General features: G+C 38.1%; 2 protein-coding genes across 4 annotated transcripts; one reads left to right on the top strand and one right to left on the bottom strand.

Annotated features, from left to right (window-relative positions):
- Positions 1–53871: 53871 nt before the first annotated feature.
- Positions 53872–80186, top strand: CHODL (chondrolectin). Of its 3 annotated transcripts, XM_036391366.1 has the most exons (8): positions 53872–54027; positions 68926–69238; positions 69908–70065; positions 73772–73819; positions 74189–74272; positions 75605–75707; positions 78021–78099; positions 79643–80186. In XM_036391366.1, exons 1-8 carry the CDS (start codon positions 53937–53939, stop codon positions 79643–79645), a joined length of 879 nt encoding a protein of 292 aa, XP_036247259.1. In that variant the 5' UTR covers positions 53872–53936; the 3' UTR covers positions 79646–80186. The 3 variants fall into 3 exon arrangements, with proteins under 3 accessions (XP_036247259.1, XP_036246471.1, XP_036248092.1); XM_036390578.1 differs by lacking the exon at positions 78021–78099; XM_036392199.1 differs by lacking the exons at positions 73772–73819; positions 78021–78099.
- Positions 80187–83498: 3312 nt separating this feature from the next.
- On the bottom strand, positions 83499–137277 carry TMPRSS15 (transmembrane serine protease 15). The gene is made up of 27 exons (XM_054518605.1): positions 137133–137277; positions 134228–134358; positions 133718–133785; positions 132905–132946; positions 130532–130668; positions 128731–128775; positions 125366–125473; positions 123314–123433; positions 116807–116915; positions 114016–114125; positions 113002–113139; positions 112279–112428; positions 109896–109998; positions 109288–109438; positions 107973–108114; positions 104158–104247; positions 102760–102885; positions 102161–102292; positions 99589–99699; positions 96591–96723; positions 92845–92940; positions 89574–89623; positions 88938–89112; positions 87190–87371; positions 86898–86993; positions 85848–85987; positions 83499–84174 (listed from the first exon to the last, which is right to left on the bottom strand). Exons 1-27 carry the CDS (start codon positions 137275–137277, stop codon positions 84019–84021), a joined length of 3186 nt encoding a protein of 1061 aa, XP_054374580.1. The 3' UTR covers positions 83499–84018.
- Positions 137278–144179: the final 6902 nt, after the last annotated feature.

The following is a 144179-nucleotide window of genomic DNA, read 5'->3' as shown; positions in this document are numbered from 1 at the left end:
TGTGGATAGGGAGATCAATTTATTTGAATAGTAAACAGAAATTTTGTCTTTAGCTCACGTTCTTGATTTTATAAAATGCCATTTTGGAAACAAAGGACATTTCTGAGTTTTCTAAAAAAAACCTCAAAATTTTCAAAGCTTTTTCACAGTATGAATCCAGTATATGGCAAAACAAGTTTGCAAACAGCTTTCTGAGGAAGGGAACACACAAACATCAAGTCAATGGGCTGCAGAAGCACCTGAAAGCAGTAGTGTTGCAGACAACTTTTATGAAAAATCCTTTCCTTAGGATTTTTCCTCCTGAGAAGCTGAGAGCCCTCAGGAACAAAATGTAAACATTGATTATCTGCTGCTGTGAAATGCAACAGTTGCATCTGTGATTGGCCCATGTTGATTGTTTCTAATTAATGGCCAATCACAGTCCAGCTAGCTCAGACACAGAGCCCGAGCCACAAACCTTTGTTATCATTCTTTCCTATTCTATTCTTAGCTGGCCTTCTGATGAAACCTTTTCTTCTATTCTTTTAGTATAGTTTTAGTGTAATATATATCATAAAATAATAAATCAAGCCTTCTGAAGCATGGAGTCAGATCATTGTCTCTTCCCCAATCTGAAAACCCCTGTGAACATGGTCACACAGTAGCAGGATGTGATCCAATCTCCAGCACACACAATAATCTCTGCACCAGGACAGGCTGGGCTCTGCCACAGCCCATCCTGTGGGTGTCCACCTGCTCCCTGTGGCAATGGCCAGTCCTCACCCTGTACCTGGATCAAAACCTGTGCCCACATCCCCTGCTGGGGTGTGCAGCCGTGTGTGGGGTCTCGGGACAGGTGGCACATTTGGTCACATGCCAGATTTTCTTTCTGTCATGCAACACCTGCAACAAGAGGTGAGGAACACGTGGCTGCCCTCAGCAAATGTCCCAGGTACCTGAGCACTGCTGAGGTTTAGCTGTCACTCCAAAAAGTCCCCAAGGCTTTAAAGTATCCAGTGCACTGCCAGGGCTGCTGCAGAGCTCTCACCCTACACTCAGCACAGCTTTCTGAGGAAAGCTCTTGTAGCCTGCCCAGTGTCACCCTTGAGCCAAGAATGACACAAGAACACATAAGAGACCCAAAGCAAGAGGAGAAAAGAAGGATTTATTACAAAAGATTTGTCGGTTTTTATAGACCGATAGGTTGCATTCTACTTGATTGGCCAGTTAATAAAAAGCATCTTTTTCACATACTGTCCTGGAGAAGAACAGGAAAAGAAGGTGGAAAAACTCCACCTGCAGATTGTTTACACAAACAAGTTATCAGATTCTTACAACTCCCTAAAAATTCTCCCAAGCCACTATGAGAAACGATTGCTGTTCCTCTCTCCCTGACTGGCTGGCATCCACAGCCCAGTGCATCACATCAGGCACTGTTTTACCTCCCTTCCCTCTTGTGGCTGAAATATGTGGTCAGTAGCACACTGGCAAGGATATGCTGCTATGTTGCCCTCCTGCTTTCCCCTACACCTTCCAGGAAAGTGAGAAATATGTGTAAGGTCCCCAAAAAACCCCCATAATCAAGCACTGGAGAGGAATTAGACCTAAACAAAGAAACAAAGCTTCTACACTGCACTTGGATCAGTGTAGCTATAAAAGTCTGAAAGGATCCCAGCTGATGGTAGAGGTGAAAGTACAACAGCTGGAGTGCCTGATACACCTGCTGCCATGTGAGCACCTCATCATCATGCCACACTTTGATGAATGTTTTCGTGGCATAAGAGGGGGTAATAATAAAACAGAGCTTCTACTAACATCCAACTCACTGGAAGTGAGACTACAGTGGGGACTTCTCCAGTCCTGAGGGGAAACTGGGTTTGAAAGGTAATCTGGGAATAGGCCAAATATATGTTAAGATAATGTATTGTGAGAAGAAAGTGGTCATCTTTCCAACACACTCATTACCTTATTCTGTCTTATCCAGACAAGGTGAAGAGACTTGTCCATCTCTAATCAATACCATACCACTCACTGGCTTGAATGGCTTGGACTATGTTTAGAATTTCTGTATGGGGACCACACTATCTTTTTTCAGAAACACCATCCTGTACATCAACAGCCAACATGTCAATTGAAAGCACAGGGGTTATGACCAACCTCCTCATCTGGCATGCTTGGCAAGGTTCCAGGTGAATAATACACCATAATATGGTGCTGCTTTGTTCTCAGGAGTCTGTGACCACAAAGCTCCCAGGGGGAAGGAGAACATTATCAGCTTAACAAGTGATGCTTATCTCTGATGAAGCTGCTGCCAGGATTTTTAGGTCACATTTTCAAGTGCTTTTCCTTTCAGCTGAAGCACAAAGTATTAAAATACACATAAAAGAGTTGACTTGTTTCCATGCCTCACTTTAAACAGTGGGCAAATCCTGCTCCTCTTTTCCAGGATTTCCTGGATTTCCTGTGTTTCTCACCTAGTCCATACCTGGTCCTTACTTGCTTCTCCTTGTCCTTGGGACTCAATGAAGAAATGAAATAGAACTCATCACTAAATCCCTGAAATGGTCTTCCAGAAGAAAGAGCTTCTTAAAGAGACTTTATAAGGAGTGTGACCATCACTGCTGGGCAAAGTGAGCTAGAATTATGGAGTGTTGCCTTAATGCTGCAAAAAAGGGGCATCAGCTTCAGTGCTCTTTAATAACAGAGTTATGCCAGGAGATTCCCAAAGAAATTGAGATGTGAATTCTCCAAGAGGATATAGATTGACACTGCTTAGCTGGTGAGAATTTGTAGATCAGAAAGGGAGCCAACATCTTGCACATGGATAGATGTTTCATTCTTTCTTCCTGCCTCTGAGAGCTGAAGCAAGTCCTGTGCTTTCCCTGGTGGGCTCAGGGGAACTATCCTGGAGAATGCAGTGCCTCAGAATCTACTTTCACTGCATTCAGTTCATTTCTCACTTGGGAAACTTAAAGTTCCTGGATCAGGTGAGTGTCTTTCAGGAGGCAGGAGACCCTCAAGTGTCTTAACTTCTCCTGTAGGCAATATTTTCCAACAGTCATCAACTTCTTCCTTCAGGATTGGAAATCACTGGCAGCATATGAAGCTTTGGCCAGTCCAATAGTTTCTGAGAAGTCACTCACTAAGTGTTCCACTATAGCTGCAGGATTACCTCATCTAGTACAAGATGAAGAGCAGGTCCAATAGCCTTAAATAAATTTCAGTCCAGTGATGTCTCACCCTCAGCATGACTCCGTGGTGGGCATCATCCTCGTGGATTGCTACTTTTTTCCAGCCTGTGCAAGGAGTTAGGGCTTTGTGGGCTTGCAGAGAAGATAAATGTGAGCTATTCAAACAGTACTGAAAAAAAACTCCTGTTGATGAATTACAGGAGCCTTCAGACATGATTGCCCCAAATTAGTGAACAAATTGACTTATAGCAATTTAGATAACAATGTCCACCTGGTCACATGAACATGGTCTATGTCACTAGGGGAGGTCATGCTTCATGCTGAAGGTTATTTTAAGCTCTTCCATAATAAAATCACAGTGTCTTTGTTATGTGAAATGCATAGATACACTGCTGGGGTTTTTTTCAGTTTCCATGAATCACCAGCCCACCACACTGCATACAGAATGATCACTTATCTTCCCTCCTCAGAGAGTGATGCCAAAACATGGTCTATCATATTCTGGATCTAATATTCATTTGTTTGAAGTGAATTGCCCAGCTTGTATCAATTCCAGCATTTCCTATGTTTGCTATCCACAGTAAGACCCAAACTTTGGCACCCGTGGAAATGGAACCTGGAATCTGAAATCTGAACCAAACTATCTCAGAAAACCCCAGTATTTCTATATACTTTTTGTAGTTTCTATATGTTTTTAATAGATTTTTTTCTGTGTTTTGCTCATTTTCATCTTGAACTCATCTACAATTTTAAAAAATAAGTCCTTCAAAGACAAAGACATCCACAAACATACCAATCACTGAACAAAGATGATCTCCTTTCATTTTGAACACACTGAGATTAAAAATGGCTTCATAGCAATGCTCCTATACCTGATAAAGCTTTCTAAATATGACTCCATTTAAAATCTAAATTTCTTGTTCTTCTTTGTCATAACTATCCATATCATGGGTTTATTTATAATATATTTTAAAAGTTGCTTCCTCAGGGGATATTTTCTTTTTAGAGGCTCAATTCCTTTTTTTTTTTAGAGGACTGTGATTGAATGGAAACACCTGAGGAGAGTGTGAAGCACCGAACCTCATGAATGTCATTGCAGCCACAAGAACGATACTTCAGTCACCTATGTGACTCACTGCCTTTTGTAAAGGCATGAATGATTTGAATATGCAGTAGGATGAGCTTTAAACTGATCAGCTTGTGGGGTACATATGTATACAGGAGAAAAATTATCCTTTGGAATAGTATGACTGAAAGGGAAGGAGTGAAACTGTACCAATTTGCATACGATGAATACCTGATTTATGCACAGTACTTGGATCAAAACCAGCTTTGATTTTCAGCCCAGACAGGAAATTGATTTGCATCAGTTTTACATATGTTGGAATTTGACTCTATTTGTTTTCTGCTGGAAAATTTCAATGCTCATTCACCATAATGCTGCACTAGGTATACTTACTAACAGCGCTGCAAAATGCTTTTTAAATGTCACAAATACAAAAGCTAATATTTTACTCTCATATAGGAGACCCCATAATTCAAAGTGCATTCCTGATTCTGGTCCTTTCTTCAATTTTTTTTTTCTTTTACTGCATTATTCTTGTATTAAACCCCAAAAAATTTAGTAAAAGCAAAATGCTGTGAGAATGTTTTCAGATTCTAATTTGATTACAGATGTTCAAACAAATATTTTCAAATCCATAAAATTGTATTAAACAACATCTTCTTTTTATTTATATTTTTAATATGGTGCAAAATTTTTTTCGTTCCTGAAACAGTTGCCAATAGTACTCTGAACTTAAAAGCCCACAGTTTTTGAGTTTCCAGTTCTGTAGTCACTGATCAATAAACCTCTTGTTTGATGCAGCAATGAATTTTAAATTGATGTATGCACAATCTAGCCCTGATATCCCACTAAAATTTCTAGATTCAGCTGAATAACTTTTAGGATGACATATCCTCATTTTCTTGGATCCTGCATTCTGGGTGTAGTAGAGCTACAACTCTATTTCTCTCTGTGATATTTAAACTAAAAGAAAACTCTAAGAAATCAGGCCTCTGCAGTTTTCCACTAAACCCCACCTGCTTTCTTCCATTTACTGAGTGTCTGCAATGTAACTAAAAGTGGTCATTTGAAACTAACAGGCACAGCACTGCCAGCTGCCAATGATGAGACATTCTCCCAGTGTTGTTATCTGAGTTTTAGTGGAAAAATAAGATATTTTTGTGCCTATTTTCCTCTAGTACAGTACACTGCATTTTTTTATTTTAGTCTGGGAACTGCAGCATACATCTTTGTTCCTTAGGTTCCTTAAATTAATTGAAAAAGCAATTTTCTGGCTTTAGATGTGACCTTCCCTTTGATACTATCTCTTTCTCTCTGAAAATACTGATTTTCATTTATATCTATTTTAACCTCACTACTGACCCAGACATTAGATGATGCTTTGTGAAAATTCATTCTATAATAACTTGTTGCAGGAAACTTTCTGGGAATCTGGTGCTCAGAACTGATGTGTGAGACCTAGAGTGAGATGAATATTGGAAATCCTGAGCTCCTCAAACACAGTGATGGGAACAGGACTCTAAACCAGAGCTTTGGGCACTTCCTTAAATGCATAAGTATATATATATATATATATATATATATATATATATATATATATATATACACATATATACACACATATATACATATATATATTCATGTTCTCAGGGATTCTGCAGCCTTTCTTTGCACTCTCTCCTTTTCTGTATTTCCCCTTTTGTTTCTTTCCCTGCCTCACTCTGCACCAGGGCAGCTTCTCTCCCCAAATCATCACTGACTCCTGCCAGGGAAGGAACAGTCAGCTCCTGCTGAGAGGAATCACCCAAGCCAGAGCACAAGGAAGGGACTGGGGGGAGAGGCAGAGTTCCCCCTGTTCCCAAACACTCCCCTTTATTTAATGCACAGCAAGCAAAGCAACAGCACAGGCTCTGTCCAACACAGATGCATGTCTCTGCAGTTCCATATGATTTTCCTTGCCTGCCCTCTCTGCTGAGACCTCTGCACAAACAGTTTTTCTTTCAAAGACAGATTCATCAATATTTAACAGCCAGGCTACTGCCAAAGCAAACCTTGAAATAAAGTTTAGCCAGATGATCCAATGGCCTTAAGTTAGCAGTGAGCTCAAACACACAGCTGTTCAAAAACTAAAAGGTATTTTCAGCAAGGCTATAATTTAGGCAGCATTATCTTAAGGGATTTCCAAGCTCATGAGAAGCATGATTTGTGTTCATAGCTCAAGGGATTTGCATAGATAACACATAAATCTATTAGGAAGCAGCAATAGCTGCAGCACTCACAGCCAATTGTGCACTGTTGTAAAAGCTGGGTAGCAGGGACCACAGCATTCACATTTTGACTGGGGAGAGAGGTGGAAAAAGTATAAATAAGTCAGTTATTCTATGAGCTGCTTGAAGAAATTAGGGTAGGAAGTCATGATACAATTTCTTTTCTTCATTTTCAGCTAGCAAGGTTTTACTTCAGTCTCTTGCATGTTTGTGTGGTAATTAAGTTGAAGTAGAGCCTGGCACATCTAGCTGGCAGAAACAGATTATTTGTTTGGAAGATGCATTCACAAAATCAATATGAATCCATTTGTGAAAGTGGACTAATTTAGGGAAATACCCAGTATCCTCATTTCAGTTCTGCCTGTTTACTGAAAACAGTGTGAAAAGGATTGGAAAGGCAATGTACACTTAAACACCTACATTTAAGGACTTGCCAGACAAAAGATTGTGTAGTTATTAAGCAAATTTTTTTTCCTGGATCCAATAACTTCCCTGTTTTATATCAAGAAAGACTTTCAAAGAGTTTAATCAAAAATACTTCAAGTGAAATCCTGCCATAAATCTTTTGATGAGTTAAAGTTTAATTTTAAACTTGTATTCCTCCAATTTTAGCTCTATTTGTGGGGGACATTAAACTTCAAGTCTGATACCTAGTTCATCCTAGAAGTTTTCAGAACAGTGAACTACATCAAAAACACGAAAAAGCCCAAAAACCCTCTGCAGGAGCCACAATTTTACAAATGCAAATTAGCATGGTGCAAAGTTTCATTGGTATATATAAATATGCTCTTGCTCTAGTCATGGCCCTTGCCATTAGATGGGTCCAGCCTTATTTTCTGTAGGGAACACAAGGATGATAATGGCACAGCTATACCATCATAAAAAATGGTTAGTGAGTGCTAGTACCTGGCAAAATTTGGCCACATGAGGCATTTTGTGAAGTCCCCCTGATCACACAAAACCTGGAGCTTTCAGTTGGCTTAACATTCACTTGAAAGCAACTGGCATTTGGCCTACTGTAATTCGTAGGTAAAGGTAATATAATAAAGGAAACATAATATTAATAATAATACTAAAGGTAATATAATTATGTGGTAAAGGGTCTGGAGCACAAAGTCTGCTGAGGAGCAGCTGTGGGAGCTGGGGATGTTCAGCTGGAGAAAAGGAGGCTCAGGAAATCCCTTATCACTCCCTACAACACCAGACAAGAGGCTGGAGCGAGCACAAGAGGAAACAGCCTGGAGTTACACCAGGGAGGGTTGAGATTGGATGTTAGCAAAAAATTTCTTCATTGAAAGTGCTGTCAAGCATTTGAGCTGCCCAGGGAATTTGTGGAGTCACCAGCCTTGGATGTATTTGGATGAGTAGATGTGGCACTGAGGAACATGGTTTAGTGGTGGACTTGGCAGTGCTGGGTTAATGATTTGACTTGATGATTTAGAGTTCTCTTCAAATCTAAATGATGTTATGATTTTGATTCAAAGCCCCCAGGTACTGACTGTTAACCAGAGCAAAAGGAGAGCAGAGCATCGAATGCAAAATTAGGTAATATCTTTGCTGTTTACTTAACTTTGCTGTTTCACAATAACTTGTCTTCAAAGCTGTGGAATCATCTTAAGAAGCCTCTGTTTTGAGGTTTTTTGCCTTGTTTTCCTCTGCCTTCCCTGGTTGTGCACCCAGACAACTGCTCTGAGCAGCCACCATAATTGCAGTTGGTGAACCGACCTGAGCACTGAATCAAAAGTGACCTGTCCTGCTAAGTCAGTAATATTTGAGTCAGCTCAGTCTGTGGACTTGAAACTCCAGTGGGACAGCACCCATCACAGAAAGGCAGCTGGGGCACACAGCCAGGGCTGGATTTGTTCCTTTGCTCCAGAAGACACTCAGGCAGCACTTGGAGCAGTGACCTGCCACGGGCATTCCAGCATCTGTATGAGAACTCTGCTTCAAGGAATCCTTCAGCCTTCCCATTTTTGGCTTTATGGGCAGATTACCCCATTGACATTCAGCTGGGGTAGTAGGAATCCACCAGGGATGATGTAAAGAGTTACTAATTCCCTAGAATGTACCCAGCTTACCTTCCCTGTAGCAGCACAGCCCTCCTGAGCTGTTTTTTCTTTACTACATACTTCCCATGGCTTTGAAATACATTCCCTAAGCAGGTAGATGTTTGAGTTATGACTTTTAGCAGAGGTTGTGAATAATTCCAGGGACAGGGCAGCCACAGCTTCTCTGGGGAACCTGTCCCAGTGTCTGATCAACCTCTCAGTAAAGATTCTCTTCCTAAAATCCAACATAAACCTACTCTATTTCAGTTTGAAGCCATTCCCCCTTGTCCTGTCACTACATGCTCTTGTCAATAGTACAACAAGAAGTTTTCAGCTGGGTTGTTTTTTTTTTTTTTGGAAAAGTAAATAAGGTAAGTGGAGCATGTAGTGAAAGACCAGAGAGAAAGAGTTAATGTTCACACATTTTATATGAACTCATATAAATGACCATGCCAGGATTGCACCAGCTTTTTCTTTTAGGTTCTGGACTTCAAAAGTTTTGAACTATTCTGGAGTGTACTGCCTCTATCCAAGTGAACATGGAGACTTGGAAGCAAGGATATATGGGCAAAACAAATCCTCTTGTATCTCTTTCAGCTACATACACTTTGTGTGGCACTTCAGCTCTCTGGACAGCCTGGCCCTTGACAAAGTCACACACTGATCTGAAAACAGAAGTTTTCCTAACTGCTTCTAAAACTGCCTGTAAAGCAATGGTAATAAGCTGTACATTTGTTCAAGTTCTTATCCCATATGGGCAGGAAATGAGCCCATTCTTTCAGCCCCATCAGTAAGAGACAAATGGTGTGGAAAGCAGTTTCTTGTGTACCCTTCAAGTGTTGTCTGAGCTGTGACCTCTTCTCTTGCTATTTTATCTTGCAACTTGTAAATAAAGCAAAGCTTTCCTAAGCAATTAACTTTGCAGCACATCCTGTGCATTCTCCTTAACTTATCCCTCTGTGGAGCAAGTGCCTGAAATGGGATGGTCCAGTTGGGGGAATCACAGAGCAGCCCTGAGCACCTCTGCTCTGAAATAAGGTTGTTACCTTCTTTTTTCTTGTGGCTGTGATCAATCTTATGGAACTTCATTTTATCTGAAAGATATTTTGGTTTAGTCCTGTTAGCATTACCTTGACATCCCACATTCCTTCACTGCTGATACCCTCTACTCCTTTACCTAAAAATGATAATCAATATGATTCTGAAAAATTAATTTGAACTAGATTTAGTACTCATAAAGCACCTTTGGAAATGCAGCTGATCACAAATTATTCAGCTGCTGATCACAGGTAATTTTAAGGCAGCTCCTGACACAGCAATCAGGCTTAAGTTTTCAGCTTACACACACCTGACTTGTCTGATTTTTCTAATAATTATATAAATTGTTATTGTCCTAGAGCAAAACAAACAACCTTCCCAGTAGGGTTAAGGATGAAAGCTGACCTTGTTCTTTGGAAAAAGATGTCTAGCAGGAGCAAGTGGATTCACTAGCAGTGCATAGGTTTAGAGACATCTAAATTGTAGAGCAATTTTGACAAGGTAAAACCAGTGGAATTAAATTCAGGATGGTTTTGACCAAATGTTTCTTTTACATATTCTTTAGGTCTTTCAGAGCTCCACTCAGTAGTGCAGAGATGAGTGGACAAGCTACTCAACAGAGCCCAGGATATTACCTAATTTTTCTCTGCTCTCTTTTTGCTCTGTGAGGACACTGTGGGCTACTCTTTAATCTTCCTGTGACTCAGCTTCTCCCTCCATCATCTCAATTTTGAAAAGATCACTTCTTTTTTATGGATTTATGAATATTCTACAAGTATGCACCTTGAGTTGTGACCTTCATTTCTGCATGATGTCTTTTAATCAATTTTATCACAGAAGTGCAAGTAATTAATTGTTAAATAGAGTGACTTTTTATTCTTTCATAAAGAACAGGATTATGAATGATAGCTGGGTTCCTCAGTGGATTTTTAGAGAGATTTCAATGAAATAAGACCCATAAGTAATGCTACTCCTGTTATTAATCCAGAATTATACTTCTTGTATATTAAAACAAGAGCTGCTACCACATAAAAGTACTGACATTTGAAATTAAATCTATTATTTATTCATAGATTAGCAAAAACTAAGTCATTAGTGTTCCAAAATTACTAATGAAACTCAAGATAAATGGAGGGATATAATTTAAATCTCATGGATTATTTGAGTAGGATTACTGAAATTTTAAGAAGAATTCCCCTCCCATTATATAGAAAGCTACTCTGAGCTGCATAATGCAGTTGAAAGGATGGGATGAGAATTGGATGTGATGGGTTTGTGGATGAGGTGTGATTAAAAGAAGAAGAAAGGCAGGATGTTGCTTGGGGGAAGAGGCAATAGATTAGCATGTGGTCTAGATGGTTTTAAGTGGTTGATAAAAAGCCTAGATGAGTAGAAATATCTGCCAGGCAAAAAGTTGAATTATAATTGTAGGAATACTAGCTCATCTTTACCTTACATAGATGCTTTTCAAATCAATTAATTATCAGCAAAATAATCCACAGAGAACTTGTATGAAAACTTGCAGATGGAGCCTCTTTTTCCTGTGCTATGAAATAGTTTATACAGAGAATGTAAATTCTGTGGGCCACTCATAGAGGAATTAAATGAGCAGGGTTCCTTCAGTTTTCTTTGCTAGAGTAAAATGGAAGACTAACTTGCATTCTGCTTTCAAACAGAAACATAGCAATGAACACAGCTGAAAAATACTGGCATTACCTTAGACTACTGCAAAAACATATTCTGATTAATGAATGGATTATGTATAAAAAATATCTACTTCAATTGTAAATAAAATTGATGTATCAAAATAGATAAGGACTAAAAATTGATACCAATAAATACCTTGGAATGAGTTGATCACAAGATTCCATGAAATCTGAAAGGATCTGCCGTGTTTAAATAAAGCTGTTGCCAATGTGTTACTTGAATCATTTTTAATAACCATACTTTTACTTTAAAGTGTAAAGCTTGGCCAGTGTTTGATTAATTCATCCCATTTTTTGCTAAAAAGCAAAGGTTCTATAATAGTACAGTGAGACTAAAAATCTAGTCCTTGGTTTCCAAACTCTATTCCAGGCTATTGTCTGTTATCAAACATAAAGCCAAGTGAACTCATCATGTATGAACACCACAAGGTTTCTATAGATGAGTTTAAATGTGTAATTAACGTTCAGCTTTACTAAGCTGAAGAGCTGAAAAAGAGGTCAGTGTACTTTCTGCTTCCAAAATTTACAGTGACATCTATACTGAGCAAAGAGGAGTTCAGAAAACCAATTAATTGATGCCAAATGGGACAGGGACAATAATCTGTTGCAGAATGATTCTATCCAGAGGCACATGCTTCCCTAAGCATCCTGCCATATCCCTGTGGTCTTGGATGGACTGAGCACCTATGGCTCACTGCTCCAGCTATATTGCTTCTGGCTCTGCTGGAGGATGTAAATTATCCCACCTCCTGTCATTTTCATTTCTGTCAAATTGCCAGCCTCTTCTTCAGTGCATGGGATTGTTATCCCCATCTCTGCTGAAAGACAGTGAAACTAGGACTTGTGGGAATCAGCAGAAACATTTATGAAAAGCAGGACACAGAAATTCTTGTAACTGATACATGAGAAGATTCCCTGAAAACACTAAATAAATGGTGCCAAAGTAAGCAATATGGGTATTTATTATATTTATGCTAGAGCTCATAGAACATATTCAGTTAGGAAGTCAAGAATTTGTTCACAAACAGAATATATTCTGTTTCTGCTTAAGTCATTAGCATAGGACATGCTATTCTAATCACCTTTGGCAGAATGCAAATAAAACATGCAGTTTCCTATTCCTTCTCTCAAGTTCCACCAATACTGATTTGCTAATTCACTCTGGCAGAATACCAGGCGTCCCATTGTGTAAAAATGCTTTTGCTCATAAGGTAAATGAAAAGTTCAACTTCCCAGTACTATTTTTCCCATCATTTGTTTGTAGTATCATATTTTGCTTTATGCTTCTCTTTCCCACAGCAATAGCCCATCTGCAATGCACAGCTAAGGACAGGCAAGGTGTTTCATTTGAGTGTGCCTTAGAATATCCTTGCTTAGGAAACAGAAATGCCCTATTTTATCAGCAGCTTTACTGATACTGATTGCTTAACTAGACACAATTAATGGAAGATAAAATCTCCTGTATCCCTCTTACAGGAAATACCAGTCTTGTGACATTTGAAAGATTCCTCAATACTGTACAATAAAAAGCAGAGTAATTATAATTCCTTCCAAATTCTCAGACACTTCCTGTCATGAGCTCACACAATTGCTGGTGGAAAACCTTGATTTCCTTTGTATGAATATTCTGCTTCTTCCCCCCATTCCCCTTCAGAGCAGTTTCTCCTCTTATAAACATCATTGTTACAAAAGCAATGTTGTTACCAGGTGATATTAATGATGTTGCTAGCCAGGTTCGCTAAAAATTTTAGTTAGCAGGCTAACTAGGCTTTGAGAAATAATTTAAAAAAATATTTGTAATAAAACTCTTCGGTGGAAATGTTCTCCCAAAGTCAAGCACAGACAAAATTTCCTTTCTGTCTCTTGTGTCTCACTGTGTTCAACTGGATTATGTGAAGGAGATAGATTTTAAATTACAAACTTCAACACCTTTCTTTGAGATAGAGATGCCCAAGGCTTTAGTTAACACGTTCATTCACTTTGCAATTTGTCAAACTGAAAAGAGTGGCTTGGGCACTCAAGCTGAGCTCCTTACATCAGTGGGGAAGAAGGGATGGGAAGTGCAGAGTGAGACACAAGGTGCCATTATCCCAGCCCTGTAGTCTCTTTCTCTTCTACAAGCATGGTAGGAATCACAAAAGACCAAAATGTTATTGCATACTTAAATATAAATATAGAGTGGCAATGTCTAAGATATCTGCCACCATCAAAGATTTTGTGAATGCAGTAACAGGAATTGCATTGAAAGTTTAATATTTCCTGAAAGTGAACCTTGATCTTTAATGCCACATGGGACACAAATGCCCTGACCATTTTTTTTGACCCAAACACCTGTGAAAACTTCTTACATTGCATTCACAGGTTGAAGAACAGTGGAGGAACAGGGCCACTGCCTGTAGTTATGCAGATACTGCCGGGATCTCTGTAACTGGAAAAGAGTTTGCAAAGCTGCAATGTCATTTATAGTGCAAGGAGACCTCACCACTCAGGTTTCCATTAGAAGGGAAGGCTAGGTGGACAGCCATGGGAAGGACAAGCACAGCCTTCTCAGGCTGCATGATCCAGGAACCAGGGTGTCTGGCTCCATCACACACCTGCCCTACAGAAGACATCAACCATCCTTCTTCTGGATTCCTTCCAATGCACTGTTCCCCTCTTTCTTTCATTAACTGGGAAGAAAAAACCCAACAAGCTAAACTATGCTGTAACGTCTCTGTTTCCAAGACTTTTTTGTTTGTTTTTAGGTGCCTGGGTAGTTGAAGCTTTTTTTCCATTTCTCTACAATTTCTTAGACAGAAATGCCAATAGAAACCCGGGCTCACTCTTAAAGAACCTTTATCGATCTCTGCTCAGGCAATTCTAGGAAACTGCTTAGGAATAGCTGGAAATGGTGGAAAATGGCATCACAGAGGCTGTTTTGGCATGCTCTTAACTGCCCACCCACCAACCCAGTCAACGTGAGGGGAAAAGGGAGACGGAGAACACAGCGCAAAGGTTCCTCATCCAGGTCATAGCTGCTGTCCAAAGAAAGCATCTTGGTTTTTCTCTTGTTCATTGTGAGGCATTTTGCTAAGTGTATTTTCACATGACAAGTATCTCAAGAGACTCAAAACACACATCATCATCTTGCTCTGTGGATCCAACAACCTTACTCTCACATCCATGAGGGTAGATGGATGATATTTCCAGCATTTTTCCCTGAAGAAAGAAGACAAAAGACATATTAGAAGTCCTAGGGACATTGCAGGCAAGCTGCAAGCTGAGAAATGTGTATAAAAATGAGTCAGTTTAGTAGTCACTCCAGGCAGCACCTTTCCCATGGACTGTCAGGGATTAAATGAGGGAAAAACATGGTCAGGAAATAGTTCTGGTCTTACACCATGTGTTACTGCAATACACTCATTAGAAAGGCTGTTTAATACTAGAAAACTTGTTCAAATTTACGTCATTTATTATGAATATTTTTATAAACTTCATTATTAATACTGTATTGCATATTGTCTGTTTGGCTTGGCTTGCTTATCCCTAATAATTAGCAAAGTGACCCGATCTCTACTTCATAAAGTCCAGGCACCAAAGAGAATCGACAGTCAACTTCTGAAGAGACCGAGTAACAAAATTGCACAGCAAGTGTGTACACTGAAATGGTGATGATTTTTACAGCTTGCAAATCACACAGGTAAAAAACCAAACAAACCAAAACAACAAAAAGGGAAAAACAGAAAAAGAGACTAACAATCCATCAGTTTTTCTATCAGCTGAGGATGAGGAACTCAGATTTGAACTACAGCTTGACTAAATTTACAGGCTTTATCCTAAAACTAAAATTTTGCAAGCACAAAGTGATAAATAGATTTGTTACAGTGTCAGAAATTGTCTTTCACGTAAGAGGTCAAAGAACCAGGATAACTCATGACAACTTAGTTAATGAAAAGCATTTGTCATTAACTGAGGCCAATTCTCATTTGGAGCAGCAAACAATGTGTTTTAGAGGCCAACAGTTGAAAGAAACTGCCTGAAAATTAAAAGCACTTAAAAGTCCTTAGGGGCCAGTTGGAGTTCATTACATTTTTCTTTCAGATGTTGTTTACTTTGGCACGTTAAGCTATCCAGAATATTCCATCAGCTGGAAAGTGTGCCTTAGCAACCTTTACATCTTGGTTCTTGCCTGATCCACAGGGAGGCTGATGGTGCTGTATCACCGGCCGGGGTCTGTGTACAAATCACAAACGGGACGGGGCTGCTGTGGAACGTGCCTTGAGCTGTTTCATTTTCCAGTATCAGTCTCATTACATGGTTATGACAATGGGAAGATGCCACCAGCTCACATCCCAGGCAGCAGACCAAGAACCTAATGTTACAACTTACTTTATAAGTTTTTTGCCCAATCACACAAAGCAAAAGCACATTGACAGTAGTTCCATCCAACCACTGTAAGCACACGTACCTTTGGTTAAAACAATGCTTGCTTATTTCAAACACTCTACCTGCTTGTAAGCCTTAAAACACAATGCACAGAGCTCCATTATTAAGCTTCAAACTTCCTAATATTTTGCTAGATAAACCTTTCTGTAGCTTAGGGAGTTAGACAAGCGTTAATACACAGACCATTGTTCTATTTGTCCTTGCTTTTCTACTTTTTAAATAATTTTTCTGTTGACCTATCTTATGGTTGCTGCTTAGCTCTAATCACAGTTCTGCCGTCTCTGAGGCCTGCCTTTTGCAGCTTTCCCAAAACCCCTGATTTTGTGGATTCCTACAGTGCTGCACATGATAGTGCTCCAGCAATGGCCCCGTTTCTGCACCAAATGCTGCCAAAAAGAGCAGCAAACATCTACTCAGTCTTCAAGTAATGATATCTCACACAGTTCTGGATGAAGTAACTACTGTTCCATTGGAGAGAATAAAGGCTACTATGCCAAACACAGCTAACACTTTCATTTATAATATATTCTTGCAACCTGCTCTTGACATTGACATTACCCTCTATAGTTTACTGCAAAGCTTCGCTATGTAAAAAGAGCACCAACCATGCTTGAAACATTCTGCTGTTCATGTGGAAATCCATTTCAGAGTCAAAATCACCCTTTTCCAAGCAGGATTTCTGTGAGAGAAATCCTGTACTGTGTGAGACAGAGTTGTACACACACTCCATCCCAATGAGCAGGTACAGTCCTGTTGAGTGGCTTCAGTGCATCTTCCCAAGCTCAGACCAGGGCTAGAGCAAAAACCATGTAAATGATCCCATCCATGGCAAATATGCAGAAGCAAATCTCACCTCCTGCATTTAAGAAATTGTATTTTCTGCAGTCTACACAATTCATCTGTATTAATACAATGTTGTGGCTGTCATGTCACATACTGTTTTTTCAGTTAATATCACGACTTGTTTGTTAGTTAGGCTCAGTTCATAATTTTGGAAGCTGATACTGTAAAAGCCTACAGGGGATTAAGATTAATTTAAAACCACCTGTGGAAAAAAAAAGGTTTTTAGGACCTCTGATGTTAGGTCAAATATTGCTCATCACTGAAGATTTTTCCTGAATAAAGGAGAAAAGATTCACCTGATTGAGCCAAGAGTAGATCAGCATGACTGAGGAGGGGAATGAATGTGCCAGAGAAACTCAGGTACTGTGAAGCAAATGAGCAAATCAGTGCAGAATGGAGGAGTGGAGCAAAACAGCCACCACATCACCTTGGAGAACAGGTGGCTCTTTAGAAAGAATGAAAAAAGACATAAATGATCTTCAGGAAGGAGGGAATATAGGGAACAGGTGTACCTGCTTCACAAAATACCTAAGTGGAATTGTAAGTGGAGTAAAAGCTGGAAAGACCTATGAACTGAGTGAGAGACAAGAAACATGATATTTGCAAAGGAGACTAACAGCTAATAACAGATCTGTCAACAGAAAAGTTATGAACAGAAAAGGTTTAGAGGGAGAGAAGTTTGACTGTGAGTTTGAGCTGTGAGTTTGAACTGTGAGGGAACCAAAGTTCAGTGATTGGAATTACTACTTGTGGAAGATTTCACTTTGAGTATATAAATACAAAGCAAAACCTACTAGTCAGATCTCAGATAGGACATTTTAACACAGTGTCCACATCAATATATGTGGAAATAACTGGAAATAATGTCTAACTCCTATTACTTTACCTAAGAAATTTAAAATCACCACTACTTATGAAAGATCCATACTATTTACCCTAGGACAACAACAGAATTAAAAAGGCCTCTCCTCTTGTCAGTAAAATTTATGCTAACTAAACATCATTTATCAAGTCACCAAACTAATGATGATATGAAAAAAATACCTCCTTCATTTCACTTTCAATGAAAGCGAGATAGAAAAAAGAAAACCTGCAACTGGAAAAACTGAAAATTGCCAGGGAAAAAATTACCATCACAATGCTTCTGAAATAACCTTGTGAACAAAGTATGTTTAAAGCAAAGAAGCCAAGATATTCAGCTCTTGGAAGCAATGTTGATTTACACCACCTGAGAATCTGCAATGTCCACAAGACAACAATTAGACTCTTTCTTCCAAGCACTGAATAGTTCCTTCTACAGTGCTGTTGTATTATAATATGACTAGGAAATGTTGCAAATGGATCTAATTATTATTATAATCTTAACAATATAATCTTGAAGTCCTTGTCAAATGTTATTTCCAAGACATAGAGAGATGTCCTACAGGCAAAAGAATTAAAATAAATAGATTAAATAATTTCCTACTGGCGAGATATCCTAAAAAGCTAATAGGTTTAGATTCTGGATTGAATTCTGTAGCAAAGATATTTGATTTACTTGTCAAAATTTAAAGATCTTGCAGTCCTCCATCAATCACTATGAACAAGATGGGTTAATTAGAAAATCCAAACTTAACAATTACAATTCAGACAATATTTTGGCAATGTGTATTAACTAGAGGTCAAGTAGGACTGTGCCTTCAGTCTAATATTGTACATCTACTTAGTACCAGTCCATGTGCTCCACTGTTTCAGATAAACAGTTGTAATTCTGTTTTTTTAAAAATGGTGACTTCCAGATCCAGTGAGCTCTGAAATCCTCCAAAATTTGGATGTCTGGCTTTTATTTGTGGCTGCTTGAGTAATGAATATTGAAACCTTCAAAGGCAATGAATCCCCGTCTGCACTGAATGGATTTTCCCAATTCTCTCAGCCTGTTTTCACCTGTTTTTAGAAAACTCTCCCAATAATTCTTTATCAAAAATCCACTGTCTCTGTAAGAAAAGGTTCATAATTGCTTCAGTGTGAAGGGATCTTATGGTTTGAAGTATATCACTCTGGAAATAAGGACAGTCATTTAATTTGACCTTTACAATATTTGAATAGTTCCAGATGATTTCCAGACAACAACAGTGCCTCCTTGGAAATAATTCTTGCCTGATAAAGGGAATCAAATTATTAAAAAATGAAAAAAAAAGAAAAATTCTCCAAGTGCATAAATAGTATCAAGCAGGTCAGTAGTATTCCAGTATGAGCCAACATCCCTTATCTTACATTACTTTGATAGTGCTGCCATCTGCTCCACTTAAAGGCTTTCAAGCCAAAGAGAAATAGGATTTTATTAGCAAATACTTTCTGCTAATGTACCATCTTCACTTCTGCATGTGAGTCCTGTAAAAATATCACCTTTGATACCCTTTATCTTGCAGATGTTTCGCCAAGAGAGAGTCTTTGATGGTCACAAAGAGACAGAGATTCCTGTGGAATCTGCTCTCTTCCCTGCCAGAGCACCTGAGGGGGAAGAGAAGGAAAACATCCACTCCTTTCTGTGCCATTGGGAGAGAGAAATGGTGAAAAGCAGAGGAAGAGTGGCCATGGGAGGTGTGGAGATGGACGCTGTCAGCTGTGAAGTCCTGCACAGCCATCACTGATCTTGTCAGAGTGAGGATACTGTGATCTCTTATCAACAATGATTTAACACCTGCAAGATGTTTTTACAGCTCTGTAGAGCATTAACCACAAAACCTACTCCTGCTCAGGGCACAAAACCCTGCTGCCCAGAGGTAAATGAATCTTTGGACACCAACCATCACATCTGAGGTCCTGAAGACACATCTTGACTTTGTAAATGACCAGATACAATTCCAGACCACGAGTTCTTCTGAGCAACCAGTAATCTCAAAGCAGGATCCTTTTGCTGTCTTTGCTCCTAATCCCAAAGCAGGATCTTTTTGCTGTCTCTGCTCCTGTCCATAGCTCCTAATCTGTGTTATGGTCACTCATATTTTTAGGAATGAGTATCATTATGGATGAACTTTGCTGTTAGTGACAGTAGGTATCTGAACTCTGAGCCTTGCAGTGCCAAGGTTTAATTTCCCACTCCAAAAACCACTGTTAAGTCACTGCTTCTGTGCCTTGGGTGGTAAGTTATGCAGGAGTTTTCCTGTTTCTCAAGCATTTTACAAGGATATTGCACTGGAATCAGTGAGAAAGTCAGGTGTTTGAGATGCTGAACAGAAATATGGCTTGCTGCAGTTGACATGAAAGGAGAACAGGCAGAAAATTACGTCTGAAGGGTCCTTAATGCACAAATTAACTGAGGGGCAAGGTTGCTTTAACTACTCATTATACAAGAGGAAAAGTTAATCACTTGTGCACTTTCCGGCACAATTTTTAAAACAAATTAGTTTTCAATTATAATAATTAGCATCTAACATAAATTAGATGTATTGTCTGTATTTCTTGGGGTGCTCTGTGATGACAGTGTATTCCCTGATCCTCTGCTTTATGCCCCAAAATGGTTGCTGTATCCTTGAGGTGGGTCCAGAGCAGGGATGAGCCTTGCCCTTGCTGGTGCTTTTTTCCAAAGCCTCACTCCCCAGGTGTGTGGGCTGAGCTGTGGTCTGGGTTTTGTTAGCCCAGGTGAGAAGGTTTTCCTTTCCCTGGCCTTGGAGAAGCTGCAGCAGCAACCCTTGGACAATCTTTCAAGGACAGCTTGTTTAGCCCAGGACCAGAGAGAGAAAATGGGACCTGCAGGAGAGAGGGGCTGCTCCATCCTGGCCCCAAACCTCGGGAAAGCTGAGCCTGGGACAGAGAACACAACAAGCTTCATGTGCTGCTGAAGAGGAGGGCAGTGCCAGAGGTTTTCATGTGTCTGCCTGAACTGCTGTGTGAAGCTCCTGTTTGTTTTCTGCAGAGAGAAGTCCCCAATATTTTCTATGGCATGGCATGAGCTGGTATTTTTTCCCTGGCATTTTGGGTTTGTAAGAGGCTGAATGAGAGATGCAGGACTCCAGGTGGCTCTCCAAAATGCAGTTTATTGTATCCAAGATGTTACAGCAGTCCAGGGTCAGGGGTGACAGAGCCTGTGCCTGCAGCTGTCAGCTCCAGCTGCAGGCAGGCCTGGACACCCTTTGGTTTTGGTTACAATGCATTAGATACTTTTCTTTGCTGAGCATCTTAATACAGAAGAACCAATCTATACCTTAACTTTTACCTATAGCCTATCATAACTACTGTAATTACCATATTCATGTTACTATTCTCCAGTCACTAAAAGTTAGTACATTACAGTTTAAGCTAGAAGTTGTTTTTCATTTTCTTGCAGTGAAAAATTCTGAGACCTTTTTTCTACTTGCAACATTGGCAGACTTGTTTGCCTGTGGAATCTTTCTGCTTGGTAAAAACATCTTGTTTGAGGTGGGTTTATCCTTTGCTATAAGCCATAAAACCCCCTTCTAACACACCCTTTGCCTTCTTAGTTATCCGGTAAAACTGGCTCAGCAATTCTTTTCTTCTATATCAAAACTTGCTTTCATTTTAATTTCTTCTTAAGATTCTACATTCAAAAATCTTTCTGCCAAGCATACATATCTGTGAGACTTTCTTATCAAACTTTCATCCTTCCCAATAGGGGTTTTTGTTCCACTTTGTGTATGGGGGTAAGGTCTGACAGCTTCATACCTAGCGTTTATTTACTTTTTTTTTTTTTGCCATGCCTTTTGGGCATTCTGTTTGTTAATAAACTGTTGAGGTTTTTTTTTTCCCACTTTCTTGCACTAGTATTTATTTCATGTTGGTAGAAAGAGATTGTGGGAACCCATTTAGAGGGGACAACTCATTCCAGAGTGTCCTCTCCTAAATTTTTCTATAAACTGAGACACTGTGGTAAATATTCTTACCCTCTAAATACTGATATGGGAATAGGCAGTGTGTAGTATGCTTGTCCAATTAGCATTTTCAAAGTCAAATACTCTAAATTATTTAATACAAAAAAAAAAAAAGCCTTATTAATAATACAGTCAAAGTTGATACATGTACAAAACCACCTTCCTGGCATTGCCCCCTTGCCTGTGCTGCTGTCCTAAATCTCATGTCTCATTCAACTTCATTCCACAGCTTCTCCCCTCAGCTTTCTCCCTAACTCTTGCTCCCAGGGAAGGAGTGAAAGCTGCCTGGGGCTGCCAGCCCCTTCTCTGGCAGCATTCCCAGAGCAGGAGCTGGGCAAGGACACTCTGGGAACCAGTTCAGCCCCTCTCAGTCCAGACACCCCTGGGAACCACCCCTGGGATATCTCCCAGCAGGGACAAGTGTAAAATGCTTCCTGGGTGACAATGTAATATTATTAATTAAAAAAAAAAATGAAGGGCAACTATTCTGTACTGACAAACTGACAAAACTGATGGAAAACAGTGTTTTAAAATAATATAGTCTACTGAAATAATTGACTTCCTTCTAATTCCTTTTTTGAGAAAATGAACATTACGCATATTCTCATAATGTATTTCATAAAAGATGAGTGATTTATGAAAGACCTGCCTGTGATGAAGAATTAAAAACATGCAGCCACAGATTCAGATCTTAATTGTATTCTTTGTGTTTCCTAGTAATTCAATAATAAATCTTTCATCTTTTAGTGGTATAAGCTAATGTTAACAGAAAAATCATTTGGTTTTCAATAAAGAGGTCAGCAACTCTTCTGTTTCATTTCAACACATCCTGCCCTACACAAAATAGATAGCAACTATTCTCACTTTTCTGCAGGTCTCCAGCAGCAATCTCTCTAATTTCAATATTCAAATCTGAAAAGGGGCATTACTCATGCATGAAAAGAACTCACCGAATAAACAATTCCTCTAGTATTGAATATTCACCAGCTATACAATAATTTGGTCTGAGAAATATTAATTTCTTTTCTGTATTGTGAATTTAAACCTTATTTTTTTCCTTGCAAGCCATTCCCATTGATTTGGCCATGAGACACCTGTTAAAGTTAGCTCAGCCCAGGGCGGGTACAAAATCATATTTATTGGGTAACAAACTGCATTCATCTTTGTGACATCAGTGGGGTGCAGCCTGAGAAGTGCAGCCTTCCCAAGACAAGGTCTGTGAATTCTGTGAATTCTGGGGAATGCAGCTCTACAGAAGCCAAGGAGCATCAGGAGAGGCTCTGTGCCACGCACTGAGGCATGTCAGAGAGATTGTTGCAGAAGTGCTCTCACATGCATGCAAAAATTAAAATATTTCTCCTCCTGTCACGAGGTTCCTGGTAACTACACTGTTAGATGTGCCTGCCACTCAGCTTCCCATTACTGTTCCCTAACCAAACAAAAAAATCCCCACTAATACAAACATTGGCAGCATCCAAGGGAAATAGTAGCAAACTGTTATTGGTTCTTTGAGTTAAAACCCTTCCTTTTGTTTAAATCTTTGAGCTGCTTTGCTTAGTCTCGGACAATTCAATAGCTATTTCCATACTATTGATTTTCTTCTAAAGATAAAGTCATCCGGCCTTTGAAACACAGCCAGTTTTTCCACACCTAGATGAATAGAAACCACTGCATAATTTTTAATGGTAGCTAGATTCCAACTCTGAGATTTTCTTCAGTTGTTGGATTGTAAGAATAAATGCTGAACAAACACTCATGTCTCATATCATTATATTTATTGTTCAGAATTGCTGGTCGATATTTGCTTGCACATTAACTAATAGCACTGACTATTTCACTGCCCAAACAATATTATAGTTAATAGCAATTTTGATGCCTTGCACCACAATAAAAATTGGCCTCAAAAAAATCAATAGATTCCTTGTTTTGTATCAGGGAAGAGAGACAAACAGTAAATCATAAATTTTGAGTTGATCATTTAGTCTGACAACACGGTATTCAGGATTTCTTTGAATGATACTTATGATTCTGTGTAGAGTCAAATTCTAATCTGGAATGTATCTCTGAGTGCCTTTGCTGTTTCTGTCTGGGGACAAGCCACTGCAATAGCATCTCAATAGATTTTCTGAGGCAAAGTGTATAATACAAGCTTATAATACAATAATACCAGTTCTGCCTGGCTGGTGTTATTTGTGGATTGTTCCAGTTAGAGCAACATGAATTTGACTCATGGTACAACTTGAATAGGTTATCTGACTCTGATTTGAAACAAATAGAATATATATATACAATAATAGAAAAGGGATTTACCTAATGAACCTCCCTAAGTTTCAAATGTAAACATTCTGAGGTTCTCTCAGAGAAAGGACACTCACGAAGGAAAAAAACACATCCAGCAGCACAAATAACCAAGCAGTTATGGCATTCAGGCTATGACAGTAGTCTAAGATAAACACAGCAAAAGGGAGTGGCTTTTTGGGGGCTGTTTAGACTGAAAAATATTGCTGCTTTTAAGGGAAGAGTTCTCTCAGTTTTATCATGATGATCTGATACAGTGGGGTTTTTTTTTTGATTTTTCAAACCCATTTTTCTTCAGAGCAGATATATAAGGATCCAGTATCAATGATGTTTTAGCATGACAAATTATCTTGATTCATACTCTTGGCAGAATAATCTCTTATCTTTTTCTATCTGAACCAATAATGGCTGAGTGTAAGACTAAAGCATTGCTTACATTGTGCAGAGGTTTAATGCATCAAAAATTCAGCATGGATAATTGCAGAATACTCATGATTGTAAATCCCCTTAGAATCTCCTCATCAAGGACAGCGTCTCTCCTGCCTGTGTGTGTTTATGTCTACAATGGTGCTTTGCTTTAAACTCAATCTCTTTATTCCAGAATCATGTGCTGGAGTTTTGTACCAGCAAATAATAGCTGAAGTATAAATCTAGACCTGAAATACTACAGTCTTTGCTTTGCTGCATAGTTTTTTGTTTTTTTTTTTTTAATTTGCATATAATTTTTTCCTACCTGGCCCTAAAATATTTGAAGAAACATCAGAGATAACATGAGATGAACTGACCACAGCCCCCATCCCCCTGTGCTGTGCAGGGGGAAGAGTGAAGAATCAGGAAAAATTAAGCCTACAAAGGGTGGAGGGCTACTTGGAAGGGGTTTTTAAGAATTGAGTTTACTCCTTATACGCCTACTATGATTTGATTGATAATAAATGAAACTATTTTCCCCAAGTTAAGTCTGTTTTGCCCCTGTTGGTAACTGGTGACACTCCCTGTCCTTAGCCTGACCCACGAGCCTTTTGCTGTATTTTTCACTCTTCTGTCCAACTGAAAATGGGAGTGATAGAGTGGCTTTGGTGGGCACCTTATGTCCAGCCATGGTCAAATCCCCACAACTAGTTACATTATTAACCTTCTTATTTCTTCATTTTTCTTTCAGATAGAAGACCATGGGCATCTTGGAATACCAAATTAATTTAAGAGAAATTACATACACATTAACATTAAAAAAGAGTGCATAAAAGACATGCTCAAAAATCCAGGCACAAATAAAATTGAACAATGTGGGTCAAAGGACTGTAATGCTTTTTGTTTTAAATGTTGAGCTGTTACTGGTGAAAACAAGCATCACAGCAGGATGCAGATGAGGAGAAGGAATTGAATAACAAGTAATTTTGATGGAGAAATGTTAAATTATGAGGTTCAGGACAATGGACAAATGAGGTGTTAAAGCAGTGTTTGTGTAAGCGTCTTAGGTGATTTGGAGATTTATACGCAGAGAGAAGGAGACAATAAAAGGACACATGGATATGGAAATAACACAAGGGAAGAAGTAGGAATTATGTAGGAGAATGAAGTGCTAGGATATTGAGAGAGGGCAAAGAATGTGACAAATGGAATGACCAGAGACATGGCAGGTCCCTTTCTGCCGGTGGATTTCCTGAAGAGCACAGCACTGTGTGCCTGCACACTGGCCCCAGCTGTGTGGCAATTCTTGATGCTGTTTCTGCAGGTCCTGACTTGAGAATAGCAGTAAAACAGATTCTCATCCCTGGTAAAACACCTTTTGGTGAAGGCTTGAATTGCTTCACCACACCAGTTTCTAATTGCTTCATTTCTATCACTTAGTCAACATTTCAAACATTTTGTCTCATCATTATTTCTTTAATACCATTGCCAGACTCACTAACTGGATGCTTTGAATACGCCTCTACTTTGCCCTAAGGTTATTTTATTATACATTTACATTCTTCATCACAACTGATGAAGACAAGCAGAATTTTTAATCTTCACTCCTTTCATGGCATTTCTTTTGCACTCACATCAAATAAACAAATTCATCATTTTGAATTTCACAACAGTCTGGCTCATGATTTCTTACTAATTTTCTTAACAAAAGGTATTGAATCATCAATTGCAATTGCTCAAGTTGTAATCAGATAAAATCTGCTTTATTTTGCTATTTCATCCTCACAAACACAAATAAAACTGGGAAATAATTTTCAGGAAAACACGTGCGGACCACTCCTATTACTTCTTACTGAACAGACTCTGAAATAAAAGCCACTTCCCTGATGATGTTCTTTATCCCCATGGTCCAGAATCTGGAACTACTAGGAAACAGCTGTGCTATCAAAGCATTCCTGTACAGAGGTCTCAAACACATCAAAAATACCAAACTGGAACTCAATGTTCAGGAAAATTATTCTGAGCAAGTACACCTCAAGCAACAGTCAAAAATGCATTTTTAATAGAAATGGAGGAATATTCCTATTTTAAAGGATCCAAAAAATTACAAAGAAGTCAGCAAAGTGGGAAGACAGAATGGGTAGTAAAAAGTCTCTAAGAAGGCACTGCATACTACTAGTAGCAACTGGACTTAAATAGAATGAAAATAAATAGATTAAAAAAAAAAAAGAAATTTGTTCAATTATTAAGGACATCAATTTTATTTGAATGATATTAATTTTTTACCATAGGCTTCTGGTGATGGTGATTAGCAGCAATTCCTGTTACTCTGATGTGCAGGAAAATGTGTGTTTCTGAAATGCAAGCTGTACAAAGTTAAGGAATCTGGCTTCAAGGAGCCAAATACATGTTGTTTTTTTTTTTTTCTTAATCCATAATGTCCAAAGAACTAAGTAATCAGGAAAAAAAAAAAAAGAACTGGAATCAAATCAACTTTCTGAGACTATCAGTGCATTTGCCACGTCTTTCTATCCTTTCTGTTATTTCTGCCATATTATACAAAAAATATGCAATTTGACATTAATAAGACCAAGAAAAGGAGAATTTAATGGAATCCACCAATTAGCAGATCATTCAGCCAGTGATTTCCTGTTACTGAGCATCTCAAACCCCATATTTATGTTCACAGTTTGGAAAGGACCTCTTGGGGTCTGTTGCTCATCCAAAACAGTGTCAGCTACAAGGCCATACAGGGGGCTCAGAGCTTTGTCCAGGGAAGTCTTGAAAACCTCAGGGATGGGGTGTGTGAAATCTCTCTGGACAACCTCTCCTCAGGCTGCAGGTACAGATCAAACAGGACAGATCCCAGGATAACCCTCATCAATATTCCACTTGTTAATAACCTGTGGTTAAGGTAGGAATAACTGCATCATTCTCTCAGCTGGATCATCAAGCCAGTTTTGGACGACCTTCTGGGCCATAAAACTGTGATTTGAACACAAATGTGTCAAAGTGGAAAGTGTAAAAAGCTTTGATAAAATCAAGGTAAATGGAATTTAATCGAGCACCTCTCCTATGAGGAAAGGCTGAGAGAATTGGGATTGTTCAGCCTGGAGGAGGGAAGGCTTTGGGGTGATCTGATTGTGGCCTTCCAGGTTCCAAGGGAACCAACAAGGAAGATGGAGAGAAACTACTTACAAGGGTCTGGAGAGACAGGACAAGGGGGGATGGATTCAAACTGACAGAAAGTAGGTTTAGATTAGATTTTAGGCAACAATTCTTCCATGTGAGGATTGTGAGGCCCTGGCACAGGCTGCCCAGAGAAGCTGTGGATGCCCCATCCCTGGAAGTGTTCAAGGCCAGGCTGGATGGGGCTCTGAGCAACCTGGGATAGTGGGAGGTGTCCCTGCCCATGGCAGGGGACTGGAACTAAGTGATCTTTAAATTCCCTTCCAACCCAGGCCATTCTATGGTTCTATATCTGCTACTCTTCCTTGATTCACAGACCAAGGTGTTTCACCTCAGAAGGTAATCAGACAGGTCAGGCATGATTCACCCTTCATAAATCCACTGCTGTCCCCATCACCACATTCTGCTCCACATTCAGTAAAATACATTCCAAAGTAGATTCCTTCATGGGACCAAAGTGCAGCTGACCAGCCTGCAGTTCCCTGGGTGGATTACTTGGCTATTTTTTGAATTCCTGTGTTCCTGTGATTTCCATGTCCTTTCAAATATGACAGTGGCTTTGCAAGTGCCTTGACCAGCTCTGTCATCACCTTTGGATGATTCCACAGACTTGTGCTGGTCAAGTTATCCCAGACTTCACTCATTGCTGTTTCACAGCTGCACAACAACCATTTTATTGCACTAAAGTAGCCTGGATTTTGATGGGATGCATGTAACAATTCATCCTTTGATGAACACTCCTGTGTTTCATGCATCTTCTTCTTGTAGCATAGCTGGCCATAAATAGGTATTCATAAATAGCTATCCCTGAGTAGACAGGGAGAGAATTTAACTACACCTGCTATGAGAAAGCTGATAGACTTTTTTAAATAACAGAGTTTGTGGAGAAAAAAAGCATTAAAATATCCTTCACAACAACATGGTGTTTTTAAGCAGGGTTTCAGAGAGCAAGCAACCCAAATTTCTAGCATTCTTACTAAAAAACACGTGCACACAAACACTGGAATAAATGAAAAAGGAGAGAAATAACTGTTCAGTACTGGTCTATGATAGGAAGAACAATATGAGCAATTTAACACCAAATTAGCTACTAGGAGTACCCAGCAGTTAATTCCTTAGAGAGCAAATGAGAGAGAAGATGTAGCAATTATTCTATAGAGTCATCTTTAAATAGATCTGAAAAGCATTACTAATATCCAAAGTGATTTTTTTTTTTCATTTTTGTGTAAAGAAATGTTGTGTAAGAAATTCTATTTCTCAGAACACTGAGACATTTTATAGAGCCTTAAAGAAAGCTGGGACAGAATGAGAATCTTTTTACACCACTAAGCACAACAACAAGCACTGTTCAAGCTGGCAACCTCTAGAGCCCTCTAACAGTCACTATTCCTTCAGAATCTGGAGCTAAGCTAGGAAATTGCTAGATGGCACAATGATCCATGTACTTCCACTCTGCTCAACACATAAGAGGTTGAGGTTTTTGTCTAGAATAAAGTTAAAAATATAAAATATTACACAAACAAAGTGAAAAAGGTTTCATTTAATGAGTTGTTAAATTTAATAATTCTACATCCTTCCTGACACATTAATCAGTGTGATTTATTATGATAGGGAAGACAAATTCAGAGAAATGGAAAGAAATCCCAACAGCAAATTTGTGCTAAGTCCACTGTTATTATACAAAGATAAGACTCTTTCCTAAGGAGTCTGTCTACAGTGAGATAGGTTTGCTTTAAAAATTTAATATCAGCTTTTATGACTGAAAGAAAAAAACTGAAATAAAACATGAGCATAAAGGAAAGAAATTATACAAAAAATTACTATAATTATGAACATCAAAGTTATTTATCAAAACTCCATCTTCTTTATGCTAATTATTTTCCCAACAGATTATTCTGAATAGGATGAAGCCATCTCAGTCATGAAAGAAAACTAGTGTTTTCCTGTTCCCTGATAATTAGTCATTCATATTTAGATAGCCTTCATTCACTGCTGCACAGGTGCCTCAACCTTTGCCACACAACGTGGAGCTGTATTTAAAGAAATACTCTTTGAATACTTGCATAGGAATAATAGAAAACTGTATTAACAGCTTAATCCCCCTGCTCTCTCTGAACAAGAGATCTGTCATGTGAAATTAATCTCTTTTTTTTTTTGTCAGAAACATGCACAAAACAGTTCTGACACTAAAATATGACAACGTTGTATCAGCAAGCCTGCTTCAGCAGCCCTGCTAATTTAACACCCTATTCAGCAGATATTTAATTTCCGTGGCTGTTGGCCATGAAGTTTCAGTGAACTTCTATGGGTTGGCACCTGCAGAGCTTAATTCCAATTCCATAAACAAAAATTCCTGCCTTCCTCATTGCAGATATGTTAACTGCTGACTCTGGCTACAATTCTCCTGCATGTCCTATTCCTATAACTATATATAGCAGTCAGCATTACATGTCCATCAGAATGATGAACTTATGTTTGGATAGACCACAAGTAATGACAAAGTTGTGGGAGGAAAATCAAGTTGAAATAATGGAAATACAGGTGTGCTCAGAGGTGCTAAAACTGAAAAGGTTCTCTGATCAGAGTATTCCCCTCTGAAAAGGTTATTTACTTAAGGCTACAGGGAGTAGATATCAGAAAAAAAATACCTTTACTCTGAGGGATGACCCATCCCTGGAAGTGTTCAGGGTGTGACAGTGCTCTGAGCAACCTGGTCTAGGAAGGTGTCCCTGCTCCATGGCAGGGGGGTGGAACTAAATAATCTCTAACCTTCCAACCCAAGGCATTCTATGATTATGATCTTCTAATCAGGATCTTCTAAAGGAGAGGGACTGTTAGGGTGTTTCACTGCCTCAGTAGCAATGAGCTTTATTCTCCCACTGATGCTGATTGGTGCATTGTCACCATCATATTTTCTGAAAAATCTCTTTGCCCAGGATTTCCTCCTGGGAAGCTGAGATGCCTCAGAGAAAAAGGAAAACAATATTATCTCATTTGCTTCTCCCTTGTTTTGCTGCTTTGGAATGTGGTTGGAGATTGTTTACCCAACATGTGAATTGTTTTTACTTAATGATCGATCATACTCCAGCTGTGTTGGGACTCTGGAAGGGGTCACGAGTTTTTATTAGTATCCTTTAGCCTTCTGTCTGTATCCTTTCTCTATTTTTTAGTATAGTTTTAGGATAGCATTCTTTAATATAATATAGATCATTAAATAATGAATTAGCCCTCTAAGAACATGGAGTTAGATTCATCATTTCCTCCCTACGATGGGGACCCCAGAAAATACCACAGTGCATCCAGAGTGGTTTAGGCTAGACAGTGAGTTTACCAAAGATTCAGTAAGAAAAGAATGCTTCTGAGTACCAGGATGTCTGGTTGTGCCATCTCAGTCACAAAACAACTTGGAATCTCAAATCTGAGTGCTTTTAATCAGAAATAGCTGAACAGCACAATTCAGACTGTCATAAAATATCTTATTCACACGATAAATGCATCATTTTTCACTATTCTGTCTAACTCAGGATTACAAACTAATGGAATAATCAGTGAGAGAGCAGTCTGCTATTTCAATGTTTCTTACCTAAACAAGCACCATCCATTAATAGAAAATTGTAATCACCGATGCCAATTAATAGTTTTCATCACTTCACTACTTTCAGTTAAAAAAAAAGAAGGTATTAGCTGTATCACTGCAGACACATAATGTGCATGAGCAGATCAGGCTGATTTGCAAGGCCATGGGAAGAGTTACATATTATCACCAGATAATATTGACTGATCAACAGGGTGCTCCCAGTTCAATGCTGCCTGTTCTCTGTAGTTTTGAAGGCTATTAAAAAAGTTAAAATAATAAAATAAGTACAATTTGTTTGTTGCTGGAATGTGGAGGAAGAATTTCTACTATTCATTTAATCTGGATTCTTAGATTCTGTTCGGTCTCCTCAACAATGTGTGCATAGTACAAGTTTTATGGCAGCAGAGATACCTAAATGAGCTTGAAAACAGACTGATATGAAACCTAGAAACCACCTTGCTAAAGCAGGAAATTTGTCATTGTCTAATTAACCATGTAGAAGCCAAAAAATGACACTGATAAATTTATGCAGAGAAAGTTTCACAGTGAAAAACACTGCAAACACCTTTATTTCAGATGACCTGAGATGGCACCTTTCTGGGTGGTCAGGGAAGTCTCAAATTAGCAAAACTTGCCCAGTCTTAAAGCCAGGATAAAGAACTACATGAATGACTGGCTTTGCTAGTAAATGTTAAAAGGGACAAAATATTTATGTGCTATTACTGAATTGATCTGGTTTGTTCTCCTTAAAGAAAGGATATGGGTTTTGAATATACTAATTTTTATTATTCTGTTAAACATCAGGACCATTTTCATTTGATTCCAAAAGCTTATTGTCACAGAAGATCTACACTTCCTTCCTGACCATCACCCCAGTGTCACATGCCTCGCTGCTGGGAGATGAATGACCAGCAGAACAGAGGCAGAAGTGCAGAGAACTGCACACCAGGAATACTGAATCTGTACTGGCCTCTAGAAGTTGTTTGTGTATTCATTTTGGCCAGGTTTTTCCATCTGAAACCTTTCACTGATTGATTCTGTGTTGGCTGGGCCTTGGCTGGCTGCCAGGTACCCACCAAAGCCATTCTATACTCCCCTTATCAACTGTGCAGGAGAGAGAATAAAGACAGAAAAAAAATTGAGTGTAGATTGTAGATAAAGGACAGGGAGAGATCATTCACTGTGATCTCTCAGTGATTTCACTGTGGAAATCCACAAAATCAGATGGTTTTGGGAAAGCTGCAAAAGGCAGGCCTCAGAGACAGCAGAACTGTGATTAGAGCTGAGCAGTAGCCATGAGATAGGTCAGCAGAAAAATTATTTAAAAAGTAGAAAAGCAAGGACAAATAGAACAATGGTCTGTGTATTAACGCTTGTCTAGAATAACTCCCTAAGCTACAGAAAAGTATATCTAGCAAGATATTAGGAAGTTTGAAGCTTAATAATGGAGCTCTGTGCATTGTGTTTTAAGGCTTACAAGCAGGTAGTGTGTTTGAAATAAGCAAGCATTGTTTTAACCAAAGGTATGTGTGCTTACAGTGGTTGGATGGAACTACTGTCAATGTGCTTTTGCTTTGTGTGATTGGGCAAAAAACTTATAAAGTAAGTTGTAACATAAAGTTTTTGGTCTGCTGCCTGGGATGTGAGCTGGTGGCATCTTCCCATTTTCATAATCATGAATGAGACTGATGCTGGAAAATAAAACAGCTCAAGGCACGTTCCACAGCAGCTCCGGCCCATTCGTGGTTTGTACACAGCTCCCGGCTGGCAATAATTCACTAATTAATGCCATGGGCAAAATAGACTCGACTTGGGGAAATCAATTTAATTTATTACAAATCATATAAGAGTAGGGTAATTAGAAATAAAAGCAAATCTTAAAAAAGCACCTTTCTCCTACCCCCTGCCTTCTTCACAGGCTCAGCTTCGCTCCTGATTTTCTCTGCTTCCTCTCCCCACAGTGGGACAGGATGATGGGGAATGGCGCCTGTGGTCAGTTCATCACAGGCTGTCTCTGCTCCTGCTTCTTACACAGAGGGAGGATTCCTCACACTCTTTCCCTGTTCCAGTGCTGAGTCCCTCCCATGGGAGCCAGTCCTCCATGAACTTCTCCAGCTGAAGTCCTTCCCATGGGCTCCAGCTCTTCATGAAGTGCTCCAGTGTGGGTCTCCCATGGGGTCACAAGTCCTGCTAACAAAGCTGCTCCAACCTGGGCTTCCCATAGATTCACAGCCTCTTTTGTGCATCCACCTGCTCCAGAGAGGGCTCCTCATGGGCTGCAGGTGGATCTTTCCTCTGTCATGGACCTCTCCAGGCTGCAGGTCAATCTCTACCACAACCCTCTGTCACAGTCATATTTTCTGAAAAATCTCTTTGCCCAGGATTTTCTCCTGGGAAGCCGAGAAGCCTCAGAGGAAAATGAAAACAAGACTTATCTGATTTGCTTCTCCTGTGTTTTGCTGCTTTGGAATGTGGTTGGAGATTGTTTATCCAGCAGGTGAGTGTTGCATTGGTTTCTGCTGTGAATTGTTTTGACTTAATGGCCAATTGGGGCCAAGCTGTGTTGGACTCTGAAGAGAGAGTCACAGGTTTTCATTAGTGTCTCTTAGCCTTCTGTCTGTATCCTTTCTGTATTCTTTAGTATAGTTTAGTTTATTATTCTTTAATATAATATAGATCATAAAATAATAAATTAGCCTTCTGAGAGCATGGAGTCAGATTCCTTCTGATGATGGGGGTCCCAGAAAATACAACAGCCCTCCTCTTCAGGCTTCAGTGGGCTTGCACAGCAGACTTCTTAAACAGTGAGGGAAGGCAGGAGTTAAATAAGCACAGTGTGTAAGGTATGGTGAGAGCAGTCAAGTTTAAAACAGAAGATTTAAGACACTTAATGGATTTGATAAATAACATAGGTATTACTGGAATAAATATTCCCAGATAAAATGGAATTTGAGGTTCATTGTTCTAAATCACTAATGGCTAGAAATTGAAAACTGTAACATTATTATTATTATTATTATTATATTAACTTCAATTGGCAATTCAGTTTTCCAAAAACCTGCTAATCTTCTTGTCTATGCACAGTAGCTTGCCTTTATTTCAGATCTCAGCAACAAAGCTCAAACTGCCCTTGCACTGCTTAGCCTGGAAGAATACCACAGGACTCTGTGATCCCCATCATGGTTAATCTAGGTGAGTGCCTCTGTGTTGTGGATGTCATGTGGCAGCTATCTAGTCAATATCTGTACAGTCAGCTACAGTCTGTAGATGTACCTGCAGTCAATGTGCATCAATATTGAGTAAATGGACATTGTCTTGTTCCACTGGGATATTGTATGTACCTGTTCAGGAACTGCAGCTTTATTAATGAGAATATTAAACTGCATATCCAAGGGACTCTTCAAACCTAAGTGCATATTCCAGTCCTGATGGTTGTCACTGATTGAGAAATATGTATTTTGACCAAGGCTCTGTGAGAATTCCAGGGATCTTTGAGCTGGAGAACCTCACTATGGCTGTGTTCTGCACTGCCAGCTGTGCCCTGACCATAGATCCTTCTCATACAGCATCACCTCAGGGTTCCCAGCATCAGAAATTAGATTTTATAACTGCTATCACCCTTTTTGGGCTACTAATGAATAGTTATCTGCATTGTGAGTGCATTTCTTACGGGATGTGAAAAGAACTGGCACCTCCTCAGGGCAAAGCAGCTCTTGAGCTTCTTGCTGTGCACATAAGACCAGACCTCTGCCTCTGTGCTGATAACCTGAACTAACCTGACTGCAGCAGAAATGTGTTGCTTTTTTTTTCCAGCCCTCCTGCACAGCATGATGAACTCTGACAGTGAATTTCATCTCCATAGCCCACTTCTGAGCAGTATCCACAGTAATAAGGAACTGTGGCAAGGACCGCAGTGGGATATTTTTGGAAATGGGAAAACCCCTAAATTTTCCATAAGGCAATAAAATATACTACTGCATGGACTTCAGCAAAAAATTCACAACCTGGCCTTCAGTGTTTCTTTTTGGTTTTTACCTCTTGGAAAATGAACAGTATGCTGAAGCTCCATTTAACTGGTTTTCCTCATTAATTTGTCTCATTTCACAAATGCAGACTGCTTGTACCAAGCTTTTATACACTGCTTTTACTTTCTCTCTCTAGTGTGCCAATAAAAGTGTTTTTCATCTGAAGTCTTGTATTTATTACTTTCAGTGTCACTTAAAGGAATAAATCTATCATGGAGCAAAGTGCAAGTCAATAAAGTAATGTACATATATCAGAAAAACTTACCAGCTAAGGTAGCTAGTATGTTAGAGAAAATAGAATTCTTTGAAATATACTGTAAGGTAATATTCTTAACTGTAGTTGTAAATTCTGCAGTGAACCAATAAAAACATGCTTTTATGCTCTAATAAAAGTCAGTTTTAAATATCATAGGATGCCTTAGCCTATTTCAACCTCATCCCTATAGAATTGCTCCTTTGAATTAAATAGAAAATACATTTTATCAAATTTTCCTTAAAAATAATTTAAAAAAATCTTTATTGTTACTATGGCTTCCACAGAAAATTTGTAATGAAGACCTCTATATCCTAAAAGCTCCAGACTCACTAAAACTATATGATTACATAAAATAATGACCTGGAGGGGAGCTATAGAAATAAAATAAATATCCACAGCCACTTAAGCTGTACATCTTCTCCTGTTTTTCTGGATGGCTCAGCATAAGCCAGAATGATCCAGCTCAGGCCAGAAGCTTACCTTAATGGAGTGATCCTTTGGCTACCTAATGCAATTGTCAGGAAGGTTTCACTCTGTCTTGTTTTTTTTTGGTTTTGCTGGGAATTTGAAAAGCCCAGACAGCAAAGGGATCTATTTGGTGGACTTATCTCTCAGTGTGTGGGCTGAGTGGTTGGCTAGACAACCTTCGGGCTGGCTTCTGTCAAAAATTTTGACGGAACCGTCACGCCATCCACGGGAACAAAATACCATCTGTAGTGGGCATTATGAGTGCACTAAAAAATGGGCAGATGAACAGGCACACATGTACATTTGTGAAGGAAACTGCGTGGCAGTATGAAAAGCAGAAAAGGCCTTGGCTCTGTGCAATAACAAAAACATCTCTAGATTATCTGCTCTGTGTTCAGCACAAACCCAAAGCACAGCCCCACACCAGCCTCTCTGGAGAGAATTAACTCTACCCCAGCCAAAACCTGTACAAACTCTTAGAGTTTTCTTCAAGATAAGGAATGGCATGCAAGACTTGGGTATTGCAAATAGCTCCTCTCAGACAGGCCATATGGCCCTGCCACACCACACTGGTTTCAGGATTCTGGGTACGAGGAGAATCGGTGACTTTCAGATTACATTTGCTCAGTTCACATGCAAAACAGTGTTTTGTTTGGATTTTATTACTAGCAGTTCTGTCACAGCATGCTTAAATCTGAAAGCCAAGCTACTTTTTTCTTCCCAGCTCATGCATTTTCCAGTAGAAATGAGGTCTCTGGTGGCCTAATTTCACCCCTGCTCAAACTGACACTAGTCTTGTCCTTAATAAGGACTTCAGTCTATGCAATTGCACAGAGGGTGTAACAGATGAGGAGGTTACACATATAAAGGCAAATATGTTATGACAGAAGAACTGGCATCCAGATGTAAATCATTCTCTTTTTGGATTGGCACAGCAGCAGGAAATAAAAAAGAAACCACATACCTGGCAACACTTGCTCCATTTAGACGTGCAAAAGGAACACTCAGACAAAGCAAAATCAGAAGTCTTTTTCCCCAATCACTTTTCTGACAATTTCATAATGACACAAATTTTGTGTAGTTGACTGTGATCTGTGCACATTCACCAGGTTTTTTTTCTAGGGTGTTTAACACCACACCTCTTTTAGTGCTGAATGCATTTTTTGCCATTATAATTTCTAGTTCTTCTGAACCTGACATTTTTTTCAGATTGAGCTTATTTGTGCAAATGGCATGCTGCAAACAGTCTGTGAGTACATTATACAATTCTTTAAAAAAATAAAATTATTTTCACTGGTTAGCATTATGATAAGAGTTTAGATATTGCAGTGACAAAACATGTAAATATTTAGCAGCTAACTTATGAATATTAAATGTTGATATTTTGTAATATTGAAGGCAATAGAAAAACAGAACTGTTTTTACTACCTTATCTACCAGCCGAAGAGGTTGTCAAGATTTCCCAGTGCCTGATGATGTCCAGTGACACAGTTCAGAAGACTAATTACCAGCCAACCCAAAAGGCAGATGAAAGGAGACATTTTTCTCTTTGAGGAGAAATGAGACTGACTAATTTGCAGAAGAAACTTATCAGCAGGCAGTATTCTGCTCTGATGTTCTGCTTTGACTATGGCAGTCAAGCACAGTGTCTTAGCAAAGACAATACAGACAAAACACTGCTGTTAAAATAGAAGCAAAAAAGATCCTCTATGCAAGCAGTTATCAGCTCTTTGCTGGAATGATTTGTGCTCAGCATTATTATTTATGCTGCTCAGCTGCCCGGAAGCTCTGATTGTTGTTGTTACCACCTTTGCTGGGATGATCCAGAAGGAAATCCTGCCTGTCTCAAATCAGATGCTTCTTTTAAAAGAAAACACTGATAACTGGTGTAAGAGCAGTGCTGTCAACCTTACTTTGCTGATTGGGATCTGAAGTACTGCTAGATACATTCCAGGATGCTGAAAAAGCTGGAAATGAAGCCCATCTCAAAGCTTGGCCACAGTGACAAAACCACCCTTTCTTATCATTGGACAGGACAAGGGGGGGATGTTTTCAAACTTAAAGAGATTAGATTTAGATTAAATATTAGGAAAAAAAAAAATCTTTACTGCGAGGATGGCAAGATGCTGGCACAGTGTGCCCAGAGATGCTGTGGTTGCCCCATGCCTGGAGGAGTTCAAGGCCAGGTTGGATGGGGCTCTGAGCAATCTAGTCTGGTAAAAGCTGTCTCTATCCACAGCAGGGGAGGGGGAATGAGATGATCTTTAAAGTCCCATCCAACCCAGGCAATTGTCAGTAATTCTGGTGGGTTGAAATGAAATAGGAGCTTTGAGCAGTATCTCCGAGCAAAGGTAAAACAATGAGAGAAGAGAAAAGAGAAGAGAAGAGAAGAGAAGAGAAGAGAAGAGAAGAGAAGAGAAGAGAAGAGAAGAGAAGAGAAGAGAAGAGAAGAGAAGAGAAGAGAAGAGAAGAGGTCAAAATTTCTCTGCTGAGCACAAGGATGTGTAACAGACCCCTGAGACCTCAGCATGTGCTGCAGTTCCAGGGCACACTTCACAGTACATGAATGTACACACTTCACTGTACATTGCACCAGCAATGGCCCTGTGGCTGGGAAGCTTCTGAAGAGCTGCAGCACAGATCTCTGAGAAGCAGAGAGACACATTCTTGAGCCTCATTTCAACCCTCAAGTTCCTGACTGTGTTTTCTTAGAAACAAACCTAAGGCTAAAAGTCTTCCAGAAAAGGGCTACATATGCTTTTATCAATTTCAGTGTAATTTAAGTTTCATACAGGACTTGTCCTTCCCACCTTCCTGCAGCTGTCCTTGTGTTTATTCTTTGTCATACTGTTGTCACCTGAAATTAGCCACTGCCAAGAGTAGAAGCTCAGAAATGGTCATTGCGGGAGGAAGAAACTTCACTTGTTTTGATTTTCTTAGTAGGTGATTCCACTGCAGCATTCAGCTTCAGGTTAAATACTTTGCTTTCATTATGAACTAGAAGTAAAGCATTACTGATCAGATCTGTATTTATACATTTGCTGTGCTGTTCCTGTAATTATTGGTCTTGAGTCTTCTCACCTACATTTCATTTTAGGACTTGCAGGTAGAAAAATTAGACTATTCCTCCAAAGGGAAAATTCTGCTTTCTGATCAAGTCTATTTAAATTGTCAAAATTGAATCCACAGCATGCAGAGAATCTGTGTTCCAGAAAAGCACCTTCCCTAACTCCAGTACTTTTCATGACCATTTAGTTCACCTTTGTTCTCTTCCTCTATTTCACAAAGATGACGTGAGTAATGATTATTATATTAGCTCTGTTACCATGAATGCTACAGCAGACTTACAGCATAATTCTCTTCCTCCTTAGGGAACTGATATTTTTAATCACAGCATAAGAAAACCTAGTCTATAGCCAGAATATTTTTCCCTATTTCTGTTTCTTTATTTGTTGTTTTGATGCAATAAATTGATTAGATAGACTAGCCAGTAGTTTCATAATCCTGTTCTGAGCCTACCAGAATTAATTAATGCTCACATGATACTATTCAGGAAGTGTGTTTTAAAAAGCAGAGTACCCATTATGATATAATTGCCAAGGATGCCATTCACATGGTATAATTGCCAGTAGTTATAGGGATATTGCAAATGGGCAGCACAGCTCTCAGGTGAGGAGGTGTCCAGGGTGCAATGTGTGGTCCTGTGTGACCACATCTCATCAGATCTGATTCTCCCTCATCAGATCTGATTTCCCCTGCCCTGGCTGCAAGTATCAGTGTAATATCAGTGCAGAGGATGTCAAACAGCTACAGAATGGGTCTGGGTCCAGTGAAATGGGAAACAGCATTAACTGGTTTCATGGCACCACATGTCAGGAGTGCTCAGTGTCCAGTACTAACATAGTCTGGTCTTCAACACAGTCCTTTGAAAAAGACTTGAGACAGTTTTGATCCAATACTCTTGCCTCAAATAATCCCAAATTAATAAAAAAGGCATGTGAAAGTGTATCTAGAGATCTTTTTAGCAGCTCGGTTGCTGTCTGGTAAAGATTTCTCAGCATCCACTGTTGCAGACACCTTTTCACTAAAAATCCTTTCTTTAGGATTTTTCCTTCTGAGAAGCTAAGAGGCCTCAGAGACAGAATGTAAACAATGGTTATCTGCTGCTGTGGAATGCAACAGGTCCACCTGTGATTGGCCCATCTTGGATGTTTATAATTAATGGCCAATCAAGGACCGAGCTATCTCGGACAGAGTCAGAGAGAGCTGCCCTTGTTATCATTCTTCTTATTCTATTCTTAGCTTAGCTAGCTTCTGAGAAAACCTTTCCTTTCCATTTCTTTTTAGTATAGTCATAATGTAATATATATATATCATAAAATAATAAATCAAGCCTTCTGAACATGGAGTGAACATTCTCGTCTCTTCCCTCATCCAAGAACCCCTGTGAACACTGTCACAACCCACAACAGGAGTAACTTGATAGCTGCACTTGCAGACTGCCAAACTGGGCTTTCTGTCGATCTTGTCCAGCTTATTTTTGGTACTGCACTTTTACCTGGTCTGTCCCACCACAAAAGAAGAGGAAAACCTCAGATTTTGTTAGTGCACAAACACAAGCAGCTTTCATCAAGAACTCACTGGCACACCCAAAATTTCTTTAAATTTATTGCCGAGGTCAGTGCTGAAGGGTTTTCTCTCAGTCTAATCTCTCTAAGCCTGAAAAGTCAGCCAGTGATGACTCAAGCCCTTATTACAACAGCCTCACAGAGCTTCTCAAGTTTATCAGTGAATCAAAGGTCATCTGAGGTACTTAAACACTATGAAATTCTGAACACCACAAGATTCTGGCAACCGTGGCATTCCTATGGATGATTCCTCATTGTCCTGGCTGCAGAGATTGGGCAGAGTTTAGCACCCTGTGGGCAGAGACAAGTGGAAAAAAGCCAGGCTTTGGGACTATCTAATTGCAGCCTTGCTGTACCCAAGGGGAGCTTGCAAAAAAAGATGGAGAGAGACTATTTACAAGGGCCTGGAGTGACAGGACAAGGGGGTATGGCTTCACACTGACAGAGAATATGTTTAGATTGGAGATTGGGCGTAAATTCCTTACTGTGAGGGCAGTGAGGCACTGGAACAGGTTTCCCAGAGAAGCTGTGGCTGCCTCTGGATCCCTGGAAGTGTTCAAGGCCAAGTTGGATGGAGCTCTGAGCAACCTGGCCCAGTGGAAGATGTCCCTGCCCATGGCAGGGAAGCTGGAACGAGGTGTTGTTAAGGTCCCTTCCAACCATTCTGTGATTCAATGAGGATTCTGTGGCATCAAGGTGACATTTAAAGAATTATATTCTTCTGTCAAAATACGGAGTCTTGAAGTAAACCAACATTTATATTTCTTTGCCACTTTTGTTTTGCACCTTGCATCTGCAGTGATACACGTGAGTACTGCACACCTGAAGAGCCCTATAGCTCTGAATGCCTAAAACACATTAACAGCACTGGAATGGGCTAAGGCATACAAATCATTGTTAAAGGAAAAGTGGTTGCCACAGCGCTGGGATAGAGCTAAATGTGATCTTCAGAGGCTATTAAGTTAATGCTGTATCATATTGAACAAAGTAAAGTTAGCCACTGATGATTCATGTCCTTTCCACCACAGCTTAATAAATGGATACAGAAGTTATATTGATTTTCATGGATGAGCAAGTAGATCTGAAATCTGAAAACTTGATGAAATATAAATTATGGAATATGGACCATGTGTGATGATCTCATAACTGAGTGAGAAGTCTATTGCTTGAAGAAAGTATGCTGAACTGCAAAGAGTTATTTTGACACACTATCACAATATGTTTGTTTTTTCTTTCTTTTTTTTTTTCAGTACAGTTTGTCAAAGTTCTCCTTGTACCCATTGGGATTCCCAGAAGTCTTGACTCTATCTGCAGAAAGCCCTAACATGGAATACGTATTTGTCTTAAAATGGAAAGTATTAATAGGAAAGTACCAATGTGAAAAGGGCAACTTCATTCAATAGCACTGAATGAACAAATATGAAGAAAAACTAAGTTTTTGTTGTTTTTTAAATGCAAATTTGACAATCAGGTTCCAGATTCATTGTAATTAGAATCATGAGGAAAAAAATAATTTTACGAGATATTTTCTACGTAATTGTTTCCTTTGTTTCCTCTGGATTTACTTTGTGGAGGATTTCAACCATTATGTTTCCACAGAGTAATACTTCCAACAAAGGTTTATTCCTATAAAATAAATTTCCTTTTTCATAATACAGAAGGGAAACCTCTCGAACTTGTAACTCAAATAGATTTTAACCAAAATGAAGAACTTTTCCTAAGTAAATTTTTGTCAGCTTGTCTTGGAACATATTTGAAAATATGTGAAAATATTTGATTTAGTAAAGGCCTGAAGATGAAAGCAGACCCTCTTGTTTATTTTTCTGTGCTCTACATGGACAGATCAAAAGTCTTAAACAGAGGAGTACTGAATCATCAGAAATGATACTGCACAGGTTATTCAGAGGTCAGGAAGGTGCAAAAGGGAATTTAACATCCTTGTGTTTCCTGATGTCTGCAAATTAGTTTAAAAAGTCATTAAGGAGCTTTTTGAGCCTTTTAAAATAGAGGATATTCTCCTTAAATTCATTGCTCATGTTTCACTGTTTTAGTCTTTTTCCCTCTATACCCCTGGAGAATGGCAGTGTAGTAACAGTCTTAGCAGGGCCACAATTTTTGCCCAGGTATTATCAGCAATGCTTTCTAACTGTTAGTATTAATTTTTAAATAGAATTTTGTCCATGACCTTATTCACATTGACTAAAGAGGAATCCATCCATCTCCAGAAGAACGCATCACATGTCTCAAAACCTTCCCAGACACAGCTCCATGAGGTCATGGCAGCCTGGGAACATATGGAGGATATTTGGGAATATTTCTGTGGCATCATGTCAATCAAGATCAATAAAGCCCCAAAGAGATGCTGAGTTTGTATTATTTGTGGAAAGAGGATTCCAAAGTCTTGGGTCATTCAAGTCAGCAGCAAGCACCTCATGGGCCTCAAGGCAAGAAGGGCAAGGTCTGTGACACACGTGTGATGAGAATAGGGTGCCTTGACATTTTTCAGATTTTGTTTATAACATCTAGATCAGAAAAACTAGATTTAAGGTGTTCAGATACTCAAAACTTCTGAAATGCAGCTCCTATAACAGACAGTAGAACCTCTTATTCCTGGGCCTCTGTGTTTCAAGATGGAAAACAATTTTCATGTAAATAGAAAACTAGGAAGAATACTTAAGGAGAAACAAAAAAACCCCAAAAGTTAAAGTAAAAATTAATTTCCACTCAGATTTTCCTACAGCAAAGCTGTTGCAAGTTCTCAAAGATGCCTTGTGGTTATATTAATTTCCTTAACATGCTTAGGAGACTGTTAGAAATAAAGTGTCTTGCAGCATATGCAATTTATCTCATACCTTTTTCTGATGTTTTTAAGAACTAGACAAGAGCAATTACTTCTGAGTTAATTCAGCACCACAACATTGCCACAGCCAGCTAAGACCACTAATTCTATCACAGTCCCCATGCATCTACTTGGCTGCAATTCTGTAGTCCATCTTACTGAAAAAGCACTCTCAGGTTTTGCATATTAGGCAGCTGGAACAGCCACAAACACTAAGATGTTTTGCATTTAATGATTTAATCAATTTTGCTCCCTGCTCTCTACAGAGAGGAATTGTGTGCAGCCAACATTGGAGGAGTAGAAGTTGGGGCAATAAAGAGGGACAAAAGAGAGGTAAAGCAGCATCCAAAGGAAAAGATTCATCTAGTGAATGATCATGATGTACTGGAGTTATCTCCATGATTGGGAAATTTACTTCTAACTTGAAGAATAACAAATATTTAAACATGAAAGCAAGAGAAATCAAGGAAAAAACAGTATGGTTCTGTTGGGAGTTTGATTTCTCAATTTGAGTACAAGACAGGAGACTGGCCTCATGCAAAAATCCATGAAGAAGGGAAAGGAGAATCTACAAAGAAAGGAGAGGAAAATAGCCTGATATTATTATTAAAAAAAAAAAAATATATGGAGGAATAAGAAAGTAGCAGTTGTGCATTTACAGGTGCAAAGACACTTTCCTAACATCCCCTGACCCCAGCAGGCACACTCTTAATGTTTAATTACTTGTTTAGTTTTATTTCCTCTCAGAAAAGCCCAAGTCAACCCAAGTAAACAATCCAAACACTTTAAAAAGACACAAGTACTTAAACCTGATCACTTGGCTAAAGTTAAGCTAGGAAGATATGGCAATCTAACATTCCTGATTGTGTCAGATATGCCTGTAGAACTCTTTAAATTCCAGAAAAAAGATGGATACATGCACCAAATGACATGACCAATATCCTTTTCAGTTTTATGGCTGAAGAAACTTGTGCAGAACATAGGTATTAGTAGGTTTTTGCATTACTTTGTAACAGATAAACTCATGCTTACAGCACTTGATTATTTTATAGATATCATCACTCTATCTCACTTGTGGGGAATATTATACTCTAAAATGTACACACACGTAGAATATGTACCAACACATATTACTATATAACTATATATATATATGTTGATATAAGATATATTCTCTGATACTTGACACATTTCTATCTCCCTGAAACTAAATGTTAAAAAAAATAGTTTTCTAGATTTTTCTCCTATTGAAGTAATCCTAATTAATCAACAACTTCAAAAGAACAGATATTTAGTCCATAATGTGAGCTTTCAAAGATGAATGAGCAGGTTTTCTGTTGCTGCTTATAGGTATAGTTTAAAATCTCATGAGCAGTCTACTGATCTGATGCTTCCAAAGCTAAACTAATAGACAGCAAAGGCTGACTCCATAGTAACTTTTAGTCTTTATTCTTCTATTTTACTGTTATTACTTATTTAGTTTTATTTAGCTGAACTGTGAAAAGTAACTGGCTTTTATTGTTAGTTAAATAGTATCTTTAGCTTACCAAAGTTCTTGTTAGCAGTATTTTGATAAAAAGAGAATCCAAACACATTGAGAGACACTGGCTTTCACTCGGGAAGATGATCCAAAAAAGTTAAGAGCCATCTTTAGTTTTCTCACCTGTGGAGCTGTCCATATGGTGGAAGCTTTGTTGGCAATACCAGCAACGTCAGCAGTTTCACCACATCCATTCCCTAACAGCTGAGTTGTTCTACAGCTCATTTGCAAAACTGAGGGCAAAGGTTCACACCACATACAGAAGATAGGCCTGGTAACTCCAAAAGAAATAACAAGCATTGTGATCAGTTTTCTGCAGCAAATTTCCTCCAAGAGGACATGAAGCAATTTCCATCCCGTCTCCTCATAGATACTACCTGTCATTTGATGTTCAGCTCTGGAGAGCTGAAGGCATTCCAAGTTTGGAAACTCACAAAGCCATGGGTCAGTTTGTTCAATATAGTGTTTGACAAGAATCATTTTAATGAGCATATATCCTTAAGGTACGCCACATATTTAAAGTCAGCGAATGTATTGCACAAGCTTATTACATGGAGCTTTTGTTGTACCAAGTGCAGCCAGAAGTCTTGAAGTGCCTGTGTTTGTTTTTACTTAGGTTTACTTAGGATAAAGTCCCTCAGATGTTTGTTTTTGAAGTAGCATCCTGGGTAGTATATCCTCTTGCAATAAAAATAAGCTTTGTCAGATGTTCTTAAGGAACAGAATCTTCTTCTATAAAGATACACATTCTTTTCCAGGATTTTACTAATCCAGCTTTTTGTATTGGAATTTTTATGTCTTTAATTTCTAGATTTCTTTTTGTGATGCAGATTCCATCAATTTTCTTTCCTTGAACAAAATCTTCAACTTTAGAAAGATGGAAGCTTTAATTCAACAATGCAGTCTCATGAGATTATTCAGTCTTCTCTGTAATGATGAAGTAAAATCTACTGATAAGACTTGAGAGAGAGGATGGGTTTTTTTATTATTTCATGTATATCATTCATTCAAGTAGATGATGCAGAGTATTTTATGTGGATTAACTTCCCCCTTCCCCAAGTGCACTTCAAGAAGTTACAGGGATTAAGTGATGGAAAGGAGGAAAACAGAACAATTTAAGAGCTGTAGCATGTTCAGATGGTGTCAGTTGCCAAAGCTCAGCTTTGGACAGAAGCATGAAAGCCAAGTCTCCAGAGTTCCTGGCATCCCTAACATTGATTAAACCTCATTGGGAATGCAAGAACAGTAGTTATAACTGGCACTCCTGCTTCTGCAAGGTAGGGAGGATCACAAATAGCTTAGCTCATGAAAAGAGATACCAGATATGTGTCTAGAAGAAAATGAATTCTCTGTCCTGCTGAATCAGCCACCTTATTGCTGCAGAGCTGAATTAGCAACAAGTGACATCTGCAATAGAATTAAGCCCAGCTCTCCAGGAATTAGAATCCTGAAACAGTGAGGAGTTGCTGCCATCATCACCACCCTCTAAAATACTCAGAGCTGTGAGGCCATGCTGGTTCTCCCCATTGAAGGCAGATCTGTGATGGAGCAATGCCCTGAGGTCTAAGTAGTGTTTCATCTGAGAACCCCACCATTTGTTCAAGACAAAAAATCCACGGGGGTCACTGGTTTAGAGTTACATGTTAGATTAGAAGAGCAATGTGACATTTGGGACGGCTTCATCCAGAGCTTCATCATCACAACTCATTTGCTTCCAGTCAGAGAGGTAGATCATGTTAATAATAAGCCATATTGTCTAGTATTTAAATGAAATGCTAAAAGACGAGTAAACAAGGCAATGTAGGGTATGAATGAAAGGCAGTAGTCTTGCTAGAGCTGAGCATTTTCCATAATTGGAATTTTAAAGGTTACATGTGCTTGATCTAACAAGTCTATGCTTGTAGGTTTTGCTTAATGTGCATCTAGGTAGCAGCTGGACTCCAGTTTTTCTCCACCCCATCCTCTTCCTTTTCTCAAGCTGTATTCATGTCACTATAAGACACAAAACAACATGAGCGCACACACCGCTGCTCTCAAGGTGAAGAAGAAAAGGGAGGTTTATCTTCTGACTCCAACATTTATAGTTTTCCAAAAGTGACAGTGGATTGGAGGGTGACAGTGCCACCTCTCCAATGACACTGGACAAACCAACAGTCCATCAAATTTCTCCTCCTCCATAAAGGAATGCAAAACAATGAGTTATTTACAGAAAGCGGGTGAGAAAGTTCCCTACAAGAATGTCAACATCAGAAGGCTTAGAAAATCTTAAAAAAACAGGGCACCATATTCATACAAGCTGCCCATCTTCATTACAGAAAACTTTCACTTTTAAACAGTTCAAACACACAAAAAAATTCCCAAATGTACACAAGTCTGAGACATTGACTGCCCAGACAGAAAGGCTGCCTTGGCACCCGGTCATCAGCAGCTGAAGCACAAAGAGGAGGGCAGCATTCTCCTCACCACCTCCTATGCTTCCAGAGAGGGGCAGCTTTGGGGAGCCTTGACTTTCAGCACTTGGGGTTAAAACAAAGCCAGAGCTGTAAAGAAATGTGCAAGAACTGTGTTCTGTGTGGGAATGAAAAGACCAAGGCAGCAAGGGCAGCAGCACCTAACCATTACTCTTCAGCAGTGAAGCATAAGAACTAGGATGATTCCTTCTCATAGAGAGGAATTAAAGAGCTAAGCCACTGGATGTGAAGTCCACAGTTATCCTTCAGTGTTCTGAGGCTTTAGCCTGCTGTTATACTACAGACACCTACAGTGTTTCTGATCTTGGCCTCTCTCCCATCAAATTTGGGTTGAAGAAGTTACACACCAGAGGACTGTCCTCTCCCTAAATGGAGCTCTTTCTTAGTGGAAATCCAGACTGAAGTGACAGAAGTCAATCAGACCTGGTGTGTGCACATGAGGATGTCATGAGCTGGGAGGCAATGTAAAAATTTCAAGCTATGAGCCTTTTCAAGGCCAGCAAGGAAATGCAGGTCAGATATCCAGGGATTTCTTACTTCTGCTTCAGTCCCAGGCAGAGAGGCCTTTCCAGGCTGGAAGCTCACACAAGGTTGGGAAGCACTGATTACATAGCACTAATGTAAGCTGACTTTCTTGTGTCAGGCCTCTTGTGTGGAATTTTGGTGTGGCTCTTCAAGAAGGATAATGATTTTTTTCCAGGAAACATGTTTCTCCTTGAGGTTTTTTAAGTGGTATTGTTATGACTGGCAAGAGTGGACCAGAAAGGCAGCAGTAAAAAATTGAATCATCAGCTGGTGACATCCAAATAGCCTCTGGAGCCACATTAGATCATCTTGTAGGTTTCTGGTGTCTCTTTTGCTTTGTTCTTGTATTTTGGCCTCGGTTGGTCCTGACTCCATTAACTCAGAGTCCACAAAGCTCAGGCAGCAGATGTGTCAGAAGTCACCTCTGCACACATGTTCATTGCACTCTGGGTGCATCCAGCTTGATATTGAGCACAGTTTGGTCTGCTTTGACACAACACACAACATACTCTCTTTCTCTCCCTCTGCATCAAAGGGAAAACCCATCAGTCAGGCTGGCTAAGAGATATGAGCTGACCTATCCCAGCTGGGAGGAACAGATTCAAGCAGCTCATTCTGTGAAGAAGAGTTGGGGTTATGTTGCCAGCATCAAAATTACCCCTTCTCCTGCTTGGAAGAGAGAGGAACACATGCACCACAAACTCATAACACAAAGTGTGGTGAGAGTTTTTGCAAACAAATTGCAAAATCTGATCAGAATACATTAGGAAACAGACAAGGTTGTGAAAAAAAGGACTGATTTTCTCTGCTACTTGAATGCTGATTTTAGTTTAGTTTGTTAAAAAGTTCAGATATTGACAAAATCAAAGACAGAGGAACAAGAAGGACTGCTTGTTATACTTAAGAAATACGAAGTCCTTTCCAGAGAAGAAGAGAGAGAAGACATCCCTGCCACTCCACAGCTGCCTGAGTACTCTCACTTCTTCATCTGATGGTGGATCCTGTGTGTCAGCATCAGGGCTTAACAGAACCTTGCTGTTTAGGACACCAGGACTAAACAGCACTGCAGAGTTGCTTTCGTGGCATTACGGGGCTTGCAGGACATGGTTCAGACTTATCAGGAGGAGCAAGAATGAGCTGCAGTTTTATCAGCATCTGCAGAGTTCAGGAGACCAACTGCTGTAGGAAGAGGGTTCAGACAGGGAAACATTGCAGGATTCTTGCAGAAGCACCCTCAGAATGATCAAATTGGGATAACGGTGAAGTGTAGAGGAACAGAATAAGCTTTGGTAGAGCCAAGGAAAAGAGAGAATCTTTGCAATGAAGTGCTAGAAAGAAAAAATCACTATGCACCCAAAAGCAATACATGACATTACTTTTGTCTCCACAGCCTTGAACCCTTTCTATTGGCAGGTACAAATGCCTCCAGGGGAAAGAAGAAACAGCAAAACACAACCCACAGCTCAGTTCCACATGGAAAGGAAAGATCCTGAGACTGACAGGTGATCTCTACTGCTGAGCAGACCTGAGTCATCTTTATTGGCCAGAGCATCTCCTTTAAATCACATTTTCTTTTCAAATGCCTGAAAGCAGTTTAGAAGGAAAGAATGGGTGTGTTGGCCCAGTAGTCATGTTTTAAGAAACAGAGAAAGTTTTTAGGAGAAAATAAGCACAAAATCAGATTAAACAATCACAAGGGTCACAGCGAGAGGGAAATGTGCAGTGCATCTTTCATGCAGCAAGGTACAAGGCTTATGTAAATTCTGTTAGTAGCTGTAATACATAGAGATCCCAGCAGCCAAATGAGGTCCTGTCATCACCTCTGGTATGCAGAGAAAACAGGATAACCCTGTGAAAGAAGAATACTAATCTCAATACTTCACTCTCACAAATTTGCTGTGTGAATTTGACAATCACCAATAACCAGGGCTTGAGTTCTCATTCACGTCAAGGATCAAATAAAGATATGCACATGCTTCTTATCATCCAGAGACAGAACTTAAATTCCTCCAGTAGACACCAGCTGGACTTGGAAGCTGGGCATATGTCTTAAGAGAATATTGCTATGCACTTGTTGCTTCCACTGAGAAGACAAGGAAAGAAAGGGCTAGAAATTTGACTCAGCTGCTAATTCCAGTGAACAAGTACTTTTACCCAGAAAAATAAATTTTTGAACAATAGTAGTTTTCATTTGCCTCCTTGCCTTGAATGTGTTTTCATAATAAAGCTTTAAAGTTGTCAAAATGTTCTTTTTGGCAGTTTGAAACTCAGTTTACTATCTCAGTTTGGGACAGAACTGCTGCTGACTTAAAATTGCTGCTGGTTTGAGAATCAGGCTTAATTAACATGCAGAGTTCCATTACTGATTAGTCTGATCCAAGCCCAAGAGATATTAATAATTTGGGCCTCTATCCATGAAGATTTTGCCGAGGAACTAGATTTAATGGGACTTTAAGGGGTGGTGAGGGGGAGGGAAGCATGTCATTTTAGTAGATGCAAGATATCACAGTTTAGGAATATTAAAAAAAATTGTGAACTTAAAATTTTTGTGCTGATTTATAAAAAAAGTTCTGTGGCCTTTAAGAAATCCTGTTTATCAAAACCGTTTTGTTCTTTTTTTTTTTTTTTTAAAGCTACTTCTGCTATATGTTACATCTAAATGGATTATAATAGAAGGAAATTCAATTACTTTGGTGCTCCTTGGCAGAACTTGTTGTAGCTGTCAGTCCTGCTGCATTGCACGCAGAGCCCCAGTGGCGTTTTGCGCTGTGCAATGCAGCACTCTGCAGAAACACCCGAGGTAGTGCTGAATTAGCTGTCCTGGGAGCTGCACAGCCCGAGGTGGGAGCTCTGCCAGGGGAGCTGGGGGACCACTGGCCCCAGCCAGGCAAACCAGGAGCTACTTGAGATCCAAGTAGTTTGGGAATTTCTAAGCCACACCACATTGTGCAGGGTGGACATAAATTTTTAAGACTCTTGAATACCAAATAATGGTACAGTTCCATTCTCCTCTCCTGTTCCCCTTTTACTTATTTATTTATTCATTTATTCATTTATTTATTTTTCTTTTGACCTTTTCTTTCTTTTATGGGTGAATACTACCTGGGTTAATGCCAAAAGGGGTGAAGGAAACTTAAAATTTTTGCCGTCCCCTTCCTTCCTCTAGTACACCTTATATTTTCTCAAATGTTTTTAACATCAGTACTGAATTCTTTTCCATAACTACAGAATAAATAACCCATTAAAAATATAATGCCATTATGGCCCCAAGAAACTTGGCAGAAGAATCTAAGTAGCTTAAACCATTTTTGTAAGCCAATGAGATATCAAATTGATGGAGTTCTAGCAAAGTTATCTAATAAATTACCCATGTGCAAGCCACTGCTTTCTCCTCCTACTTTCAGTTCTGTACCAGGGCAGCTCCAAAGACTCAACTCATGGGCAAATGTCAGAAGGACTTTACACATGAGTGAGAAAACTAAAAAGAAAATATTCATTGCTGAGAAATGAACTCAGAAAACCACTGTAACTCAGATTTTAAACAGCATTTCATGAAAGCAGAGTACAGAGCTCTGCCACTTTGGGGAATCACAAAGTAGAGGAATTCTTAAGTTGCCGCAAAGAGCAACTATTCCAACTTAATAGATTTTTTTTACCCTTCTAAGTTTATTTGAAAATTGATTAGTGATACTGAATAGTAGTAATCTTTTAAAATTGTCCAAATCTGGTCTTTCAAGTGTTCATAAAGCAATGAGAAGCATTTAATGATCATATTTATTAAAAAAAATATTCACCTACTTTTTGGAACAACACTGCTCAATTTTACCAATTTTCTTCTTTGATTTATTAAATAATTTTACTCAGAAGAAAAGTTACCTTAGAAAAGTACCTAGCCCTGATTTGAAGATAGCAACATTTTGAAAGCTTTATGTTCAGCTAAACTGTTCTCTTTCCAATTTCTTGTTCTCCAAATGACGAAATAAAACTTTGCAACATGGCAAATTAATGATGCCAGAGAAAACACAGTCTTTCTTCAAAGAGTATTTTCACGGACATACGAGTTGCTAGGATTTAGCCAAAATAATTATAAAATTTTAATGCACTGGATGTTATTCATATTCTGGGTACCAAAATCTTGAAATATGTATTGTTAGGCTTCAGAATTAGAATGCAATTATTGTATTTGCTAAAATTCTAGGTTGCCCAGTCACTTTACAACACTGTGTATACAATTTTGGCTAATGAACTAGCACAAAGCATGTCAGAAAGGTGATGCATTATTTACTAAAGACAGAATTTGTTATGTTTCCATTGAATTCTGCTAATTTCATTGGAAAAGAGGTGGTGTGGATGCCTGGAAACTTTCTTTAGCTGTGCAAATATACAATTGCTGCATTTCAAAATTACTTTAGGGGCTGGCAAGCTAAGAAAACTCGCAAAGGCATAAGAAAAAGAGAGAAGGCCTTTTCAGTCTGGTATTCAGGGTGGTATTCAACACATGATTCCCATCAATTTAGAGGGGTTTGTCCCTTATTATCCATTCATCATTTCTGAGACAGTGTGAGAGTAGTCTCACACAATACATTCCAGAAAACTAGTAACACCTTTCTAAATTCTTCCACCTCCTTTGGCTGGACACCGCTTGAGATCCAAGATTATTTAAAGAAACTTGAACTCCCTCATATTAGCAACTTAGGAGAAGGTTAAAAACATATGGATTACCAAAAATGCTTTGAAATTCTCATTGTATTCATCTTAGGTCTGGATTGTGCTCTTCTTTTTCTGCATCAGCTTTACATGAAGGTAAGGTTGAATCTCAGATGCCATGGAGATTCAAGGTAACTTCTCCATTTCAGAATGTATTTTTCAGTATGATCACTGCTCAACTTACCTATAGACACAGAGAAAAATTAGTTATTGCCTGGAAGAATAAATTCACTTGGAAAAAATCTGTAACAGTCAAACAAACAAATAACTCTGCTATTAAATCGAAAAAGTTGGTAGCAAAACACAACAGTGCTTGAAAAAAATTTCCAATGCTACTTATGAACCTCAAGGATTTGGGCTTTTTTTAATAAAAAACTGATCCTAGGTAGTTTTAAGGCAGCTAGGAATCCATCAAATGTTTTAAAATCCATAATAATCTGAGATGTATTGACTTCTAAACCTGGCTATAAACATCCAAAGGGAAAATGACTTAACAATATGCCATATACGATCTTTGAGTTCTGAGAAAGACGAAATTAACTGGTAAACCATCTAGTAATTTGCATACAAGATGTCTCTTAAGCACATCTGCAGTGATCTATTACATTTAAAAGCAAAGTGCAGGAAGTACACGAGTAATCACAGAAATCTCTGAACTGTATTTGTTGATAAAACCTCAGCGTGACTGGAGAATGAACAAGTCTTAGAAATGGTCCTTTGAAGAGATCCAGAGAATTACCAGTGCATTTTTGGAGTGACAGCAATGTGGATTTAACCACAGTATCTTCTGGGGCAATGAGAAAAGGGGACTTTCCAGTGTATATACTTATAGTCTGCTGTGTGTATGCGCTTTCCAGTATATACTTGTATACATATATTCCCACATTTCCAAGCTGGCAACAGAACATTTTTATTCTTCTTAGACAAAACACAGACCAGGAAGATCTACAAAGCCCTTAACAGATATGAAACCCACACCTGCGTATGGATCACACCGGGACAGTGACTAACCCTAAATGACCCGGCAGCGAGGCTGGGAGGGACCCGCCGCCCCGCAGCCTGCAGGCAGGAGCGGGAGCGACCGCACACCGGGTACGTGTGCCGGAACCTCTGCGGGGAAGGGGCCGGGCAGGAGGGACTGGGGCAGGGGCTGGATCAGGGGCAGGCGCTGGAGCAGGGGTTGGGGCAGGCGCTGGGATAGAAATTGGGGCAAGGGCTGGGATAGGGGTTGGGGCAGGAACAGGGGCTGGGGCAGGGGCTGGATCTGGGACAGGGTTTGGGGCAAGGGCTGGATCTGGGACAGGGTTTGGGGCAAGGGCTGGCGCTGAGACAGGGGCTGGGGTTGGGACAGGGGTTGGGGCAGGGACTAGAGTTGGGACAGGGATTGGGGCAGGGGCTGTCGCTGGGGCTGGGGGCGGTGCGGGGGCGGTCCCTCCCCGGGGGAAGCAGATAAAGGCAGGGCGGCGAGCGGCGGGGAGGTGGTGGAGGGCAGCAGCGGAGCTGAGTGCGCGTCCCTCGCTCCCCGCCGGCATCGCCCAGCCCTGAGCGCCTCTCGGAGCCAGCGGGGCAGCGCCATGGGGGCCGGAGGAGGGCTGGGGCTGGCGGCCGTGCTGGCGGCCGCGGTGCTGTGCGGGCCCGGGGCGCTCGCCGGGCGCGTCCTCAGCGGTGAGTGCGCGGTGCGGGGCCGGTGCGGGAGCGCAGCGCTCCGGGAGCGGACCCGGGACCGAGCCCGAACCCGAACCCGGGAACCGAGCCCGCTGGCCGGACCCGGGACCGGGACCGAACCCGGGACCGAGTCCGCTGCCGAACCCTCCGTGCATCGGCGGCGAGCGAGCGCCGGGAGCGCATCCCGGGCGCACCTGCCCCGGCGGAGCGGGGATGCTGCTGCTGCTGCTGCTGCTGCGGGGAACGCGGGGGATGCGGGGCCAGCGCGGGGGGATGCGGGCTCCCGAGGCAGCCCCAAGCCCTGTCCTGCTCCGTCTTCGCAGAGCTCCTGTTCATTGCCAGCTGCGTTCGAATTGGTTCAAAAGATGGAGCGTCTTGCCGAGGAGCGTCTGTCTGTGCGCCGAGTTTTGTTGGCAGCTGGACGGGGATGTTTCTTCTTTGTCTGCGGTGTTGTTGGGAGGAGAGGGCAAACTTTTAAGAGCGTGCGGTGTAAAATAGTTTTGTTGTGTGTGGGTGCGTCCACAACTCTCAAAACCAAAAGGAAGACAATATTTAAGAAACCTGTGTCTGACATTGGAGCTGAGGTTTAATTTAAGAGCTGTAGACTCCCATTGTGTGTTTGCAGTATACAGGTGTATATGCTCAGAAACTGCAAAATTTAATGAAAAGACCCCTTTTAAGCTTACTTTGGTTCAGACCCTCCAGACTAAAGCTGACAGGCTCTTGGGGATATGTTCTGTGTGCCTCTAGATCCGTGCATTTGCCTGGAAACAAAGCTTTACACACTCCACTCTGCTTGTTAGCAAGTTGTGTGTGTATATGTGGCTAAGAACGTGGCTCTTAGAAACTGTCTCCAGAACAATGCAAATTATTTGTATACTATTGTTTCAAAGGCTGTAGCAGTAGCATATCAAAAAAACTTTTTTGTAGGTTATTTTTTTTTTTTTTTGTTGCAAGCATTTGATTGCTGAATTCAGAGAACTTTCTTAGTTGCTGAGGGAGGGCAGTCACTGGACCATTTTGATCATGCTCTGTTTGAAGCAGGTTCTAATGCTACAGCTGAGATGGGCTCTTGGGGTTTTGGTAAAACAGTATCTTCAGGAAACAATGGCTAAGTAGCACTACTTCCAACACTTTGAAAAATCTTGTTTGCCTCAACAGTAACCTGAAATGTTTCATCTACCTCTGTTATACTGTGAATTATACTGGTTTATATGATACATCAAAGTTCTAAGCATTACAATTTATATGACTGCTATGTAACACTGGGGTTTTTTTAAGGAGTAGTGAAGATTAATTATCTATGAGATGCAGTTGGCATTAGCAGTCTCAGTGCAGGAATCCATGTGGCTGAGGAAACCCAGTCCCTTGATCTTCCAGCTGCAGCTTCTGTGTTTAAACTGAGACATAGGAAACTGAGGTCCAGCTTTTAAAGCCATGTGGGATATGTGTATACTGCCTTGTCAGACTGTTCCTAGATGCACATTAGGCTTTGGGGATTTTGATAGGACACGGACTCTGCCCCATATTTCCCTGAAGCATTTCAAACCATATGATGAGCCTCATATCACTGTATTATGCTGATAATTCTTGTCTGGTAAAATACAGGAGAGGATTTGAAGCCACTTACAGAAAGAACCATTTATGTACTATTAGTTTATTGGTTGAAGTTGTATTCATTAAATTAAGGTTTCCTAAACAATAACAGCCACATTTATTTATTTATGCTTATTTCAGATATTCTTATATACTGGAAGAACTTTTTTCCCCCCTTTCTTTCTCTCAAGGACCACACCCATATTCTGGCACATGCACATGGATAGGTGCAGTATTAGCAGTAGCTGACATTATTTTAAGCAAGAAATAGTACCATTGAATAATTGGGCAGTGTGTGCTGTCACCTGACTCCCATCTGTCTTACCTCTCTCTTGCATAGGAACGAGCAGTTTGGACTTACGCAAGTTTATGTTTGAAATCATAAGTCTATACTTTAAACAGACCTATTCCTAAAAAAAAAATAAAATATATATATATATATATATATATATATATTTGTGCTTCAGTCATGATTAATAATTTGGCATAGCAGGAAATTCCACTGCTCTCATTCCAAATGAATATGTAGTTCCTATCACTCACCTGAAGCTGTTTGTGAGGCTGCTTGAGTGCTGGTTGGACCTTGTGAAGAGTCCCACTGACTGCAGTAAGTTTGCAGCAGACCTAGAAATAACTGCAAATTTGCTCCCATTTTGATCACAGTGTCACAGAGGACAGAGGAGAAAAGGCCTGCCTTTTTGAAATACCATTTTTTAAAGTAAAGGGTTTCTGTTGCTTTTTCCAAAATGTTAGTTTTCCTAGGATATAATTGAAACTATTGTTGGCATCAAACAATTTACATTTTGGTGTTATTTCTTTGCCATCTTTAATTTGGGAGGTTTTAAACAGTGATGCAAAATGCTTTTTAATTTTTAATATATCTAGACAGGTGTTTTGTGAGCAGTGCTCACAGCCTCCATATCCAACCATCTAGTGTTGCCAGAGAATTGATTCCTATAGGAAAAAAACCCAAAGCAGTCTCAGGAGAAAGTGCTGAGTCTGCCTTGCTGTCCCATGACATCATAAAGAGCATGAAGTGATGATAATGCAGTTTGCAAAGATGCAATTACTTTAAGTATCTATTGGGCAGGAGAGATGCAAGCTAATCTTATTACTAATCATTTAACAGCCTATGTATTAATCATAGATATTATAGCTTAATGACTGCTGTTTGTCTAGTTGTATTTCTACTGCTTTTAAAGTTTTGCTCTTTGTTATTGCTGTGCATCAATAGCAGATTAAATAGTGATGTAGTATTTTAGAGCAGTATGTATCTATTTTGGTGCAAAAGTATCTGGATATATAAAATATGAAATGAGGAAACCACTTGGTGAGTCAGGAAACTACCAGAGTTGCCCCTAAACTATAGACTTTGTTGCTTCAGATGCCTTTAAAGAAGTGAATATGTTCTTCACGTGGCTTATGATCAGATTTGAGTTCTGCATAAAGTGCTGCAAAGTAAGAGAATTAAAGCAGTGTCTTCATGAATACTGGATTGACTAGAGATAACAAACCCTTTCTCAAAAGATGCATGGTTTAGTTTAATTTAATTTAATTTGCTTGCCCTGCTTATTACACCTGAGTTTTGCCTGTGAAAGTGCAAGCATTTTCTCTAGATGAAACCTTCTACTGTAAAGATGTGGGTTGTTTGGTTTTTTTGGTTTTTTTTTTGGTGTGAACTGTAAATTTCAAGACACATATGCAGCTCAGAATTTGAAAAGATACGACCTGATAAAAAGCCTGCCATCTAATCTCCATGTGCAACAGGTGTGTGTTGAACACATTTTGTTGGAAATATGCAGCATTTAGTTCCGTGCTACAAAAGCTTTTCTTGGATAGGCATGCCCAGATAGTGTAAGATCCTTTTGCTCAGTTGAAGGTCTCAGGAATCACTTAAGCTGAGACTTGGAGAAGTGCAGGAGAAGTTGGGCATTGAATTCCCATGGATTCCTTTATTATTTCTTCTCCTTATCCAGCTGTATTGAGCACTGTCTTCTTGGGGGCAGATGAATGATCTGGACTCTTAGAGTGAAATGAGGTGATGATTTTGGATATAATACATGTTTCTGCTAAACACACCTTGCTGCAAACCAAGAAATTCCACGATAACCTGTGGAATGAGAACCCAGTTTTGATGAGACCTCTGATGGTGGAGGAGTCCTTCTGTAGCACGGTAGAAATATCCAAGTACTTAAATCAGTTTCTAGAGTCAGATTTCTGTATTAGAGGTGACCCCCCTCCCTCTTTGTCAACCATGTATAGCTTACCTTTCCCATGAGTGAGAGTTGAGCAGGTTGGCCAGGCTGCAGCTCTGTTCAGGGATAAGGAAAGAGACATGGAAAATCCTAGGGCTGTGTCTAAGACCAGCATGCTGCTTTCCCAGGAATACAGCTTTTTGCTCACAGCATTTTGTTCAAAAATAGAAAGGCATTGCAAAGCTCAAACTCACGATTGTCAAGTCCCAGTTTTCCACTTGGCTAAAGAGCCCAAGAGGAAATGCCTGCCATGGACGGAGCTATGGTGAAAGCCTTGTGGAATGGTATGGACAACCTGCTTGCTTTCACATGGCTTTTCTTGCTCCCAGAGAGGGAAACCTGGGCGCCTGCCTGCTTGAACTCATGTTCTGTACCTTGAATTTAACTCTCTGTAGGTCAGGTCTGATCCTATGCAGATCAAACTTCTCGATTGTAGGATGTTTGCAGGGGAACAGGCTTTGGTTCATAAAGGATTCTATACAGCATTATTTTTTCTGAAACTAATTCCCATAATGGCTTTCTCTTTGCAAATCTCTGATGGATCAGAAAAAGATGGTAGATGCTAATTTACAATATGTAAGATGAAACAATCCTTTGGTAGTAATTGCTACACTCTAATCCTGTACTCCTATCTCTCACTCACTAGTTGGAAGTTGAGTCTCTTGCTGAAGCAGTCCCTACTGCCACCACTGACAAAGAGTGAGACCTTTGGTTCTAAACAATATTAAGAATTAATGAGTTCTAACTAAAAAGTTGGCATGTCTCCAAGTAAATCTGAATGTAGCTGCAGTATCCAGCTAATCTAGGCTCACTTTATAAGAAGGGAAGGAAAAAAGTTGATATTTTAAGAGTGAGATTAATTTAATTGAAATTTGGATTTTGAATATATTGCAGATCTGCACTAGTGGATACTGCTCTCTGTGTTTGATTTGTTCAGCTGTCTACGCAGTGAGGTCAGTGAGTCAGTTTAGGTATGGACAGGTTATTGGGAAGAACTTAAGTTTGGTGGGATGAATCCCACACTGTATCTCAAGGGACTACATGTAATGTGAATTGGCCAGTGATACTTTACCTCTGAATTTTCTCTTAGTGCAAATTATCCTTCAAAATATTCTAACAGACTTCTCCTCCCCTCAAACTTCTTGTCAATTTTTGCCTTAAGTGAACTGTCACCAATTTTAAGATTCCATGTGGATTGGCTTCTCCCACTTTCTTAGGAGCAGGTGAACGAGCAAGGCTTTGCTTGTTGCTTTCTCTTTTAATTGTGGAACTGCCACAAAAAGAAAGCACTCTACACTCCTGTACTGAAATGCATAAAGGGTGTTACACCCTAGGAAGCTCTTAAACCAAGGAAATTAATATAATTTGCAGCCATATATATTGCCTAAATCTACTGCAAATACTTTGGTAACAAATGCATGAAACTACACCTACTTGGAAAAAAGACATTCAAATTTCACTGAAGATTACTGAGAATGGATGATGCTTGCTATGAAAAATAATTGAGAAGGAGTATGTTTTTTTCTCTTCTCGTTTTTTCATTTAATTGACATAGGGGGATTTGCTGACTGAGGAGATTTGTGTTGACTAGGAAAAGGTTCTTCATTCAGAGGGTGGTTGGGCACAGAACAGGCTCCCCAGGGAGGTGGTCACTGCCTGACAGGCTTGGTCACACCAAGCCTGACAGACCTCAAAAAGCGTTGGCCAACACTCTTGGTGGCGTTCTTGGGGATGGTCCTGTTCAGGGCCAGGAGTTGGACTTGATGATCCTTGGGGATCTCTTCCAAATGAATGATACTCTGTGATTTTATGACCAAAGAGTTGTGAACTATTTCCTTCTGGAGGCAAAAATAAGAAATAAGCCATCAGCAGAAACTGTCAAAAGTGCCTACATTTATGCCTGGGAGGGAACCTGTTGAGGGAACTGACTGATGAGTATAAAGTGGGTATTTGTGAAAATGTCTGCTGGTTTGGGATAGGAGAATAAAACTATTTCCTGCTCCCCTTGGCAGGCACACACACTTAAAACATTCAGACTACAATTTTTGTCTATTATGTCTATTCCACAGCAAGTTAACAACTTCTTTAGCTGCCATAGTATATCTGTCTTAAAATCTTCTGTGAATTCTGTTCTGGGCTTCATGGCTACACAGAAAACTACTGATGAATGGGATTAATTTGAACCACAGAACTGTTTGGGTTGGAAGGGACCTTAAAGATCATCTCATTCCAACCCTCTGCCATGGGCAGGGACATCTTCCAGTAGACCAGATTGCTCAGGACCCCATCCAGCCTTACCTGGAGCACTTCCAGGGATGGGACACCCACAGTTTCTCTGGGCCAGTCAGTGTTTATGCTTTTTTAATAAACAGCTGAAATTTTAGAGTACTTAGTGTGTCTTCAGCTTATGATATATAAAAATTTATTGTGTCACTGTGTATAAGAATTAACCCATGTGTTACTGTGTTTATAAGAACTGAAAAAACAAAACGAAGCAAACCCACTGCCAACAGCTTCTGCTGTTAAGGGGGATTTTGTTTGGTTGGGTTTTTTTGTTCTGAGGTTTTAAAGTTCTGGGTAAAATAATCCACATCCCAGAGCAGACTTGTAGATATGTAGCTCTTTCCAACACACTCTAGTTCCTCTTATTTTGAATGGGTTCAAATAGATGCCATTGACACTTGAGTGTTATCATTGGCCTCATTCTGTCCAAGTTTTTCCTTAAAAAAGGGAAGGCAATTGGTAGATTTAGGGGGTTGTTTTAGCAGCTATGTTGCCACTTTTTGTGAACCCCCAGGACAGTGCAGCTGTGAGCTGGCCCCTTAGAGAAGGAAGTGGCTGACTGCCATGGTGAGTGCTGTGATATACACCTGTAAAGTTCACATGATCAGAAGAAGGGAAAATAGTTATTACAGGAAAAGCTAAATGGATCTCATGCTTGAAATTTATGATGTGTTAGATAGCTGAAACCAAGCTGATGCCAAAATGAAGATATGTTTCACTTAGAAGAAAGAAAAGCTGTCAGGGCTTTAATGATTTGACCTGGGGGAAAAAAGGAATAGTTTTTGGGAAATACTTTAGAGATTTTTTTTCTGACTGAGTTATGACTTGAGTCAGTGACTAAAACTTTTTCATAAAAATGGATATTAATTTTCCAGTTGAAGACACCCTGTATTGATTCATGTAATTGTATGTTTTTCTGCAATGGTAATTATGGAGGGTGAAGTGTTGATTAGCTTCTAATGAGGTTTAGACATCAAGCTACTTCTTTACAGCTCTGTTGTCAATGGCCTGAGTTCCCTCCTTTGTGCCCCAGGGCTTAGAAGCTGAGTTTAAGGAATAAATGTGTGTTGTTTTCTTTGGGAAATAAGTGAATTGCTGTGTGAAGATGGCAGCTTTCATGCTGGCTGGCATTCCAGTTCCCAGTACCTCAAGAAGAAGCCTAAAGCACCACATCAGGGATTTTGAAAATCCAGACAAACTTTTAATCTGCTGGGGAGAAGACAAATTCTCCCACCAATTTTTTCAACAAGATGAAGAAGATTTTGCAGGACAAGAAATCCTCCTGCATCCTCCCAAGACCTAAAAAAGAGAGCACACAGAGGCTTTGACAAACCTCCCCAAAAATAACCTGCTTGGATCAATACTTGTCATAAGGGGTCTCTTAACTACCCATTTTTGTGACCAGCAATCTTGCTGCATTGTGCAGGGAAGCTCTCAGATCCAATTTTAATTGCACTTCTATTCAGCTGATGGCAAAATCCAGGTGTTAGGAATGAGTTACATTTAATATATAAATGGGCACTGCCAGGTGCTCCTTTGCACTGTCTCCTTTTTGATTGCTTCGTTTTTTTAAAGGTGTAGCTATAATGGGTCTATTGAGGACAGTTGTCATTCAGAAATAAGGACACTCCCTGTCCCCAAAAGTGCTTAGAAACACAATAACTGATCTAGTAGAGGCTAACATACAGGTGAAAACCCATTTTCAGCAATAAATCTACTGAAAATCGCTTGCCATGGCAAAAGAAAAAAATAAAGTCAAGGACTGGACAGGATAAATGCATCTTGTGTAGCTTCATATTCTGCATGACTGTACTAAATCTGTGTATAAATGGTATAATACAGTAATTTGATTTTACTTAAAACTTCATCCCTGTTTTTTTTCTCTTTGCAAAAGTTGCATTAATCCTAGAGACACCTGTTTGTCTGAGGACCTCTTGCATCATCTTTGCTAATTCACAAGATATGGGATGGTTAATGGCTGAAGTTACCTTATCTGGCCTGTGTTTGAGAGAGAATAGAAAAAAAAAATCCTATTTATCATTTTAGACTTGCTGTCTATAAATGCATCCATAGCTTTTACTTGCCCAAGAATTTAGCAAGAAGGATATCCATTATAAGAAATATTTTAAGAATGGCTGATAGATGAGTTTTGCACGAGAGGTTGGGGGCAGGCTCCTCCATTTAGCCACCTTAGCCATGGTCTGCATGCAGTGATATGTTACATTCAAGCTGTCTGTGTGCACATCTGCCTGAAGCACAGCTGCTGGATAGGCAAATGTGGCCCTCAGGAGTTTTTATATAAGCCATTAAAAGTGACCTGGAACCTTTTGAAAATTTTTCATCCTGGAAAATCACTTAAGAAAAAACTCTATGATGACATTTTAGGCATAATCCTTAATCCAGAATAAATCAGTAACAACTTCCTTTTCCCTCAGAAGGCTTGGTTTTCAGGAGGATTGGAGGAAAAAGTACCTGCTAAGGGATGGAAGAGATTGCTATGAAGATATCAGTACAGATAAAGGCTGGCTTTTGATCTGTACAGCAGGTTTTATTTGAATGTCAAATTTATGAGCATGTGGAATTCCTTAAACTGCTCAGGACTGTGAGCTGAGAAACATCAGTGCTTTGAACACTGACTCAGCTGGAGAACAATGTGTCTTGAGTGTTACAAATTTTGGGAGAAAAGATGGCAACTTGCTTTTATCATAAATGCAGACAGAATGTAATTATGAAATGTTATCTCGGTTGGTTTTTTTAATAGTAATATGAATCATAAAAAAAGATTATATTTGGTGGATGGATGCAAATATGATACAGTAAAACATCAACAGCAGTAATGTAATATAGCAAAATGCGACCAGCAGCTGAACCCAGGCAAAATCTGACTGGGTGATACAAAGACCATCTGACAAGATGCATCAGCTTTGGAACAAAATGTGATTAGGAAAATTTATTACCACTTAGTCTCTTCCTGGCCACGTTCTGGAGTGCATCACTGGGACTTGGTGTGGGGACAGGTGAAACAAATTGTGCCCAGTGTCCTGCATGCTGGTTGGTCATCCCTGAGGTCACTAGCTCGTGCAAGCTCAAGACCAAGACTAGTCTTCATAACACAGGCAGAGAATATTTTGGTTAATTGCCATAGATGTCTGTTTTGCTATTTCATTATCTCTTTAAGTCCTTGTGTTTTTGTTTGTCACTTTGTTTTTAGAGGTTTCCATCAGGCTCTTGCTGCTCTGGTTAATGTTAAATATTTCACACTGCTTTTTGCCAAGTGCTCTTCTGATTTTTCTGCTGAATCCATTACCTTAGGGAGAAAAAAAAAGTCAAAATACAAAAGCATAATGGACTTTAATACATCAGGCTACATCACTCATTTTTGTCTCTCTTCACATATGCTGTGCACATGCAGTGGCTGACCTAATCTAGGTGGGTGCTAATGGTATCAAACCTTGGATTGCAGGTTAGTTTGTGAGGTTCAAGAAGGGTTAGTTTGTAAGATTCAGAAGGAAGAGGAGTGGGATTTATCAGCAGGGAGCTTATCTTCTACCTGATGTCTTCAAAGACTCCAGTTAAGCGAGGTGTGTCACTCTAAATGACCTTTGTGCCCCTCATGGGCCTGTGGGGGTTTAGTTTAGAAATAAGCCCGTTGCTCTTAGGGAGGGAAGTCTTTGACCTGGGTATTTTATCAGCAATTTTGCTTCTAAATGACACTTTGCTGTAACTTCTGTCATGACAGTGATCAAGGAACTTATTAATTGTTTAATGAAGCATGGTTATTAAAGCATAATGGAGATATAACTGCTTGAAATAACAGCTTGCAATTTGCTTATTTCTTTTTTTCTTGAAGGAGATTTTTTTCCCTCCTGTACAACTATCTGCAGAAATATTTTAATGGGTAATTTAGTTTAAAAATATCTTTGTTCTGAGGCTGATATCTAAACATTCTACTATGCAGCTTTTGTGAAACACCCAAAGATGAAAATTGACCCATATAAATGGTAGCTAGCACTTTCTGGAGCAAATTTTGTTCACTTGCTTTCATCAGCTAATGGAATGATGAGACCAACAAAAAGATTTTTCATGTTGCATAGTATCTTAGCATGATTCATTCCAATAGTCTTGCTTACAAATCCAGTTTCTATTCAATTGGGACAGAAAAATTGGAACTCAATTTATACAGCTGAAATAACAAAAATGTTGCTTTTGAACTAACTGTAGAGTCTGCTGAAAGGTGTTAGGATAAGGTAAAGTAGCACATAGTTGATATTTCCATACTTATCTTGTCTCCTGTACAATGTGGTCCATTCTGTTGTTTTTTCAGTGGTAAATTATTTCTGCTTTGTAGTTCAGAAATTAGTAGTGAGAGGAAAAAATGAAGCTTTAAAACCTGACATCTCCGTGTGTTCTGAGAAGAGCACTAAAATGTCAACTGATTTGCCAGCTATTAAGGCACAACTGCAGATTTCCATTAACACATTTATCTGCCGCGGTGGAACTGGTTCAAAGTCTGCTTCAAAAGAAGAAAGAAAAGATTCAGAGCAGGTCACTGCCTAAACACAGGGATGAAATTAACTAGAACAAGAGAAATTCACAGCTTCTTCCAGAAAGCTCACTGCTCTGCCTCACACACTTCATTCACACTCTTTGGGTCTATGGGTTTTAATGCCAATTATTTCTTTGTTTCTTGCTGTTTTCTCTGTTGGTTTCTGGAGGTATATTCTTGCAGAAATGATCAGCCTGTGAGGAGGAAATTATTTCTTTTGCCACAGGTAGAGAGAGCAAAAAAATGAAAGAGCAGTAATTTAGGAGTTGGATTTCATGCAAATTTTCATTTTTTCAATTCTTTCACTTTGTAAAACTTGATTTTAGAGTTACTTAACCCTGCCCAAACATCTGCAGTAAAAATTGTGTCTTTAAAAATTATTCTGGTCAGTTTAAGGGAAGAAAGAAAATGTCTTCCACAAAGCCTCAATGTTTTAACCTGGAAACCCTTGGATAGAAGTTGGGCCTTCAGATCTGTATTCTGATGGCTCTGAGAGGGCTACCTGCTTTGAGTGCACAATGGGAGCAGGCAGGGCACTTATTAGGGGCTGCAGCAGCTCTTTGCCTTTGTGCATCACAAATGCTCGTCATCCTCCTTGCTGCTCCATACAGCCCCACCTGGTTTCCTTGGTGTGGGTGATGGAGCTGAGCATTGATACAGCCCCTGTGTTGGATGAGAACACAGCACAGCTTATGGATACAGGCCTTGGAGCAGGTCAGAAACAGCACTTGCTGTGACTTGATGGTCTTCAAGGTCCTTGCCAGCCTAAAAGATTCTATGATTCTGCTTGAGTCCCCATGCAGCAGCTGACTGGCAGATGAGCATCCTGAGAAAGCTCAGCTAGGCAGCCAGCAAGGATCCATTTCTTCTGCTAGAAGGTTTGGCTCAGATTTTTTGGGAGAGTCACAGAAAAGCAGAGTCTGTGCATGAGAACAGAGTGTGAGGGGAGCACTTCAGCCACCTGAGAAACATGCATGGGTGGGGGGGAGTGGATGGTGTGTTATAAAGGCAAAGTTAGCTGTTTTCCCATGAAAATTATGATCCATAGTGATCAGGCTGCTCATCACAGTTGGTTGAAAATTCCTGCATGACTGAAACTGTGACCAGGATATTTTGACACCTGAATTTGCTGATAACTTGCTACTTGATGTCAAGGAGAAGTATGTGCACAGAATGAAAGGAAACCAAGGAAGAGTTTATTTCAAAGATTGTCTGGGAAAATAAAAAGAGCAAGACAATGGACAAAGCACTCTTCCTAAATTTGCATGTACATCTTGAATTAATGCTTTGAATCCAGTTTTCAACTACAGGGAAATGGGTGGCCACTTTTCCTTGGAAGTGATTAGTGTCCTGCATAATTCAGTGCTGGGCTTTGGCTCTTTGTGCTGCTGTATACACATGTGTGCTCTGGCAATGAGCCATTGTCACTCACCCAGCAGTGAGGGTCAAAATGTGATCAGCTCCTCCTTCCCTGTGCACTCTGTCCTGTCAGTGAGACACAGCTCCTGGGGGAAAATCGATCATGTTAGCAAAATTGGAATTTCAGCATTGTAGAGGAAGGGAGTGAGCTGGGATTTAATTTCAACAATGAGCTTTCATTGTTGTACTTCCCACTTTGCAACATTTAGACTTATCACTTTGTTACTTTGATAACAGTAGTAGTTTTTGTTGAAGAAGTCCAGGAAGAAACCCATTATTTCATATGCACCTCTTTTAAATGGAATTTCCCTTGCTTCAGCATCACTGCCCAGCTAGGACCGTGGTCCTTGCTGCATTTATTGGGAGCAAGGCTCCTAACCTATGTGAGTAAAGGGAAGTATCAGGGAAGAAATTGGGGCATACATTGTGTTGTCAGGACATTATCAGAGAAAGTCAAAATTGGCACGCTCTGCCTGATCTCAGAGCCTGGTTTTTTCCATATCTGTGGCACAGGCTTGTCCTTTTTTTAGACTGTTCTTGTTCCTGTGTTATTTTGGTAGATTAATTACTGATAAACAACAAAATTTTCAGAAGTCTGTCTGCCAAGGTAAGAATGAGATTAAAAAGGTGCTTTTCTTCCTGATAGTCCTTCCCAAGATAAACTTTAATAGGGTATTATAAAGTGAAGGTTTCAGAGTTTGTTGTTTTTTTGTTTTTTTTCTAGAAAAATTACCAGAATTTTAGGAAACCCTAGAAAGTTAAGCATACTATATCTCTGTTGCCCCTATAATTTAGCTTTCTACAACAGAAATGGTCCAAAAAAATGAGTTATTTTCAGATTTAGCAAAAAGTCAAGAGCTGATCCTATTTTCCCATTCCTATATTAATGCATCTTTGTTACAATCTGCTTATTCTCTGCAAATACTTGAAACTATGCTCTGTGCAAATACAGAGATGTCTTTGACTCAGCCCTTGTGCTGTCTGCTATTGGAAATATCCTACTTATTAAATACAAAAATAAAACAATGCTAATGCAAAAAGAATAAACTTGATGTAGCTTTTAAGGTTTTTTGTTTGCTTTGATATTTACTCTTTGTGCACAGAAAAACATTGCCTGGGAAGACATAAATATAGCTGAAGCTATGCGAGGATGTTGCTGTTTCCCAGTGACAAATTATAACTTTTTTAAGGTGAAAAAGGATAAATCTTGTTCAAATGTTATTTACATGAGTCACATATCTGGGTTTGCTGAAAAGTGAGACTAAATACAATATTTTCAAATGCAAATCTGATATAGTACAATAAACTACTGTACTTTGTACTGGTGTGGCTTTACCTCAAGTGCTGTGAGCAGTTTGGGGTGCCTCAATATATGAAGGATAAAAAGCCTTTAAAGAGTGCCCAAAGCAGAGCTATGAGGATGGTGAAGGACCCTGAGGGGAAGCTGTATGAGGACCCACTGGACCCACTCAGGTCACTTGGTCTGTTCTGCCTGGAGGAGACTGAGGGGAGATCTCATTTTGATCTTCAACATCCTCACAAGAGGGAGAGGCAGACACTGATCTCTTCCCTCTGGTGATCAGTGACAGGACCCAGGGAATGGCCTGAAGCTCTGTCAGGGGAGGTTTAGACTGGATATCAGGAAAAGGTTTTTCACCCAGAGGATGGCTGGGCACTGAACAGGCTCCTCAGGGCAGTGGTCACACCACCAAACCTGACAGAGCTCAAGAAGCATTTGGACAATGCTCTCAGGCACATAGTGTGACTCTTGGGCTGTTTTTCACAGGGCTGGGAGTTGGAACTCCATGCTCCTCAATGATCCCTTCCAGCTCAGCCTATTGTGTGATTTTCCATTATCCGTTGTCCAAATTTTCCAGTAAAATAATGACTATTGTTGATTTCTAAACAGTCTAGATAATGCCTGGTAGTTTTTTGTTACTTTGGTATCCTTCAGTCATTCTTACTTAACAAAATAAATTTTCCTACTTTTTTTCTCCAGTGATAAATTTCTATTCTGGAAAAACTTGTTTTTATTTTTTTAAGAGATGTTTCTATTTAGAAGCCTTTTCCTGTCCCTAAATAAGCCTACTGGAGTTCAGTTGTGGCTGATAAGTGGGTGTGTTAGTTCCTCATCTTGTATACCTTGAATGAACTCTAGAGAGTCTTAGTAGTTGAAAATGATAATTATTTTTCCTTTTTAGGAAACAGACATATATCTTTCTCAGACAAAGAACTGTAAAGAGCAGACTCTCTCCTCCCACAGACCTTTACAGGTTGTGCTTAGGCATATTGTAGTCAAGAGCAGCTATGGGTTTCTCTCATATACAGCCTCTCAAAGTTAAAATATCAAAAAAAATCAGCTGCTTCTTGCCACTAAACATGTGCATTTGAAACTTATTTTTTTTAAATTGAATAGCCCAGATTACACAATAAAAGTGAAGTTGGTCCATTAGTATGCAATAGTCAAGGAATATGCTCCAAACAGATCCTGGCTATAACAGAGAGACCTGATGGTACAGTCATTAGAAAGAAAATATTTTCCTAGAGCCTATTGGGAATCTTCAGTGTTTTGGAGAGTTTCACAGGCCATGGCAGGATGGCATAGATTCCCATGAACTGTGTGCTGTTTGAAATTTAAATTAGAGCAAGGATTTCAGTGGTGCTAGGTTATCACCATGAATCCTCTCAGGCAAAAATATCCCGTCCTTCACCAGCATATGCATGGTGTGCTGTATTCTTTTCTTGCAGCTTTGTTATTCATCACTGTGCTCTGAACAACCCCATGTTTTTGTTTTTCAGGCCAGAAGGTGTGCTATGGTGCCTTCAAGCACTCGTGTTACAAACTAGCCTATTTCCAGGACTTGACTAGACGCGTGGGCTTCCAGGAGGCCCGCCAGGCCTGTGAAATCGATGGTGGGGCTTTACTGAGCTTGGAAAGTGAAGCTGAGCAGCAGCTGATAGAAAACATGCTGCAAAACCTCACCAAATCAGGCTCTGGGATTTCTGATGGTGATTTCTGGATTGGGCTGTGGAGAAGTGGCGATGGACTGGCCACGTCGAGTGCTTGCCCTGACCTCTACCAGTGGGCTGATGGAAGTATGTCACCATTCAGGTAAGGGTGTGAAACTGCTCATTGAGAAGGTTCCCAGGAAAGGAATGGAGCCTGAAATGCCAAAGCTTGCTTGACAGCATGAAGTTTGTGGAATCCCCCCCTTGACTTCTCCAGATGAAGGGTAACTGGCAATCGGGGGTTTGAATTTGAAGCTGTGACAGGATGGCATTGTGTGGCTACAGCCTACAAATTTCTTTGCTGCCACCCACAGAGTTTGCCTCTGCAGGATGTTTGGAGGTTGTTCTGCCACACACAGAGTCCTTCAGGTGTGGTCTGAAAGCAGGCAGGTAAATTCTGCAAGGATCTGGCCACCTCAAATCAGGGAGCCAGCCACCAAATAAATTATTGTGAGATGCTGAGTGTAAATTGTTCTGTTTCTACCCTTTTTGAAAAACCTTTAACTTCCTGATGAAGCCAAAGGCCAGAGTAGCAACAACTCATAGAACTCAATACAAGGGGACAGATAAGAGTCTAGTAGGGTGTTATTTCTGCAGAGGTGCTTTGATCAGAATTGTTTTAAGATTCAGAAATGTTCTTGGGCCTTTCACAGAAGTGTTGTGGGAAATGCAGGATGCCTTTGAAGAGGGTGGGACTGTTAGGGTTGATATTTCTACATTGATGCATACACTTTTCTTTGTCATCCTGATGAACCTTATCTTCAAAAACTAGAAACTGGTACACAGATGAGCCTTCCTGTGGAAGTGAAGCCTGTGTGGTGATGTATCACCAGCCAACTGCAAATCCTGGTCTGGGAGGGCCTTATCTTTATCAATGGAATGATGATAGATGCAACATGAAGCACAATTTTATCTGCAAATATGCCCCAGGTAGGTAAAACTGAAGCTATATTTCACTGGTGGGACACTGGTCTTGTTTGTGAGGGAATCTTCAAGTATCTTTTGGCCTTTGGTACTGGTTCCTTTGGTGTGTGCCTGAGCTGGCATTAACAGGGGATATTATATGTCAATAACAACTATTAAAATACATTTTTAATACATTTAAATAAACCTGTTTATATATAATAAGAAATTTAGCTTCACTATCATGCCTTCCCAGGGTTTAATTTTATTTAATTAATTCCCTTACTTCACAAAGCATTTTAAGTGTACATTTTCTACTTTCTAGGTAGGATGACCAAGACATCTTGGTCCTCCTGTAAAAAACATTGCACTGTCCTCATAGTTGCAGCCCTCCCATTTTATACCAACTTACACATGGTGGTTGTTTTAAAAAGTTATGGCTTGAAGAATGAAGTCCAGAACAGCAGGAAAAATTTCTGTATTCATGCATGTAGACTTAGAGAGATATGAAAAGCAGATGCATGCTAGTTGAGATGGTGACAGAAAAAACAGATCTTAGGCAATTTGGCTGTACTTTCAGACATGACATAAGTTCTGTATATGTCAATAGAGGAAAAGTGAACTATAAACTAGAACAAGGTGCAAAACCAGAAAGGACATAAAAAGTAAACTTTCCAGTTTGAGCCTGTAAAATTTTCTATTCTTGGCAATACTTACAGTAAATGATAACGTGTTTTTCAGCAGGACCATGCAAATTTTTTCAAATAATTTTTGGTGTGTTTGTTTTTCAAAACTAAGCTAAAAGAATGCATAGGAAATTATGGTTTTATTTCATTTATTAATTAATAAAAACTCAGGATGTGGCCCTTGGGAATCTCATGAGGTTTGACAGCCCAAGTCCAAGGTGCTCCACCTGGGTCAGGGCAGCCCCAGCACCAATGCAGGCTGGGCATGAGCAGACCCAGAGCAGCCCTGGGGGAAGGAGCTGGGGGTGCTGGTGGGTGAGAGGCTGGCCATGCCCTGGCCATTGGGAGCCCAGAGCCCCCCGTGTGCTGGGCTCATCCAGAGCCCCGTGGGCAGCAGGGCAGGGAGGGGATTCTGCCCCTCTGCCCCCTCTGCTGAGACCCCACCTGCAGGGCTGCATCAGCTCTGGGCTCCAGCACAGCAAGGACAGGGACCTGCTGGAGCCAGGCCAGAGCAGGCACCAAGGGGATCAGAGGGATGGAGCAGCTCTGCTGGGAGGAAAGGCTGGAAGAACTGGAATTGTTCAGCCTGGAACAGAGAAGGCCTTGGGGTCACCTAATTGGGGCCTTACAGTGCCTGCGGGGAGTCCTCAGGAAAGATGGAGAGAGACTATTTACAAGGGTCTAGAGTGACAGGAAAAGGGGGGATGGCTTCAAACTGAAAGACAGTAGGCTTAGATTAGGTAGTAGGAAGATATTCTTTGCTGTGAGTGTGATGAGACCCTGGCACAGGTTCCCCAGTGAATTTGTAGATGTCCCATCCCTGGGAACATTTAAGGCCAGGTTAGATGGGGCTCTGAGCACCCTGGTCTAGTGGAAGGTGTTCCAGCCCATGGTAGGCAGTTGGAAAAAAGCTATTATTTAAGGTCCCTTCCAACCTAAACCATTCTATGAAATCCTACTCTTAGCAGCTGTTTGACCTATATAATTCTGAAATTTCCTTTCTTGTTTCTCTATGCTGATGATCAAACAACAATCACTCTCTTTGTAGAGGTCTGTCTGTCGAGATCCAGGCCATTTTGTTCCTCTGGTTTTGGTGGATACGTCTCTTTTTCACTTTTTGGTCACTTAATGAGGATATTAATGGTAATTAATATTGCAAGCAAATATTAAATATCTGGCAGAGTTGATATATCAACGTGTTTTGGCGTACTGTCACCCCCAAAACCTGTTCCTACTTTTGAAATTTTTAGTGGTTATCACTACTTTATGATGATCAGTAATCATCATAGGCCTTTCAAGGAAATGTGACAATTTTATCACTTTTAGAACTGTTAGAATTATTTTGAAATAGCGTAACAAAATAAGAATGTTTCATGTTGTTAAAAACCCAACATTTTTACGTGAGAAATTGCAGGCTTTATTAAAAAGGTTTGGTTTCAGGTCTATTTTGTAGCTTTAAAAGCAAACAAATTTAAATTAGATAATTATTCTGTACTAGTGAACTACTTACCATTCTTGTTGAGATGTGATAAAGAATTGCTTTTTCTATTGCTTTTACCATCTGAGAAAATGCTGGATATTTTGGATTGTCAGAAAACAAGGTGATAACAGTAACAATGAAAATACATTTGTATTTCTTTCTCTAGGTAGAAAGTGGGTTATTAGTTTATAATGAGGCATATAAGGCAAACAATGCATAGGTAGATTATTGCTAGTATTGACATTGTTATGCAGCTAAATGCAGTACTACTGAATTGTAGCTATTTAGTTTTCAAACTGTTGGAATTGTGCTCTTTAGCAAAACAGACTATTCTCCAGAAATGTATTTTTCTGTCACATGGAGGAAAGGAGTGGATGCAAAAATGTATATAAATAGATATATGACATTTTTTTCACTGCCTGAAGAAAGTAACACAATGTTTGTAGGAAAATTACTTTTGTTATCTCAAACCAAGTGGGACTTACAAAAGACCTTTTTCCCCCCTCAAATCACTGCAAAGGCTTCAATGTCAGCTCTTAGCAGTGCAAAATACATCCATTTCACCAGGAGTGCTAAAGTGCCACATGCATATTGAATTTCAGTTTGTTATCTGAGCATGTTGTTTTTCACAACTCTCCTGTCTGTATTCAATATAGGGTGCATGATACCAGCACAGGCCAAAACAGGTTGCACGTGACTTCGATAAAGTTCCATCTAATTGTATCATCAGCAGGTCCAGGACAGTGCTCATTAGGCAGCCTTGCTCAAGCAGCAACTACATTTCTAGTGGACACTTTTATTTTTCCAAGCCCTCCTTGACAGCGTTTACTGTTGCAATGTACAGTCTGGCTTTGGGTCATATTGATCATTCAGCAATCTTAAACTTAATTATAGGTTGGTAATTGTGACCTCATTTAGTTCCTGTCCAGCTCCTGTAGGTTTGATTATGCAATCAAATTAAAAACTCATCTCCTCTTCTGCTGTCAAGAGACAGCAGCTCAGTTCTTTGGAGTATCTTGGTGTCTTTCTTTATATAAGGCCAAATGTAGCTATTTTTTTACCAGAGTAGGTGAAATAATTGTTTAGTAGGCTTTATTGCTGTTTTGATTTCTCTGAGCAGTTTGTATTTGTCAAGACCCTCAGAACTGTAGTCTCATAGCACTGTTAAGTTACTATAACCTTATGAGAGAGAGAACTTCATATGTGGTTTTAGAATTGTCTGCACAAATGAAGCTTTGGATATGTCAGGCACTTTATTCAGCACAAGAAGTTAGGGTTTAACCATTAGCCATTAAATCAGAGGCCACCAAGAATTGAAACTAGACTAAACTATGGCCTTCTAAGGAGCAAAAAGTATGAACTAGAGGTGAAAGTATGAACTAGAGGTGATCTGACACTAGTTTGCAAAGAGTCTTTGGTAAGAAGATGAAATGCTGAAGAATTAAGCAATTATTGTTTGGGGGAATGTATCTATTTCTGTGATACTGCATGAAAAAAATGGAAACATCTGTTTTATTGCACACATTTTTCATTCTTCAACAATCAATTTCAAATATTGATTTAACAGATAATGTCTTAGAAAAAGAATTAGGAGACAGAGCAGAGCCAGAATACGGTAAGAAATTTTGACACATTAAATTCCATTGCACTGGTAAATACATAATTATAAGGATACCATTCAAGAGTCTCCAAAATTACTCAATTTTAACAGGCACAGTTAAGAACTGGAACATAGGAAAAATGAATTCTTCAGAGAGCAACAGCTACAAATATATGGCTGTTGTTCAGAATAACACTGCTTGTAATTCTTCTTACAGATATAATTCCAATTTTGTAATAAAATCCTGTTCACGTGTATATTTAATAAATCATAAAAATGTTCATTTTACCAATAAAAATTAAAATGTAATTACTATTCATTTATTTAACAACATAATGGCCATATTTTTTACTGTTTTCCTAAAATGTCTGATCTCCTTTTCAGATATTTTTCCAACAGTGCCAGCAGGAAATCCTTATGACACAAGCAAACCAGAAGATCAGTATCATATTATTGCTACTGAAACAGGTAATGTGTTCATATGAATATAGTGTTCTGCTAAAAATATTAACAGTAGAATTAAATTAATATTTCAGTTTCCATTTTTGTCAATAGGAAGAAACAGTCTGTTTCCCTGGGAAGTGCCCTGAAAATACATATATTTGAATAACATTTCAAGAGTCTTAGTCCTTTTAGTTGCTGTGGAAACAAATTATTTCCTTGTCTCACCATACTTAGGATAAACACCGTGTCCATAGCTCCCCCAAGTACCCTGTGATTTTGGAAAACCACATGTTAAGAGGAGTTCAGTGCCTTACTAAGATTCCCAGTAGAGATGAGTCTTGATATTTGGGAAGTGGATACCTGCTGCCCAGGTTCTGCACTGCCCCTGGCTGCTTCATTCAGCAATTTATCTTCTGAACAGAGTCCCAAGGCTCAGGAAGAGTTGTAGCATGACTTTAGTTCAAGGAACTGAACATGTCTAAGGAGCAGCCCTGGATTTTACAGGATTGGGATTATTGAAAGGGGGTGCTTTGTTTGCCCACTGGTTGTCTGGATTTGAGCCAGCTTCCTAACTGGTGTTTCCATTATTTTTAACTCCAGAGGAATTATTATATGGATGAACTGTGGTTTGTAATCAATCATACCTTTTAATACAATCTGTGCAAAGACTAAAACTCAAACACAACATGAATATTCACATTTATTCTTGCTAGGGAAAATATTTTCAAAATAGGACAATAGGTAAGAAAAGCTCCACAATCTGTACATTAAATGTGTACTAGTCCAAAACATGGGCATACAGTTACTGGGAAACAGTACCCTTCTGGAAGCTGCAGACCCCATCCTCTATTGCAGACAGATGATGGAGTCTCAGCTTGCACCATTTTCCACTCCTTTTGTGCAGGGACCTGCAGAGGAGCAGCTTTAACTCTCCCCATTAGTCAAGGAGAGGCTTTATGTGTCTTTTAAGGGAAAAGGGAAGATGAGAGCCAGGCTCATTCCTCCTGTGATCCTGCATGGGCAGGGAATCAAGATACAAGGATGAAAGAGTCTGCAGTTGAAATGGACTGTAAAAAAAATTAGGCTGTGAAATGTACTCCATCAAAACACTTGAATTGTGAATTAAAAAATTGGAAAATATCAGAATTGAAGACCTTAAGATATATTTTGCATATAACTCGAGTGCTGCTTTATTCTTGATACTGCTTACTTCTCTTTGGAGCTCTTCCTGTAGAAAGAATATATGTGTTCTTTTGTGTAAGTTAATGTATTCCTGTTTTTTTACTCCAGATTTTTCCTGACATGGTTAAAAGCATTTCAGCATGGGAGACATTAATGAGAATTTTTGTCTTGTAGGTATAATTCCGAATTTAATTTATGTTGTAATACCCACTATACCACTGCTGCTGTTGATACTGGTGGCTTTTGGGACTTGCTGTTTCCAGATGCTTCATAAAAGGTAAAATATACTCATCCATAGTGGTTTTATGATGCAGAATTCATATTTCCATTGGCAAGCTATTCCTACTGAAAGACTGCTTACATCTATCCCCCAATATGCAAATAAGTGCCTTTTCATCTATTAAAATGCAAGTAGTTTACAGCTGTTACAGCTGAACATTCACCTTCAGGCTTTTTCCACAACATGCTGAGATAATTCTAGGTCTCAAAGAATGCTGCTGCTGGGACTCCACCTGTTCCTGAAGAAAGTCTCTTTGCAGACCACTTGATAGTCAGGGCTGTTGTCAGCACTTTTATTTCACCTCTTTCATAGTGATTACCACCTGTAAAGTACCTGGGCTGTGGGAAATAGTAGAGGGGTCCCTCACGGATACAGGGTGAGCTCAATTTCTAAGCCAAAGTAAAAATTTGTTCCAAGGACAAACCTAAGGGCCAGCAGCTGCTTAATCCTGTTCCACTGCACATCCCATACAAACAACAGATGGACCACTGGGGCACAGAAATTGAAAATGAAAAACAAAAGCTTGCTTTGAGCCACACACTAGTGTGACATCCTTTGTACATCATGTATGTGCTTAAGAGGATGCATAAAATAAATAGATATGTATTCATAGCTGTGGTATCAAGCAGGGGTACTATTATGCAAAAAAGAAACATTTCAGCCTTTGAAATACAGTACAATTTGCTTCAGGCTTTTAAATTCTTTGGACTTTCTTTTCTCAAAATATGATATAGATACATAAAGACATGACAACATATAATTTATATTTTTTTCTGAACTGGTGTTTCTGAAACTCTCAAATATCATTTCTAAGCTGTTTTCCCTCTTGAAGACCAGGAACAACTAAAAGGAATATGATATCACTGTTTTAAGAAATTTAAAATAAAAATCCTCCTTATTTTTAGCCCTTTATTTTTTCCTTATGGTTTTTACTTAGTATTTCCTGCCAATAGCTGCAGTAACTTATTTCAGGCGAGAAAACACTCCAAATGTGAAGACTGTTTCTGTCTGTGTGAGTGAATGTACAGTGATATTTGCAGTACTCCTTGATACCCTGCTTCATAGAAGCAAGCAGCCATAAAGAACAAACATTACGAGGTCTGCATAACAAACTTGATTTTTTTTAATCCATTTTCTATAAAGAAAAGGAAAATAAACACTTTCCAACCTGTCTTATGACAGGCAAATAAACATTTCACAATGTGAAATGTTATATATATATGTGAAATGTTATATATAAACCTCACCACTGGTTGGAAGCTCAAAGCAGAAAAGAGTAGTAAAATAGTAATATGTATAACATTAACAATTGCATAGTAATTGAATTCTGGAACCCTTATTCCAGAGGCCCTGGATTTCCTGGTAAGTATGGTACATCTTGGTAGCTTTTCTAGCAGGTACTTCTCTTCTGAGAAAAGTTTCAGCCCTTGAATACTCCTGGGAAAGCAGTGAAAGATTCATGGCCCACTGAAATCAATAGAAAAAGTAGTGTTGACTTCAGTGGGCTTTGATCAGGCCTTTGATGCTATAGCACTTCATCCAGAAGTAATTCATCTGAACTTCCAAGACTTCAAAATTGCATGACACAGATATTGGAAATTCACCTTGGAAGATTTCCCTTTTTTTTTTTTTTTTTCTGTCAGCTGATTAGTTTGATAGATGAAATGGTACAAAAATCAAGGACAAAATGGTTTTGATGCAAAATAGGGCTCTCGTTTTTATTGTTTGTTTGTTTGTTTGTTTTTGTTCCCAGAATGTCCATTTTGAGTTACATCAAAACCTTTAATTAAAGAAATTAAAGCATTTTAAAAAAATCATTTAGATCAAAAAAACTATCACCAAAAATAAAGTATTTTTTCGAAACAAAACTTTGTTTTTAAAAATACTTTCCTATCTATTTTCGATTCCCACCTACGATCTGCCTTGCAAACCATTTTTGTTCATCACAAATATGCAGCTCTTGGGCAAAAACCAAATCAAAAGAAGAAACAATTGCTTGAATTTATCATCTGGACACAGCAGAACTTTAGGAAAGGGATTCTGTCCTGCTGGGGAAGGAGGGACCCCCAACTTTCCACGTGAACCTGACTTCTCATTCTTTTTTAGGCTTCCACAACATGGTGACCTTTCCTCTGAAAGCCACAACCCATGGCCAACCAGGACATGCCTAGCTTGAAAGGTCATGACTAATTTTGCCTGTGATTGGGCTCTTGAAGGGTAGTAATAAGGCAGAGCAACACCTCGTCCCTGTAGCTGGCAGAAATGATCAGCTCATTCATGCTTAGATGCTCTCCCTTTCATTTCTTCCAGGGAAGCAAGGAGAAACTGCTTCAAAGACCCATCTCCATTATCATCTGAATGCCTTGCAGAAAGTTTAAATTCCAACCTGGTATATTTCTCAGTTTCTATGATTGCATTTGATGGTCAAAACACCAATATGCTCAAGCTATTTATTGCATCTTACCTTTGTCACTAAAATCTGTTTTCTGAACCAGCTGTGAAAATCAGCGTAGGTTTGTTGAAGATAACCTCATTTGATACAGCTCGAGTTCTGATCCAAGGTATTTAGAAATTGCTCCTGCTGTGTGGCAAGGACCCTCCATTCAAATTGTTTCATCATTAATTTGTGCCTGCTTTTGCTGGATTAATCCAGAGGGAAGTAGTGACTTCGTTTCTTTAAGAAGGAAGCGCTGGAACTACTCGATTTCATTGCAATTGCTTTGTTTATAGCATTGTGGCCTGATCTAAAGTCCACTGAAGCCAAAGGGAGTCTTTCCAATTACTCCAATGGGCTCAGGTACATAATGCATTATTTTGTAGGACCTCAGAGGTAAGTCTGGAGGGACTGAAAACTGCTGTAGCATTCAGCACCCTCGAAGTACATTTTAAATCAACTCAGACTCGCTTGCAGTTACACACCAGGAAAGGAGTAAAACTGGATGTATAGACTGTTGGGACTCTTAGGTTTCCACCTTACAGAGTTATGTAGGGCTACTTCTCCTCTTCTGGTTTTTACTTAATTGGGAAAAAAAAAAACATCAGTGTGAAATATTCAACCCAGAGATTGAAGCATTTTCACTGAAGTGCAGCTGCAATGGCTCTTGAAGTGGCTCCTCTTTCAGTAGTCTGCAGTGCACTGTCATCTCCCAGTCTAAGTGAGGGAAGATGGTGTATTGTGGCATTTGTAGCCATGTGGAAAGACTGCCATAAACTTTTGGGGTGCCTCAGGGCTCCCTGGAAAAATCAGGGAAAACACCTTAGCAGTATTGCAGAGCAAGTACTTTTTGGAACCAGTTTTCTCTCTTTTTTCAAATTGAAAAAACACCAAACACAAAACCTGCTATTGACAGTTTTGACTGAAAACTAGCCCTAAGGAAGCTTTCTACCAGTCATTCATTGCCAGGAGTCTGATTCATGTCCCATCACTTCATGAGATGTCAGGTCAAGCCCCGAAGGGAAGGGGCTCGCTGGCACAGGTGTGTGCAGTGACCCCATTGGTGTACCCAGGGTGGGCAGGGGTCTGGTACCCACTGGGATGGGTGGGCTGCACCTTGGGCATGGGTTTAGGGGGTTTGTGTGCTCTGCTTCCCCCCAGACAAGGGAAGTGCTCAGCTCTCACCAGCCCTGGTCAAACAGAGTCCTTCTCTGAAAAGACTACTCTGTACGAGAGGTGTGGTTGGATGGGAACTGGGAAAAAAATAAATAAAAAACCATCCAGGCCAATTCAGTGCAGTTCCTGGGAGCAGCACTGCTAAGCAGAGTGGTCTGGTATTTTTGGTAACAGTGCCACTGTGGATGGGGAACCCACACTGTGAAAGCACCAAATGTGGCCTTGAGATCTGGGGATGGAATGCTCAGGTCTGATCACAGAGCTGAATCAGGACTGTGCAGGCACATGTGCACTGAAAATAGTTTGTATTTTTATTTTTCAGTAAAGGAAGAACAAAAACCAGTCCAAACCAGTCCACACTATGGATTTCAAAGACGCCTAGGAAGGACAGTAGCATGGAGGTATAATGATTTACTGACTGAAAACGAGGCAAAAATAACATTTTGCAGTGAGGCTGTATTATAATGTCGTCAAAGAACATTAGCTTGGAATGGCTTGAAAATGCAAAGGATCTACAAGAATGAACTGTAAGCTCCCCCTTGAGGCAAATGTTCAGATCATTTTTATATGATGTTTGTTTATTAATTCAGTAACAAAATATGCCATGCTAAATAAAGGGTATGTGTTTATTTTGCTAAGAGATGTAAGTTAGCTAGTTGTGAGCAATGAAATGAACAGAGCATTTGAAGTTTTTATGGGGAAATATCCACAGTGTATGTCAGTTTTAAGACTTTGTAGTTAAACAAACCTCCTCTGTTTCTTTTAGTCTCTCATGCATTGTATTGTATAGTCAATGTACAGTAAATGGAACTGACAATTTTACAGTGTAACAATTATTTATCTTTGCATAAAAGTTTGATACAAAATGTTTGTTTAGTATTTATTTGCACACTTAACACAGTTTTTGAACCTCGGGAACAAATATTATTTTATTAAATAATGACATGGTTGCTGACAGAAACAGCCACCATATTGTGACATCAACCTGATGTGGCAAAATTCAAGGATTCATCAAAGCCCTTTGCTGTCATAGAATGAATTCATTTTGCCAGGGAATGACTATAACCTTTTTTCATATTGGCTCAAGGTCAACATAAAACTTGGAAAGTGATACCTCGTTAATGGTGTGCCCTTTAAAGGCAGCTATTAGTTGTTACTTCAGTAAAATATTTTTCTGATGGAAAAAAAATCACTGTGGGCAAGAGTTTAAGATTAAAATTACTGTTTCAGTAAGTCTACATAAAAAAGACATTAAAGGTCATTTAAATATAGCTAATAGTTTGTTAGGAATAATATAATGTTGGAACAAAGAGAAGAAAAAGGCTTTTTCTTGGAAGTGGCACTCATAGATTGACTCCTACATTACTCAGACTATTATCTAGAAACACATTAATTATATTAATTGATGGATAGATTTAGAGGTAACTGTGGTACATTTAAAGCTGTCTTTTAGAGTTATGATTAACATCATTAATGTCCATTCTCTTTGGTAGCTTAAGAGCATTCTGTGCCTTAAGAATGGTTGTGCCAGTCATTAGGAGCAGTCTGGGATGGTGGCAGTAACACTCTGGTTGATTTGTTGGTGACAATCTGATGTCAGAGCAAAAGTTCAGGAATTTTACTGCTGTTGCAGCAGGAGGTCAAGAGCCTGAGTTCAGCCTTGCTGGTTTTAACACAGATTGATAACTACCACTGGCTGGGGAGAGACTGACCAAAGCAGAACGAGGCGTTGCCTGCACTGTGCTGGCTGATGTTCACCGCATCACTTCAGACACAAACGTGTCTCAAGTTTCTGAGTACAGAAAAAAATATTTGAAAGTTTCCATTTATACTAAATGTGCAATTAGCTGCTGAAGCACTTTTGGAAGTATCGTAAAGCTACTGTTATGCAGTGGTTTTGCTTTCTTTTCAAAGAAAACGCCTCCTGTTGTTCAGGTTAAGTATTGTTATTCCACTTGAAGTATTCTATAGTTCTTCCAGTGAGTAGGAACTTCTTTCTTTGTTCAATCCTTTACTTCAGTTTCCTTTGCAGTGAGAAAATACTATGAGCCTACATGATCACCAAGACCAGAATTGTTTTCCTACTGCTGTAAATATTGATGAACTCAACTGAGGGGAGGAGAGACCTCTTTCTTGAGAAGAGTTGTGGTAAAAAGGACTTAGTTAATTTTTATGGTCTTGAAGGATTAACTCCCTTTAATTTAAGGATTAACTATTTCTTCATACTTCCAAAGGGCACGTAAAGTTGTCACTATCAATATCATGGTTAATGGCAGCAGAAGTGATTTTGAAGCACCAGTTAGGAGAAAGAAAATACCTTTAGGAGTGCTTTTTATGGAGTGAAAGTGATGGATAGGCAGGCATCGGCACAGACCTGTCTCAAACTCTGCGTGAAGACAGATGGGGAAGTGGCATCCAGTGCTTCTGTTGTGGTGTGCTCAGATTTTATGTAGAAACAAGAAATATTGGCTATTGGGACGAAATATTTCCATATCTATCACCATATCCATCCTCTGTTTCAAAGCATCTTGGAACTGACTCAATTGCAAATAATCTGTTCTGCCCAAGTGTTTTAACAAAGTATTGACTGGTTTCTTCACAGGTTAATTTGCAGGCAACTGAAGCCGTGGATGTTGACGAAAGGCTAGAATGTGATTGACTGAGGTTATGTTAGTTTTATCTAAACATAATTGGTTTAAATAAAATAGTTTTTAAAATAAATATAGTTTATGTGATATAGCTTTTTATGCCAGGGTTTATATAGTAGAAATATATAATATATTATATAGCATATTATAAATATATAGAATATATTTATATATACTTATAGAGTAGTATACTGTATAAGTATACAACTTTTTCAGTCTGATGAGTTGTTTTATCAATGTATATCTCAAAATACGCTTTGCATTTTGGAAAGCAAGAAAATGCACACAGATAAAAGTATCTTACTGTATTCCTGGGAAGCATATTTGCTAGTGACTGGATTTGCTTTCAGTTGGCTTTTGTGTTTCATTAACAGACTGAAACACAATGTACAATAGTGATCTATGGTAAATAATGCAAAAATCAGGTCATATTTTACTTAAGCATTTTAATGTAATTGCTTAATCCAAATCAATTTATACTGGTAGCAAGATGCTCTACTTTTTAGAGTAATAGGAGAAACAATCGTTCACTATAAAAGATAATATTTATGTCAGAACATCGTAAATATTTTAATGTCAAAAAACTGTGTCTTTCATATGAGAGACTGTGTCTAAAACAGCTTCTTACCTTCTCTCTGCCATAGTTATGTTTATCTGTGTTCTTTGTGATCACAGTTGTCTTGATAAAGCTGCAGATTTTGGTCTGGACCTAATTCTCTAATTACAAAGACCTGAAAGCAGTTTGGGACTTGTGTTTTTTTTATCAGTGACTGCCAACATCTGTTTGTAAGCATTTAATACCTTCATTTAGGGTTGTAAGAACCAACTCCAGGAGCTTAAAACACCTGTGTGTATATGTACACTTATACAGTAGGTGAAAGTGCATTTTGTAGTTTTGGTACAGTGGAATGATAAATACATTAAAATCCTATACTGGTCTGGAAACAGAAATAAAGAAGTGCATCATATTACACTAATACTGTAGAATTTAAGGCATTTGAACAAGTAAGTAATTATATTTTAATAGAAACCGATTTATAAAAGAGTTCAAGAAGATAAACCCCTTATTTTAGTTTTCATATTTTTTCCCTTTAGAATGCCGTAATGGGAAACCCTGCTGGTTTTTTTTATACAAAATATATATTAAAAATCACCAGTACAGAAAAAGCATGTAATATGGAAACACTATTAATCTTGAGGGAGAACTGGTACTCATTATTGTCAAATGTTTTTAGAAATATCACTTTTTATGAGAAGTTGTGGTATTGTGAGTCTTTAATTGGGTGTGGAAAAGCACATCTCTATAATTGTTTGAATAATTGCCAAACACTTGCCTAGAAAGAAAACTAAAAAGCTTCATTCAATCCTTTTTTAACTCTATTAATTCCAAACACATTACACAAGAGAGAACATTTGGCTGACATTCAGTTTGTTCATTAGAAAGCAGCATGATCCATGGTCAGCCTTTCTGCACAATCCATAAACCTCACTCCAGAGTCTTTTGTAAGAGGCAAGGCAGAGGAACTCCCATGAGCCCAGTTTAAATAGAGGACATAAACCTTCATTTTGATGTGCAGAGAGATTGCTGGGAAGAGTTGACTCTGCATTAATATGAAATTGCACATTGAAAAACACAATGTAAAAACATAAACCAGATAATATTTCACTTGATATTGACAATTTTGATTCTTTTCCAGTGAAGCATTTACAGTTTGCAAACATGTTTTTACTGCCTGTGCTTTGTAAAGCCCTCCACTGTGCAGTTAATGCACTGATGTTCAAAGAATCTGTTTTCCTAAGATCCTATATAAAACAAAAAGGTAAAATGACAAAACTATTTATTAACAAAACCACAGCATCTCTTTTGAAGTATTGTGCTCACTTGGAAATGGATCTTATTAACAAACAGAAGTTACCAATGTTTTCCTCACCAAGAGTTATGTGTTTATTTAGTTTCTCTGTGAGATTGAAACGGCGGCCTAGTGTACATCATTATGGAATATTTACTTTCAACATCTGAACTCCATTGCTATAATTAAAAAATATCAAGCTAATAGATGATGTTTTTGATCCAGTCCACAAACATGGTGACTCGGGCATACACTCCTGGTCGCTGGGGAAGTGCACACCCTTCTCCAAATGATGTCACACCAACCAAAAACCACCTGTCCCCATCTTGGAATGTCAGAGGGCCACCTGAATCCCCCTGCAATGACAAATTCAAAAGTTAAAAGTGAACAGCGTCAACTCTCAGGCAGAGCCTGTTTATGATGTTTGTTCATTTTGTTCCTTAATCATAGATGTATGATGTATGATCCCTGTATGTCCTGAGCACCAGCAAGTGAGATCAATATGAATATTTCCAAATGAAAAAAAAAATGGAAATTATCCATTACTTTTTTTCTTTATTTTTTAAATGATGTGACATCAGTCTTCCAATGCAAGACTGGACTTCAAGAGATTTTTTTTGATCATATTCCTTACATGTTCAGCCCTTCATATTTCACAAAGCCCGAGTAAATATGGAGTATTTTGTTCAGTTGAATATATTCAGCCAAAACAGTTCTATTTTCAGTCACTCAGGAGTTTCCACAGTTTCAATTTTAGAAAACAAAATAACAAGATTGCCAGAAGAGGTGTTCTTTTCTCTCACCACCTTTTCAATAGTTTAGCATACGTAGAATTGTAATAGAGACTGAATTTGACTTAGCTTGAGTGGGAATGAGTCAGCCGTGGGTGTCTTGTTTTGATGAGAAAGAAAACAATTACTATTTTTCTTTGTATATCGAGTTAGTTGAACCAGTATTCATTGTGTCTTCTCCAGGCCCTGTGAATGGATCTTTACCAGAGAATTCTGCAAGGACTCGGCCATTAAAATACTTCTGCCCATAACCCTGGGGCATCCCAGAATGTTAAAGGCTGTGACAGCAGCCTAAAGCGGGATGTGCTATCAGGAATCAGTTGTTTATCTTAGCTCATGGCTGACTGGTCATTGATCACAGTGCTGGTCACTTGTACTCTCTATCAGCCTGTGGTCCTACATGGAATTGTTTTTTGTTTTGTTTTGGGTTTCTTTTTGTTGCTGTTTTGGTTTTGGTTTTGTTCAGTATAAGGTTCAGAAAGAAAAAGGGAAGGAGGAAAACCATGAGGGAAAAGGACATTAGGCTTGAATAGAGTCCTTTTTCTAGACTAAACTGGGCAAAGTCAGGGCAGGTGGTGAAAGCTTAGGTTGGCAGGGCAAGGCAACAGGAATTATGTGAGAAGGCTTCTCATCAGCCTGGAGGGAAGCCAGCCAGTCTCCATGCCACGGATTCCATATTGATGGAAGAAAAACCATGTGGCAGCCACCTCTGAGGACATTCTCAAAGAGAAGCAGCAAGTGAAAAAGAGAGCTGGAATGGATAAATACGAAAGCCACAAGAGCATATATCACTGCAGAAAGGCAGCCTCTCTGAAATGCTATGGTGTCTGCTTAGGAGAGGTCTTCAGAGTCTACAGATTCTGGGGAAAAGCAGATTTTCTCTCTCTATTTCCCATTCTATTTGGTATTTATTTCTCTGTTCTCTGCATTTCTCTAAGTATGTGCGTCTCTCCTTCATGGAATTACTCAGCAGGAATTATTCAAAGCCTACTGCAAAAAATTCCCAGTTCTCATATTTATCTCCCTCCATGATTGTTTATGCCAAGATGACACACACACACAAAAATAATTTTAACTTGTATCCTGATAAAATATTAAATGGGCAAAGTACCATGAGTAGAAGTTACATTAATGGACAGGGATTGTTCTGTTTTTCATGAGTGGAGGATCAGGGAGAGATTTATTCAGTAACTAGATGAAGTTTATGTCACCAGTGGAAATGAGTTGCTTCTACTTACCTGGCAGGAATCTATGCCTCCCATGTCATACCCTGCACAGAGCATATTCTCAGTAATATTATATTTTGGCAGCCATTGCTGGCATTTTTCATTGGAAAGGAGAGGAACCTCTGCTTCTTGCAATATATTTGAAGAGGGACCTGATGAGAATACAAAGTACATTTACCTGCAGCATTAAATACGTGCATCCCACTGGGAACACTGATGGTTTTGTTCCTGTTCCAACATGCTCAGCACACTCCTGAGCAGCAGGAATCCCTGCCTTACTGCTGTACTACTCAGGCTTATGCCCCTGTAACACAGTCTCTGATTAAACAGGGCTCATTAACTGAATTCTGTCTTTCATTTTTGTAATGGGACTGAATTTGGTTATAATTGAATCAAGATTACAAAAATCAATGACTATGAACTCACTGTGGGGAGATCTAAGGGATGATTAAAGACTTAGGAACATGGGTTGTCTAGTGTTTCCTCAGTGTTCATTGTGTACCTTTGGTTATTTAAAGTTTTTTTAAAAATTATTTTATTAATTCCTCTCAAAATTTTAAATGCAATTTAATGTAGAAGTCAATGTATTCAACTGTGGAAGTGAAATGGCATGTTTATTATTTCAGAGAGACTCCAAATCTGGAGCATATGACATACAAACAGAACATACATTTCACACTGCAGTCAGCTTTCTTGACTTCTGGGGAAAATCATTTGCACATTGTCAGAAAGACTTATCTTCCTCTTACCCCACCCAATATCTGGAACTGAGATGTACATATTTCATGTTGAGAAAAGTAGTCATCATAACTTCTAAGTGGATGTAAGAAGATTTCTTTATAGCCTAATGAACTTAGATATGCATGTTTTTTTTTTTCCTAAGAGATATGTTATAAGTATAATTTTGCTTCAGAGAAGAAATAGTGGAATGGGATAGTTCCTAAATTTTCATATGGAATAGTAGCTCTCTAAACTATTTGACCTTAGCAACTCCTGTGGAATAGAAACAAGCCTCCTCTCACAGCTACATGCCTGTCAGAATTTTCCAAGCAGACAACCCACCTTCATTGCTAATATGTCCCCAGCCAGCAATGGAGCAGATAATTCCTGGTGAAAACTGTTGGTTTTTTTCTGGTAGGCAGATAGGTTGTATGTAATCTGTGAATGAGAAACAAGTAATCAATTTCAACCTCTTCCCTGTATTCAGGTTTTTATGAAGTCATACCAGAAAATGTTCATTAATTCAAACCCCCTTTTTGCCAAGATATCCAGGAATTACTGAGCAGACTCCCCACCACCCTCACATGCTTAGCATAATAGAATAAATGGGTCTTTTGGGAAAACAAAAACTCACCTGTATACTGCACTTTGTGTTGAAGGTGCATCAGAGCAATATCACTGTCTTTTGTTTGCTTCATGTAATGAGGATTTATAATTATTCTGTCAATGTTCCGAACCACTGTTGGAGGCTGTGCCAGGTCTGACTGGCTGTACAAGCCAAGAGCTGCCTGCCAGCGGGATGGCTTCAGTTGTCTCCTAGAAATTGCAAAGAGAGTATTCACAATTAGGAATGATTAATGGAAGTCTTGAAAAATGTGTATCAGATAAAATGCTGATATTTAGCCTCGTGGCAACCTGTAGCATTTGCAATTTTTGTCAAATAAATAGAATGGGGTAGATGTGCTTAGAATTCTGTGAGTATCACTGTCTTAAACATCCACACTGCAGATATGTGTTGCTGATTTTTTTTTATGGTGAGCTTATAATGCATTATTTATAATGAATTAATCAGATGGTGGTGCAGAGGAGGAAAATACATTAACTAAATTACCATGGCTTTTTAAACACTATGAGGAATACTGCTGACTGCTGGCAATTAATATTGGTCCTAGTTAGAAAAGTGTAATGGAATGTCTAAGGAATAAGAGGTCTGAGATGTTGGAAATGCTGCAGCTCACAGACTCAGAAAACTAGTCTCTTAGTTTTTAATCTCAATCAAACAAGATATGCTAAGACAAAATATGGCATAATCTGCATTTTTTTCCTAATCTACACATGCTGGTTTGAGACCGTGTTCATCAGAGAACTTAAATATTTTCTGGTTTTTAATCAATCCCTTTATGGTTTAAAAAGTACATTTTCAGCCTGATTGTTGGACTGAATTGGTTTCTGCTCATCTTTTGGTTTGACATCAAGATGTTCTTTTGTTCTAAACTAGGAGTGTCCAAGTTAAATGTTTAAAAAGTGTGAAACTGCAGGCTTCAATTTAGGAAAATTCTGGCAAAGGCAAAATTAGATTTAGTTGAAAATAGAAAGGTGATTCACATGAAAAGGAAGTATCAAGACAACTGTGGACTTATTGTGTGGAAACTAAGGGGCTTAATCCTTTTCATTTTAGTGTCTTTGTGTGGAACGTAGCACTCATACCATGAGGCAGCGTTAGGATTTTGGCATAGTCACCACTGCCTTACCATTTAGCTATTTGTAGTGAAAGCCCTACTCTAATTTTGGTTTTGGGTTTTTTTGGTTGATTTTTTTTTTTTGCCATTCCAGTTTCTATATGTCTTTTACAACTTCTGTTTTTATTGTAGATATTATGAAATATCCTAAAAAATATTTCAATATGCATCGCTTCTTTGAATGGTACAAATTACACCATAGAGAGGATATCCAATATTGCCTAATCAATGCACATAAATCAAGATTTGTTCCAGTGATGCACAGTAAATCTTGATCAATCCAGGATAATATGTAGGAGGAACACTGGGTTTAATTTATGGCTTATGATGTCACCTTTTATAACACTGGTAGAGGAATTCACCCAATTTATGGAGACCCACAATAATTATGGATTAAGTACCAATGCTCAGTATTAATACCATGCATTTAAAGTGCAGCTCCTTATTATTCAGGAAATACTGCTTGGTTCCATAATTTTCTGCATTAAAGTAAGGACTAAGGATTTACCAGGAAGTAAATTAGCCTACAAGTTCAAACCATGGTAATTAAACCAGGAGCTAGTTGTTAATTTTTCATATCAGTGTCACAATTTGTTCATAATCTGATGCCTCCTTAGTGAACTTGGATATAGAAGAACTTTACCCATAGACACAGTGTGCTCCTGTTACCAGCCACTCGTCACTGACAAGGGAAGCTCCACAAACAGGTAGGAAATTAAAATGGAGGGAAACTATCCAAGGCCAAGCCTCTCTTCTGGCATCATTTCCACCTACAATTCTTGTTCCATTATTCTGAGATACCAGGTTTTTTCCACAAGCTACGATAAAACAAAATAAAATCAAATAAGAAGTTATTAAAGGGATGTAGCATATTTTGTTAGACTAGTCAATTTTCTTGGGAAAAACATGGCTTTGTAGAATCTGAACTGCTATTCAAAAATACCGTGGAAAAAAGTTTGGCTTTTTATAGCTGAAATCAAGATGCGACTGTCTAAGTTGGATTTAGATGTTTTCTTTCCTCAGATCTTCTGGAATTTTTATACATTTATTTTATAAATGTTTTCACTACAGATCCATCTCTAGTGTACACTTAACACTGAAATCAAGTGAAGACTAAATTTTCCTTTGTTTATATCATTTATGAGTATAGCATTTATAGTCCATTCCCTAACCTTTCCATTCAAGCTATAAACATTTGGCTTTATGGTCTGAACAATTTGATCTCTCTGTGAAATATTCCTGGATTCTGTGTACTTACATTAAATATCATTGTACTTACACTGAATGTTACATTGCAGATGAACCACCAGGTTGTCCCAACAGTGTTCTCTAGAATGAAAGTGCAATTAAATGACAAGTATCTGCACACATCAGATAACTCTGACTGTCAAATATATATACATGCACACACAGAGAAATTTATACAATCATATATATGAAAGTACATTCATTTAGCAGTATCAGCCTGGTAAGTATAATAACTAATGCTACAAGTTTAAATTATGTTTTAATTATAAGTATACAACATAATAGGTTCTACAAGTTTAAATGTACATATTCCTCTTCAGTGGGCACTTAATTGATTTATATTATGGAAATAATAATAGACTCTTCCTGTATTTTAGGGAAATGGGTCATCTGCCCGAGACAGATTTGCAATAAACTTATAGCTGCCTATGGCATTTTTTCCTACCTTTTGAGACGTTTTCAATACCTTACCACTAGAGATCAGTGTGGCCAAAGAATTTAAGAGGTTAGTTTTATATCCCTGTTTCATTTTACTAAGAAAACAATGCTACTGTAAAATACGCAGTTGCATATGCTAGGTTAGAAATTATTTAGCAAATATATAAAGCCAGAGTCTGAAGAGCACAAGACCATAGATCAAAACTGCTCAAGCATTTCTGATACCCAGAGGTTTTAATATTATGTTCATAGTCTATAATGAATCTGAGGCACTTGGGACGGTGTGCGTGCTAGCAATTCAAATCTGATACACACAAAAATGAGAATGAGGGGAAGACAGAAAACCAAGCTCTGCCAACATTCCATTTGTAAATAGAGTAGGTGAGGATACTTTAAGCATGATAGGGAATGATGTATCCCTCAACTGTGTTTGCTCTAAAATTGGATATCTGCTGTGAGTGAGATGTGACCTAGTAATTTCCCAATGGCACAGAGGGACATGAAATAAAGTGGGAATTGCAACCACCCACCACCTCCCCAGTTAAACCTTCACTATAGTGGGGTGCAAATGAGATATTCCTCTGGCCCTGAATAGTCCCACGTTGCCATTTTCCACTTCAAGGTAGGTACCTAATTTTAAAGCTGTAATTTAAAAAGTGAAAACCATTTTCTGTGACACACATTTTCTGTATCCAAATATGTAACCAGACAAATATTAAGAAACCAAAAATGCAAGAAACCAAAACCACCTTCTGCATAAACTTCATAGCAACTAAATACACTTTTCCATGATGCCTTCATAGGCTTTCAATGGGGGAGTCAGTGGGTCTTTCATCTAATCCTATTCTTATAGGTAGATGCATAAACTACCTGACCTAACAACCAAAGTGTCAGATTTGTGCCTATAATTTTCACTGTAAAGGGAGTTGCCTGTCCCACCACAAGTACCTACTGGTTGGTTGCTTCAGCAGAAATTACTTCATTTGCCTCTGCTTTTCCTTCCTTTTGGAGCTAGCTCCCAGCAGGAGAAGCGCTCCCTTGCCTGCACTTCAGCCCAACAGTTCTCAGCTGCCTCTTGGTCTGCACAGGAGTGGCCAAAAGGCACCAGAGGCATGTGCTGAACCCCCTCCTCTGTGCCTCTCTGAGTGTCAGCTGTCAAGCAGCATGCCAGGCAGAAATCTGGAGTAGTTAGGGTGTCTGTGAGCATGATCTTCACTTAGAACTGGCAAAACCAATTAGTCCCTGTGGAATCTGCTCACATGTGTCAAAAAGGCAGGATCTGGGCTCTTACAAAACTATCCTGCCAAAAATCACATTACCTAAGGGCACCAGAGAATTCTTTTGCTGTCTCTGTCACTGCAGATTTCAAGCCCTATTATATGTGCCCTCCTTTGTTTCAATGGTGGATGCACTTGAATAAAAAAAAACAAAGACAATGTGAGAAATACATTTTATAATTGGATTACCAGTTAATGAATTCCGTTGCTTAAATTATCAAATCTGTGTGATCTTTCTAGCATTCATTATATGTAGAAAAACCATGTGAGAATCTGCAATGGTGTCACCCTGCAAAATGATTCCTATCAGCTGTCCAGATGAAACATGGGAGAAGACACCTATTTCTGCAACAGAAATACAACTAAGATAAATGAATTTATTCCATTTCCTCCTGCTTTAATCACTTTTAGTGTTTAACAGGTAGTAAGAGAAGACATCTTTAAATCATTACTGCTCTTCAAGATGTCTTGTGGAAATGCTGGTTTAGACATTCACTCAAGAAAAGAAGAAAAATAGCCTCCAATGATATTCCATTAGTTTAAGATACTTTCGCCACCTATGAGAATGATAAATGTTTGGGGTTAACAGAGTATAATCAGAACATAAAATGTAACTTTTAATTTTTTTTTTGTGAAGACAAAATAATAGACCATAGAAAATTAAGACATGTCTCTTGTTTTGTCACTATGTGTTACGTTTATTAAGGGAAACTGAAAGAACATGGACTCTTGCTGTCCTCAACATGGTTTCAGCATTTTAGCAATTAGACAGTAATTTTCTGGCTCAGTGTTCTGGTAGAAATCCAGAAAAAATTATACAGTAAAGCCTCTTATAAACAGAAAACAGTAATTGAAGTCATTACAATTCTTTAAACTGATGATGGCAAGCCTTTCTGCTTGGGAGTTGTGTTGTAAATCCCACTATTTCCTGAGGAGGTAATCCTGGGCTAATATCACATTTTCATTAAATCTACAAGAAATTAACAGTTTTTAGTACTCTTCAGAATCCCTTCAGCAGTTATTTGGACTGAGAAAGGTAAGAATAGAATCAAATGTATTTTAAGGATCATGTAATCTAATGATTCACTTGTAAAGGTGGAGACAAATCCAGAAGTCATCTTTTGAGTGGGGATAGTTTGTTTAAATATAGATTCCTGTCTGTGGATGGCTTAAATTAGCAATCCTCAGTGTGTCCAAAGTCTATATCAATAAAGTTAAAGGACTATAGAGTGTGACTTATCATATTTCAAGAGATGCCTTGATGTATCACATTTTGGAGAGCTTATTTTTCTCTGCTGATTACAGAGAGAACCTACTGTGACAACTACTCTATAACTATGGGTGATTGTCACTCCATCCTAATTCTTCTATATTATATATAGGTAGTCTTAATTCTACTATATTATATACTCATAATTTTGAGATTTCTAGATAAGAAATATTTTCATAAAAGAGCATATAATTTCCACAGTAAATGGATAGAGATGTAGAAAGAAATTAGGATTTGAGCTATACATTAGTGCATACATAATCATCACAACACTTAAAGACATCATTTGTATGAGGAATAAACCTCCCTGTACCCACCTTTTTGTAAAAATTAGCTTCTGGTTACCTCCTTTGGTAATGGTGACAAATGGGCCATCTCCAGTGAATAATACAGATGATGACATATTTGTATTCCTGGGTCAAAAAGACACATGAATATTTTTAGATATATACCCTATTCCACCTGTGGAACAATATTTGGGAAATGATTATGCTGACAGTATAAACACCAGCTTTTAAATTTTTTTTTTCTTCTCCTCAAATAATGACCCTTTAGCAGGGGATTTTTGAGGCTTGAAACTTGTTTGGATTACAATGTGAGTCTCTTACTTCCAGTTTTACATCTTAGTCTAAGATTTCTAATGCTACATTCATATTGAAAGAGATATTAACAGTTATTTTGACAGCAGTAAATATTTAGTTTGGTTTTTCTGTGCCACAATGATGGGTTTGAAATACCAGTTCTTAAATGTATGGAGCTAGAACTTAGTATGCCAAACAGGGCAGTAATAGCTGAACACTGGGGTATCACAGTCTTGCTTTTTTGAGGGGTGCAGTTATACTATAATGCTTTGGAAATAAATTAAATTATATTTTGTATCATGAAGAATCTAATAGAGTAAAAAAAAAAAGTTAATTTTCACCTCATAGATCTGTTGAAATCAGAGTAGCTGTGGAATAAGTCAAGAGTGTTGTGTTTGGTATTGATCAAGAGTGGGATGTATTAATAGAATCACAGAATCACAGAACAGTTTGGGTTGGATGGCACCTTTAAAGGTCATGTAGTCAATTTAAAAGAATCAAATAGTCTATTCTTCAACTAACTTTATTTTTTTAGCAATGGCTTTTTGAAATTTGAATTCTGTGTACTATTGGTGAGAGAAATTGTTTTGACATTTAGAACCCATATCCAGATTTACTTTATAGTCCATTCTGCATCATGCACTTTGTGATAACTCATATGACCAGTTTGGAACACATATCTATGAAACATATTTGCTTTCCCTTGAGGAAGCATGGGGAAAAAAGATAGCTGGGGTTAGACTGAATAATTTTTGGGGGGATGACAACATCCCATCTGGCCTTTTAACCTTAAACATCTCAGGAGCAAGAAGGGAACCATTTGTTTCATACACAAGGAGCACCTGCGGGTTTAATGCACAGGGAGCACCTGCACTGAGTCTTCTCTTCAAATGCAGTAAATCTCACTCTCCTGGGAAGGATGAAGTCTAGAATCTGCCTGCAAGTCTGCTGTGTGTGAAGTAAAGAGGTGTTCAACAACCCTGCCTGTGCCACCAGGAGAGTTGTATGGTCCACCTGCTGGAAAAGTCACTGCTGCTGCATTTCTCAGCCTGGAAGTGCTTTTAGACAGTCTGAGAGAGCAGTAAAGTGCCAGGCCAGGTAGGCAGAGTCAAATTCTATGATTAAGAACTTTGCTGAGACCTGAAAAGTATTCCCAGGACCTAATTTCCTTCTGAAGAATGTTGCAAGTTCATGAAGAAAACAGAAGGAAGGGTTGCAGAGTAAAGACTAAAAACGCTCACTCTTGTTGGATTTTTAGGTGTGATAAAATTGCCAGGTCTACCCCCATTCCTGGGTACAATTTAGCAAAGACCCAGCTGGCTCTGGTCCCAGGGAAACAGGATTGTTTTGCATTGGCCCAATGCAATGGTGAAAAGCTCAGTGTGTGATTTTCTTGGTTCCAGGAAATAAGATGCTGACAACAGATTTTAGCAGTACTGTCAGAGGCACACAGCTACAAGTGCAAGCTGAGCAAAGGATTATTTTCAGGTTTCTCGAGAGCATCAATTTGTTGATCTTGCAGCCCAGTCTAATTAAGAAGATTTGTAAATTATTTGCCTAAGCTGTATTTTGTAGATGCACAATAAGCATGTCCTCAGACTGGCTTCTTGTTTGGTACAAATCACAAATGCAACAGCCACATATTTGAGAAATGGAGGCAAAAGGATTCACACTGAGATTTACTGGAACCTGTGAGGAGCATTGCACTTTGTAGCCCATGTACATAAATAATCAGGATATGGTACAGGGCTCCTATCAGCTCAGTCCTTTTCATAAATTAAACAGAAAATGAGACTAGCAAATATATAAGCAATTAATAGTAAAACTAAATTGCCCTAGAAGAACTTTAGCCTGTCTTTCTAATAAAACATGATTCTAGGGAGTAATTCAGGGTAGGAGCATGAGCTACAGCCTACTCAGGACCTGCTATTGCAAACATCCATTTAGTAACAAATGTGGTGATGGTTATTAAGAAATGTGCTGCTACAGGGGGATTCAAGGAAAGCAGAATAGTATGATGCTCACAGAAGTCACACACACACACACAAACACACACATACACACACACACACACATATATATATACCTATTAATATATTAATACATACATAAATATAGACACACCCATATGAGAATTTTGTCCTATGCTGTAACTGCTGTAGCACCCAGATTACAAAAATGTAATACAAGTTAGGTTTAAAGATATTTTTGCTAGACAATGGGAGTATGTAATAAACTGAGAATGCTATGAAGAAAAAAAAGCATTAACTAATATTTAAAAGCTAGAATACCATGGAAGGCAAAGCTTGTTGAAGCTTATCAAATATGACAATTAAATCAGTAGACCACAAAATTACTCCTGTCCAGAAGGGAAAGGAGGCAGGGCAGGGGCAGAAAGAATCAGAGGAAGAAGCCACTGGCCACTCTAAGGAACAAGGTATTTGACCAGAAGCACATTTAAACACAGTTTGTGTGTTCTTACATGCACGGATACATAAATTACAGTCAGGATTTCTGCATGTAGCTACCTGATTTTATGTAAACTCAGTACTCACCCAAAGGAAAAAAGTAAAAACCCAACAAACCAGCAGACATTCATCCAATTAGAAGCATTTCTGAAATAACACTTGGATATTTTTCTAAGTCATTCTAACTCGGTGATTGCTGCAATTAATTTGTCAGAAGGGGATTTGTAAGCATCTTTCTTTGGTCACAGACCAAAAATAGTGAATTGCAAGCTCAGAATTTAGTTTGATTATTGGTTGGGTGAATGATATTCCCAAAAAACCTCAGCACTGCAGGAAAGCTAATTATTATTTAGTGGATGGAAGTAGAGTAGCACATGATGTAAGTAAGGCCAAAATTTAGGCCATAAATTTTACCACAGATTCAAAAATGCAACACCCTGCACTCAGCAATCCCCATGTTTCCCCTGAAAATTCTTCTGAGCAGGGACTAAAGCCAAATCTATTTTTCTGCCATATACTTCCCTACTCCATCCCTGCTCTAAGTCTCCCTCAAAATTCCATTCTACCTAGCAGAATTCTAGAATTCCATTCTATTCTAGCAGAGTATCCAAGTGATGATCTCTACTTGGAATGATCAGCAGCACTACAAAAGCAGAGCAGCCAAGGCTGCTGTTGGCTCCAGCTTTGAGCCATCCTTAAGAAAGTGAAGATGTAATTGATGACAAAAAGTGATAAAAGGGTGATGCATCCACAACACTTTCCCAGTGTTCTCCAATATGCATCCTCATGCCCAACCTGCCACGTTCAGAGTCATCAATCCTGTGCTGAATGTTATCAAGACAGGGTTTGCCACATTCTCAAGTTTGTTGGCACACCAAGCACTCCACTTGACAGAGACAGATACACTTGCCATTTTTTTGGAGAGTACACCAGTAAAATGAGGAGGAAAATGCCAATATACACTCAACAAATCTGCAAACAAGTCACAAAGGACAATGAATATTTATCACTCACCCCAACCCCAGCAGCTGGCAAACACTGTCTGAAATCTCTCTGCTCCAATGATCTGCACATGCCAGGTGCCACAACTTCCCGACCCTGGCCTGTACCAGCCCTTCGGTGCTCAGAGAGCCATTGAGTAATCTCACTGGAGAACAAAACATGCAGAAGCATTTTAGATACGTGGCAAACCACTTTCCTCCCCCACCCCAAGCAAACAGAAATGTAATATAAAGAGATTTATTATTGCCATGGGAGAGCACAAAAAAATTAAAATGCTTTACAGAGGTAGTAAACGCAGCACCTCCAGAATGTTGTGTTCCCACAGGAAGGAATTGCTATTGTTATTTCCTATATTTCTGCCACAGGAGAGTTTCATACGTTGTATTTTGCAAATGTCTCAGAAATAGACAATAAACAGTACATTTTCCATCAACTCTAAACAATGTATTGTTTTCTTAGTCAGCATTATATAATTTCCAAATAATGAGTGAAGCCTTAGTACCACGGTGCTCAGTAATACTGACTGGAAATAAGGTTAAAATGCTTGTTGATGGAGAAAAAAAAGATTTCCAGTTCCAATTGCTACTGTTCTCACTGCAGTTTTAGTTAAAACATTCATACTAATAATTAAAGCTCACTCAAAACCCAGTCCTTCTATAAAAACTTTTCCCAAAAGAAAATATTCAGGACAAGAATTCAGAAAATCTAACTTATTGGTAAAAAGTCTTATGCTGTTGGCATAGAGACTGAGGAAGTTGGACTGTGTGGCCAACAGAATCTCATGTATATACATCTATATAAAATAAGAATTTTATTATATAATCTTAGATTTATATATAATAATGTCAACAGAGTTTCATATATGTCTTAGCAGCTACAGCTGCATTTCGGGCAGATTACATGTATTTTCATTGTGAAGTAAAGGAAAGCATGCAATGCATTGACATTTATTGTTTTCCAAAATATTTTTTTAAAAAAATCTTACTTGTGCAAAAAACATTTTTCACCAAAATGCTTTCACAGAGTACCCGTCATAGTAAATAAAACATTTAGATGTCTAGAAATGTCTCTGTGACACCTGGAGTGCATGAATGAGAGAGGTGATTTACAGTGATTAATTAATTAATGGCAAATTTTAGATTAAATTAAATTTTTGCACTTAAACATCTTGGAATTGTATGCACTGAAAGATTTATCCAAATTACTTTTGACACCTCTTTTCTTGAGAGAACTTGAACTATGAGTCCTTTTCCTTTCTCATCAGATCCATGTTCTTCTCCAAATACATTATTGGTAAGGAATAATAAAGTCATTGAAAATCCAACAACTGCTTAATTCAGATATTATATATTTTAGAATTTTGGCATTTCTTTGCAGTCCCTGGAAGTTTCAGAAGTTGGAAGATTTGAAAAGACAGTTTGTCTAGTTCAAGTTGCCACTTCTGATAAGTCATTGAAATTGGTTTCAGGAAAATGAGCAAGGCTTTTGGACACTGGAAAGACTCAATGTGAGAGTTTTTAGTTGAATTTTCATTTTCTTTTAAGATGTAGATTGATTTAGCCAAAGTTTGGATTAAATGGATTTTTGGAAACAAATCTCCCAGGCTTTTCATGTAAGGTAATTTGTTATGAAGTAATAGACAATCAGTGGCAAAATAAATCTTTGGGAAAATGTACGTCATGCTAATGTAGGTGATGGTTTTCTTGTTCAGATCTTCTTCAGCAATGACTGGAAAAATAAATTCAAGTTTTCTTTGCTTAAGAAGAAACTGAAGCGAATTTTATTCTATATATTTTAAAGGAAGAATATGTGGCTTTTTTGCCACAAAATAGCCAATGGAACTAATTTGAGGAATGAATCTGTGTCTTCAGACATCTATCTATCTATCTATCTATCTATCTATCTATCTATCTATCTATCTATCTATCTATCTATCAACTATTTACATGTATTTACATATGCCATGTATATTTTTATATATATGCATGTAAAAAAATGTTGAAATCAGCAACTGTCAGCACACACCTAAAAACATAGCTGATCCCTAGTAGAGCTCTTTAGAACAAAGGAATTGTACTAAGCTTAAAGACCACTTTTGCATCTTCCTTTAGTTCTCCAAAGGAGATTGTCAGAAAGAGCAGTTTAACTTCTGTGCTAGGCCAAACGTGATTTTAGTATTAGACCTACATTTAAATTATTGTTTTAGAGAATGCTGTGTAAAATGAATTCAGGTACTGTACACATGCATTTTGGAAAGAACCACTTTCCCAGAGAAGTAAGGAATAGCAGTGAACAATGAATGCTGCTTATGAAGCTGTTCCATCCAGTCACCCCATGGAGTCCAGGTGGGCTGGAGGGTGCCGTGTGTTCGTGTGTTATAGTTTGACTTCACACTCACAAAACTATTTGGGAATTTCCACCAAGAACGTGTTTATTCTCTACCCTGCACTGCAGAATTTTTACTGCTGTGAAACTCTAATTAATTACAGCAAAACCCAGTAGAATTGGGAAATGTAAAATGAATTCAGAAGAAAAGCATATGTTGAGGTTTCATTTACTTTTGAGGCAATTATAAACAACTACAGTTTCCATCACAGAGAAGCTTCCTACCTTTTCCAGAGTTCTTCACCAGATTCCATACACTATCTCAGAAAAGTGACCCTTTTGCTGGCCCTGACAAGCTCAGTGAGGTACTGCCGTGCAAATTGGCATGCCCTGCATTGGTCTACATTAGCTGAGCTTCTGTGGCTGTTTTCCTGGGCAATTCCTGCCAAATATGCATGGCTTGGCTTTGATATTAGGAAAAATATCTTCACCAAAAGGGCTGCTAAGCATGTCAACCTGCAAAATGCTGGAGTCACCATCCTTAAAAGATGTGGAGATGCAGCACTGAGGGACATGGTTTATCAGTGAACTTAGCAGTGCTGGATTAATGGTTGGACTCGATGATCTTAAGAATCTTTCCCAACCTAAATTATTCTATGATTTCTTTGTAAGAAGGAAACCTTACTGCATTTTGCTTCGTCAGAGCCATCTTCACACTGAGGGATGTTGTCACACAGGTTGTGCAATGGGATGCATTTCCCACTACCACACTGATGCTCATCAAGTCTGCAAGCCCCTGAAGGGAAACAAGAGAGGAAAATTAATCTGTAGTTGTGAGGAAGGTTGATGTTCACAGGAGGTCTTACAGTTCACCTGGAGAAAACTGTGTAGATAGTATGAAGAGCCTGTGATTTCCTTTTCTTTCCATTTCCATCCATCTCTCTTTCAAAATAAATATAATTTTCAGATAAATAGAAGAGAATTAAGAATAAATTCTGTGGTACTCTGCCTTATATTTTCTGCTCCAGTTAGTGTTGCTCAGTTAATAATGTTCTTCCATTGCAAGTGATAAAGATGGGAGTGAAAAGCCAGACCATGTCAAAAGTGACTAATGATTTCAATTTTCAAATGTTCAGCACTTTCACAAATTTTAGAGATGTTAAGTTCTGTCAAATCAAGCATATGAGCAAAGAGGCAATGAGAGCTGAGAGTCTCCTTCTGAAATGTATTTGTTAGGAAAGGTGGAAGAAACAAAAGTAAACAGAATGAACGAGGAAAGCGTTCATGAAGCTACTTCAGAATCAGTTATATAATAAAAACAAATGAGGGAAAGAGTTAATGTAAAGTTATAATTCTTTCTGTGGCCAAGGTGTATTTTTAATGGCATCATTTGCATTACAGGAAATGTACCAGCATCAACATAAATTCAAAAAATTGTTTATTTTACCTTCCTGGACGTACTGACAGAAATATTTAATTATCTAGAAATCTTATTAAAGCAAGATAATTGCTTTACTTCTGAATTTTTAATATTCTTATAAAATGATTCATTCATCAATCAGCATGGTTTGTACCAAATGGAAACAGAAGAATATGGTTTATAAAAAGCTCGAACCTGATTTTCACACATTCAGTGTCCATAACTAATGACAGATCTTACACAGAACTTAGTTCTTAATTGAAAGTGTTTTCATTATATTGCATACTGCCAAAAATTATTTCTGTTCAAATAATTCTTCCTTTTCCAAAACCCAATATTTCATAGAAAAAATAAAACACAAAGAAAAATCTGACTTTCTTTTAAAGTTAATTTTTTTACTGACAATCCTTTTATCCGTATGCCTGCATGCTAATGATATTAGTCTCTCTCCTTTGGCTGCAAAGATCATGAATAAGCATAATCTTTTGCAAATGGAACATTTAAAATATATTTAACCAGACCTGGCAATGGCAACTCTGAGAATTCTGCCTTGCTAAGCTTAATTTTCATTTTACAAAGTATGGGCAAGGCTGGCCCAGCAAAGATGCTGAACCAGCTAAAAAAGGAAAAGGCAGAGAGTTATTGGACTGAACAAATGTGATTGAGAAGGCAGAACAAGAAGCAGCAAAATTTTCATATGGACATTTAAACTAGCAACTCAGTCTTGCACAATGGGATTAAACAGAGTTAATTTTATAAATGAAGACCAAAGGTGAAGATTTTTAAAAATATTAAGAAAAGTAATGTTGTTACTACTGTGAATCCATGAAAAATCTGCCACTGGCTAAACAAGCTGGGAGAAAGTTGCCATTTCTGAGAGTTAAAGTAAGAAAAAGAGCCTAGATCCTTGTTGATTTTCTGTTCAGGTAACTGCATGGTACTTCACACATCTCCCAATACACACTGCCTTTTCTTTCTCTGTTTTTCTCCTGTCAGACTTCCACAGAAGTAATACAAAGCCTCTAATTAATGCAGTCAAGATCTGGCCTAGAGTTTGTATAATTATTTGTCCTCATAAGCCTATTACTCTTCCATGTAATTTGCATTATGCTTCATTTTGCATATTTTGGTGAGTTGATTGCTGAATTATGAGTGACAAGTCTAATTGCAGTCCCCAAGAAAATCAAGAGCCTTTCAGAAGGGATCTGGCTGGAACCAGAAACACTGCTGTCCAAATATTTCAGAGACTAGTTCTTAGATTATTCACACACTGAAGACCAAATTTTTAGAGATGTAAGAAGGACCATATTACAAATATTGATCAGTTACCACATACAGTGATATATTTTCTTTTCTAGTGCATGTTATAAATAGTAAATATATTTTATAAATGCATTTAAACAGACTTTAATGACACACTGAAATTATTTAAAAAGTGATACTTTTTCCTGTTTTTTTTGGGGGGGGGTTTGTTTGTGGTTTTTGGTTTTTTTTGGGTTTTTTGGGAGTTTGTTTTATTTTTTTAATAGGGAATTGTTAGTCCTTTGCCCTCTTAACATCTGAAAATATTTTGGTCAAAATAGTGAGTCAATTTTCCGCATAATATCACAGAGTTGCACATGATCTAGACATTGCTCCAATTACACTAAGGAACAAACCCATCACTTTTTCTGCCAGGAAATATAAAGTACAGATGAGTAACCAGCCTTTTTCTCTTGAACATTTGCATTTTTTTCCACTGAGCAAGTGCTGAGAGTGACTTTGCACTCCCCATGTTTTCTGAAATACATTTGGCCAGTGGTTTAACCTCTTTAATACTGAAGGTTCAGATGCTTACTGAGATGGTAGCCAGTAGTGAACTTTGCAAGAAATCCCTTCCCAGTTGAAGACTTGTCTGTCCTGAGGATCACTGTCATCTGGTTTGTTGTAGAGAAGACATCTGGCAGTGGGCCTCTCTCTGTGTAGACAGCTATTCAACAGGAAAACATGAGTACATTCAACCTATTTTGCTCATGTGTATTTCAAAATGTTCTGGTTTCAAAAGCAAATACTGCCACCACAGGGATGTAGCTGCTCCCCCAAACCTAACTCACACTGCTGTGGTCAGACCCCAACACCAGATTTGACTAATCAGCATAGAACTAGAGGGTTCAGCTGAGAGATTTTCCATCTGTTTGTCCACACACATAAACAGTCTGATTCACTGAGAAGTTAATTTCACATGGATTGCATGGAGAGCTGAGTGTGTGCAAATGTTTTGGAAACCTAATGTCACATAAAGTATGCTTTCTCAATTTTTTTCTCTGAATTTCCTCTGAAATGAGGCCCAAAAAATGCGAATGAAATGAGAGGAATTTAATTTCCATGATATTATATCCATCAGTTTGCTCCAGCTGTCTGATTACATTCATTTTAGTACCCACTGCTGCTACTTGCCCAAAAGTAAAGAATCTGGTCCTCTGCCATCTCTGATTTCAACCACATCATGGATATTTTCCAGATCAAAGACCTGAAAGTGAAGTTGGATGTTTTTTCCAGTTTCAGCATTCAAGTACCACACACCTGGAAAATAGTAAAACACACACACACACACATACAAATCACCTTTTCAGTAGTTACATTTACTGTGCCTTTTTCCTGTTGAAGGGCTTTGGGGAAAAAAAAAATCTCCTAAATTGTTAATAATCACCCAAGAAATTAAGTTTAAATCTTGTATTTAAAAGCTGTCAAGATCCAAATTCTCATTCTTAAAACATTTTTGAAAACTAATTTTAGGCTTCTACAATATATACACATGTGTTTTTAATCATTCATGTCAGCTGTGAGTTTTCCCAAGGTAGTATATCCCATAATTTTCTGACAGTGACAATGTGACAAATAGTCTTGTCACTTAAGTCTCATTTGATAGTAAGATAATTTTTGTAATCAGTCACAGAAGCCTGTCTTTCAAGTTAAAATAGCTCTTTGCTTCTGTTTAGCCTATACTTTCTCATATTTAATCTAAGTGTGGATACTATACAAATCTTGTAAAGAAAATAAAAAAGATAATAATTCATGGAGGGAAAAGTATTTTCTCACTAGCAGGAATCTCATTTGGGAACTTGTGGAAAGAATCCTGGAAATGTAAGCCATATCTCAAGTGAACAGAAACACAAAATGACAACTCTTATGATTACCATCCCAGCACAATTCTTCAGAATTGAAGGGATAAATAATTTAAATTTCATTAAGAAGCAATGACAAAGCTCTCTTGCTTTATCCATCAACAAGACATAGTGAGCCTCCTTGAAGCATTCACTTTTGCCAGCTCTCATTTAATCCAAATCAAGTAACATCAGTAGAATAACATCTTCTCACTAGTATGTGAAGAAACATTCAATAAAGAGAGGATTCTTTATAAAATGCATGTACATATTCTTTGCCTTTAGAAAATTTGAGCTATTTAACAGCAGAAGTGATGATATTAACCTGGCAGATACACCAGGCTATGGTAAAATGGGGACTTTCATCACCTTTTGTGCTGCTGCATTGACATAAAGACATCTGACATAAGAGGCAGGATGGAATTGGCCTGTCTGGACCTGTTCCATTGGATTATGCTTGTCTTATTATATATAATAAAAAGGGATTATCCATTTTTATTCAGCTGGCACGTGCTTCCTTAGCTTCTGCTCAGTACCATATCGAATGCAGTTAAAAGATCCCACTGTATATACACCTTAGATCTTTTTTTGGTTTTTTTGTTTGACAGTGTCTGAGTTGGAAAAACAGATTTAGTATCTCTGCTTTTAGATGGTTAAACTTCTCGTGAAGATTTGGAAAAGAATGACTTACAAGAAGCTAAATTAGGGTAATTGTTTGGAAAGTTTTCAGAGCTGAATGTACTGTTTGGCTCCCAGAGTTCAACTGGCCCTCCACAGTCAGCTGGAAAAGAAAACATTTCAAAAACATAATTAACCTGCTGTCTTAATCTTTTAATCTGTGGTAACAACGATAATTTCTAAAAGTATTATTCATGATTATTGGTTGGCACACTGTAACCATGATAGAAATATGAAGACAAGAATATGATACAGTTATATAATACAGTAATTAATAAAAGCTAGGAAATAAAAAAGCTAGGAAATGTTGAGATTAAGAGAGGCCTCCAAATACAACCAGCTCATGCACTTTGCTTGTATGCCTTTCTTGTTATCTGATCCATCTCAGAATCACAAAATCATTCAGGCTGGAAGAGACCTCTGAGATCATTGAGTCCAGCCTTTGACTGGTCAACAGGACCTTGTCAACCAGACCATGCCCTGAGTGCCACATTTAGCTCCTTCCTGAGCGCCCCCAGGGACAGTGACTCCATCACCTCCCAGGGTAGCTCTTCCAATGCCTGACCATTCTTTTGGTGGAGAAATTATTCTTGCAGCATCAACAGAGATACTCAAATCTAAAGCTCCTTTTGTCATCTAGCAAGTAAACTTTTAGCAAAAAACACAAACTGTTCCTTTTTTTTTCTTCAGGACCCCAAAACCTTTTACAGCTAAAACTTCTCAGTGGTTAAACCAGTCATTTGCTTTTTCCTTAAAACAACTGTTCTAGTAGGAAAGACCCTTGTCATAATGATGTGTATGTGTATATTTTAAAAATATACACATACACATATTTTAAAAATGTGTATGTGTATTTTTACAGGTAAAAATTAATAAAATTTATGTAAAAGCAAACATTGTAGATATGTGTACACACATAAACATGCACTCACAACAGGGACACAGCTAACTGTATATATATAATCAATATTCTGCTTCAATTATAATTTTGATGGTGGTTTACATCCCAAATATGTCAGCTTCATGTTCAAAAACTTTACTTGATATTGAGAAATATTATTTCTTTTCATTTTAGCCATCAGAATGACTAAATGAACCATGAGAATAAACTTTGGTGTTTTCCCAATTTTGTTGCTCACAATTCATTCAAATATGAACAGTGCTCCTCCACTTGCTTCAGGAAATCATAGTTAAGGCAAAACAGCTTTACCTTAATTGGTTTTTTTTGGGTTTTTTTTGTGTTTGTTTTTTTATTTTTAACTCTCAGACTTTGGCTAAACTTTAACTCTCTCCTCCCCATCCCTTATGGCTCAAAGGCTCAAATTTGCATGCCATGATGTCTGATAGCATCTCACACTCTGAGCCTCTTGGTTGGGGACTGCATAATCTATAAATCCAAGTCTGACCACTGAATCTCACTGGGAGAAAGCTAACCAAAAAAAAAAAAAAAAACCCAAAACCCCAAAACCAAGAAAAACTTGAACTTCCTCATAAAAGCCATTTTCTAGAACTTTCTATTTCACTGAATCACTTCTGGCAAGAAAAGCCAAAACTCAGAAAGGAAAAGGAACTGTTAACAATCTCATCCTGACTAATAATTATGTTATGTTTCAGCCATATGGCTCACAAGGAAGATTATTTTCTATAAATTTTCTATAAATACCATGGACAACAGATAAAGATGACATGTTTTTTAATGGAATATTATGGCTTGTGAAATCTGGTCTGGTCTTGGCTACACATAAGGCACATTAGTAGTGATCTTTGTCTATCATGGAAAAATGAGAGAAGAAATTGAATTTACTCATGTCTTGAAATAATGTTTAAAAATTTCCAGTGATCGCTGAACATAAATTCATATGGAGTTATTCATACAGCTGTTGCATATTAGAGAATCAAATAGTAATCACTAGCAACAGTCTTGGTTGAGCACAAGAGATGTGAGAAAGCACAACTTTACTCAACATTTTAGAAATTATATGTTACCTGTATCTCTGTGCTTTGGCCAAAACTTCAGTTTATATTGACATAAGTGTGGAATGCACACTGTCTTTTCCACACTGTTGTTTGTATTAAAAGATAGATTATAAATTAACATGAAGATGAAAGCAATCTTTGTTTTAGATGAAAGTGTAAGGTGAAAGACTTGTACAAAAGACAAAAGCAAATCCGGCTTTCCCATGCCACCATCAAAAATCTCCTTTTTTACATTTCAAGGAGCTTTTGTGGCACTGTGAATGATGCCAGTGACTCGTACTGAAGCTCTAATTCTAGTAAAAGAAATTGACTCAGCTCAAATTCTTTCATGTCTTGTTTATGGACATGACATTTGTTCTGAAATCATTAGTGTTAGTAAGCTTGTACACATTCATCAAAGTAATTTCATACTTTGAAGATGATTGATAACATTCAATTTTTTTCATCAGGTTACAGATAGCACATAGTAGCATGTACCAATAAAATTATGAAAACAAGTTATTTTTTCCCCAGCAACAGCTTAGACTGTCCTTTTGTACCATGGATCTCTTTAATCTCTTTCATAAGGAGTTATAAGCCTTATTACCATGTCCCTTTTTTGAATGCTAACATTTTATGGCCATGCATAGGGTAGACATGTATAGCTTGATATTCCTTTGGTGTTTCTCAGAAGCACTGAGAAACCACGAATCATGAGACTGCTGCTGGCTTGTGAGGTGTGTTTACCCACAGCACCTGAAGGTTAGCTGGAGGGGGCAGACATCAGCATCTCTCCGCAAAATTACTTTAATAAAAACTGCTCTTGAATTCCAAAACTCATTTTGAGAAACTAGGACTGAAATTACTACTGTTATTAAAATTTCATTTTGCTGACAGACACACCTTGTTGAACTTTACCTCCCTGTGTCTCATGATGGAGCTCTGAAACTGCATTTTACTCTTCCATTTAGAAGGTTTTTGCTTACCTGTGCTGATGCAGTAGATTTGGAGGTGACAGATTTGAGAGAATTATAATGACATACAGTGTTTCAACATGAATACAACGTGAACAGCCTTACCATTATTTTAATTTTAGAGCATTTATACTATCTTTTAATTTTTTTTTTTTAAATCAAGAGAGAAACCAGCTGTGCTTTGAAAGGCACGGTAAATCTAATAAAAGGCAGTCCTGGAACATGCTCAATGTTTGCTTTAATGATTTGAAGCTATATCTGAATAGGCCTTTGAGAAATTTTTTTTCCAAAAATCCATCCACTTGCAGAATAAATTACAAAGCAAGGAAAAACCATTAAAATATCAGATTTTTTAGATTTTATCAGATTTCAATTTTTTTGGTTTTTGCTTTGAATGGGCTTGGACTCCTTTATCATCAAATACAATGTTTCCTCTCTCTTTTATACAAGTTATCCAGATTTATAAGGATAGTTACAGGTATTTTCTCCGGTTTTTTTTTTGTTTGTTTGTTTGTTTTCTTTGGGGTTTTTTGTGTTTTTTTGTTTTTTGTTTTTGTTTTTTTTTTTTGGGGGGGGGTTGTTGTTGTTGTTTTTTTTTTGGGTTTTTTTGTTTTTTTTTTTTTGTTCTGTGAGATTTTCCTGTTTAGCTCTGTGAAACTGGAATATTTTGAGGAAGCTTAAACCTCTGTGCTTCCTCTAAAATACTCTGCAGCCGGAAGGGTCTGGCTCAAGCTGTACAACCTGTCTGGAGAGGCATGGAACTTGATCTCAGTGTGTTACCCTGGAGATAACGTTATGATGCTGATGAGAGGTTTTTATAAAACTGAGGCTGAAAATTCTGACCCATCCAACACAAATACAGCAATAGGAAATCAGCAGTGATTTGGTGTTGACTCACTGGGAACTAATGGGGTGGTGGCAGCAGTTGGCCTCGCAGTTGGCTCTACATAATTGTCTTCGTTACACTTTCCCTTCGTCAGGGCAGTGTCGTCCACGGCAATGTCACTGGGACCACGCCTTTTAAAGGCATCAAAAATAACCTGAATTCGGGGAAAAAAAAAATAGAATTTTATAATTTAATGAACCATTTTCAGCTTCTTATGCTGTACCATTCTGTCTTTGCTTGAATGCTCTTATTTCCACTGTAATTTACATTGTTGCTACACTCAGGGGAAGGTGTTGGGGATGAGACAGAATTTGTCACAAAACAAAATAGCACTATACAAACTGAGTGGGTCATTATAAGGAATGTAGTATCTTCTTCATTTAAATGATTATCATGATTCAAAAATATTCAATACCTTTGCTTTTTATATGTATTTTTAAAATGCAATTTTAAAGACAGTTCTGCTTTGCTCATCAGCCCAAACTTCTCCTGAACCAGGGGCACAAAAAGCTAAAATTAATCTCATTTGTTCTTAGCTGCTCTTTAATATCCACATACTTAAAGTAGTCCTGCAAACAAGGAGTTAGTGCTGGTGAATTACAGCTAGGTTTAGCAATCTTCTTGAGATCGTATGTGGTTACAGATTTCCTGGAAATCTGATGCAGCCAGGTCTCAGATGCATTCATTTCCTCAGATGTTAAATGCATCTTTCTAGCCATGCTTGCCAGAAATCAATCAAAACTACTGTAGCAAGGCAAACCATCCCAAATGCCTATAAAAAGAAATTGTTTTCAAAAGAGAGGTGCTGAAAGAATTGTCTAGAATAAACTTCCTCCTTTTGTTTACAGATAAGTCAAGTCAGTTGTTAATCATTGCACTTCCATCTGCAACACACTTTCAGTGGATTAATCTGGAAGTAATTAGTGAAAACACTGATTCACAATCTGAAGTAATTTTAATTTAAATCTTCTCATGGCTAAATGCTTCACATCACCCTCACTATTGAGATTTTATATTCCACAGCAGATTTTGATAGGCTTTCAACATTCTTGTTTTGTGGAAAGCTCTCATGATAACATTTGTTGTTCTTTGACAATAATCATGTTTTCTGAAATATTAATACTTTAAATTCCAGGGTAGGGAAGAGAGACTCTGAGAATTCAAATGAGGATTACAATCTTCTGCATCCTAATATTTATTTGATGGCAGGTATTTTTAAAGGATACTAAGTATTATCTTTGGAACAGTGGAATTTTGGATTCATTTCACAAAAATCTCTGATATCAGTTTATCTAAAATAAATGAAAAAAAAAGCAGCTTAACAAACCTTAAAATCAGATGTTTCATTTAAAGTTACTTGTCCGTAATTCCAGTTGTTTCCATAGTTTCCTTCTTTCTCAAAAATTATCTTTTCCTGACCACGCTCATCACTTGTGCTAACTCTTAACCGGTAAACATTAGCCCCATACATGAAATACCTAGAGGAGGAAAAGCATTTTGGTATTATTAGAACAAAGTCAAATTTCATGAAAAAAAATGTCACTCTTTTTCTTTTATAATGTTTCATGAAATTAGGATTAATTTGAAGCAAGCATGAAAATAATATTAATTGTATGTTTAAATTACACCTGGAAGTGTAGAGGCCTAGTTAAGCTTCATAAAAAAAAAAACATTTCAGGGATTCTTAATATCATTTTTGCATAGAAATGAATATTGGATGCAGGGTGATAAAGAAAGTACATCATAGCTAACTGCAAAAGTCAAAGCTATGAAGGAGTTAAACTTTAGGCCTGGAGCTGAGACTGATTGTGGAAATCCAAACAGAACCAGGCTGGTGTTGCTGGCACGTTGAGTGGGATTAATATTTTAAATGTAAGAAAGCTCTTTGGGTATATTCTTAAACAAAAACCAGGTTTAGGAATTATGTAACAATACCAGAAGCTTAGACAATATGGATCTGAAGGGACCAAAGGCAAACTCAGAATCCGGACCCGCTCTTCCATGAATCCAAGTCCAATGGGTGTTGAAATATAAAATCCTGCAAGATAATGGCCATACTTTAGCCAGGACAGAAGAAATTACTTTTTTACTTATTGAATTAGAGTTTGTATATTTAAAATAACATCAAGCACAGATAGTGTTAAAGATTTGGAAGATTCCTGACACAGTAAATGTGAGGGATTATCCCAAGATATGTTCATCAGTCAATGAGATATCAAATTGAGCTTTAAGCTTCTTGGATACTCCTCAGAACTAGATAAGCAATGGGCTATACTAGTCCTATATAGTCCTTATACTAGTCCTTTCCAAGTCAGTGGGAATTCTGCTTTATATTCTGTGAAGGGAGCAATTCTCCTGCCTTTATAAAAATGTCCTCCTGTTTGATATTGGTAGTGATTTTGCCAAAGAATTTCCCAACATTTTCATAATTTGTATCCACAAATGACAATGGGAAATATGGATTATGTGTTGAGAGGGTGACAGAATGACTGTGTGAATATTTTATAGCAAGGTGAGGCATTATAAACAAACAACCCCTCCTTTATTTGTGAAATTGGGTTTATAGCTTTTATCTAAGATAATTTGCTGCAGCTGGGAATTTGGGCTTCTTGTTGCCATATGAGGCCAGGCCATAGAAACACTGGGATTTGTCATAAGAGATGCAAACTTAGGCAGCTTTAAAATAAAATTCTTGCTTTATTCAAATAATGGGTGTAATCTCATATTTTCTTCTATCTAACTAATAAATATATATGCAAATATTATATTAACAGAATTTTCAAATTAATATAATTATAATTTTATTAATTAAGTTATATGCACTGTATTCTGTTATTTATACTTCCAGATTACCTAGTTGTTTTTATGTGGGAGGCTAAAATTCCTGAAAATTAATCTGAAATATGAATCAGGCTTTTAATTTCCTCCCTTGACTTAGAGAGCCTGCAGTAAAATAGACATGGTGCCTAACTTAAAGAAAAAGTTCTTTACATAGTCAAAGGGACAATTCTCTTTGTTTCATCAATTCTCTGAGCACTCAGAATCAATTTTTGAACGTGTATAAAGGCCTTTACTTTTCAGCAGAAGAAAAAAACCAAAAAATAGTGTTTCATGAATGCAATAGCTTGATATTAATGATGCAATTTACTCAAAATACAGGTCACAGAAATTTAAATATGCAATACAATAGTCACATTACACACAAGAACATTACATATGTCAGCTTAGACTTGGCATAGGAAAACTGAGAGCACCTAAAATGGATTAATATTTTTGAGAGAGAGAAATCATTGTCAAGTGTTTTGTTAAAAAATATTTACATTCTTTCATCTGATTTGCATTCTAGGAGCCAAGTGGGAGGATAAAACAGTGTTCTGAAGATTGTTTAGAAAATGTGCATTTACTTAGAGAGGGGTGCATAATTTCTATCTATCTATATAAAGTGCAGAATGCTATTTTTCTTTTCCCAGGAGCAACTTTTTTCAGAATAATTTGCAATTTTTCCACTCATTTGTCACTGAATAAATTTTATGTAAGTCCTGCATAGAATATATATAAACATTGCAAAATCCAATTTGTATTTTATCTGGTTTTAGCTGGACTGACAAATCAGCTGAGAGAGTAATTGTTTGGCTTTATTGTTGAAGCATAAAGAACCATAAGGAGTCTAATGCTGGTATAAGGATTCATGATACATTCAAAATCCAATTCCTATCTGCATTGTCTCTTTAAATAAATTCCACTTTTGATATGACCACTCTTCCAATTAAGTTATTTACCTGAAGCAGTTACTGGAGTGTTTGTGGGGTGTTTGGCACAGTAGGTGTGTTTGCTGTGCAGTAACTAGGGACACAGATGCCCCCTGTAAACTGCAGGTCAGCTTTATTTAAATCAAAATTATTTTGTGACAACCATTAGGATGTTAGCAGTAGGGAGGGATGAAACAGAAGTGATTTGCCTAATCATGCAATTATATGTTTTTCTCCCCTCAAGTTAAACATAAAGGTTTTTGACCTATAACATTTTTGCCCAATAGAAATTCCTTTCTCAAATAAGGCATTTTGGTGTAATAAAAGCATTGAATTTTTTAGCACCTCACACTTAAATAATTTTACTGTTTTTTTTTTTCCCTCTTAGTTTTGGTATGTTTCCACAAGATGACAATCAGAAGGAGAAAACATTTTATCTGGTAGCCCTGACATTTTTATGGCAGAATAATACAACATGTTAGTAATACCACTATGAAGAATCCATAATGCAGTGACATAAGCTAAATCAAGTTTTTCCTTTAATCTTCAAGCCACTTTTTTGATCTTACCTGACAAGTTGCCAAATGTATGATCAAAATCAGGACCACTCATCAAGGGAAAGGTGGGACCCTGAACTCTGTCCCAGTCTGAATCATCATCTAAATCTTGTATCCAGAAACAAAAGCCATCTTCAAAAGTGCAATTGATTTTCTCATAATCTGTGAATAAGAACTTCTAGTAAATAAAAGATGACAGAGATGGTAAGTTTTTTCTTAGAATTACATGGGGAGCAGTGATGAATAATGTCAATTTTTAAATATGCTTGTAAACCAGCCCACAATGACTTAATTTCATCTTTATGCAACGCAACAAAATTACTCAAATAAGTGTGTTTTCCTGAATGTTGTTTCTAGATGTTGTTCTGAATGCTTTATTTTCTGAAGACATTTTGGTCAATGATTTCATAATGTTGTTTAGTGAACCAACTGGCTGAGAGGAATCTGATGGAGGTGCAGACACAGTTTTATTTACACAGATGAGTTTTGTAAGACATCACCCTACTGCTAGATACAGGCCTGTAAACCTTAGACAAATAATTTATTTGATATTTAAATCAGTATGAATTTATTCAAAGTGGATCTAGCTATTGGACTGAGGCCAGAAAATGCTGCTTCCCTTCCCACTGCCATTTTCTCAAACTTAAAGTGTAGATTCACCAAAATTTTGGGATAAAAAAGAAACAAAGTAACCAAACACATACACACACACACACACACAGAGAGAACACTTACTGTTTAGTTCACTTGCATTAAATGCAGTGTATGTTGCATTAAAGCCATTATAATTTTCTGAATAATCGGACATAAACTGTGCTGTAGCCTCATGAGAAAAAATGTAAATTGTTTCAAGATTGGTCCCTGACAGAGAAGCTGAAAACAAATAAAAAAAACATAAAGTCAGAGAGAAAATAATCACAGGCACATTAAAATTTCCAGTGTTGTCACAAAACCACAGTGGATTAGTTTATTGAGTCTTAAGGAATACTTTTCCTGTTGTACTGTGATCCTGCCACAATAGCTTCAAACTCTTGAAGCATTTAGCTGTCTGGCTGACATATAAATATTCTGCATATTCCACCTCTCATATCCACCAATATGGATATCAGCTAGTCTTTTGCCATTCCTCATTCTCATTCTCTACCTATTTCCAAAAATAAGGATAAATAATAATATATCTTTCTGATATACTTATCTTCCTATTGTCTGTCTTCAGAATATGTTTTTCATCTCTGATAGAATTCAGCTGTATAGACTGAGTCTTATGAAAAATGGGTAGAATCCCAGCTTTCAGAGTAGAATGGAGAGACAAGGTATCATCAGTATTTCAAGATCTGAGAAAAACAATGTATTTACAAATACTTGTAAAGATTTTCAGGAAATTTTGTAGCAATTCTCCCACCTGTTTAGTTTATATGCTTTCATTTTCTGTTACTGTGTGTGATATTACAGGAACTCCTGAAAATATATTTTCAATGAAACATGAACCCCACAAGACCATGAGGCTGATGAAGTTATCAAGATCATTCAAATAAGATCTTAAAAAACAAGTAGAAATTTCATAATGTATAAGGGTTTTATCTGGTCAAATTAAAAGGCAGACAGGTATATTGAGATTAATTGTCTAACAGGGTAATTTTATTCAGATATCCAGTCTCCCTTTTAAACATACACATGCAGATTTTGATGCCTCAAAATGCTTAATTTACCACTCAGATTTTAGTATTATTAGCTGAAAAATAAACTTACCTCTTAAAACCTTGTTTTGTCCTAATCCTTCAAAAATACTCAGCTCATCTGCATATGGTTGTGTTTCAAAAGAAGTGAAGTTCAGTTTAATGGACAACCCTTGAGGCACTCTAAGGCAACAAAAGAAACATAAACTCAAAACTGAAAATCTATTATTTGACTTCAGTAAATTCACTGAAGTCATTGAGTGCTTGAATGATAAATTCAGAAGCAACATGAAATCATTTTAATCAAGAGTACTAATCAAGATGATCTATTTCTCTAACATTCAGCTTGCAAAATTGCCAAAGAAATTTGACATAAACCTTTCGTAACAGTGTGCGCACACCTTTACACACTGGAGTTGTGTTTTCTAGAAACTGAATGTTCTGAACTCTAGAATGTGATTATCAGTTCTAGAAGGGGTTTTTTTGGATGGTTTTGGCTGGGTTCTGTTGCCCTCTGCATCTCATTGAATTGCAATCACATTTTTCACGCATGTTACTCTAAGATATCTCACTGCTCAGGTAGACTTCCCGAACCCAGAGGAACAGTATCAAGATATCAATATGAACAGCAAGATATCAAAATCTCTCTCCTGAAAGTCCCAAACACTGTCTCTTATGACAAAACCAGGATGCACGTGCAGATTTGATGATCTCAAAACCACCCTTTGGGAAATTGTTACAAATCAAAATCATCACACACAAAGTTTAATGACAGAAGTGACTTGAAGTAAAGTGTAAAAATTCTTGACCTTATTTTGCTACTGTTATGCTTTATGAATAATCTATATTTAATTTGTTCTCCCATTTCCTTTCCACTAGACACATATGGTGGTCCAAATTCTAAAACATTACCAGCTTAGCTACCACAATGGGGTTTTTTTCAGAATTCAGAGCATCAATGAAAATAAGCTTTTAACAGCAATCTGCTGGTGCTTATCAGTAATGATAAGTAGAGAAGTGTGGAATAAATACTTAGATATTTTGCTTTTTAAAATTTTTTGTTGTTGTTGTAATTTTATATTTCTCCAGATAGAAGAAATGGCTTTGGTTAGAAAAGAGTAAAACATATAGTTGGAAGGTTCAGGAAGCTAAACTTTCAGGGAAATATTGAGCATATTGCTCTCTAAGGAGAGGAGATTGGATCTTCATTTAGAGTTAAAGGGCATGAAAAAAGCTCTTCCTAAAGGTAATAGGGAAATATTTCTAGACAAAAGTAGGCACAAGAAAAATCCAATCTTGGATGTATTATAGGGTGCCTTTTAACACATTTTTATAGGGATAATAAAAAAAATGTAGGTTATTGGAAAACCCAAAAGTTCCCTCATGTAAACAACTCTGAACGAAAGAAAAAATTTGAGTTCCACTTTGAATTTCTTAGGGCTTTACTCTCAGAGTTGCCTGGTTTCTTAAAGCATTAAGGAAAATAAATTCAGATGGTTGTTTTTTGTCATTTTTCAATCTGTAATTACACACATCTGCAGAACCTCTACCGTATTATTTGCAATTGCTCACTATTCTTTCCAAAATGATGTTTTTACCAGCTACATCCCTGGTATAGATATCTACCTAATACAATGCTTCTTGCAGCTATAGCAGCACTTGGAGCAACACCAACAGTGTAGAAGGAGGGAGGGCACTGGGGCCATGTTTATTTACTGGGCTCAATTCTGCAATGCCACGAAATGAGGAACAAGGCAGATGCATTCAGCAGGGAAAAAATTGTTTTCTTTTCCTGGGACACACCTGTATTTTAAAGCCAGGTGTTATCAGTAATTACTGGTGAGCAGTACCACTGAGGATGAGAAGGAAAAAACGTGCTAAACAGAAGGAAACCAGGATTTCAGGGTAAAGATGAAAGTTCTGCACAAAATCAAAGCTTAACACTTTCAAAGGAGCCTTTGGAATGAGAAGCTCAAACCTTTTGAATTTTAAAGGCAATTTCTTAATCTCCTTTGAAATCTTCTGCCAAATTAATACTTCTCAGAATCAAAGAGCAGCCATTATTATGAAACCATAATAAGAATAACTGCCTTTCAAAGCAGTAACTTCTGAATTGGCAGTCATAGGAAAGATTTTTAGAACTGTCTAACTTGTGATCATCCAGTTTTTTTCGATATGTACTTTTGGATGAGATTTATCACATAGTGTGGCTTTTTTCTCCCTGTCCTAAGAACTGGACCTAGAGAGTCAAAATCAAACAGTTATCCCTGTCTGTAGGTATATATCCTTGATAAAAAAAAAAATAAAATTCCACTTCTTGTTCCTAAGGCTTAACAGGAATTTGGTGTTATTATATAAAATGCTAACTATACAATTCTAAAATATATTCCTAAATTACATAAGTACACAGGTATTCTTAATTCACATATAAAACCTTTACACCTAAGTGACAAGGGAATTCTTGAAAACTCTGTTAAATAAGAATTACATCATATAAAGCCATTATCTGAGGACTATAATTTAATATAATCCTTTGGGAAAAAAATCTTGCAATTATTTTGACTTATGTGATTTATTTTAAACTTACACTTATGTTCCTCTGGATGTAAAAACACACAAGATTTCTCAAAATTGTACCTAAGAATTTTTGTAAGTGGAAAAATTATCGATACAGTTATGGAGCTCATGCATGAAGGTTTTTAAAGAAAAGTCACATAAACAGAAAGGAAAAAATGATAGTATATATTTTCTATGCTGGGGTATTTGGGAATAAAAGCAAATGACTAAGACTATTGTGCAGGAAACAAGATCACCTCATAATCCAAAAGAAATGTTAGGTACGAAATTATTGGAAAATGGCTTACACTATTATCCATTTGCAAACAACGTTTTCATTATATGGCTTTGGATAATTCATAGAGTGAAAAAACCCAGAGGAGCCAGTCAACATGAATTTTCCATCACAAACTGCAGCTGTAACGATATAATGAAGAACATTTTTCAGAATGACATTTGAGAAACAGAATCAGAACCAAAATGTGGGTGACCCTGGATATTGATTTACATGGATTACCTTGGAACTGCTTTGTAAGCAACAATAGGAAGACAAAATAAAATACACTATCAGCTTATTCCCATTTCTAATTCTTATCACTGTTTGATCTCAGAGTACTATATGAGAAGAAAAGCAGGACAGAAAATTCGTTTTTAAATTAGACACAATCCAACTAATCCAAACTAGTCTAAACCAATCCAAATAATTCAAAAACAGCAACTGGATTTAGCTAATCCAATACTTTCATTTTACTCCATACTTTTATAAAGAAACAGGATCTTGCCTTACCAGTTCTTATCTTCAACTACTTTAAATCAGAAAACTGTGTTTGTACTACCAGAGAAAATTTGATATCACAGGAATAAAAGCAAAAGGGGATATGGTTGACTATTGTTATCTCTACTTTTATAAGCTCCCTGGTTCCTTACCTTATATATTACTGAGTACTCGAAGAGATAAGTGGATCTCCCAAGTTTCCTGCCAGCTATTGAATTCATTCAGCTGAGGTAAATGTCACTTATCATCATCTATTTTTTCAAAGGGCTTTCAATAGTTTTTTTTTTTTCCCTTGGTGTTGGTATTCTATTCTATGAAAGTTCTTCACTTTAAAAATAGGGGAAAAAAGTATTTTTAAGCCTCAGCAAGATTGTAAATGATAATTCATGTAGAGATTTTTATTTCAGCAGACACTGAGGAACTGCTGAAGGTTTTGCTTCACCTCTTGAACATTATATTAGAATCTGTCTAATAATGTTTTCTCTTCAGTTGTTCAAAAAGTATCATAGTGGTTTCACATAAAGATAAAATCAGTACCACACATGATTATCTGGAGAGGTAAGGACAAGTTCATCAATTTGAGGCGGCTGATCAGAAATTATACAGAGCTTTTAATTAATTTCAGAAATGAAATCATACCTATAACGACAGTCCAAATTATGAATAACCAAACATATTGAAAATTAAATGGGAATTTTATTGAGCATAGTCCTCCTCTGGGAAATTATATATAAAAGGATAAATTGGGCCTCCTTGTGTGTTCATTTTATAAGTGTAAAATTCTTTCTGCATATCACCGTAGCAAACGCAAAATAAAAGTCAAGCTTTGTTTCATGCAGCCATACCCCATAAATAAAGACTGTGCAGAATGAACTTTGCCAACATGCCTAATCCATGAGCTGAAATAGAAACATACACCATTTTGCAATCTTTGAGAGGAAAAAGCAGAACACGTAAGATTTTAACTACATAGAGAGAAAAGGTCCATGAATGATAGTTATTATTCTATATTAGCATTAGAGCTGTGTATTGCTATAGAAGTACTTTTTTTCTCCACTTTAATTCACATATTTCCTGTCTTTGTCAATGAGAAGGAGAAAATCAGTGCCCAGCTTGCTATCAATGAAAATTACAAAAAAGTGGTGCTGTTAACGAGTAAGACATAACCTGATCTAAAAGGAATCTTACAGCATGGACAATAATAAAAAAGATAATGCTTTTCTAATAAAATTGATGACAAGTGTTTGCTCATTCATTTCTCTTAGAATCACAGAACGGGTCAGGTGGGAAGGGACCATAATGGGTCCAACCTCCCCGCTCAAGCAGGATCAACCTAGAGCACATGGCACAGGATTGTGTCTAGATGGTTCTGGAATATCTCCAGTGAGGGAGACTCCACACCCTCTGTGTGATCTATTCCAGTGTTTGGTCACTGCACAGTAAGGAAGCACTTCCCCATGTTCAGGTGAAATTTCCTGTGCATCAATTCCTGCCCATTGCCGCTTGTCCCATTGCTGGGCAGCGCTGAGCAGAGCCTGGTCCCTGCTCTGACCCCTCCCTGCAGGCACTGACAGACACTGATGAGGTCCCTTCTCAGTCATCTCTTCTCGAGGCAGAACAGCCCCAGCTGCCTCAGCCTTTCCTCAATAAGAAAGATGCTCCAGCCCCCTATTATTATGATTGTTCTTCTTATTGTTCTCTTTTATTTGTTCCTTATCTCTTAAGAGACAATGAGTAAATTCAAACAGGTCCTTAGGTAGACGTAGCAATATTCAGTGCTTAGTGTGTCAGGAATGAGCAGGAAGACAGCAGGGACTGGTCCTTTTTCCCTAGAGAACCTCCCAGTGCTTCCTCCCTGCAGGGAGAAAGCAGCTGGGGTCAAAGATGGATGGGCATGGAAGTCATTACATTTTTGCCTCATCCTGGAGCCCAAAGAAAAGCTGCAGTTGATCTCTTAAGGACAGGAGATATTCTTTGAAGGAGCCACTTCTACTCTTTCCCCAATATGTATCTTGCTGTCCACTTCTATTTAATTCTGTTCCCTACATGGGACATTATGAGGGCTTCATCTTGTTAGCCTTGAATTTGAGGGAGAAGCTCCCCAAACCAGTCAAATCCAGCCCACATATTTCACTTGACAGGATCTTTCTCTGCCAAAGGCCAGTCCATTACTTTCTGATTAATCTCTCTCAGTGCTGTAGGGATGCTGTGAGGTGAGTAATCACAGAAATGATAGTCTAGACACATAATAACTGCAAAGAGTCTGCAGAAACCCCTCCTGGGATCAGCCACCAGTCTCCCTTTCTGTACCCCTACGTGCTACATGGCTGCTTTACAGCAATGCCAGTCATTATTAGTGGCTGCTGCTCAGACTTCACATTTCTCTAGAGACCCTTGCACTGAAATTGCTAGCTGTACTTGTGTGAAGCCTTTTGTAACTGCACTGCATTGCAGAGCCAGAAAGAAACCTTTCAAGATAATTTTAATCAATAAAACAGAGAAAAAAAAGGGTGTTCGGTTGATTGAGTCTCTTCTGAGAATCTGAGATTTTGCTGAATTCTCTCTAATGTAGGAAAGAGATGACTAAAATTCACATTTTAGTCCTATATTTTTAAACCATTGACACTATGAAATCAGAAATACTAGAGGCAATAACAATCCAGATGAAAAACAAACCAAGTTTTTTAGAGGACAGCAACTCCTTTTATATGCAGGAGCACTTGTAGAATGACTTATGAATTGGTCACAAATCTCATTGTGAAACTCTAAAGAACTTCTAAACAATTTTAGATTTCATGTGACCATATTAAGTTTCTAGGAATGGGACAAATGTGAAACATTAAAGGTGTGGAAAAATTAGCAGCTATCCCAAAGGTGCATCCAGCTTCTTCTGCAACCCCTCATTCCACTGGTTTTATAAAATCTGCTAGGAAACTTAAATAGATAAAATTAGAGAAGCTCTGAGATTTTGGGTAGGAAAGACTGACAATATAATATCAGAAACATGGATCAACAATTTGTCCTCCAGCCAGAATTGTACTTCTATAAGGTTATGAGCCAAAAATGCTGCACTAGTGGTAACTGACCAATTTGTTTGGAAATACCAGGCCTCAGTGAAGATGAACAGGGGTAAATCATCCAGCTCTCTGAACTGCAACTACAGCCATTTTCCCTTCTGACAATGACTATTTTTACTCTTATTAATATTTATTTTATACTTTTATTTTATACTTTTATTACTTTCATTATTTGTACTTATTTATTTTATTTACTACTTTTATTAAGTATGCACATTCCTGAAATTTTTAGCTCAGTTGTGCTGAAATGAGGAATAACATCCTTAGTTACAAAGGGGAAAACATTCACAAATTATATTTGGGGAGATGTGCTAACCACATCCAAAAACCATGTGCATAAGAGTCTCTGCCTCAGCTGAAAAACTCTACTCAAGCACAATTCATAACTTAAACCTCTGTGTGGCCTCTGAGGCACAGCTGAGTCATGTCTACACAGCTTTGACTTTCAAGTAATTGAGCTTATTTTTGTCTGTACCTACCAATATGCAATATCAATTAAATTCTGTCATATATAATAGGTATGAATGTAATATCTTCAACAAAATGTGGGTGAAACTTGTAAATTCAGACCCGGTTGGGGAATTGGCCTGCTAGAGCGAGTGCAGAGGTGGCCACCAAGTTGATCAGAGGGATGGAGCTCTTCTGCTATGAGGAAAGGCTGAAAGAACTGGGATTGTTCAACTTGGAGAAAAAAGGGTGACATAATTGTGTCCTTTTTTGGGGTGACATAATTGTGTCCTTTCTCTGAAGGGACCCTACAAGAGAGATGAAGAGAGTCTATTTACAAGGGCCTGGAGTGACAGGATAAGGGGGAATGGAGTCAAACTGACAGAGAATAAGTTTAGATCAGATATTAGGAAAAGCTTCTGGAACAGGTTGCTCAGAAACCGTATGGATGTCCCATCCCTGGAAGTGTTCAAGGCCAGGTTGGATGGGGCTCTGAGCACCCTGGTCTAGTGTAAGGTGTCCCTCTACCTGGCAGAGGGTTGGAATGAGATGATCTTTAAGGTCCCTTCCATCCCAGGCCAAGTAAAAAGCGGTCATTTTATGAGATCTATAATATTAATTTATGAATATAAGGTCTACATTTTTCTTATTTAGCAATGCCTGAAATTAAAAAAAAAACATTAAATCAAACAAATATCCCCAGAATAATATCTGTCTCAAAAAAAAAAAACCCTATGATGGTAGAAATGAATGACTCAATAACTTCTTGGGGTTATGTTATTTAATGCTTTCCATGGAACTAAGATCTAGCTGAACCTTAGAACCTTCTGATTTCCTCAGCTGTAGAAGGACCAACTCAGAGCCAATATTTAATATGATCTAGCTAGATGCAGCTTTTTATGATAAGTAGACATTTTGATGTGCTTCAATGGATATAGTACTGAAGTATTCTGATGGATATTTCCCCAAAGTATTCAGACAAGTCTCCCTTCTGAGCTGACTGCAGTAAGAAAAAAATGCAGATAATGGGCAGAGAATCTGCAATTCTCTTTTCTTTTTTTCTGAAGTAAATTGCACTTTTGAGAGAGAGGTTCAGCCTGTCACAAACCTTCAGGATCAAGCTTTCAGATTCTTTAAAAGCATAATTGGTCTTTTAGTTGTTTGTTTGTTTTTAGAGCCGAGCATTTCACATGTTTCTGAAAGCTCGAAGCAGAATGCCCTCACTGTTTTCCTCTTCTCACTGCAGAATGGAAAGAAACTTTCCAGATTTCTAGCATCAAATTTTATATTAAATAAAAACAGACCCAAAAAAACAAACAAGCAAACAAAACACTCAGGGAGTTAATTGCTCCCATTTCTCCTAAAACATTTGCAATGCTCTACTTGAGAGACAACTTGACAGAATTTCAACTGAGAGCTGGGGCTGTGGAGAGCAGTGCAGGCAGCATTAACCCACACGCCTCCCAACAAAACTACAGAGCAGTTGGGTAAGGAGCTCTGCAGTCAATTCCTTGGTATAAACAGTTTCTTGGGGAAACCAGGAAGCCAGATAGAATCATGGAGTAGAATAATTTAGGTTAGGAAAGACCTCCAAGGTCATTGAATTCAGCCTTTGCCGGATCACCACCTCGTCTACCAGACCACGTCCAGTCCTTTCTCAAACACCTCCAAGGATGGTGACTCCACCACCTCCCTGGGCAGCTCATCCCAATGCTGGACAACCATTTCTGTGAAGAAATTCTTCCTGATGTCCAACCTGAATGTCCCTGGCACAGCTTGAGGCCATTTCCTCTTGTCCAGTCACCGGTTACCTGGGAGAAGAGCCCGCCCTGCCCCTGGCTCCTCCCTCCTGTCAGGGAGTTGTACAGAGTGAAGCTGATCCCTGAGCTGCCTTTGCTCCAGGATGAGGCCTCCCAGCTCCTCACATAGATTATTCTGCAATTTTTTTGCCCTTCTTCTCCAGTCCCTCAGTGTCCTTCTTGTAGTGAGTGGCCCAGAAATGGACACAGTACTCAAAGATAATGCAAAAGCAAACAATCTGACTGGCACAGCAGGATAAAAGCTCTTTTTGTTAAATTCCAATGGGGTTTCAGGTCTGTAATTTTGTAGAATCAGAGATGGCCTGAGGTTGAATGGGACCTGTATAGGTCATCTGCTCTGAACACTGTTTGATATCACTGATGCAAATCTTCATATTAAATTCTTATATTATTTTGTAATTTACATAGAATTTATGTTAGTAATATTTTTATAGTAAGCAACAAATGTATAACTTTATATTAAAACAGAAAAACTCTAATATTTCATTATTTATTAAGCATATGCTTCATTAGTGAGAATTTTACAGAACATTGTTTCTTCTTGCAAGCTAAACATTATAAAAATCACTCATTGTTATGTTTAATAGAATTGATTTGGACTTCACTGTGCAGTTTATTGCCCACAAACTATTTACAAACTACTGACAGTGTTAAGCATGTGTAAAAAGACTGATTTACAGGAGTTTACATTCTTACCACATCTTTTTTCAGATTCATCTGAACCATCTGGGCAGTTCAAGACTCCATCACAAAAGAATTCTTCACTAATGCAGGTTGCACCATCAGCACAGAGTTCAGCAGGTGGCAAACACTCAGCTGGAATAATAAGGATGAGAGCAATAACAGCACAACAGTAATGCAGTCTCACTACAAAGGAAAATTGACTTTACCTCTGGTTGCTTTACCACAAATCAAATCAACCACTCTATTGTGTTTTACAAAACTGCATTTTTAGAAGCCTGGAATGAAATATCACGTACTAAAAAGATAAATTTGGCAGAGAATGGAGAGAGTTCTCAGAAGTGAAATATGCTTTGAAACCAAGCTTGAAGCAAGGCTGGGAAAAAAATGTTTGTGAATTCCTTTTTTTTTTCCCTTTACACAAATAAACTACTTTATGCAATACAATGAATGACATTTTCCAATTTCTTATGTTCAAATAATGTGAGAAAACTGTACTTTGGTTTAAATAACCGTGAATAATCTCTGAGTTTAGGTAAATAGAATTTAATTGATTTCTTCAGCTTTAACACATCATACTGTTGCACCTCATCATGCTAAGAAATCTGATTTTTTAACCAGCATATCCTAAAAAAAAGAGCCTTTAGATCCTTAAACACCAGAATTATCAGAAAAAATATTCTGTTCAGATTTACAAATTACATGTATAAGTTAAGAGCAAATTTCTGTTAGAAGAATACATGGGCAGATCCTTCAAATTGTAGATCTTGCTAATAACCTTTTCCTAGAGCATAAATGTTCATCTACTGCAAAAAATTCTCTTAGTCTTTAGAGGGTTTTGGTCTTAGATATCATTAGAATTGAAGTAGGTCTTATTAAAGTGAACAGAAACATGCAGCTAAACAAAGCTTTGGAGAACTACTGATTTGAAAATTGTTAAAATTGCATTAAATTCTATAGAACTAGTCACACAGTTCCTTGTCTCTTCTTCAATAAATGCTTACAGAAAAAGGTCAACATTTCTGATGCAAGAAGGAAAAATAGTAATCTGTAAAATTTAATCTTTTTCATGTTTTTTTTTTTTTTAATAGAGCTGTTAGTTCTGTAATCAGATTGAGTATGATACTGTACCGTGTGTCCCAGACTGACATTGGTGTGGATGTATTGTAGCACTTCAAAGTGCTTTACAAAACACCCTCAGTGTTGGCAATGCAAATGTTACAAAGCCACAAGATTTACCATTTTGCATCCAACTGGAAATTAAAATGAACCAAACATACTCCAGTAAAGTGTTGGAGGTGACACAGGACCAGTGAATGAATCTCCACAGATGAGCAGAGACAAAACTGTGCATTCTAGACCCAGAGCAAAAATTCCAACCAATAACCCAGGAAGAGATTTTGCACAAGCCCATCAGGGAAGAAATCATTTTTTACACACAACATGATCAATTCTGGGCTTATTCAACTCAGAAAACTAAACAGCACTGCCACCTCCTGGACTGAAAGAAATGAACTTTTCCTGCTTAAACATTATGACTTCTCTTTTAAATGGCAAATTACCCTAAATTGTGTTGTAGTGTTACATTCAATTAAATAAGGGCAGTAAACAAATAAGACTTGAACACATTATATTGCTTGTAGAAATTATATATATTTCACTGTGTAAGGAGGCCAGGGAATGTTTTCAAAGACTCAAACATCTTCAGCTTTCTGTCCATTGGAAGTCATACTTTGCTGTCACTTGCTTATTTTATTTTATTTTCCTTGTAAAAGTAAAGAAATAATATGAATTGAAAAAAAAAGGAAGCAGCTAGTAGTAGTGTCAATGTGTGCATCAAACATGCATAACACATGCAGCATTTTTGTGGCATGTACAGTCTTAGAAGTCCCTTCTCCTTGAAGAGATATCTTTGGTCTAAGGTAAACCTGCATATCCTGAATTTTCAGGAATGGAATACAAGGATTGAATGCTGTGGGGAGAGTCTGCACATGAGCAGTGCAATTTTGCAATCTCAGATTGCTCTGTGGAACCTGCCTGCTCCTCCACACACACAGAGTTACTCACCCACTGTTGTTGAGGGTTTGCTTGTGGTGAGTTGTCCTGAACCTGCACAAACACAACCCAAGGTTAGAACTCTACTCCTTGCTCCCTCCCTGCTCCTGAACCCCTCAGCTGTCCTGAACCTGGACAAACACAACCCAAGGTTAGAACTCTACTTCTTGTCCCTCCACACACACAGAGTTACTCACCCACTGTTGTTGAGGGCTCACTTGTGGTGAACTGTCCTGAACCTGGACAAACACAACCCAAGGTTAGAACTCTACTTCTTGCTCTCTGGGAACACCTCTGTAGTTGCTTGGGCAGAATTAAGCAGCAGCCAATCTGCTTTTATTATTTTAGCTGCATTATTGCATGTCGTGAACGGCGGAAGAAATGCCTCACACAATATGCGTGAATTGCAAATCCTTAAGTTTATTGAAAGCTCACACATATTTCTATTGGTGTTAATGAAGCTTATACATATTGCAAAAGCTGAGCTCATTATTGGTTAAAGCACACTTGAATCAACCACACCTACTTCTATGCTCTAATGATTATTTTGTTTCTATGTTTGCATTCTTCTAGCTTCTCTACCTAGGATATCTACATTTTCTGGCAAGCGATTTTCTCCCCCATCTTCCCATTTCAGCGAAGGTCACTATGACCTTTGTCAGTGATTGGACACTGGTTGCATAATTCCCAGCTTGTTTCCTCTATCCTTATCCAACGGTATCACATCGAAGTGGCCTTTCTCAGTTAACCGATTATCCAAAAAGCTCCCTACAATTGCAGATATTAAAGAAAAAAAAAAAAGAAAAAAAATGCTCCCCACACTCCAGGTAGTGCCAGCTTGACTGGCTTGGTCCTGAAGCTCAAGTGTCACAATAAACATAAGAAAAAATTACGTGGAACACAAGTGTTTCGATAATTTCAAAAGATTTCTTTCCTCCTTCCACCTTCCCCCCACTAAAAGAGGAGCAATTCTTTCTTGTCTTCCCCTGTAAATATTCTCACCTGAAGTTGGTGCCAGGGAACTTGTAATTAAACTCGTGGGATCTGTTGAAACAAGAAAAGTTATGGCAACTTCAGCATTAGTACTAGCAGGTAAATGTACATTTTCTGACAAATAAAATTGCTCTACAAATCAATTAGGAGTCTCAAACCTATCGAGGGTTTGTCTATTTACATACAGAGGTATATATATACATATATACATATATATATATATATATATATATACACACATTGTGGGTGTACATATTTACACATGAACGAATGCCTGGGTAAATAAGCAGATTTGTATTCGTGATTGTAAACTGCAAAACATTCTGGAAAAATGGAATGTGTATTTGTGATTGCTCCAACAGAAGTTCCACTTCATTGAGGATGCACTGGGTATTTCCAGCTCCCAAACAGTCTTTTTTTCTTTTCCTCTCTGTATCTTCTTTAGTATCCCTGTTTACTATTTCTACTTTCTAAATTAAGACTCAAATATGTGAGTAGGATAATGATGTCTTTGACTGAAAACAACCCCCAAGTCACTGCAGATACTGGGTCCTGTACCTCAGTTTATAGGATGAGGGGCCTGAAGGAATAAAGTGGAAGATGCAGTAAGGATTTCTCTCTATGGCTTGTCACCCATCAGTTTTGTGGGCAGAAGCTGCTGACCACTGGCCATCACCAACTTACTTTTTTTAGGTATTCCTACTCTCCCAGACCTAGTGCACAAATTTGCAGGAGAATTTCCAACCAATTTTTGATCAAAACATCCTTATTTAGCAAATACTGTTAAGCTGCACTGGGCCATTCTGGTTACATTCTGTGTCAGCAAATTTAAGGACACAGTTTCTTTGGCAGAGAGAGAGAAGAGCAGTGAATAGATGGACTGTTCTCACAGCTACTGCAGAGGAAAAAAAAAGCTTAATTTATTCTTTCAGATTTTATCAGAGGTTTTTAAAGAGATACACACACATATGTACATATTTAGACCAACATATCTGCCTATACATTTACTACAGGATAACCAATTTAGAAGGAATTAAACATGCCAAGACCTAAAACATAGATGCATGCAGGAGCAAACAGTTCTAAGAAAACAGTTATCAGGGAGCTGCATCTTGAAAACTGCTGAAAAAATTGTGGTTGCTACAGATGTTCCAAAAAGTGCATGCACAAGTCTACAGCAAAATCCCTAAAGGAAGACACAGGAGAGTGACAGAAGCAGCAGTGATATAAGCACAGTTACTAGAAAACCTCACTAAAGTAACAGGTTGAGATGGCAAAGGATGTTTTTTAGGGTCAGCAGAGCCATAATCCTGCATCCAGCAGGTGTAAATGTACCCGGTATGGTAAAATGTGAGTATTTTGTGACTTATGGACTGAAACATAAAGAACAAGGAAGCAGGCAATATTAACAAAACTATAAAAATGACCTCAAGCAGACCCAAGGCCGAGGGAGAAGAAATTCACACCAGGAATATTGTTGCCATTCCAACCTTGGGTGCTGACAATTCCCAACTCCCTTCCCCTTTGCTTAGGAACCTCCCCCAGTCTCCAAATTTTGCTTGAGGATGATTAGCAACATTGAACTTAGGACCAGGGGAGCATTAAGATAGCATACCAGAGGAAGGGACAGATAGGGAAAAAACTGAATGTTAGCAGTTGAAACTGTATCTTTGGGAATAGACACAGTACTGGCACACTTTGGACTATACACGTTGGTAGGCCCATAACCAGACTAACAGTAACTCTTTCATTACTATGGCTGTAATTAGAATATCAATAAATACTTGTCTCCTATATTTATAGGGGCAGTTATTTAGCTTCTGGTCTGGTACCCTGTGCCCTGGAGAGTTTGTGTGTGATAATTTGAATGCAGTTTGTGTGTGACTACCTGCACCTAGTGCTATAAAGCACTTACTGTATTGTTTATCTTGATTGCTGACTTTTGGCAGGTTTCTGAGACTAAGTTTGTCTGCTTCGTGTCTTATCATTGTAAAACTTCTAGGGATAGTGGAAGGAAAATCTGTCAACATTGCTTAGTAAATCAATAACCACAACATGAGAGCAGGACACCCCAGCCTGATCTACCTCCCTAAATCTGCAAAATCTTCAGCTTGCAGCTCAGCTGGTTAATGGAGACTCAGTTTTGGTTTGATACTCTAATTAAGCTCCTACAGATTTTGTACAGACTACAGAGCACTCACTGCTTTCTCAAATAGTCAGAAATGGTGAAAGCAGTTAATTATCACTGAATGGACCCTGGCAGTCAAGCCCCAGCTGCAGCCAGGCAAGCCTTACTAAGTTATGTGAGCTGAACAGCAATTCTTGTTTTCCTTCATCTTGTATTGGTAACAGAAATTAGTGCCTGCTTTGAGAAAGATACTGACCTGATGAGGTTAAAGGTGTTGTTGTAGTAGGATTTTCAGCAGCTACTGGAAGAAAACAAGTTCATTATAAACTTCTTTTATAGCACAGTGTCTAGTTTTAGATGACGGAAATAAAGAATAAAAAGAAATCATCTGTGGCTATTTCTCATTGAATCACTGTCAGTTCCCTCTTCCCTCCTTTTGCCTCATCCTGTTCCCAATCTTTTCTCAAACTCCATGATCTTCCAAAGAAGAAAGATCCCAAAAATGAGTTGGAGTTATGAGGTTTCAAAGCCACTGCAGTTCCTTTCAATCCGCAGTCCCTATTGTTTGTATTGCACATAGAATGTCTTCACTTGGGAAATCTCTCTTGAGGCTTTTTATTCTATACAGATTTGCAGAGCCCCTGTGTCTTAGAGAACAGTATTTAGAAGAGTTGAATGAGTTAAAGTTGACCTGGCATAGTTTACAAGAAAGAAAGTTACTTTTAATCACTGTGAAAGCTCACTTCAAGCAAGTCATGCCTGTGTGACACCTCTCTCCCTCTCTGAAATAGGAATATTGTCTCTAGCAGAACATATTGAAATGCATGATTCAAAAGTGCCTCGTATGATTGTGATTGTTAATTAGTTACAATTATTTTATTGAAGCACTCCTGGTAGAATGGACAGGTGATTTCTCATGTGAAAAGAGGCATTTTAATGATCCACAGTAGTAAAAGTTTCACTACTTCAAAGTTCATCAGTGGATGAACCTTTTAAGAGGCTCTTAATTATTTTTTTGGTGGCATTTCTGAAGTATAATGAGCAATCAATTTCCACAGTGTTGTGTGGTAATTTGTAATAAACAAGCAGTAAAGAGAACTAAATATGCCCAGACTCTGAATTTAGCCTTTGAATACTTGAAGTACTTAGGAAAAAATGCAGCTTTTAGTATAGATTAAGAGACATGGCACAGCAGATTGCCATTCCTCAGTTTTTACTTAATAGTAACTCCAGCAGGTCTTCAAATGTCAGCTTATCCACTTCTGCTCAAAGAATTCAAAGATTGTTTTTTAACCTCATCCTCAGTGATGGGCTGTTTTGAAGGTTTATTCAGGTAAGAGAAAAGGATCCCCATTGATCTTGAAGGGTTTCCACTTAGACTTTGATATATTTTCTAGTACTTACATAAAATATCTGTATATTTACAGAATTTAAAGCTACAGATCCTCAAAGCCCTGTTCCTTTCTCCACCACTTTCATTTGCCTAAGCTCTACAGGAATATGGAGACTGTTCCCTGGATGCACCGCTCCCAAAGCAGTTTGTTTTTCTACAGGACATATTTTTCAGTAAATGGGTCTTTACTCACTGCAATTCTGAGCCCTTTTCTCATTCTTTAGCAGAATAAAATTGTGACTGTATTTACTTATGAAACAACATGGTTGGGTCTTAATTGCTTTAATTAGAGGGCTAAAAATTACAAGTATTATGCCTCATAAGAGGTGGAACTGAGTGGTTTTCACTGGGAAACCGTTACCTTGCCCTTTACTCCTTCCCTAGGGAATGTACACAGTGCTGGCTCATACTTTCTAGTAGAAAAGTTGTAAATTCTTCTTTAAGCTGTTACTGAAAGTTATGTAATGGGGGAGGAGGGCACCTAAGAGAAAAAGTAGCAATCCAACTGCTGTCTGGGAGCCAATTCCTGGTACCTGCAGTTCTGAGGCATTTTTAGAATTAAAACAACCAAAAAAAACCCCACCAAAACAAACAAACAACCCCCCCCCCCCCCCCAAAAAAAAAAAAAGAAACAAAAACCTCAAAAAAATCTTTCTAATATTACCTGTGATTTGTATGCTGTTCACATCAATTTTCAAAGTCTTGGTAGGGTTATTTGCAGTGACACCCAAAACCAGCTCATTTTTTATTTTCTCAAGTGTTACCATCTGGGTAAAATGAAGGGTGAGGATCACAACCACACTAGCAATACAAAACAGAGAAATTAATTAGTTATTCAAACTGATGAAAAAAATCTGCTATGTGAAATCATCTAGACAATATCTCATTCTAACTCTGGTTCCAATGGCAAAGGCAGATTGATTTTTAAATATTGACTGGCAAAGATGACATAAAGAAACATCTCTTAATCATGAGGTCAGATTAAATCTTGGAGAAACTTTGTTTTTTCTTTATCTACTCTTACTCTCACCATCAGAAAAAAGCCCAACAAGGCAACATTCATTTCAATTGCTGTAATGGAGTTGAACTTGAGAAAAGCTAAAGGAATAGCTTTACTGTTGTTCAGCAGGTCTATTAGTTTTAGCCCTAGAATATTGAAGGTGAACCTGGAAGTATTATGAAAATTGTATAATATGGCAAAATATAATACAAAGTGACCATTTTTATAAAGCAAATCTGTGGATTCTGCATTTTTGCAGATCTGCTCTGTGATTGCCTGGATTCTCACAAGGAAACAATGATGGCTAAAAGCAGAGATATTTAGAAATTGTGGTTAAACTGCATTTAACTTCTATGAATTTTATCCAGAGTGTTATCTGTTTGTTCTCTCCATCCTTTCTAGATACTATTATGAAGTTTTTTGTTTGCAGCTGGAGTAAGGTAATGTTGAAGTGTGACACTTGCCAAAGATAAACATTTTCTCCTTTACCTAAATTTAGGTGTAAACTTTTTTACCCTTAAACTACCCACTTGCAACTGACTCAGTAGTGCTCTTTGTAAGGAGTGATTAATCCTGTCGTTTTGCTGAGCATAGTTGGTAGTTTGTAATATGTAGAAAAGCTCCCTTTCTTGCATATTTCTGATAACCTCTAGGCCATGCTGAGCAAACAAAAGCTTTTATTGCTCTCCTTGTGACTCAGCAGCAGCGTTTCAAGGGTGAAATGCCAAGCAGATTGCCTGAAGGGGTAAACACTTTTTAAATGAAAAGAAAGTAATGTCTGAGACAAAGTTATTAGATGCAGAAGTTAAGACAAATCCTTACTGTTGTATTAAAAACAAGATCCAACATTCAAAACCAGCAGATTTTCTGCAATCTCTATGATTGTTGTGTCAAGATACAGTGGTGGGATGAGTTTTGCCAACACAGTTATTTACAGTGCAGATATCTAGATTCCCATTTTGGTTGATAGAAAGAAATAAGCTGTTCTTTGGCATAATTGGCTCTCCTCCTAAAAGGCATCTAAATTGACCAGATGAGAAAACTAAAAACCCAGCACTTACAAAGGCAGTCTTGAGCAAACTGCTCAGAGATGTCTCCATGTTTGATGCCCAAATTTTGATGAGAATTGCCCCTTTCTTTGTGCAGAACCCAAATTTCCTGACTGGATCTACCTTCACAAGGACAACACTTAGGAAGTGGCCCACTCCTGCTGCTGTGCAGTCCATTCCCTTAATATTATATGATCCTTCCTAAAGTGATCATACTCTGCTTTCTAGCTAATAGGGTTATGTCCTCACCATTCCAATGAAAAGATTGCTCCAATGTAAATCTGCTTCCCACTCCTTACTGATATTCATGGTCAGATAATACCCCAATGTCTTGTTTGAGGGTTTTTTTTTTTTCAAGGACAGTCATTCAAATAAACTAATCTCCTCTACATATTTATCAACTTTATGTACTTACACTGATATCACAAGAACATGTGGCAGCACAAAACTATTGATCTGTTTTCATGTAATGTGTACTTTAATTTTCTAGGTTCACCTATGAGACAGCCAGTTATACCATTAATTTCCCAGGGTTCTTCAGTTCTGCTAGAGTCAATCTTTTTCCTCTGTTTTGTTCTTGCCTATCACAGTGTGTCATTAGACTTCTCTTGATTTAAAACTTGAGTTACTGGTAGTGACATGAGATCTGCCCTCAGTTTAAGCAGCTTTACATGAGCAAACTCAGCACAAACCTATATCTTTTCCTTTCTAGATAGTTTCTTACCTTTCTCACTCTTCCATTTTTCTTTCTAAATCTACAGTCCCAGGGACTATCACTTTTTTTTTAAATCTAATCCTAAAGGAAATTTTAAGAGAAAATATATGTCTTGAAGCTTCATCCTTTTTAGAGGGCCTTATCTAAATTCTAAAAATGTTTGGGTTTTTTCTTTTTTAAAATCTATTCACAGTCCACAGAAGAATTGTCTAAATTAGTAGTATCATTGTCTCTTGCCTATATTTTAGAGTGAACTTTGTCATATACAATTACCTGGTCTCTGATGTCAATCTGTCACGGTCAACTTCCGATTTCCTGTAGAAAAAGAAGCAACAATAAAAAAGAAAAAGAAAAACCACAACCAACACCACATGGCTCCCATTGAGATTAGAATGCTTTGGACAGGATGGGGACATGTCCTGGAATTGTTTAATAATGAGAGCTATTGTTACATGTGTTTTGCTGAATCAGGACCTTATTAAGAATAGTGCAGATGGAATTAACACCACAGACATGGCTGTATAACTTTTGTCAGCTGCCCTTCAGTAGACAACCAACACCCCAGAATATTGAAAATGAGCTTTACTAAATGAAGCAGATTCATAGGATCTTTAGGACACAGAGGCTGCAGTTTTTCCTGGTGTCAAATGACAGCCTTACTTGTTAACGCCCTAAGGAATGTGAATTAAGTGGATCAAAGGGCATATGAATGCCTGAGCCTCCAGGCTTAGGCCAGGAGATCTCCAACCTGAAATTTGTTCTAGATGGCAAGGATCAGCAACCCTGCAAGCAGCACCTTGACAAAAAAATAACTCAGCAGTCCTTTGAAATATGGAATTTTTCTGAGTGGGTATTAGGGCTCAGCCTTTCTGGTCAAGGCAGGAACACACATCAGCTTGAGAAGGAAGTTTGCCCAAGGAAACACACTGGTGTCAAACTGAGCACACCTGAAGATGTAAGATGTGAAAGGCATAACATAGGATGTTCCCAAGGATGTCTTGATAATCAGGGTAAATACTTCTGAGAGAAATATCTAAGTAAGGACTTTTGACATTTATTTTCAAAGTTAAATTAAGCTGTACCTACTTGAACTGGAAGATTTCACATCTCTCAAACTTGTGTTTCAGATCACTTTCATGAAAGATATTTTGTATCTATAAGAAAAAGAGAAATCTTGAACCAGTACAATAATTTTTTAAAAATTAAATAATAATATAATAATATCATTATAATAATATATAACAACAACAACAACAACAACAACAACAACAATAATAATAATAATAATAATAATAATAATAATAATAATAATAATAATGTGATAATGTGATAATGTGATAATAATTAAATAGACACACACTATCACACTATAATAATGGTTTCAGTACTAAATAACTTTTTCTAGACTACAGAAACAAGGTATTTCTTTGATGATTCACTGATTTTCTCAAATAAGGAATACATTGGGTTCTGACCAGGCTTAGGACCTGAAATAACTCTTTTTTGGAAAGAAAAAAATATTAACAGCAGTTAATGCTAAGAAATTAATGTACCTACAAATAGTCTTAAATAAACCACAACCTGATAAGTTCTTACCAATTTTTCGACATCAAAGGCAAGGACTTTGAAATCAGCTGAGGAACTGTTTTGTAAGGTTGAAGTGAAAGATGTGCCAGAGACTATTTTTAATGTTCCCATATAGCTATGAGTATTCACATCTGCTTCAGCTAGATAATGAAAAAATAAGGTGTTTTAATTATATAGAAAAAAAAGAAAAGTATTACATTAGACTTTATTTCACACAGATCATCAATACAATAATTTCTACAACTTTTTTTACTGCTTTGTGATCAGAGATGTTCTGCCTAGTGCTGAGTTTAAAGAAAAAATAGACTTTTTTATGTTTACAATAATTATAATGGTAATCATATTTTAATTGATTCTATTTGCCCTTAGCTCTCATTACTTTCAGTTTTGTTTGAGATGCTGTTTTCCTGCAACACTGTGAGTGCATAAAGGACACAATGATATGCCCAGTTATGTCTAACACAAGGGACAGAGGTAAATGGGAAGGCAAATAGTGAATTATGAGTATTTTGTATGTTCTGGATAAAAAAATATTATGAATTATTGCCTCACACTTTATGTATTTTTCTCCTTTTTTATATGTGTAAACTGTTTTCGATGATGGCACTGGAAACATCCAGTGTCAGAATAGTTAAACTATTTTTGACCTGACCTTTCTCACCAATACATGAAATTCTGGGAGAATTTATAAAGAAATTAGACAACTGATCCTTGCTGCAAATTTAATCTTGATTTTAATATGCTACAGGACATGAGGTATACATAAAGAAATTCATGATACATTAAAAAAAAAATTCTTCACTGTGTAACACACTGGAAATTCTCAGAAAATAAGTGAATTAAAGTTGATTGATAGGAAATGCCTTTTGCTTACTGCTTGCAGTACCAGTGATATTTTAGGTTGTGTTTGAAGGCATTAACATCAAAGCAAGTTTTAAGACAAAAGCAGAGGTCAGAGACTGAAATATTATAGTTTATGGCTTAAACTTTGTTATAAAGGAGTTTTGTCCATTATGGTTAAAATGCATAAAGAGGTTGTGACCACCAAAGCCCTCTCCTCCCTGAGGACACCTCCTAACAGGAACCTGGGCATTCCCACCTGGCCCAAATGTATATTAATCTACTGGATTCTGTGTTTTTCAAGAAACCCTCACCACCAAGAAGATCAACAGGATGCCATTGGGATCCATGGAGTGTTGATGTTTTCTACTTAATCAGTCTCCAACTTACTCTCCCCTCCCAATCCCCTCTTTCCTATTTCTTCCTTTTTATCTCTCTCTTGTTTACTGTTAGATAAAACCCATACTATTGACTTTGGCATACGGTCTCATTTGCACATTAATTTGGGCAGAGGCATTTCTAATAAATTTAATAACTGAATCACAACAGCAGATAAGCAATAAATACTACAATGAACAGTTTATTATAGAAGGCATAGCATAGTGACACCAATTGAATATCAACTAATAATAGCAGACTGAGTTTCTTTGTAGGCTGGCCTTTAAAATAATTTCAAATCTGTTTAAAAATATTTCTAAATAGCAAAAGCCTTTTAAAATTATATATCGATTATAATTAAAAAATATGTTCTAATCATATTTTTAAAAATATTTTCCTATTTTTCTTCTAAAAACAAGTCATTAAATAAAAGCCTGTCTCTAGATTCAATAATGCACCCTTTTATTTTACAGGAGTGTGATAACATTCTGGTAAGACGGTAAGAAAGTTGGTAGGTGTTGCAGTTTTAAAATCTGGAAACAAAACCAATGGCAATTGAAGGAACAAACATGGTATTCTGATGTAATGGTTTAGGATGATTGTTTTTATTTTTTTAACAAAAGTCTTACAGAAAGTTTAGACTTCATGAAAATTTAGCCATCAGAATGAAATAGTATGGGTTTTTGGTTAATGAAAGCAGGAAAATTATCAATGTAGCAGAATATTTCTTCAGCAACAAAAATCACTTTGAGACTCTCTCTTAAGTAGCTCCATATCCCTCACATGTTTTGGAGCCCTGAACTAGATGCAGTCCTCAAGGTGTGGCCTTCCCACTTAACTTATATCCACACAATTTCTTAACCAAAATTATAATTCCATTTAAAAATCATGAAACATTCTATCTATCTATCTATCATATATATATATATATCAATATATATATTGTATATATCAATATATATATTTATATATATCAATATATGTATTTTATAGATATATAGATACATAGATAGATATCAATATATATATTGATATTTTAGTTTAGTTTACTTTGAGTATCAGTAACTTCTTCCATTACATTCAGAGCACTGAATAAAGACTAAGAGTGACTTTACCTGGGGCAAGCAACTGACTGATGCAGGAACTCTCTCATACCAAGAAATGACTTAAAAATATTTTTTAAATAAAAAAGAAATTAATAGATTCCAAGAGATGGGCCCCACAAACTCTAGGAGATTATTAGCTTTTCAGTGGATTATTTGTATTCTGATTCAAAACTCATACATGGAGAAAAAGGTAAAATTTCACAGTTTTCCATAATACCTTCACCGGCTGGTAAATATGGTGGAATAACTCAGGCTTTATGGCTTGGATTGCATCTTAGGGATCTTTTCCAAAGCCTAAACCATGAAAATTATTTTATAAGCCTTCAGAGCATGATTCCAGTGCTTGGGTTTTTTCCCTTATTTTGTTCACATCATTTTTAAGGGAAGGAAAACACATAAACCCTAAAACACCACTTCCCCTCCCAGCACTAAAAACATAGCATGAAATAAAAAAAAAAAACCAACCAAAAAAACCCAAAACAACAACAACAACAAAATTAAAAAAAAAAAAAAAAACTACAATTTTAAGAGCAATGTCTTCAAAGTCTAAGAAATTCCTAAAGGTCTGTAGCTAAAGGTTGGCTACTTACCTCGTTCCAACTCCTGGATTGATAACCAAGAAAGTACAATCAGTCCAACACAAACACACACAAAAATTGCAAGCAGAGAAGCAAAGAAAATCTCATAGCTACTAGGAGAAACATATTTCTCATCAGATGATTTTTTCAGCTTCATTTCTGTCTCAAAAACTTCTGTGAATTAAGGCCTGACAAAAGACACGGCATGAGAAGGAAAGTAATAATCCACACGAACAGATATTTATAGGAGATGCTTGTAAATGAATTACATCATAAAACTTCACTGACATAGGTTTTTACAACATTCTGAGCAGAGATAATCATGCACAGGATATGTAAATAAGAAGAAAAGAAATCCACTCAGAGGGGAAGCACTGAAGATACTTGTCTCAAATAAAGAACAAGCAAACCCACAGAAATGTAAGGTAGGTCACTGGATTTGCACTATTTCTTGTAATTTGATATTTTTAAGTGACAATATAAAATATTGCTGCCAAATTTATTGCTTATACAGTTTTCTTTTGATAATTCTTTACAAGGGTATTTATGAGGACAACAGTGAAAGCTGTATCTTTCCTCATTCTGCTTAGAAAGTTCTTTAAAAGTAATTTCATTTATAAAGGAAGTGCTGGGAAATGAATTGTTTAGTAATGTGCCATAGCTCAGCAACATGTTCAGCACTGAACAGTAATTCAGCAGCACAAATTTAATCTGTGTAAGACATGGTTCTTTGACCACAGAACTGGAGAACTAATCAGAGAAGACATTATGAAATGCATGCTTGTTTTGTATTTTCTTGCCAGGCATAAATGTGCCATGGGATGCAAGTCCTTGATAAAGTTAAAGTGCTGTTGAGGGTGAGAGCTGCAGCTGTAGTAGAGCAAGAGTAAATAAAACAGGTAGTGTAGTAACCAGTGTAACCATTTTTTATAAATTTAATCTGTCAAAACTTTTAAGCTTCAGAAAAGTAAAACCATACTGAGTCTATGTTCTGAGCCCTGAGAGTTACTGTTTCTGACTCTCAATCAGAGTGCTAAACCCAAATTTGTGGCATGACGCTCTTCCTTGTGGAGAAACTGGGCACACCAGCCATATTCCTGCCTGTCAAAGGAAAGGGAAACTTCTGAGCCAATCTTTGGAAGAGAGAAGCTCCACCTATCTGTTAGTTGGCAAAAATGGAGATAATATAAATTGGGAAGAAATGAGAAAGTCTTGAAATGAGACTCTTGGATGACATAGCAGTTCTCTGTCCATATTTCCTTCACTAGTTTGAGACAAGTCCCTTGTCTCACTCTTTGAGAACTATGGTATTAGAAAGAATTGCCATTTGAAAGGATATAAAGCACTAAATCAGAATCAAAATCTTGGCCTGACAGCAGGAACCTTAATTTAGTGTAATATTATACCATAATGAAAGCAATACAGCAATATTTCACCTTACTAAAAATAAATAATTATTTACTTAAACCCAAAGTTTTTAAAACAAAATTCAGCTTAATCATACTGCCCTTACAGAGCAAGAGAAAACTGAGTCTGTATCTTGCAAATGGATTGGATCTCTGGGTCATCTTGCTAGAGAGAGTAGGAATTGCTCTTGTATATATTGTATCTCACAGACACACACATATATGAATACAAATGTGTGTAGATATAGATGCATAATTATGACCAGGTCATGTTTGTAGTGCTGAGCTCTGCTGAACTGTGCCAGAGTGGGGTCTTTGTAACTTTTTGTGCTTTCTCAGCAATAATTCTAATATCCTTCATTTTGAGGGGTTTAAGTTTCGACATCTTCCTGAGCACTGACTCTACCACACAAACTGATGACGTCTCTAAATAATTCACTTTGCTCAGCTACATATATTAGGTTATCCCACACCTAGCAGTGTTGTGCCATTGCAGGGAGTAGGGAAAGAATGTGAAGGGGAGGGAGTGACAGAGAGCTGTGGTGGACTGACCACAAGCCCTCAGTCCTGATCTCCCTGCACCACTTGAGGATGGCTGTAAATTACTTTTGCCCTGCTGTGTTGAGGAGGGCACTGAGGAATCTTCTGGGCGGGCAGCTGGCAGCCAGGCAAGGTTAAAACACTGCAATTGTCCATGCTGCCTGAAACAATACTAGTTTAGTCCTGTCTTATTCCTACTCAAATACTTTTTGTCACAAATCTGAGCAGTGTTGTGTTGATGGACTTTGGATTCGTTTGTCATATTTTGCATAATTTCCCTGTTTGTATCATTGACGCTATTTATCATTAATATAAGACAAACACTATTACCCAAAGATGCCTCTGGATTTTAAATTCTGAATTAATGCTCTGATGGTGAAGAGATTAGCCCAGAAGAGTAAAAACTGTGGCCACTTACAGTTCATACAGATTGATTACAGTCTGACCAAAGACATAGCTTAGCATGGGCAGTCTCAAGTTGGAGTTGTGACTCCTGCAAATGAAGTAATTTGTTGAACAATTTTATCTAGCAATAAGGCCATGGTAGCAATAATTAATAGGCAAGCCCTGGACACTGAGCTCATAGCAATTAAAAGTGAGTTCTTGGATTAATTTGTTTGCACAATATTATAGTCTGTACTAGTATGAGCTGGTTAGAAGTTCTTACAGTCTAAGAACCTATGTTTCCACATTTTCATTTGTAAACCTTCAATATGAAGGAAGCAGAATTCAACAGTGTGCCAATGCTTGCTTGCCAGCAGTCAGGAATTACAGAAGCAAGGAGATTTATGTTGAAAAGGGCCTATGACAAGCATCTGGTCCCACTGCTGCTTGAGACAGGGTTAACTGAAATTAGATCAGGCTGTTCAGGGCCATGTTCAAGGCAAGATCTGCAGACTTCCAAGGTGGAAGACTCCATAAACACCATGCATTGACTCCCTGCATAGTGACTTTCTTCTCCTCTCCATGTCTTATTGGAATATCAGCTGCTGCAATTGTGTTTGTTGCCTCTTGGGTCTTTGCAATTCTGAGAAGAGTCCATTTGCCTTCCCTGCAATCACCCCTTAGATATCTGAAGGCAGCAATAAGACATCCCTATCAGCTTGTCAGGCTCAATCAGTGCTGGGACATTGGGTTATTTCACCCCAGATGCTGGAGTTTGGACTTGCTGACCTTGGTTGAACATTATGGAGTTTATTCCAGGCCATTTCTATGCCTTTTAATGACAAGCACATCCTGTGACTGCAAACTGCCCTCTAGACATTGACTTAATTTGCTTCTATTTATAGTCCTCATATAATTACTTGTTCATTCTTCTTCTGCAGTCTTAGTTGCATTTTTTTTTAATTTTTGTTATAATCATAAAAATTTGTTTCTCACTTTAATTTCTTTTGTGGGTTGATAGGACTCTTGAAAGTTGGATTTGGTTGGTTTGCTACATGACTAAACTGGTGAAATGGTATAATCCACTCAGGAAAAGAGTGAGCATTAACACTGTTACTAACAGTTTACTACCATCTACTACAAGTTGTGAATACTCACAGGTCATGGACACCTTGCAGCAAAGAAATTAATCACCTAAGGAAATAATGCAAAATTAAAAATAAATGAGATTACTCAGTTTAAACTAATAAAATCAGTTACATGCTATTTTCTAAACTCTAGTTTTATGACACTACTTATGAAATTTATGATAAAATAATACAACATGATTTTAAAATACTTTATATATATAAAGGCAAATACTCTATTAGTGTGATAAAACCCAGAGAAAGATGACAACTTATTTAATTTTGATAATCGAGGTTTCTATAAATTAATATAGCCATACAAGGGAATCATCAGGTTAGGTCATTTTTAAAGAAATAGGCCATTGACAGGGTTGAAATCTAACAGATTCACAATTTAAGTCATTTATACTGCATCCCTATCTGCAGCTCCACAGGTTTTCTAGCTTTATTGGGCTGTTTGCATTTCCTTGCTTGATCAGTCTCCAGCACAGGATGAAAAGACTGCTGACATAGGCGGAGAGGGGATGTTCTGCTCAGATAATTCCTCTAATACCCAGACTATCACAAACATACTTAAAGCCTGACATTGCATTAATAGCCAGCTCTCTGTGGGAAAACATTTTGTCACCCCCACAGACTTGCCTTGACCTACCAAAATGAAATGAAAAGCTGCTTCCTTTTGGCAGCTCTTTTCAGATGTCTAAAGTGTTTGTCCCTTCCCCTATGCAGACTTCCAGAGAGGGAGACAGAAAACCAAAGTAAAAGATTGCTGTGAAGGTACAGAAACAGACCATGAGCTATTTTCACCCTTGGAGCAAAAGGAGAAGTTTAAAATGGAGATCACACGGAAGAACAACTTCTCAGTAATCATAGACTGGCCTGGGTTGAAAGGGAACTTAAAGATCATCCCATTCCAGCCATCCTGCCATGGACAGGACCACCTCCCACTAGATGAGGTTGCTCAGAGGCCCATCCAACCTGTGCCTGTGCCTCACCACCCCCAAAGTAAAGAATCCCTTCCTAATATCCCATCTAAACCTACCATATTTCAGTGTGAAGACATTCTTCCTTGTCCGTCACTCCAGGTGCAAGTAAAGAGACTCTCTCCATCTTTTCTCTTGGCTCCCTTCAGGTACTGGAGGCTGCAATTAGGTCACCCCAAAGCCTTCTCTTCTCCAGGCTGAGCAATCCCAATTCTCTCAGCCTTTCTTCACAGGAGAGATGCTCCATCCCTCTGATCACCTTGGTGGCCCTTCTTTGGATGTGCTCCAACAGCTCCATGTTCCTCCAGTGCTGGGGACCCCAGAGATGGATTGCAGTAACACCATAGTAAAGAAAAAAAGAAAAAGAAAAAGATCCATGGTAGTGATCATCCAACTGTGAAACTTCATATGAAAGGAAAACTCATTTACTAAACAAGTGATCAGAAATTTTATCAGAATTATTTGTGCAATTCATTATTAAATGTTACCCAAGTAACATAATATGCCTTAATAATGTGCTATGCTCTCTTCAAAGATCGAGTCATGGGAGCAGAGGAGTACATAGTCCTTGTATTCACTCTCTTTTCACCTGTTTCCAGAATAACCCAGCTTGGAGGACTTGCTGCTAAATCTTCTGTTTTCTGGAATGTTATTTCTTATCCTGAGGTTCTTAGAGAAGATCACAAAATTTTAAAAGTGCATGCAGTGTTAAAGATATCAGAAATGAGTAATATTATTTTATTTAAATTGGATTAGAGGTGGTGAGAAAACTATGCTGTAGAACACAAAAGTGTTGAACAAATTTGGGAAGACCTGTATTTTAATCAAGAGAAAGGTATGAAGGAACAGTGTCTCCATTTCCCTCCTGAAGTCATACGGTTTATGATAATTAAAAAACCAACCAATTGACCATGGCAAACCCTCCAAAACCAAACTGAAAGAACCCCAACCTGCTTTCAAGGCCATGGAACACGTGTAAGTGTCCTTAGGTCTAGGTTAGGTAGGTCTCCATTTGGCTGTGGTATGTCAAAGGTGGGAAGACAGAGAAGGGAAATGGACCTGATATCTGCCTTCAGTCCCTAAACATTCCCCAAATCCTGGATCTAAGTGTACATTGAGCTAGAAATTATTGAAATCTCTGAGTTGATGTCTGGTGGCCTCATCAAACGGGAAGATTTACTGTAGTGGGAAGATCTTCTCATGGAGTCATGTGAGTGTTTGCTCTGAGACACTGCCCAAGAACCTTCACATGCACACCTAAAAAGATTCCTAAGGGTGATAACTAAACTGAGGAGATGTGTAATGTGCAAAATAATACAGTAATGGATAATACAGTAATGGATGAAGTAACCAATACATTTGTTTTGTGTGGAAGACCATACAGAAACTGACAAAAGGTTCTGAGGAGTTTTAGATTCCTATCACACGAGCAAATATCTCTTGTTTTGTGCATTCATAGCTTAAATTCTGACTTCCAGTAAGACCATAACAAAAAGGAAGGAAAAAAGTATAAATCCCTTACAGATTTTATATATCCCTTGAAAAGTGTTCAGAAATATGGATTAAGCTGAACTATTCAATTAAAAGATCCAAATAAATTGCTGGTGAGTAATCTGTCTTCATGTTAAAAAAATCTGTATCTATGAAAAGTAATTAAAAAGGCACTGCTGTCATAAGCAATAGTTCTGCAGACTGTCTTGGAAACAAAATTGCACAGAAAGCAAAACTGGAACATGTCACCTTTCCATCAATTTGGAGAAGTGCTTTTTAAAGCAAACAAAAAACTGACCTTGTTTCAGCACATCCAGGAAGATCTCACAGGACAGCACTGAGCTTCTTTTCTGGGTCAGTCCATGGCATGTCTGACTGGTTAGCTGCAGCTCAACATTCACTTCCTTTTCCCAGCAGTTTCCAACACAGAATCAAAGAATCTTATTTTAAATTGGACTCAGAGAAATATGTTTCTGAATATATTATAATAAAAAGTTGGGCTAATTAAAAGTATCCAGAGGAAATCTATCATTAATCCAGTTGACTTCAGCAGAAGGGATCACAGAGCCAGCAACAGGCACTGAGAATAAAGGTAGAATTTCACCCAACTTTAGAGATCCAATAGTGAGGGTAAGAATTTGCTTCTGGAGGCAATCAAATCCTTCTACATTGACAAAATATCATAAATAAATATCTCATCATAAATGTACAATTTTTAATAAATCAAAATTAGATAAAATGAGAATAACATTATGCCTTGCATTCAAAAAATAAACTGATAGACCACATTGAATTATTTAGCTGAGTTTAAACAACTACATGCACATACTTCCTTATATTCCCCCTTATTATTAGGGGAAAAAAGGTGTGGGTCATGGGAATAAAATGAAGACAGTAGCAATCAAGAAGAACAGAAACAGCATGAACCATCTGAGCAATGGAAAGAGCATGTCAATGCAAAGTTCTCTGTGACAAGTAAATGGGATGAGTTAGGAGCAGATATGGCACACCAGGGAAAGAATCAGAGCCAACTCAGCTGATAACACTGCACAGCAAAATAGGCAGGTAAAAGACAAAGGTCAAGAGGAAGTAGCAACATTATTGCTTCTCTGAATTCTCTGATTAACT

Source organism: Molothrus ater, chromosome 2, assembly GCF_012460135.2.
Source record: "Molothrus ater isolate BHLD 08-10-18 breed brown headed cowbird chromosome 2, BPBGC_Mater_1.1, whole genome shotgun sequence".
Classification (NCBI taxonomy): Eukaryota; Metazoa; Chordata; class Aves; order Passeriformes; family Icteridae; genus Molothrus; species Molothrus ater.
Note: the sequence above shows the minus strand (reverse complement) of the source record. Positions and strands in the feature narration are given on the sequence as shown.

What these genes read in the sequence shown, in the direction of transcription:
- CHODL (XM_036390578.1), top strand. Translation starts at nt 53,937, where the DNA reads ATGGGGGCCGGAGGAGGGCTGGGGCTGGCGGCCGTGCTGGCGGCCGCG. An exon ending in CGCCGGGCGCGTCCTCAGCG is followed by an intron (nt 54,028 to 68,925) that starts GTGAGTGCGCGG and finishes TTTGTTTTTCAG; the next exon opens with GCCAGAAGGTGTGCTATGGT. An exon ending in TTCCAGATGCTTCATAAAAG is followed by an intron (nt 75,708 to 79,642) that starts GTAAAATATACT and finishes TTTATTTTTCAG; the next exon opens with TAAAGGAAGAACAAAAACCA.
- TMPRSS15 (XM_054518605.1), bottom strand. Translation starts at nt 137,277, where the DNA reads ATGAAGCTGAAAAAATCATCTGATGAGAAATATGTTTCTCCTAGTAGC. An exon ending in CAAACCCTCAACAACAGTGG is followed by an intron (nt 123,434 to 125,365) that starts GTGAGTAACTCT and finishes TTATTATTCCAG; the next exon opens with CTGAGTGTTTGCCACCTGCT. An exon ending in TAATGCAAGTGAACTAAACA is followed by an intron (nt 112,429 to 113,001) that starts GTAAGTGTTCTC and finishes TCTTATTCACAG; the next exon opens with ATTATGAGAAAATCAATTGC.